General features: G+C 41.0%; 1 protein-coding gene across 1 annotated transcript; it reads right to left on the reverse strand.

Moving 5' to 3' along the window:
* Positions 1-36499: 36499 nt before the first annotated feature.
* LOC126198554 (probable isocitrate dehydrogenase [NAD] subunit alpha, mitochondrial) lies at positions 36500-92066 on the reverse strand. The gene is made up of 6 exons (XM_049934977.1): positions 91960-92066; positions 91551-91682; positions 69883-70055; positions 59909-60172; positions 53432-53681; positions 36500-37022 (listed from the first exon to the last, which is right to left on the reverse strand). Exons 1-6 carry the CDS (start codon positions 91984-91986, stop codon positions 36786-36788), a joined length of 1083 nt encoding a protein of 360 aa, XP_049790934.1. The 5' UTR covers positions 91987-92066; the 3' UTR covers positions 36500-36785.
* Positions 92067-144179: the final 52113 nt, after the last annotated feature.

The following is a 144179-nucleotide window of genomic DNA, read 5'->3' on the forward strand; positions in this document are numbered from 1 at the left end:
GAATATAGCTTTACAATGCTCTGCCAGTGTACATGAAGGAAATAACAGATGAAGTAAAATTTAAGAATGAGCTTAAAAATTACCTTTTAAGAAAAACTTTCTATGACATAGATGGGTATTTTGATTGTGTCTAAATTTATTGCCAAAAATTTTAATTTCTATGTCTAAATTTGTACTTTTAAAAAATGCCTTGAAAGTGATATTCCATTATTATATTTGTAGTACTTGTACTTTTATGATAACTTTTTTGTGACAATTCCTACATCATTGATGATTTACAGGAAGATAATAAAATGAAATACTCACCAAGTAGCATTGAACACTAAGGAACAGTGTGTCTATTCATTTATTCATAGTTCATCTGACCTCCACCTACCCAGGCTTGTCTTACAGCATTGGATGAAATCTAACATTTTCCAGCCACATCAATTGCAAATCCAATCATATCCAAATCAAACTCTTTGAACCTATTACAATTTATACAGGTTTTGTACCAAAAGTAATGTGACTGAGCTTGTGAATAAAAATTTATTGTAGATGTTGCTACAACCACTTAATACTCTTCAATACATGACCCTTGAGAGTCAAACTGTATATTGAGCAAGCAGTAAAGGAAACGAAAGAAAAATTTGGAGTAGGTATTAAAATCCACAGAGAAGAAATTAAAACTTTGAGGTTCGCCGATGACATTGTAATTCTGTCAGAGACAGCAAAGGACCTGGAAGAGCAGCTGAACAGAATGGACAGTGTCTTGAAAGGAGGATATAAGATGAACATCAACAAAAGCAAAATGAGGATCATGGAATGTAGTCAAAATAAGTCAGGTGATGCTGCAGGAATTAGATTAGGAAACGAGATGCTTCAAGTAGTAAATGAGTTTTGATGTTTGGGGAGCAAAATAACTGATGATGGTAGAAGTATAGAGGATATAAAATGTAGACTGGCAATCGCCAGGAAAGCGTTTCTGAAGAAGAGAAATTTGTTAACATCGAGTATAGATTTAAGTGTCAGGAAGTCATTTCTGAAAGTATTTGTATCGAGTGTAGCCATGTATGGAAGTGACATGCAGATGATAAATAGTTTAGAAAAAAAGAGAATAGAAGCTTTCAAAATGTGGTGCTACAGAAGGATGCTGAAGATTAGATGGGTAGATCACATAACTAATGAGGAGGTATTGAACAGAATTGGGGAGAAGAGAAATTTGTGGCACAACTTGACTAGAAGAATGGATCGGTTGGTAGGACATATTCTGAGGCATAACTGGATCACCAATTTAGTATTGGAGGGCAGCGTGGAGGGTAAAAATTGTAGAGGGAGACCAAGAGATGAATACTCTAGACAGATTCAGAAGGATGTAGGCTGCAGTAGATACTAGGAGACAGAGAAGCTTGCACAGGATAGAGTAGCATGGAGAGCTGCATTAAACCAGTCTCTGGACTGAAGACCACAACAACAACAAAGAGAGTCAACAACCAACTGCATGTGAGATTTCCACACTTCAAATGCTGCCACAAATCCTGAGTCTGGGATGGCCTTCAAAGCCCTCATCATGGCGGCTTGGAACTCGACCAGGGTCCCATGACGGTGTCCTTTCAGGGAAGTTTTTAGTTTGGGGAATGAAACAGATGTCTGCTGGGGCCACATCAGGATTCTAGGGGGGCTGGGGAATCATTGGAATCCCTTTCTTGACCAGCTACCTGAACAAGAAAGGGATTGTCATGATGCAGCTTCCAATCATCAGCGATGGCTGACCTCACGTGATGGACCCTGGCTTTCAGTCTTTTGAGCACTTAGAAATAAAAGCACCCTCGACAGTTCGTCCTTGGGGCACAAACTCATGATGAACCATGCCCCTGATGTCGAAAAGCCTAATCGGCATGGATTTCACCTTCGATTTGCTCATGCGAGCCTTTTTGGGACGTGGGGATGCTGTGGTGTGCCATTCAGCACTCGTCCACTTTGTCTCCAAGTTGTACTGACACAACCAGGTTTTATCTCTGGTGGTAATGTTACCTAAAAATTCCAGATCAAATTCAAGGCTCTGGAGATTGTCTTGGCAGGCATCCACACGTGCTTGCTTTTGAATGTCTGAGAAAATCATCGGGACCATCTTGGTGCAGATCTTCCTCATCGACAATTCCTTGGTGATGATGTCCTCTGTTGTCATTTTATCATGTTCAAGGTCATTTGCTATCATCCTGACACTCATCCGATGGTTGGTGTTCATTAAAACATGAACACGGTCAATGTTTTCATTACTTTTGACAGTTGACGGGCGTCCGGAGTGGTCCTCGTCCTCAATGCTGTCCTGGCTTTCTTTAAATCTCTTCACCTACCTGAAAACCTGATTTTTTGACAGGCAATCATTGCTGTAGGCTTGCTGACACTTATCCAATGTATCCATGCCAGATTTTCCTAGTTTCACACAAAACATGATGGCGTAACGTTGCTCTATCGTTTATTGCATGTTGTGCCACAACCGACGACTTTGTGATGTGCACATACAATGCTGCCAAGACAATAACCCACAGGTGCCTGGCATGCCATGCGTTTTTGGCCAGACAGCCCCCACCACCAATCCCCCCGGGTGAGTGCACGGTGCGAAGTACAGTCGCGTCAGCAAAAAATCAGTCTCATTACTCTTTATACAAACTCTGCAAATACAATTCCACTAAAAACTCTGTCCTCACAATGAAAGCTACATAATGCACACTGATTACTTTGCTCTTACTTTAAAAAATCTAGGATATATTTACTTATGGTAATTTTGTGACATTTTCATTGACTTTATCAACATTCTCATTTCCTATATACATACATTTCATTAGAACTTTACGTACATTATCTTCAGTTACTTGCAGCTTATTTAACTTACTGAAAATTTCAAGTGTTGTATACATCTCTTCAACCTGGCATTCTGTCACAACATTATCAAATGTATTAATCTTTTTGTTAACTATTTCATCAGCTCCCTCCACATTCTTTTCGTCAACAGTATGTATTGGCTCTGTCTAGAAAATAATTTCATTACTGTTATTACAGAACATGACTATTTCTGAATTAAACTGATGATAATTAACAGCAACTTCCATTTGCTAATTGCAACAGTTCCCAATTTCATTTTTACTAGATAACCTATCAATACCAAAAAAATTGTCTTGTACATTTTCAGTTTTCCCCTCAAAACAAAACTGCACTGAATCTAAGTTGTTATTTACTTTGAAATTAAATGAATCCATTTACTAAACTAATTCAGTTTTAAGTCGAGCAATATCACTGCTCAAATCTGACTTTAAACTACAAAATTAACTTCTGCAATCACTACTATTTTGATCTAATTCTGCATTTCAAATACAAAAGGTTTCGATTTCCACTCTAAAACTGTCTGTGTCACTATCAAGACCACAACTATTGTTGTCCAAGTTTTAAATTTAAATTCCTGACACCATTTCTGATGTTACTAAATATCTACTTCACACACTTTTTCATTACTTCAGATTTATCCTCACGAGTTGACTGCTGATTAAACAGACCCCACCGATATGAGTGAAATTCCTTTTTACTCACGATGTGATTCTGAATTTCGTTAGTCAATTTGGCAATATGTACTGAAAAATTAATAAACCAAACACTGTTACAATATCATATTTTCCATATGGGTTGCTACCACAAATTATTTCATTTCCTATAACAAAATTGGTTTGTTGACCTCAATCTGGCTACTTATTGTCTGATAGCCATTCCAATATGGCGCCAACACGCCCAACTTTCCATATGCTAATTGCTACCAATATAGCAGCCATCTCCTCATTTTCCATTGGCTGGTTTTCAACATGACACTGTCCTTGTGTAGGCCATCTGCAATGCATTGAATTTGCCCTTGTTTCCTTTATTATATTTGTTGGTGCACTGTTCAATCTTATCACTATGTAAAGTTATTATGTGTCATCAAACACTGAAATAGTCTTAAGTTGTTTTCACTGTCAGTATGCTGAGTCTCTAAATAATAATTATTCACTTTGACACCTGCAGTTAGGTCTACATAAAACTCTAATGGCATTGTCCCTCTATATTTGACTGCCACTTGAAAACCTAACAAATTTTATGATCATGAGTTCTTTTCAAAGTGCCAGGTGGGAAACTTGTGCTCAGCAAAGTCGCTCAATTTGCAACTTATCTTCAGTTGTCTCAGTCTGTAGTCTTGAATTACTCACCTACTGGGTTTGACTGATATTTGTTAACCAACATACACTATACTATAGTAGACACTTGTTTCAACACATTGTTTCAACAATGACCAGCTTTTTAACAGTCAAGACTGTAAATATTTCAACAACCTCACTAAGAGATTTACTGTAATGCCAGTATGCACTTTAACTTGTAAGCGACTACATGATGCTGTTCACATAATGGAAGATATTATCTGACTGTTCTTTAATATAGACACAGAGTTGTTGACATTACACATGACGATTTCTGACGATTTTCTGGGTATTCATGGGACCTGCCAAAAATTGGCTAAAAATGAAATTTCCACACCAAATAATTGGCAAGTTGACTGTTGTAGAACATGATAACTTTGATTATGTATAATTTATGAAACAGAAAATATTTTGAAAAAAAAAGAAATGTTTACAGAGAAGAGGAAAATGAGGATTTTTTGATGCAGTATATCACCAAACAAATATTTTATCATCTAGGATTTCAACTCCATACTTTCCTTACGAATTTTAAATTACTGACATCTCTTTCTAAAAATAAAGTATTGTTGTCATTAGTAACTGGAAAAGGACACAGGGAGTACAAAACTTCATGAATTTCTGATTGAGTAAGAAAGTGGCTAATTTGGGCCATTCATAGAACTAGATCAAATAAAGAAAAACGTTATATCACTGTCAGGAGTGATAAAATAAGAAGTAGGATGGTTCCAACTTGCTACGCCATACATGATATCTGTGTGCCTGCTACCATCATACAGCACTACTACTCAGTTGCTGTTGAAGTACTGGATATTCTTTTTATTTTTTGTCCCTGTTGATACACAATGTTACACCACATAATCTACCAGACTAATTTGGGACCATTCCATCAAATGCTCACATAAAATTCAACTTTTAGAAGCATTCATTTTGTAATCTACATCTACATGGATACTCTGCAAATCACATTTAAGTGCCTGGCAGAGGGTTCATTGAACCACCTTCACAGATCTCTAATACTCCAATCTCGTATAGCATGTAGAAAGAAAGAACACCTATATCTTTCCATTCGAGCTATGATTTCCCTTATTTTATTGTGGTGACCATTCCACCCTATGTAGGTTGGTGTCAACAAATATTTTCACATTCAGAGGAGAAAGTTGGTGATTGTAATTTCATGAGAAGATTCCGTCACAACGAAAAACGCTTTTCTTTTAATGATTTCCAGCCCAAATCCTGTATCATTTCTGTGACACTCTCTCCCATATTTCACGATAATACAAAATGCACTGCCTTTCTTTGAACTTTTTCGATGTACTACCTGGTAAGGATCCCACACCGCATAACAGTGTTCTAAAAGAGGACGGACAAGCGTAGTGTAGGCATTCTCCTTAGTAGGCCTGTTACATTTTCTAAGTGTCCTGCCAATAAAATGCAGCCTTTGGTTAGCGTTCCCCACAAGCTGCCATTTTCCACCTCTTTGGGGTTGTGAGAATAGTGCCCTGCAAAGTAACATCACTGGCAGTCGACCTGAGTCCTGTGCATGAAAATCAGTGACCTGTAGTCAGACTGATGAATTTGTCACATTTAGTTTTTCATACAGGGCATGTTTATATCATCAATAAAGTGTTATACAGAGTATATGGTTCAAGTGATTATCTATTGCAATTGTCTCCTGTACCCTGTAGATTTACATTGGTAACTCCCGATGGTTATGGTTGCTTGCAAAATCAACATTCTGGACAGCAGTGCAACAACAATACTGCCAGTGTGCCCACTTTGTGTGGTGTAATTTTCCTCAAGCCACAACATCAGCCATTACAGGTAACACTCCACATGCATCTCATATGGTGAGAAGTGACAGTAACAGACTCCTGGACAGTGCTAAGTTAATATGTAGCCCTGCCAAACAATGACAGACAACAAAAAGCAGCATACTTTGCAGTCTCATGAAGGTCCCGTTCTCTTACCAAATGAGGCTACTCTTGAGCCACAACAATCCAAGTGGATGGGTTCATGCTTAATTGATTTTGAAGAAACAACTGTGCAACACATGGATGGGATCACTGCGGAATGCATGCAGCCGGCTGCATTGTCCCTGCACATCATGTGGTGGTGTTTGTGGACAATACTTGCTGAGCTGTTCTTCCACTACAAACACTGCCCTTTCAATCTTCCAGCCACAGGACATATCTCAAACTATTGTCTTCTGGCCAAACCAACCTACTTTATCATCCTCATGCCCCTCAACCCCTCGCCCCCTTCCGACCTCCAGCATACAACAAATTTGTTATGGTGAAAGCTACTTTACTCCGCTGCCTCACCAGCTGACTTTAGATTAGATTAGATGAGATTAGATTCAGTTTTTGTTCCACAGACCCAAAAAATGAGATGATTCTCGTGGGTGTGGAACATGTCAGAAAGCATGACATAAAAACATAAAACATTTGAATATAATACTTACTATGCTGATCATTTGTCAGGAGATAGTTGAAAATAAGTTAATACAATACAGTAAATGGGACAGCTAATATTTACAGAATTAACAAACTATCAGAATGAAACACTGTTATCCACTATTAATAAATTTAACATATGCAAAATACCTAATCTTGACTGTTGTGACCAAGTGCTGTCAAAACTGAAATCTAACAGACATTTTTACTTAAGCTGACGTAACAGTCTCTGTTAAGATATTCATCTATGGAGTAGGAGTTGCCCATCAAAAAGTCTTGCAAACTCTGTTTAAACTGTGCTTTATCTGAAACCAAATTTTTAATGGTTGCTGGCAATTTATTAAAAATGTGTGTTCCTGAATATTTGACCCCTTTTTGGACCATGGTAAGTGATTTTAGGCCTTTATGTAGATTCTTCTTATTCCTAGTATTGGTACTGTGTACTGAGCTATTGATTGGAAATAGAGATGTATTACTTGCAACAAATTTCATTAAGGAATAAATATACTGAGAAGCAGTGGTTAGAATACAAAGGTCCTTGAACAGATTTCTACAAGATGTTCTTGAATTTACACCACAAATGATTCTTATCACATGCTTTTGCCCCCTAAAAACTTTTGCTCGGTTTGGTGAGTTGCACCAGAATATGATCCCATACGACATAATAGAATGGAAGTAAGCAAAATATGCAGGTTTATTTATATTTATATATATCTCCTACATCTGACATCATTCTCACAGCAAATACAGACTTGTTTTGGCACTTAAGCAATTCTGTGGTATGCCCTTTCCAACTGAATTTATTATCGAGTTGTAATCCCAGAAATTTAAAACTGTCAACCTCTTCGATCTGTGTGTCTTCATATGTTATACTCATGCTGAAAGGAAAGCTCTTACAGGTTCTGAACTGCATATAGTGGGTCTTCTCAAAGTTTAATGACAAAGAATTAGCACACCTTGCTCAGTGAAAGGTAAGGGAAGGGATTACTGATGTCAGCTGCATTGGGACATTATGCAGAATCAGTGACAACAAGTGAAAATGTGTACCAGACCAGGATTCAAAACTGGGATCTCCTGCTTATTAGGTAGGTGCATTAACCATGGGACTGTGGGTTGGCTGGAGGCATGCTGAGGTAGTCCACGCAACTGCGACAACAGTGTGTCCCAGATGGCACAGTGGTTAATGCTTCTGCCTAGTAAGCAGGAGATCCTGGGTTCAAATCCCAGTCCAGTACACATTTTCAGTTGTTGCTGCTGATGCAGCTGATACCAGTAATCCCTTCTCCTCTCTTCCACCTTCAATTTACATATAATATACCACCAGATGCGGATTTCACATGGTATCTGTTCTTTCAGTAACATTCAAAAGAACAGATATGACACATTCACATAAGACGTTTTGTACTTGACCACTTCAGTAGTGGATTATACCTTGCTGACACAGGTTCAGAGGTCAGCACTTTGCCTCCCACCTCGACAGATCGAGCACCATCCCATGCATTAGTTCAACTCCGTGCAGCCAATAATGCTACAATCCAAGTCTATGGCTCACAAGTCTGCACACTAGACCTCGGCCTCAATGCAAAATCCTCTCAGCCATTGATCATTGTGGATGTAGCAGAACCAGTTATCAGTGCCAGCACTTCCACTTGGTTCCAGACTTGACAAATGGTTAACTCACATTGCCAGCACCTGCATTACTGCAGATTCTGTCAGCCATGCCCCTTCAGTGGCCTAACATAACAGCATGGCCTACTCCTTGCGCCAACACCTGCTCCTTGTTGACACATCTTATGGACAATGGTTCCTTAAGGAACAGTTCAACATCATCCACTGTATTCAACACATTCAACAACTCTACCCTGACAAGCATTAAACAAACTTTCACTTTTGAACACATTATCCGAAAACTGTCTTGAGCAGCTAAATTGACAGCCAACACGTAATGGAAATATTTTAGATCTGGTAGCCACGAACAGACCAGACCTCATCGATGATGTTAGTGTTGAGACAGTGATTAGTGATCATGATGTTGTCATTACGACTATGGTTACGAAAGTTAAAAAGTCGGTCAAGAAGGCTAAGAGAGCATTCTTACTAGAAAGAGCAAATAAGCAGTTTTTAGCATCCTACTTAGTAAATGAATCGACTTCATTTACTTCTGGTACGATGGACATAGAAGAATTATGGGCAAATTTTAAACACATTGTAAATCACACATTGGACAAGTATGTGCCGAAAAAGTGGGTTATGGATGGAAAAGACCCACTGTGGTTTAACAGCGCAATTCGGAGAATGCTCAGGAAGCAAAGACAGTTGCACTCGTGGTACAAGAAAGATCGGGAGAATGAGGACAGGCAAAAGTTAGTAGAGAATCAAGCTGCTGTAAAAAGAGCAATGCGCAAAGCATACAACCACTACCACTGTCATACCTTAGCAAAAGATCTTGCTGAAAACCCAAGGAAATTCTGGTCTTACGTAAAATCAGTAAGCGGGTCGAAGGCTTCCATCCAGTCACTCACTGATCAGTCTGGCCTGGCAATGGAAGACAGCAAAACTAAAGCTGAAATTTTAAATTTAGCATTTGAGAAATCTTTCACGCAGGAGGATCGTACAAACATACCGCCGTTTGAGTCTCGTACAGATTCCCATATGGAGGACATAGTGATAGACATCCCTGGGGTTGTGAAGCAGCTGAATGGGTTAAAAATAAATAAATCGCCAGGTCCTGATGGGATTCCAATTCGGTTTTACAGAGAGTACTCTACTGCATTGGCTCCTTACTTAGCTTGCATTTATCGTGAATCTCTCGCCCAACATAAAGTCCCGAGCGACTGGAAGAAAGCACAGGTGACGCCTGTATATAAGAAGGGTAGAAGGACGGATCCTCAAAATTACAGACCAATATCCTTAACATCGGTTTGTTGCAGGATTTCGAACATATTCTCAGTCTGAATATAATGAATTTCCTTGAGACAGAGAAGTTGCTGTCCATGCATCAGCACGGCTTTAGAAAGCATCGCTCCTGCGAAACGCAACTCACCCTTTTTTCACAAGATATCTCGCGAACCATGGATGAAGAGTATCAGACGGATGCCATATTCCTTGACTTCCGGAAAGTGTTTGACTCGGTGCCCCACTGCAGACTCCTAACTAAGGTACGAGCATATGGGATTTGTTCCCAAATATGTGAGTGGCTCGAAGACTTCTTAAGTAGTAGAACCCGGTACGTAGTCCTCGATGGTGAGTGTTCATCAGAGGTGAGGGTATCATCTGCAGTGCCCCAGGGAAGTGTGGTAGGTCTGCTTTTGTTTTCTATCTACATAAATCATCTTTTGGATAGGGTGGATACCAAAGTGCGGCTGTTTGCTGATGATGCTATGATGCACTTGGAGGTGTCATCATTGAGTGACTGTAGGAGGATACAAGATGACTTGGACAGGATTTGTGATTGGTGTAAAGAATGGCAGCTAACTCTAAATATAGAGAAATGTAAATTAATGCAAATGAATCAGAAAAAGAATCCCGTAATTTTTGAATACTCCATTAGTAGTGTAGCACTTGACACAATCACGTCGATTAAATATTTGGGCGTAACGTTGCAGTGCGATATGAAGTGGGACAAGCATGTAATGGCAGTTGTGGGGAAGGCGGATAGTCATCTTCGGTTCATTGGTAGAATTTTCTGAAGATGTGGTTCATCTGTAAAGGAGACCGCTTATAAAACACTAATACGACCTATTCTTGAGTACTGCTTGAGCATTTGGGATCCCTATCAGGTCGAATTGAGGGAGGACATAGAAGCAATTCAGAGGCAGGCTGCTAGATTTGTTACTAGTAGGTTTGATCATCATGCAAGTGTTGTGGAAATGCTTCAGGAACTCAGGTGGGAGTCTCTGGAGGAAAGGAAGCGTTCTTTTTGTGAATCGCCACTGAGGCAATATAGAGAACCAGCAATTGAGGATGACTGCAGTACAATTTTACTGGCGTCAACTTATATTTCACGGAAAGACCACAAAGATAAGATAAGAGAGATTAGGGCTCATACAGAGGCATATAGGCAGTCATTTTTCCCTCATTCTGTTTGGGAGTGGAACAGGGAGAGAAGATGTTAGCTGTGGTATGAGGTACCCTCGGCCATGCACCGTATGGTGGATTGCGGGGTATGTATGTAGATGTAGATGTAGATGTACTATGGAGGAGTGCTGTCATTGGATGTGAGGGTGAGGAGGAAGGGTATTAAGAGTTCATTTTATTTTTCTTTGCAATGCGTATTGTCATTGGTGGAAATGGGCATTTTCTATTGGATTTTTGTTTACTGCTTGCCATTGGTGGAAATCGGCAAATAGGAGACTGAGCAGCGACTACAGCATAGCATTGTTTACTAACTGGCTAGTATTGACTAGGCCGCGTCGGCAGTCTGTGTACCCTCCGCCGCTGTGGCCCACTATGCAGCTGTTACTCTGCAAGAGCTGTCCTTCCGCAAAGCTGTCACGGCTGGCAGCCAAGACACCAGAAGTCGGTACCCGTCTTCTCTACTCATGTTGTCGTGTTGCTTGGCTATTTCTGCAGCCTCTCTAACCTTCCTCCTCAAATATACGCCTGTTTCGCCAGTACGCGGGTCTCTCGAAATACGATCGTCATCCTGCACTGTTCCTGATGTTCTACCACCACTGATTTGTTGTATTGTTTGAGGCAGATATGTTAAGGTGCTTATTGGATGCCCAGTCTCACCTACATGCACCAGTCCACATTCACACCCGATTTCATAAACTCCGGCAGCATGAAACTTGTCAATTGCATCTTTCGTTGAGCCCAGAATGTCTTTTATTTTGTTGTTGGTACAAAAAATTGGCTTAATGCCTGCCTGACAGAGAATTTTCCCCAGACCTTCAGTAACCCCTTGTACATATGGTAGCATGATGGAATTCTGTGCTTCGTTCTGCATTCCCCTGTTGCCCTCCACCTTCGGCGTCATGGTTTTGTGTATCATCCTCATGTCATAGCCATTAGCTCCAAAAATGGACCTGAGGTTCTGTAGTTCAGCTTGCAGGTTGTGTTCATCACTGATCCTGTAGGCTCTCTTAGTGAAAGTTTGCAGGGACAAATTCTTTTGCGTAGGATGGTGGTGGGAGGATGCATGCAGGTACCTGTCCGTGTTGGTGGGCTTCCTATACACTCTGTGTCCGAGCTTCCCCTCTGGCTTATGGTAAACTTCCACATCAAGAAAAGGCAATACCCCATTCTTTTCTATCTCCATGGTAAAGTGAATTCTGCTTTGCTGCTGGTTGAGATGTTCGTGAAAGTTCTGAAGCTCTTCTTCTCCGTGTGGCCAGATAACAAAAGAGTTATCAACATATCCAAGCCAGCATTCTGGGCATAATGGTGTGGACTGGAGTGCTGTTTCTTCGAATGCTTGCATAAAAATGTCTGCTGTGGCCAGCAAAAGAGGGGAACCCATAGCTACACCATCCGTCTGCTCATAAAAATCCCCTTTCCACCTGATTTAGGTGGTCGTCAAACAGTGGTGCACTAGATCGCAGATCTCAGGTGCCATGTGTTGTGGATTGGCAGGAGGGCCAACCCGTATGAATAGAGGAAGCCGAAAGGCACGCGTTTAGCTCACGCAGGCTGGTGTGAGGTCTGGAACAGGACAAGGATATTAGAACTTAGAAAAAAAGGAGGTAACTGGTGGAATACTTAACTTTAATCCATTAATGTTGAACGTAGCTCTTGTCTATACATTATTTACAATATCAATAGCAACTGATAATGGCACCTTGCTAGGTCGTAGCAATTGACGTAGCTGAAGGCTATGCTAACTATCGTCTCGGCAAATGAGAGTGTATTTTGTCAGTGAACCATCGCTAGCAAAGTCGGTTGTACAACTGGGGCGAGTGCTAGGAAGTCTATCTAGACCTGCAGTGTGGCGGCGCTCGGTCTTCAATCACTGATAGTGGCGACACGCGGGTCCGACGTATACTAACAGACTGTGGCCGATTTAAAGGCTACCACCTAGCAAGTGTGGTGTCTGGCGGTGACACCACACCATGCATTCCTCTGAGATGTTCATGGTGACCGTCATGGATACATTCATGAACAAAGACTCCACATCAAAATTGACCTTCAGATCCATCTCTGATAAACGCTTTTCTTTCAAAAGTGCTATAAAATGGGTGGAGTCCTTGACGTATGAATCTGTATGGCTCACTAAACGTCTAAGCTTTGGAGCCAATTCTTTGGCTAATTTGTAGGTTGGTGAGTTAATACTACTCACTGTCAGCCGTAAAGAAAAGGCTTCTTTGTGGATCTTTGGTACACCATATATTCTTGGTGCCTGTAGCACTTGTGGAATGAGTCTTCAGGCCATGTCAAAATTCATCCTGGTTTGCTTCAGCAGCACTTGCGTCGATTTCATTATCTTGGCTGTCAGATCTCCCTTAAGTTTATGGTAAATGGGTTCATTCAAAAGATCCTCCATCTGCTTGTTATAATCTACTGTGTCCAACACTATGGTGGCATTTCCCTTGTCCGCCTGTATTACCACTATCTGAGAGTTGTTCTTCAGCTTCTTGATGGCATGACATTCCTCCTTACTGATGTTTTGCTTCAGAGGCTTTGCATGAGCCAAGACTTGTACTGTTTCTTGTCAGATCTTCTCTGCTTCTGGTTGTGGTAGATGGCAACCCAAGGCCTCCACTGATTCAATAATGACTTCTTTTGGTACTAGTTTTGGTGCGATTGCATAGTTCATCCCTTTGGCGAAAATTTTTGTGGCTGCATCACTCAAGGTGTGGGTGTAGAGGTTCACTACTGTTCATCGCGTGTCCAGGATTGGTCCTTCATCTGTTGTTTCCCATTTCAATTTGTCGAACTTCATCACCTGGTGACTAGTGGTACTTTCACTTGACCTTGTGGCTTTTTGGAAGGTTAACCTGTTGACCTTCTGCCAGTCATCCTTATCCAGTTTCCCACTCAGAAAGAGGCACTGTTTACACAGTTTTATGTTGTTTGCATCCAGACTACCAAGAATGTGGCGGATCCCTGCCCCGCACCAAAGCTTTGCTAAGCTGTACACAGACATTCCTGGCCTTGTACGATTTTATGTGGGACGTTAGCCGTAAAAATGTTGGCACTTCATTGGCATCCCTACATCTCTTCAGGAATGCAAGATCATTCAGCAGTTTACCTCTTTTCAGTCTCAGTGATTTGAGCTGCCTGATGTTTGTGTAGATCTCCTGCCCATACTGGTTCATTAAAAGTAAACGTTAGCTTCTGCGGCCGTTGTCACAGTCAATAAAATTCTTCTGGGTTTGAGGCCACATTGTCATCTGTGTTCTGACGTTTTGGTGACTATTGCAAGGCGCCTTCCTCTGGGTGTATTGCTAACTGCTGAATGAGCACTAGTTTGGATACTTATATACTATGGAGCTGTTACAAGCATGGCTGGTTTGCTCCTCTAACAGTTAAAATTGGTCTGTCAGGTTGTGCAGTTATTACAGAATCCACAACACACATACCATTATCAACATCCACCTAGGATCAAACATACAGGACTTCACAAATTATTTAGCAAACACCACTGTTTTTAGTGTTACTGCCTGTAATATCGTGTACCTATAAATAACCTCATGTCCAGGTGACACTAAAAAAATGGCTGTTGTCATGCCTTTTGGTCTGTTTGAAATTATGTTCATGCTGTACAGACTTAAGAGCATGGCACAAACATAGCAATGCTTTATTGATGCTTTTCTCTGCTGTTACACATATCTCCATGACATTTTAATTTTATTCTCAGATGAGGAATCTCACAGTGGCCACTTCAGACAAGTTTTTGATGCCCTCTCTCATGCTGGCATTGTAATCAATGAACCCAAATGTCCACTTCAACTCAAAGTAGTTGTCTTTCTCAGAAACAGTGTCAATGCATTGGATATCTGGCCGACACCTCGTGGTATTGAAACTATCCAACAACTGCCTCAACCACAAGACTATCAAGAACTACATTGGTTCTTAGGCATGATAAACTTCTACATAGGACATCTTGTATGGGCAGCCTCCCTGCAAACACCCCTAATGCAAACCCTCACCAGCAATAATACTGCCAGCAACACAAACTCACATGGACAAACAAGATGAAGTCTGCTTTTGAAAGCATTAAGGACTGCCTTACCGAGGCCATCATCTTGGCAAATTCACTCTCTTGTGCACAGCTCAACATAACATTAGATGTGAGAGTCACCGCTAATGGAGCTGTGCTGCAGCAAAAGGTGGGGGATGGGCAGCAGCTATTCCATTTCTTTTCATGCAAGCTCATGTCAACACATGGTCTGCATATGACAGGGAGTTATGGTGGTCTATGAATCAGTACACTACTTCAGACAGAATGTAGTGCTTCATTATCTTCATGATCATCACTCACTTGCTGACTCTATTCAAAATCTACCCAAGGACACCTGTTCTGATGGTTTTGATAATTAGATTATGTTGCCCAGTTTACTGCAGGCCACCTCAAAGTCATGGAGATCATTGTGGCAGATTATTTTTCATGCACCAGCGCATTGTCATCTATCCTTAACTATGATCAGTTTGCTGAGGCATAATAACATGATGTACACTTAAAAGCCATCATTCATGACCCATCCATGAACCTACAGACTGAATTCCATCCTATCCTGTGGTAGTGCACCCTATGGCTCTGTGATGTCTCACAAAACTGGACATGCCCCATCGTACTTCAACAATTCTGCCACATCATATTCAACCAGCCCCACAATTTGGCACACATGTGCATTTGAGCGACCACTCGACCGGGGATGGGCAGGTTCTTGTGACCTACTGTAAAGAAAGGCTGTACACTTCGGGCTCATGCCTGCATCATGTGTCAGAGGAACGAAGTCACATCACGTGCAACCTCCCATAGGCCGTTTCCAAATCCTGAGAGGGCACTTTCAACATGTACATACTAATCTTGTCTGCCCACTACCTCCCTCCGACAGCTACTGCTACATTCTCTCACTGATCGACTGCGTCACATGATGGGTTGAAGCAACACCGCTAAAATAGATAATGGCCAAATCTACTGCCAAAGCATTTACTCATGCTTCGGATGTCCCAAGTCCATCACAATAGACCTGGCCAAGCAGTTCAGATCTGCTGTCTTCCTCAAACTGTTCAATATGGTAGGCACTCAGCACTTCAGAACTACAACATATCATTTTCAAAGCAATGGTTTGTTCAAGTGGTGGCACTGCACATTAAAAGTGGCCTTGTGTCACAGAGGAACATGCACTGAGGTGCTACCTTAGGTTGCATAACACAGTGAGATGCTGCGTCTTCCACCAGACTTCATGCTCAAAGAACTGTCACCTACACTTCCAGACCTACCAGATTTAGTTATGTATTTTAAGAGTCACACAGAACACCTCCATATATCACTATCCCTCCCACACTCAGTGCCTACTGTTATTGTTCACAAAGCACTCACAGACTGTGACTTCATAATGTTACCTAAAAACCTACGCCAGTCTATGTAAACTAACTGAAACCCATATGGACACTTCAAGACACCTCACCAGACTACAACCCGTACCAAGCAATCACCTCTCAGTCACTAGCTGACTCTCCCACTGCTGACCATCAACATTCATATTATGACTGGACATCCGTGACATCCTTCCCAAGGACCTCCACGTCAACCTCCTTATTAAAGGTCTGGATGCCAACCACCAGACTGCAGATGGATCCATCACAGTGCATTTCTGAAAGACCATCAAATTTCCAAACAACATTGACACCAATTCCTTCACATCCCACATTTCCAGTGAAGCTATCATCACAATCACAGTGTCATATTTACTTCTGATGAACCCTGTACCATCGCTGGCACCGCCCAACACTGGCAACACACACTCTGCTCTATCTACCCCCTGATATCACAATACACTCATGTTATAACTGGTCCCACTGCCTACTGGCCTGCCTCCACAATTATTACCTGTGCATCATCAAGTGTACTTCACCATCTGACATCCTCAACAAGCAGATGAAAATGCATCAAGGCCTACCCAGCCCCATGCAATCTCTCTGCGTTGACACTTTGTTGAGCATCCTTCTGTGCTCTGCATGGGGTGGTGGGTGGGGAACGAGGGGCGTATAGTGAGGGGATGCCCCAAAAAGTAATATCACTGGCAGTCAGCGGGGGTCCCACACAGGAAACTCTTTGACTGGCAGTTGGTCTGATGGCTTTGTTGCACAGTGTATGTTTGTATCATCTATAAAAGCATTATACAGCATATACTGATTGAGTGATTATTCATCGTAATTGTCTCCTAGACCCTGTGGATCTACAGGCTCCTTACATCCAAACATTGCCATTACGAGAGTGCAAATACCCACTGAAACACCAGAGAAAATGTGTTGGACAACTCCTAGGAGAAACATCCTTTATACAGTAAACAAGAAGTACCATAATTATCAATGTGAGTAAAAAAGCACTAGCAATACTTGATTTAACTTGCCAGACATAGCCTGCAGTAGCTGTTTCTACGCATTAATGTATGACTTGATGTCTTGCACTTCCCTGAGAGATCTCTTTCATGATGGGCTTTATGGGACACTGTGTAGCTGAATGAATCAATGAAAAATAAATGATATCAATAATTTTATATTTGAAATAGTTACTGTCAGTTTCAAGCAACAAAAATTGTTTTGTTTTGTTCAAATAAGGTTTTATAAACATGTAACCAGTTCCTACAATCTCCAGATCCATAAATTATGAAGCAATGTGATTATGTTTACTGCTGTGCCATTCTGATTCTGAAATATCTAACTGTGTTTACTTACAAATGCCATTAACTTTCTCATCCATCTTAGAAAACAAAGGTAAAATGAAACTGGCAAATAGTTTTAAAGTCTATGTTTTTCACCTTCCTTTTAAATTGGAGTTACTGGAACTACTGCTGTAACTATGTGTTTTATCTTCTTCTTGTTACTTAGTGCTAATCATACTCAGGGTTTAATTCTAATACCCTTATTCATTGGATATAGCTAATTTGATGCTACTCATACTCTGAATTTAATTCTAATGCCCTTATTCATTGGAGGTAGCTAATTTGGTCATTGATAGATTTTCCAACAGAAAAACTTAATCATATGTCCGTTGTGATTGATGGTACGGTTACTAGATGATTTATGCTTATCATCTTTTAAGCTATTTATTACTTTCTGTTCATGAATGCCAGTGTTAACTGGATCCCTTGACACTGTATCTATATTTTCACGCCTAGTTTTTTTAATAAGTGTTTGTAATGTTAATTTTGAGTCTTAAGTTCTACCTTTAGTGTGTGGCTATTGCCATTCTTCCACAAGAAAAAGCTTTAATAAGGTTTGGTAGGCTTAAACAGAAAGGAAATCATTGTTTGTGGAGACTTTAATGTTAAATTTCTGTCAAGTAGTACTGACCAACAGAACCAAGAGTTGTTAATATGCAGCTCTGGATTATTTTACACAGTAAAATTCCCTATGAGGATATAAGCACATACTGCAAAAGCATGTTGACAGCTTGTTTTTTGATCCAACAACATGCAGTGATTTAGCTGTAAAGTCAACAGTCATTGATTTATGTGATCATGACAGATAAATGTTAAGAATAAAATTTACTGCCCAGTTAGTATAGTATCAAAAAAATAAACAATGACTCAGTCACTGTGTATAGAGAGATATTACAAGAGCGCTGAGGAGCAATTTAGAAAGGAGACACTGTTGGTGGAAAATTTAGCTCTTCTTAATCATATTCATACATGACTTTGAAGATGGACGAAGTTGAACAGAAGCAAGGATAAGATGTGGGTAGGCCTCGGATTAAAGGAACTTGTGCTAGGGTGAGAGAGCTACAAGTACTTCAGAAAAGCAACCAAGCAGTAGTTAAGTTTTGAATTCCATAATCACAAGTATAGTTGAGTCCTTCATTCTGTTATTAAAAAAACTGAAATAATGCACTGTGCTCAAAAAATAAAATACTCTAAGAATAAGAAAGAAACTATTCAGAAAATTATTAAACAAGTATAAAATAATAAAACTAGTATTCCACACTAAATTGGGCTGCCAGAAAACAATTATAGCAGAAATAGTGACAATTTTGCAGAAACACTGCAAGCAGTAATGAACAACAAAGCACAGGTATGTCATATTTACTTGTATAGGCACTGCATGTACCACCAAAAGACATTAGTTTGGAAAACACAACCCCTAATGAGATTAAAGAATTTGTACGGTCACCAAATAATAGTTTTTTGCTGGTTATGGTGGTGTTTCTAGCAAAATATTAAAATACTGAACTAACCTGACGGATTACCATTAATGAATCAATGACTTGAGGCACATTTCCTAACAAGCTTAAATATTCTGTAGTAGCACCCATTTACAAAACTGGAGATAAGCAAATGAAGCGTAATTACAGACCTATATCACTTCAACTCTTTCCAAAAGTATTCAAGGAAGTGGCCTATGATAGCATTTAACCGAGCAGAACTTGATAATCAACTCTCAGTTTGGCTTTCATAAAGGATTCTCCACACAGAAAGCACTACAAGACCTTACAAATGAAATGCTAGCAGGTCTAAACAAGAAAAATTAACCTCTTGGTATATTCTGTGACTTTGCCAAAGCCTTTGATTGTGCTGGTCACAAAGTTCTACTTAGCAACTGAAATATTATGGCATTAATGGTACTGATGGAAAGTTACCTACTTAACAGAAAGCAGATGGTCAAGTTAACAAACTGTTCCTCAGGCATGAAAACAACCCAAGAATGGGGGAACAAAACATATAGAGCGCCACATGGATTAGTACTGGATGCACTCCTATTTCTAACCCACATGAATGAACCTCCAGTGACTTTAAAGGGCAGATCAAAAACTATGTTTGCTGATGATACATGCATACTAATCGAGAGTCCAGACTCGACAACAAGAGATACACATAAGATGATTGTGGAGCTGGTGTACAAGTGATTCCAAGCTAACAATTTAAATCACAGTCACTCATAATAAGAAATTTCAAACAACCAGTAATGAATGACCTTTTAGCACCAGAAGCAGACATTAACCATCATATACTGAATTAAGCATAGTATGTAAAATTCCTTGGGATCCAGCTGAATTGCAAGTTAAAATGGACTTGTTTGTTGTTGTGGTCTTCAGTCCTGAGACTGGTTTGATGCAGCTCTCCATGCTACTCTATCCTGTGCAAGCTTCTTCATCTCCCAGTACCTACTGCAGCCTACATCCTTCTGAATCTGCTTAGTGTATTCATCTCTTGGTCTCCCTCTACGATTTTTACCCTCCACGCTGCCCTCCAATACTAAATTGGTGATCCCTTGATGTCTCAGAACATGTCCTACCAACCGATCCCTTCTTCTAGCCAAGTTGTGCCACAAGCTCCTCTCCTCCCCAATTCTATTCAATACCTCCTCATTAGTTATGTGATCTACCCATCTAATCTTCAGCATTCTTCTGTAGCACCACATTTCGAAAGCTTCTATTCTCTTCTTGTCTAAACTATTTCTCATCCACTTTTCACTTCCATACATGGCTACACTCCATACAAATACTTTCAGAAATGACTTCCTGACATTTAAATCTATACTTGATGTTAACAAATTTTTCTTCTTCAGAAACGCTTTCCTTGCCATTGCCAGTCTACATTTTATATCCTCTCTACTTCAACCATCATCAGTTATTTTGCTCCCCAAATAGCAAAACTCCTTTACTACTTTAAGTGCCTCATTTCCTAATCTAATTCCCTCTGCATCACCCGATTTAATTTGACTACATTCCATTATCCTTGTTTTGCTTTTGTTGATGTTCGTCTTATACCCTCCTTTCAAGACACTGTCCATTCCGTTCAACTGCTCTTCCAAGTCCTTTGCATTCTCTGACAGAATTACAATGTCATCGGCGAACCTCAAAGTTTTTATTTCTTCTCCATGGATTTTAATACCTACTCCGAACTTTTCCTTTGTTTCCTTTATTGCTTGCTCAATATACAGATTGAATAACATTGGGGAGAGGCTACAACCCTGTCTCACTCCCTTCCCAACCACTGCTTCCCTTTCGTACCCCTCGACTCGTATGACTGCCATCTGCTTTCTGTACAAATTGCAAATAGCCTTTCGCTCTCTGTATTTTACCCCTGCCACTTTCAGAATTTGAAAGAGAGTATTCGAATCAACATTGTCAAAAGCTTTCTCTACGTTAACACATGGATAAACTAACCAAGAAGCCAGTTCAGCTTGAGAAGCATTTCCCATTGTGCTGACACAAAGACAAGTGTGTTGCATATTTTCACTCTCTGTTGCCTTATGGGTCAGTACATGTGAAGTAAATAAAATGTTTCTTCAGCAGAAGTGAGCAATAAGATAATTGTTTAAAACAGATAATCATATATCTTGCAGAAGCCTTTTTATGACACTTTGAATTCTTACACTCACTTTCCAGTACATTTACTACTTAATGGCTTTTGGTGCTGATTATATAAATCAGTTTCAATTGAACTGTGGTAGGCACAGTCACAATACATGACACAAAAACCATTTTCATGTGGCCTTTGCTTCCTTGTCCAGGGTTCAGAGTGGAGTCATGTACTTTGGTGGGAAGATATTCTATAAGCTATCATCTAAAAAAGCAAGAAACTGACTTTCCTACCAATTAAAAAGAAAATTAAAACCGTACTCATTCACGACTTTCTACAAATAAAATGAATATCTAGATTCAGGGACTGAAATTTTTTAACTGCACTGCAAGTAGCAGTGTTTGCAGTGGTAGCTGGTGCCTAAAATTACAGGGGGTTCACTACTTTTACTGGATTGTGAAATTTACGTTTCCAAATAATTTAATTTTTTAAATGGCTTAAAATATTTCTGTAGCTATAAAATTACCTTAAAATAAGCCTGATGACATTTATGGGGTTTAATCTCTTGTAGAGGCATATTTATGGAGAAAGTCCATCCTCCTTTCCTTTTTCATAACAAATCTGTCTTTGACACCCTTGTTGAAATCTGGAAACCTGTGGATCAGTGGCCTTTCCATGCTGTATTCATCCATGGTGCTTCTAAGAAATGTTTTGATCCATGACACAGTGGCACAGTGGAGAAACATCTTGCTCTTCACATGTTGTCATTGAGATAGTGGCTTCTAATGTCAACAATTTCATGTCACCAAAAGGTTCTTGCAGGATATTTTCAAGTAAAAACTTCAGAAGAGCTATTCCACATTACATTTCTCAAAAATCATAATGAGAATAAATGATCTGTTGTTCTGTTTTTAGCTTAGCTTTATTTAAAAATGAGCATGACTGTACAAAATTTTTTCAGGAAATTTATTTTTCTGTGATAGGGAATTGTGCTAGTCAACTAAATAAGAGGCCAATAAGTGGCTGAAGAATTCAAACTTCTGTTTACTCTGCTGAATTTTTATATTGCATACTTTCTTTGCTGCTACATTCCTTGTTGTATATATGCTCTCACATCATCTCATTGCTATGTTTTATTCTTCCTCAATTATGAAATGAATTACTTTGTATCTCATTTACAAAATTTCATTTCGAATGATGCGATTACTCAGTTCGAGATGGGGTCAGTGGTGCCCTTTTGTAATTGGCTGTACAAGATGTCCACATAGGGAATTATTTTATAAAATACCTCTAACTAAAATGAAAATTTTGCAGTTTCAGCCTTAGGCCGTATGCTTGATTTGTAGTTGCTGTCTGGTTGATGGTATCTTCAGTGTGTTGATAACATATTAGAATGATCTCTGTTCTCATCAACTGTAAGGGCTGTTCTTGTTTTTAAGTTGTAGATGATGCATGAGGGACTTTTCATTTCACAATTGCACCTAGAACAGCCTCTCTTTGAGCTGAATGAGAGAATATTGGAACTTCTGCAATAGCACTGAAAAAACAGTATTGCTTGTTTATTTTGACTTATAGCGTGGACAGGAATTAAGTTCAGTTGGCATGAATAATAATACACATTTTCTTACAATTTTTTGGACCCCTGCATATTGCCTGCACATGATGCAACCACCATTATAACTTTGAAATGTTACATTTTCTTTCTGTTGTTGGACAACATTCATGAGGACTTTTTAATGAAAGCTGTTAAGGAGGAGGCCTCGTTACCAGAGGGATTTAAAAATGTCCAAAATCTTTCAATGAGCTCTCTGGTAGATAACAGACAACTGAAATTTACAAGATACTCAGAAGTTTTATCTGCTAACAGATCCAAAATATGCCTTAGCTATTGCTACATTAATTTCCCATGACACACATGTAAAGGACGCTCTAGTAAATCATTCTGTATATCCTTTAATGTACCCTTAAATACTCTAGCACTGTTCATTTGCTCTTTTACAACTGCATCTAAAGCTTAAAAGAAATTTATTATCAACGTGAATATTCCAGCCTTGTTACATACTGCTCTTTCCCCTCATACATGTGAGTCAAGTTCAAACTCACAACAGAGCTTATTACTGTCAACTATTATGGAGCGAGCACGGTGATTTTTCCTTACATTGTCATTGTCTCTATATTCTGTCTGAAGACTGAGCTAAGCTGCTGCCTAATTTCTGTTTTACCAAGGACTGATAAATCTAAATAAGCTTTCTTACATGCAATAGATTCTTCGTGCTTCTTAAAGGGCTGTGTTGGATGACTTAGATCTGACACGCCAGTGCACGTCTAGCTCGTATCTTTCAGAGCAAGCAGCAAGCATGGAAAACGATGTAGTGCATTAGTAGAAATGCAGGTGCAGAAGCCAGCAATTTATTTTATATGTATTTGCATTGAAAGCCTTGCAAAATGTCTTACCTCAGCTTTTTTGCCCTTATTTTACTTTGAGTTGATGCATTGACCTTCCAAACTGCTTTATTTTGCACTACTTGTCCAATTTTGAAGCTGAGCAATTCTGAAAGACATTGAATACTGTTTTTTATTCTACGAAAGCAACTCCAATGACAGATGAATGCATATGAACATTAAGCACAATAAATAACTGACTACATCATTAAAGCAATTGTAAGAAAATCATTCCATTAAAACGAAGACACACTTGCTAACTGCTTCGGTTGTGTGCTGTAGCCTTTCTGTTTGGGTCAACTTGTGCATTTCCATCAGAGTTTGACTTTCATTCAAGCTGGTTCTTCCACTAGTGCAAAAGCACATATTACTAGTAATGCTTCCTCTTGCCCCTCCCTGCTGAAGGAACACGCATAATCTTGCTTATGGAGATTATGAAGAGAGATTGAACCACGGCAATGCCTAGGCGACACTTCGGCACGTGTGCATGCTATCTGAACAACTTGAAAGTTTTTGTATCATAAAAATATTTTGTAAATGAAGAGAAAATAATCTAATGCGAGAAAGAAACGAAGAGTAATTGGTTAAATGTATACATTTATAATTTGCACAGTCACGTTTTTGCCAGGTCTTCATTGAACCATTGAAAATAGCATGAGTTACCACTAAATGCTCGTTATGAAGCTGTATGGCAAGTAATAACATATTATAAGGAAGATTCATTATTTATACATATCAGAACTGAGTAGATAGCAGCTTTCTTAAGTTGTAAGATACTGAAGCAACAGTAAATTTCAGATGAAAATTCAATGAAACATACTGTTCAGATTTTTGTATTAGTCTCTCTTGTAGGCTCTTATTGATAAACCAAAACTTACATTTACTTACTATTAGTGTTACTTTTTTTTTTTTTTTTTTTTTTTAACTGGAGTCGGTAAGAAGCAAATCATTTGTGATGGGTCCAGTTGATATACTGTTCACACAGCCATTTTTGATTTATAGTCATTTACAACAAGCACATCATTACTATTTTTGAAGGAAATGTCTAGGCCTGTGCAAGGTAATCCATAATTATTTTATTCTCTTTTTTCTACTTGTGATTAGTTTATTGCTATAATTTCTGTAACACCCTCAAATGCAACAATTAGTTAGTTATACCATATTATAGTTGTCACCCTTTAAACAAAAATTTCTACCTGCTACTATTTTCTCTTTATTTCTTAAAGTAAAAGTATAGATCTTGGGGAGTAGTATATCCACACTATCTCATTTATATACCAATGTTCACTTATAAATGTCACAGCAGGGGTCGTCTGGTCCAAAGGTGAGCTGCACAAAACACTCAAATGTTACTCCTAGATGCTGCATTCTTACTCCATCCAAAAGTTCTGAGTCATTTTATTCCTGGTGTGTAAGTAGCATCAGTGCTGCAACTACGGTGGCAGTTTGGACTAACAACTGTAAGCAACATACAGTATATGCATTCAACCAGTCAGTTAACGAGTGGGCAGTGTCCAACAGTGTAAGTGCGACCGAAGTGCATCGACATCGTCGAGTCACAAAACACAATGCAGCAACAAACTGAACTTTTCTAAATCAAGTGTTTGAGACATTCTCCAGGAAGTTTTGAAGAAGAGAAAAGTGTTTTAAAGTCTGTCCCACACAAATTTACTCCCAAACAAAGATGACAATTTGCGAGTGGTTGCCACCACTCAAGAGAAAAATAAATAAGGGGTAGTTCTTTTCTGGTAAAAATCATCATGGGTGACAAGACTATATGTTATCTATACAAATCTACTGCAAATCAACAAAGTTCAGAATGGATCTCTGATGGTCTGCCAAGACACGAATGTGAAGTGTAAATAACAACATACCAAAGCAGGGTTTTTCTTACAGTTTCACACAGTTGCACGAGCATTCTATATGTTGCACTCAACGGGACACTATGTAGAGCTTCTAAAGTACTAAAACCACCATGTTAATTTTTCTCTATTAATCCAGTCTCTAAACTTTTTGGACTAACAGGATGTGGTGGTAGACACTGTATCTAACTGGTATTGGAGACAGGTGTGTATTGAACATGGCAGCATGTCACCCATTAACAGGCTTTGTTCATGGTGTGATAACTGACACAAGACACACAGGTCATATCAGATTTATATAAAAATTTGAGTTTGTGATTTCAAAAGTGCCTGCAATGGATTTTCAATATCCCAGAGACTTTTCCATATGTGTAAACTGCTGCACAGGACTGGTCAGAATGATATCTCCACAAAGCCATATGCATCAACATCAATCTGTGTTTCAGAGACCCACCAATTTGGATATGGGGCACTCAGTCCATTTCAACCACTACATGAAGACAAATGCACTGCGTAGGTTCCAGCAGCCAACTTGTGTCCCTTTGTTGACAAGACACAGAGCTCAATGACACACAGACCTGCAAACATTGACAGTGGACCAAGGAATAGTGACAGCATGCAGCACAGTCTGACGACTCCCAGTTTAAGTTGTATTGAGCTGATGGGTGTGTCAGAGAGGCCTATGCCCCATGAAGCTACGGGTCCCACCTATAAACGAGGTTCTGTCCAGGCAGGTGGCCGCTCAGTTACGGTCTGGGCTGTCTTCACAGTGTTGTAATTAGGGTCCACTGCCTGGAAGCAGTGACTAATGTATACTGCTAATATCCATACAGATTGTAATGTATTTTGGTAAGCATTATATATTGTTGTAATTACTACCAGCAATATTCAGACCTTTACGTATTTGACATTTGCAAAAGCAGTCATATTTATGGTACTGACATCACCAACATTCCAACAGCTCTGCATACAAACATTATGACCAGGATACTATCCCAGAAGCCAAACATGCCCTCCAGCAGGTCCACAATGCCTTAGGTCCCTCCTATTTCCCTCCTCACACTAGCAACAAGCCTACTCCCAAACCCAAAGGTCTTGCTCCCAGAGTGCAAACACCTGCCTCTGCTAAGCAACAACTCCTAATTATTGCCCATAACCATCCTACATTAAATACACTTTTCACTTTCTTCATCACCCCTCCACAGTTCCTGCCGCTTTACCGCCAGACTGCTTACAAATGAATGTGAATGTAACGACTCGATTTTAGAGACTTTACTGGTCTCATACAGATACAATTGTTATGTATATCGACTGAAATGGAGAGTGAAAATTTGTACTAAAGCCGGGAATCAAACTTGTGTCTCCTGTATACTAGGCAGGTGTGTTAGCCACTAAGCCATCTTGGCAGTTGTGTGAACTGCTGTGCCAAAGTGGCTAACACACCTGCCTAGGAAGCAGGAGACTCGATTCTTGACCTCGGTACAAATTTTCACCCACTACTTTGGTCTATATACAAAAAAAAAAAAAAAAAAAAAAAAAAAATAAATGTGAATGTGAAGGCCTCGTACTGCAACATCTTTCATGCCCAAGACCTTGGCACTATGAAACATTACCTTTCCCAACATCTTCCTGATACCAAATCCCCCTCCCACCACTTACTTAGTCCTCCAAGCCAATCACATTCTAATCCACAATTGTTGCACTTTTGAAGGCCAAACCTATAGTACTGCTGTGGGTACTCGCATGGCACAGTCCTATGGCAACTTATTTATGGGCCTTCTGGAATAATCCTTCTCACCGAGGGAATCCCTTGTCTAGTTCAGATTCACTGATATTTTCACAAGTTGGACTCATGGAAAGGCCAACCTTTGCTCTTTCCTCCATAACCTCAACACCAAATCCCATAAAAGTTTCACCTGGTCCTTCTGAACTCAGCAAGCCACCATTCTAGATGGCAGTCTCCACCTCTCAGATGGCTCCCTAAATACATCTGTTCATATCAAGTGCACTAACCACCAACAGTACCTCCACACTGATAGCTGTCACCTGTGCCATGTAAAAAAGTCCCTTCCTTATAGCTTCACCACCTGTTCATGCCGCATCTCAGTGGAAAGCAGGAGTTGTTGATAATACAGGTAACCTTACCCGAGCCTTTATCCATCCATGAACAGATCTACCATGCAATCTCCTCTGACACCAGTAAATCTGTTAACCAGCCAATGACTAGCACACCTCTGATCACCTAGTATCACCCTGGCCTTGAAAAGCTCAGCCACATCCATCACCAGGGCTTCAACTCCCACTTGTCATTACCCAAAATGAGGGATATCCTTCCCAAAATCTTACACTCATCACCCAATGTAGCATTCCACTGCTCACCCAACAATCCTGCACACCATGGGTCATTCCCTTGTGATTCGAACAGGTGAAAGACCTCACCCGTATACTCACCTACCACATCCCATCACCGTCCCGCCAGAGGCGTTTCCTACTCAATAAAAGACGGGGCCATGTGTGAAAGCAAACATGTTATATAACAGCTATGCTGCAATTAATGTACAGCTTTCTCAGTGGGCATGACAAGTAATCAACTACCTTCTCAAATGAATGGCTACCACCAAACTGTGGCAAGCTGCAAACTTGATCATCCAGTTGCTGAATATTCTGCACACCACAAATGACTTCACCAGCTGCTTCACTACATGGGCCATTTCAATACTCCCTTCCAGCACCAGTTTCTCTGAACTACATAGGTGAGAATTCTCTCTCCAGAATATCACACACTCTCACAATCCACCTTTCCCCATCCATATCACGTACTGCCTTCTTCCCCCTATGTGAGCATGCACGCACTCCCTCCCCTCTTTTCGTCTTGCTGTCCATCCACTGGGCCCTTTAGTGGCAGATCTGCCTTTCTTGCAGCACCTCCTCCAATCTTCATCAGCCCAAGTTGAATGGTTGGCTTTTCTTCGTTTTACAATTTGTTCCATCCAGAAATTTACAATAGTGTAATAAATAAAGGTGCAGATAATGTGAGGCATTCTTGCAGATCATGTGCTTCCCTTTCTAGCAGAAGAGTGTACCCTGATGAACATGTGTTTCAGCAGAACAATGCAATATGTCATCACACAATGGTTACATGTGGGAGACTAACAGTCCAGTAAATGCACGAGCATTGCTTGACCCCCCTCCCCCAACAATCTTAATTTGACCAAACATTTATGGAAATCTGTCAATATCAGCATATGCTCAATGAACGCAGAACAAAGTTCACAAAAACAACTGTAGGCAACATTCTTTGTGGACTAATCTCACTCCATAACATTTCCAACACCTCATAGAGTTGCTGCCTCAATGTGTTACTGCAATTTTGAGGGCTTGAGAAAGAGCAACTCGCTATCATCACATTCCTCCTCACCACAATTTTTGGCCATTCAGTGTAACTAAAACATTAAGGTGTTGTCTGGTGACTAACAGCTACATGGGATAAATGTCTGAATCAGATATTGTGATCTGACTGGTTGCCTTAATTCTCACAGCCACAGGCACCATACAGACTGGTCTTTTTCAATAGTCTTCATATTTACAGCATCGGAAGGTCAGAGCCAGAAGAACAAGTTTCTAAAGCAGTGCAATACATTTGTCATAAAAACTCGACAAATTTCCTTTGAAGATTTCCGAGTGCTTCAGAGCAGAAATATTTTGAGTATTTTGTCAGAGCCACAAGTAGTGAAGTGTGTAGTGCACTATTCTTACAGTGCATAAAGTTGCTCATTTGATTCATACTGGTGTACTTTTTTTTTTACCTTAATTTCAATTATATAAAACAAAATTTGTTAATTAAATACAGAATCTCAATTAAGTAACATTTTTATTTTTAAATGCTAATAACTAATATAACTACTAATTACTAATAAGATGCGAGATCAAATAAAATCTGCCCGATCTGACAAAATTCGATAATTGCCTGTGACAACTGGCAAAAATTTCATGAGCATATAGGTAGAGTGGTGGTTGAAGGCTACTACAGAAGTTCGTACTCTTGAAACCTGACACTTCTCGACAGCATAAAACAAGGTTGTCTTTGCTGCCACAGTTGCTGGGTGGAGGTGAGATGATGGTCTGGCAGGAAATTAGGGTTTGTTGTTTAGGGATATCTTTAGTTGCTTCCTCCACGAACCCATTCCACCCAGGAGTACCTGGCAGCTGAGTGACTGTGGCATACTACCATAGCATGTCTGCTGAGGAAGGAATAACAATATCCACTGACATCGATGATGACTGCAAGCAGTCTTGAATAATGTTAATTTTCATGGATCCCAAACCTGTAGCATTATTTTTCTCAAAATGTTACGATTTTACGGAGCTGAACTGGCCAATCACCTCTGCTGTAAGTATTTTTACTAATTGTGGAACAGGGTCCTGCGGAAATGTGACACACTGGTGTGGTACATTGGATTCCCTAATTATGTGGAAAATCTTTTTTCCATCGAAAGTTCAGGTGTTTTAGTCAGCTTTGTTGGAGAAATTGAAATGAATGAATGATCACATTCCACTTCCTTTGACAACATTGCTGAAACATCAGAACATACTGCTTCTGTATAGGAGGCACTGTATCCTCCACCAGACATCACATCAACTAGCTTCAGAGTGTCATCATTCTTGTAGACGGGTGAGGCCAGGCCACCAACTTAACTTGCAATGGTGACAAAGAGGTGTGTGTGACAGCTGCCAACAAGCTGTGTGCTATAGCCATACTTTTGGTTTTCCATTTATTCAAGTTTCCTCATGTATTTATCACTAATCGATTAATTAAATTTGGGAAAGTATCAGGGATGATTTACTATCTTCCTAACTGTACTTGCAATTATTTTAAGCAAAGTCTGTAATTGTATGGTAAGACAATATATTAAAGGATTAATTGCAGATATTCACATTTGCTTGAAAGAGAGCTTGTGAATCAGTCGGCAGGCTCTGCATAGTGCTATATGGACCAGGTATCTGAGCTCTTAGCTTGTTGCGAAAGCTATAACTTGTTGCAGAGGCTATAATCATGCATAGACTCCATAGAAAAGACTAACATGGTGTTCAAGCTCCTTACCACTCTGTCCCTGTGTACTGCAATCCATTACAGATTACTAAGGGAATAAAAAGTCTAGAGAATTCATGTTGCCTCACCATCAATTTTGTGGGTCTGGCTTTTTTATTCTAAACTTCCCAGTACGCCAAGTATTGCTTGTCATGGCATACAATAAAGACATGATTATTTTTCTCAATAATTAACAACTCAATCATCTATTGGTACTGAATACTCTACTATATCACGTCTTTACTAAAATACACTCTGAGTGATACTTCTCTACAGAGTTAATAAATCACAATAGACAAGGAGTAAATGCATAGTGCATATCAAAGCTACTTGTAGTAACATATGAGGCACTACCCACGATATTTGAGCATTTCAGAGTAGTGGTGAAACCAGCGGCAGTGCGACATTCTGCTGCTAGATAGTTCAAGGTTCGTGTCTTGGCTACTGCAGTACAAAGTTGCACCGTCCTTGGTGCCTGCAGTTGTTAGTTTTAGTGGTGCACGTCAGGATGTGTCACAGTGCTGCTGGGAACTGTGAAATGAAGGAGCCAACAGATTTGCATCAAACTCTGTTTAAAGATGAAGAAAACTGCAGCCAAAACCCACCACATTCTGACACAGGCATTTGATGAGGGTGCACCGAGTCAAGCAAGAAAATTTGAGTGACTGAAGTATTTCACGGAAGGTCGAGAATGTGTGGAAGATGACAAACATTCTGGTTGACCATCAACATGCACAACACTGGAAATTATCACTTAAGTGTGTGACGTTATTCACACAGACTGAAGGCAGACACATCATGATGTTTGTAAGAGACCTGGGCTTTCATATAGTACATGTCAACAAATTGTAGTTGATGTACTGAACATGAGAAACTGCAGCGAAGTTTTTTCCTCACCTTCTGAACATCGACCAATGAAACCTCAGGATTCAGATGTGCACTGAGCTGCAACAAAGAGTTCAAAAGTGTCCAAAATTCTTAACCAGAGTAGTAATAGGTGATTAATCTTGGCTCTAGAGATATGACCTTGAAACAAAGCAGAAATCATCACAATGGAAAACATATTCTCCAAGGCCTATCAAAGATTGACAAGTTTGCAGCAGCATGAAGTCAATTTCATTTTTCTCAACATCCAAGAAATAGTGCACAAGGAGTTTGTTCCACCTGGTCAGACTGTCAATGGGCAGTTTTGCTGCAAGGTTTTGAAGCGACTGAGGGAAAATGGTTGGCACACATTGCCAGAGTTGTGAAAAATGAAAGACTGGTTGGTGCACCACAACAATGCAACCACACACACCTCACTCGTAAAGGAGTTCCTGGCCAAAAACCAACATGGCAACAGTCCTCCATCCTAACTACTCACCAGACCTAGCTCATGCGAGTACTACCTGTTCCCAAAGATAAAAATCTATGTTTTGACTCTATTAAAGACATTCACGTGGAATTGCAACAGTTCTTGAACACTAATCACCCTATGGACTTTCAGAAGTGCTTCCAAAAATTGAAGCAATGCTGGGATGATTACATGCATGCCTGAGGTGACTCTGAAGGTGACAGGACTTTAGGATGTAAGTATAATTTTCTTATTTTTACAGTGAAAATCTCGGATGTTTTGGGTAGCACCTCGTATAGTCTTAGGTCCACACAGTAGTGTGTTTAAAACTACATTTATTTAAAGGGTGTGGTCACTTCTCACACTCAGGACCAACATCTTATCAGTTCATAAATCTTTTACTACAATGAGGACCTCATTCACTGTAAGAAACTGCTTTGACGGGGACTACTATGTTGCATTGTAAACCTGCAGTTGATCTTCAGGAAGTATGTCTGCAGCTGTTTCAACTACACGTCGGCACACTTTTGGAGATGGCCTTTTTGACTTACAATAACCATGTGAAAGTATCTTTTGCAATGTTTTTGAAGTAAATAACAGTGGATTTCTTCACAGGTAGGCAATCACTATCTTCCATGTTTCTTCAACAATTTAGAATCCGCAGTCGTGACATCAGGATGGTTTTCACTGTCTGGTCTATTAACTACGGAAGTGAAAATTCACATTTTAATTGAGGTAGTTGAAAATTTGCTGCATAGCACCCGTTTCAGTGGCAGATGGACCTAGTTTCTTTTTTCTACCTGCTTTGGACTGCCATGTGGGACCTTCATGCATTTGATGTGGAACTGAGCATCTGCTCCACCCATGTCAGAAACTGGTCCAATTCGATGCATTATTGAGCACTCTAGTTCATTTTTTATTTCTCAAAAAGGTTCAGCAGTCTCTCTCAGCCAAAGCTTATGTGAACGATACACTAGGTACCGTCAATTAATTGGCTGGGAGCTTGTTTTCTTGAGCCAGAAATTCTGGTATGACAGCTGACCCATACAAAAAAACAATTGATTTTGAAATAAACATCCAGCTGAGCAGATCAAGTTTCTTTTCTGCTGCAACCAGTCACCACCTCTTAGCCTCCACAGCACAAATCTTTTGCTGAAGTGGGTTTTTCAACATGGTTCACCAATCTTTACAACTCTTTTGCCATCCAAAAGAGCAGCCATCCCACCCTTGCATCTTTGGTTCCCGTTTGCTAGTTGCCCACTTGCTTGCAAAGCACACCTAATATATAGCAGGTCATTGTGCGAAAACTGTCTACACGGCCACAACAGCCGGAGGCAGTGACCACATGTGTGCAAGTTGTGTTTGTGAGGTTTCCTCTGAAGAAGGAATTTGCCCTAAAGCTTAAGCGTTTTGCAGTCTCTTGTTGTGTTTTTATTCCATCATGGGCTTTCGATTGATTTCACCACTGATAGTGGAAGTTATTACAGAGGATCATTCTGTTTATAGCAGTTTGGTGCATTATAACATACCAGATTCACAATGGTCTGCAATTTGATATTCAAATTATGTATCGGTAGACATGCGGCAGCACATACTGCTTAACATATTCCAAAATGCTGCGCATAAAAATGGAATTCTTTCAGGGCACATACCTTAGGTTCTATCGATGATGGTAAGGTGGGGTCAAGTGTTTTGGATAGCACTTGGGCTACAGCCCATTTGTATAGCCGACAGAGGGACTGTCCCATTGTCAATATCCTATAGTACAGAGTCAAAGTATGGATAATACACACATCCTCCTGCTTAGGCAATTTGCTTCTTTTTGCATCTGATGTGGTCTACAGTGGGCCTTAGGATACTTGTGGAGGCATCATTGGTTTATGAGCCTTTCCTTAGAAAACCTACAAGCTGCCAATTCCAAGACAGGTGAGCACCCTAGTTTGCACGATATAGTCCGAAGATCCCGATCTCTAACGACCTTTAAAATTTTACTAATTTCTTTATCCATTTCCAAGATATATATGTTAAAGTTACACTACTGGTACACACAAAATCCAGTGCGAGGCGGAAATTATGTTTATAAAATAACATAGTATCGAGAAATTTGATATAAACTGCCTGCATTATCATCAGATGGGTTCTGGGAACCTGATGTAGTACTGGAGGTCATAAAAAATGTTTGTGCATCTAAGAACTGGATTCAGGTGTAAGTTAGTTCTGTGTTTTTTTTAATTTCACATAAGTAAACTATCAAAACTTTACTCACCCATAAAGTTCTTTTCATGTAAGTGACTTACCTTGCTGCAGCAGGGAAAATAAGGGAACTAGAGGAAAAACGCTATCTGAGCACAAAAAAGACAAATATGCTCCAGTTTAAAAAACTGACTGAAAATTGGGATACCAGCTGCCTCATTCTAATGTCCTTGGCTCCTTTAAAAACTTTCCCAATAATTTTGGCATGTAAATATACTTTGACTTTTTTATGACAGGAAAGGAGACACGAAAGTAATAAATACTGGAAGATAGTAGACAGTGGTTATGGTACAAAAAGAATGAAGAACAATGACAGTGTGAGAAAATGAGGACACAGTGGCAGTGGAACACAGCTGACAGTGACAGGAAAGTGGGGTGTGGAGAGGAATAAATAAAAAGGAGAAAGTGGAAGTGAGTGAGGGCCAGTGATAATGAGAGTCTATGACAATGACAGAGAGAGAGAGCGCAGCAGCAGCTGTGGGAAGGAATAAATGAGACAGTTGCAGTAAGAGATAGTAAAAAGGGAGACAGTGACAGTGAGACAAGACAGTAGTAAAGTAGTAGGACAGAATAAAGGAGCCTGTGACAGAGAGGAGACAGTGACAGAGAGGAGACAGTGACAAAGAGATAATGACCTTGAACTGCGCTGAATGAGTGAATGAGAATCGACAAGTGGGAGTGGATGCTTATGAGCAACTTCCATTGACACACTAGTGGGTGTGAGCAGTGTACAGTAATGGGAGCGCAAGGTAAGTTGCACATTAAAAGGAGCCCAAATGTTTGTGCATGCCAAACTTTTTGGGAATTTTTTCAAAGGTGCTGAGGAAGCAGAATGAGGCAGCTGGTACCAAACTTTTCAGTCAGAGTCTTATGTAAACAGGAACATACATACATTCTTTGTACTCTGATAGGAGCATTTTTCTGCTGACAATGTGACAATTGCTCAAAAGAGCGTGTCTCATTTAGTTGCATTATACAGTGTGTCCCAGTTCTGTTAGGGCTGTGGCTATGAAAAATAGAAGTCACAGATTATGCTCACAAAATCATGTATTTATTGGAAAGTCTCTCCCTGAATCAATACACAGCTGAAACCTCTTTCAGTGTTCTGAAATGGTTACTGTAGTCCCTTTCTTGTAGTTGCATTCAGTACCACAGTACAATTTTCTTAGATGTTCTTAATCGCAACATAACTGTTTTTTCATTGCCAGCTTCACAGTGATATATATTGATAAAATTCTCTTTTAGATTGGCTATATCTGTAAGTAAAACTAAAGTAATGGTAGTATATTAACATGAGCAACAACAGTGCTAAACAATAAGATAATAGGTAAGTCAATTTGTTAAAACAGCACAGAACAGATGTCACTCACCATATAGCAGAGACGCTGAGTTGCAGAAAGTTAGCTTTCGGCCAAAAAGGCCTTTGTCAAAATTACACACACACACTCTCTCTCTCTGGCTGCTGGAGCCAGATGCCAGAGACTGGGATCATGTATTTGTGAGAGTTGCATATACATGTGTGTGCTGGTGTGTGTGTGTGTGTGTGTGTGTGTGTGTCTCCTATGTTTTGCAAAAGCCTTGTTGGCTGCAAGCTAACTTTCCGACAGTCTTTTTGTTGTGCCTTTCTGTGACTCAGCTACTCCACTATATGGTGAGTAGCAACTATCCTTTTCATTATATTGTTACATTCCATCCTGGATTTTCCATTGTTTAATCAGGACAGATGGCAATACAAAAAACTAATTCAAAGTGATAAAAAAATAAACATACATTACAAATGATTGTATAAGGAGATACCTTGGTAGAACTACAAGGAAAGAAAGAACACAGGTTGGAGAATATAATGGCTAGGCCTGCTCTCATGTACAGCAGTGGAGGCCCCTTTTTGGATTAACATAAAGAGACAGATTGCAAAGTGAAGACAAGACAGCAAGTAGACTTGAAAACAGCACCTGCCATGGCAGGCATGTTACGTTTTAACCAAACTGGATGGCAGTACATGGGATAACCAATTAAGAGATGGAGAAAACAGTTCTGTTAAATGCCTTTGGTTTCAGAAGTGGGCTACACACGCTCCCTTGAAATACAGAAGAAGAAGAAGAAGAAGAAGACGACCTACTGGCACCACCATGAAGCTTAGTACTTTTAATAGAGAAAGACAAAAAAGTCCGAATGGCACAAACAATGCCTAACTCTCAAAGCTGTGAAATAACCTCTAAAAACCACACCACCACAAATGCTGCTGGAACAAAAGACACTGTCCTCTGTGTACATTAAAAGTACACAATGATATCTGAAAATTATGCTGCTCCTTCTCGTTGAAGATTAGCGTATGCTAAAAACAGACACCGTCAAAAGAATGATTAGACAGACACATTTAGCATCACATCTGACAATTAGTAACTCTTCATTTTTAGTACAGAGTTTACTACCAGAAAAGTAAAAAGGTAACTATTTAAAAAATAATAATATTTATTCACACAACTCTGGGCTTTATTCAACATAGTTTGTCTTCAATGCCATCACTGTGGCACAGGACATGACTAACAGTTTTTGGCATTAATGTCTTACAATTATAAAAGACAGACTAGTAATTAAATAAATAACACTTGAGAATTTGCAGTTTCCTACAACAATAAATAAATATTACTAAACTGTTCATTTACAATTCAAACTCTTTACAAACTATCAACAATATAGTTGATTAACAAGTGGGTTTTATTGTCTTGGTTAACATTTTCTAATGTGAAGCTTCAATTTTGCGACAGATTTCATTAGTAAATTCCGAGCACTTTGCTGGACCGCCCAAATCCCCTGTGCGGTACTTTTCTTCTTTGATAGTATCAAAGCAAGCTTGCTCTATTCGTGCTGCATGGTCATTGAGTTCCATGTAGCGTAACATCATAACAGCAGAAAGCAGGAGTGCAGTAGGATTGGCTTTGTCTTGTCCTGCTATGTCTGGAGCAGTACCATGCACCTACAAGACAAACATTTTCATAAATATCTGAATTTTACAAACAACTTGTGAAAACAATGCACATAATTTTCAAATAAATTTATGAGTGAAGTTCTCTTTCAAACACTCTCCAATAAATGAAAAATACAGGAAAAAGTTGATATCACTTTTCGAAAGACATGGTCACAAATCCTTGTGAAATTTAAGAAAAATACGAATTTGGTGATAGGAAATTGTCAGTAAACGCTCAAAGATGGAACGGGTGACTGGAAGAAAATGGCATGCAGCACAAGCACTGAGATTAGTATGAAGGGAAAGGTTAAACCAATGTAATTTAATCACACCTACGAATATCATCATCATCATCATCATCATCATCAGCAGCAGCAGCAGCAGCAAAAGAAGAAGAAGAAGAAGAAGAAGAAGAAGAAGTGGTGGTGGTGATGGTCAGTAATTTTCATATCATAAGAAGGAGATAAATTACTACTTAAAATTCAATAACATAGATTCATCAGTAAGTGTTTGATTTGACTTCCAGTACCAAATACATCAAGATATTCTTCCCCACAGAGACAACGCCATGAAGATTGTATACCCACTTAAATGGATAATGTCCACATACTGATGTATGGCTGACCTCAATTCAACATGGTTATCTACTGCAGAAATGCCATGTTACCTAAAAGCAAATATTCGATTCTAAAGAAAATTACTACCAAGATCCTCTCATATACTCCCTCTTCTCCTAATAAAGTCTATTCTTTTAGGCAAGATATTTCCCTCAGGCTTCTTAATGGGTTAATTTGTACCCAGTACTTCTAGCAGTACATATGAACATGACAGAGAGCCAAACTCTCACTGTTCACTGCCAAGGTCATATCACCACAGGCAGGTGACCCTATTTGATAATTACACTTATGGAAAATCTGAAAAGTATAGACTGCCACTCGTCACACAGAGGAGGCACTGAGTGACTAATGGGCACATTGAAAAGAACAGGTGTGGGGGCAAAGAATGGGGGGGTGGGGGGTGGGAGGGGGGGAGGAGAGAGAAAGAGAGAGAGAGAGAGAGAGAGAGAGAGAGAGAGAGAGAGAGAGAGTGGGGCTGGAAATGGGGGAGATTTTAGTGATGCCTGTGGTAACGTGCAGGGGTGTGGTGGGAACAGGCTTTGGGCTTCATGCAGCATCAATAGGCTGTGCTGGGGGAGGTGAGGAGCAGCAAAGGCGAGAGGAGAATACAGAGAAGGGGAAAGGACTACGCACATTTGCTGGTGGGACGAACAGCTTGTGTAAGAGTGGAGTCGGATTGTAACACGGAAAGGATACAGAGTGGAGCAGGATAGGTGGACTAAAGGGACTAGCAAAGGATGAGGCTCAGGGGAAGGGGGGTGGGAGAATCCAGGTTGTGAAGCAGTCTACATCAAGCAATGATGTTTGATGGATGGATTAACAGAGTTAAAGGAACCAAATTACAAGGTCATTGGTCCTTTAATCTTTCCGATTCATTTTTGGACTATGTCCAATATTACCCGCTTCTGCTATGACATTTCCATTACTGTGCTTTCCGTTCACATCACTGTTGAAATTCACTAGGTGCAGGGCAGCACTTAGCACGTAGACCTGACAACTCAAAGCATGTTGCGTTCACATGTTTCTAGTAGGATAATGGCTGGTACAAAAACGTGTTACGTTGTCATGATACTGCCATGTGGCTTCTTGAAGACACTGAAGACATAGGGGAATTCGCTGATGAAAGTGACCTAGAAGATACTTCCACTGTGTGCAGTGAATCAAAATCTACTGATGGAGTGGACAGTGATGAACTGAGAACCTGTAGCAGATACATGGAAAGTTTATTGCAATAATGATGGTGATCTCATTAGGTTTTCTTGTTCTGTCACACAATAGGATTTCACCATTTCTCATAGTATCTGACCAAAATCTAAACTTGAATATTTACAATTCCTCTTCACTGACGGTTTTATTAGTGAAACTGTGAATGCTACGAATATTCTAAGGAACAGATACAGATAGTTACTCCACTTTCAAAACACAAAACATGAACCATGGACCTTGCCGTTGGTGGGGAGGCTTGCGTGCCTCAGCGATACAGATAGCTGTACCGTAGGTACAACCACAATGGAGGGGTATCTGTTGAGAGGCCAGACAAACGTGTGGTTCCTGAAGAGGGGCAGCAGCCTTTTCAGTAGTTGCAAGGGCAACAGTCTGGATGATTGACTGATCTGGCCTTGTAACAATAACCAAAACGGCCTTGCTGTGCTGGTACTGCGAACGGCTGAAAGCAAGGGGAAACTACAGCCGTAATTTTTCCCGAGGGCATGCAGCTTTACTGTATGATTAAATGATGATGGCGTCCTCTTGGGTAAAATATTCCGGAGGTAAAATAGTCCCCCATTCGGATCCCCAGGCGGGGACTACTCAAGAGGACGTCGTTATCAGGAGAAAGAAAACTGGCGTTATACGGATCGGAGCGTGGAATGTCAGATCCCTTAATCGGGCAGGTAGGTTAGAAAATTTGAAAAGGGAAATGGATAGGTTAAAGTTAGATATAGTGGGAATTAGTCAAGTTCGGTGGCAGGAGGAACAAGACTTCTGGTCAGGTGACTACAGGGTTATAAACACGAAGTCAAATAGGGGTAATGCAGGAGTAGGTTTAATAATGAATAGGAAAATAGGAACGCGGGTAAGCTACTACAAACAGCTTAGTGAACGCATTACTGTGGCCAAGATGGATACGAAGCCCACACCTACTACAGTAGTACAAGTTTATATGCCAACTAGCTCTGCAGATGACGAAGAAATTGAAGAAATGTATGATGAAATAAAAGAAATTATTCAGATAGTGAAGGGAGACGAAAATTTAATAGTGATGGGTGACGAATTCGAGTGTAGGAAAAGGGAGAGAAGGAAACGTAGTAGGTGAATATGGATTGGGACTAAGAAATTAAAGAGGAAGCCGCCTTGTAGAATTTTGCACAGAGCATGACTTAATCATAGCTAACACTTGGTTCAAGAATCATGCAAGAAGGTTGTATACATGGAAGAACCCTGGAGATACTAAAAGGTATCAGATAGATTATATAATGGTAAGACAGAGATTTAGGAACCAGGTTTTAAATTGTAAGACATATCCAGGGGCAGATGTGGACTCTGACCACAATCTCTTGGTTATGAACTGCAAATTGAAACTGAAGAAACTGCAAAAAGGTGGGAATTTAAGGAGATGGGACCTGGATAAACTGAAAGAACCAGAGGTTGTACAGAGTTTCAGGGAGAGCATAAGGGAACAACTGACAGGAATGGGGGAAAGAAATACAGTAGAAGAAGAATGGGTAGCTTTGAGGGATGAAGTAGTGAAGGCACAAGAGGATCAAGTAGGTAAAAAGACAAGGGCTAGTAGAAATCCTTGGGTAACAGAAGAAATATTGAATTTAATTGATGAAAGGAGAAAATATAAAAATGCAGTAAATGAAGCAGGCAAAAGGGAATACAAACGTCTCAGAAACAAGATCGACAGGAAGTGCAAAATGGCTAAGCAGGGATGGCTAGAGGACAAATGTAAGGATGTAGAGGCTTATCTCACTAGGGGTAAGATAGATAATGCCTACAGGAAAATTAAAGAGACCTTTGGAGATAAGAGAACCACTTGTATGAACATCAAGAGCTCAGATGGAAACCCAGTTCTAAGCAAAGAAGGGAAAGCAGAAAGGTGGAAGGAGGATACAGAGGGTCTATACAAGGGCGATGTACTTGAGGACAATATTATGGAAATGGAAGAGGATGTAGATGAAGATGAAATGGGAGATACGATACTGCGTGAAGAGTTTGAGAGAGCACAGAAAGACCTGAGTCGAAACAAGGCCCCCAGAGTAGACAACATTCCATTGGAACTACTGACGGCCTTGGGAGAGCCAGTCCTGACAAAACTCTACCATCTGGTGAGCAAGATGTATGAAACAGGCGAAATACCCACAGACTTCAAGAAGAATATAATAATTCCAATCCCAAAGAAAGCAGGTGTTGACAGATGTGAGAATTACCGAACAATCAGTTTAATAAGCCACAGCTGCAGAATACTAACACGAATTCTTTACAGACGAATGGAAAAACTAGTAGAAGCCGACCTCGGGGAAGATCAGTTTGGATTCCGTAGAAATACTGGAACACGTGAGGCAATACTGACCTTACGACTTATCTTAGAAGAAAGATTAAGGAAAGGCAAACCTACGTTTCTAGCATTTGTAGATTTAGAGGAAGCTTTTGACAATGTTGACTGGAATACTCTCTTTCAAATTCTAAAGGTGGCAGGGGTAAAATACAGGGAGCGAAAGGCTCTTTACAATTTGTACAGAAACCAGATGGCAGTTATAAGAGTCGAGGGACATGAAAGGGAAGCAGTGGTTGGGAAGGGAGTAAGACAGGGTTGTAGCCTCTCCCCGATGTTATTCAATCTGTATATTGAGCAAGCAGTAAAGTAAACAAAAGAAAAATTCGGAATAGGTATTAAAATCCATGGAGAAGAAATAAAAACCTTGAGGTTCGCCGATGACATTGTAATTCTGTCAGAGACAGCAAAGGACTTGGAAGAGCAGTTGAACGGAATGGACAGTGCCTTGAAAGGAGGGTATAAGATGAACATCAACAAAAGCAAAATGAGGATAATGGAATGTAGTCGAATTAAGTCGGGTGATGTTGAGGGTATTAGATTAGGAAATGAGACACTTAAAATAGTAAAGGAGTTTTGCTATTTGGGGAGCAAAATAACTGATCATGGTAGAAGTAGAGAGGATATAAAATGTAGACTGGCAATGGCAAGGAAAGCGTTTCTGATGAAGAGAAATTTGTTAACATCAAGTATAGATTTAAGTGTCAGGAAGTCATTTCTGAAAGTATTTGTATGGAGTGTAGCCATGTATGGAAGTGAAACATGGATGGTAAATAGTTTGGACAAGAAGAGAATAGAAGCTTTCGAAATGTGGTGCTACAGAAGAATGCTGAAGATTAGATGGGTAGATCACATAACTAATGAGGAGGTACTGAATAGGATTGGGGAGAAGAGGAGTTTGTGGCACAACTTGACCAGAAGAGGGGATCAGTTGGTAGGACATGTTCTGAGGCATCAAGGGATCACCAATTTAGTATTGGAGGGCAGCGTGGAGGGTAAAAATCGTAGGGGGAGACCAAGAGATGAATACACTAAGCAGATTCAGAAGGATGTAGGTTGCAGTAGGTACTGGGAGATGAAGAAGCTTGCACAGGATAGAGTAGCATGGAGAGCTGCATCAAACCATTCTCAGGACTGAAGACCACAACAACAACAACAACAACAACAACAACAATGCGGCACTTGTGGAGGGATGTTTGATTAGAAGACTTGAAGGCTTTTTTTTTTTTGGTGTAAAATGGAACATGGCCTTGAATTTGAAGGTAGAATTAGTTAATTTTACAGAAGACTGGCAAGAACAAACTCCATTTTTCAAGCACATTTTTCTCATCTCTCTTCTTTTCTCAAATATTTTGGATACTGCATTCAGTTCCACTTGTCACAGCTCAGGGACGTCAATGTACGAGAGAGGGCGAGGTGAAGGACATTGGTTAATATATTTACAGTGAATGCAAAGAACTTTATGTACCAAAATGAAATGTGGCTCTGGACGAGAGCACCGTAGGATTCAAAGGAAGAATTCAATTCAAATGCTACACTCTAAAAGAAGCCTTAAAAGTGAGGTTTACGAGTTTTCTGTCTGTATCATTCAGAAAATGTGTGTGTTTTTTCTCGCATCCCATTTTATAAAAAGACAACTACAGAGACTCTCACGGATGAAAATGGGAAAGCAAAGCATCCACTTTGGTGTCATCCACTAGCACCAGAGTTAGCATGTCTGCAAGTTTAAGGTTTCACTGTAGGGCGGCCAAATCGGGGAAGTCCAGTAGGAAATGGCCCACGGAGAGACGGGCACCACACTGACAGTGGGTTGGATCCTCGCATTGGAGGATGTGGCCTTGGGTCAGCCAAGAGTGGCTAATGAGAAGCCAACAGAGGACAGCTGATTCACTGCAAGATGCATGAAGTGAAGACTGCCACACAGTCAGAGTCTCCTTTATGGTTTGCAGTTTATTTCGAGCAACCAGGGCACAACAATCCACGTTTCAGGCCTCCAACAATTGTCTGTTTAGAGTCAACCAATGGTCCAATTCCAGTACCCTAAATCGAAAGTCGGCATCCTGGTAGCGAACTTTGCCAACTGGTCAGCGTATTTCCCCCCAAGATCCCAATGTGATAAGGAGTCCATACAGAGACAACCAACCAAGCATCCGGAATGGTGAAGGTCATCCAAGAGATAGTGGGTCATTAAAACCAATGGGTGTCTAGGGGGTCTTGGATAGCACTGGTTGACAGTCTGAAGAGTACTTAAGGAGTCAATGCCAATTAAGAATGACTCACCAGTACAAAAATGAAGGTGGCTGAGGGATTGAGCAACACCAGCCAATTCTGCAGTGAATATTCTGCATCTGTCTGGCAGGGAGCGTAGTTCACTGCATCTTGCATGTGTGTAGAGAAAACCAGTCCGTCCATCAACAGAGCCTTCAGTGCATACCACTTCTGAGCCCAGGAATGCATCATGGACGTTCAGGCATAGGCTGCACAAAAACCCGTAAGGTTTACTAGTCTTTCAGTCTACAGGTGAGGTCGAGGCCAATCTGGGGGTGGGGTAAACACCATAGGGGTCATCTGTCTGCAGACTGAGATCATACCTTCAGATTGTGACCACTGTTGTTGGAGGCAGATCTCCCTACAAGTAAAAAAGGATGTGGTAGTTTGGATGCTCAGGAGACCAGTGAATGTGTACTGCACAGATGAGAAATAGTTATCACCTGATCTGTAGGGGAGGGACACCAGCCTCCGCAAGTGTAGACTGTTCTAAGAGCTGGTCTGAAAGACACCTGCCAGCCACAAAAGTGTAGAGGGGACTGTACCCCAGCTGGTGTTATTGTGACAGCAAAGAGAATGACCAGCATTTTTGTTTAAGTTGATAGGGAAGCCATGTCATGTGGGTGTCAAACACCAACCCCAGGAAACGATAAGGCTCCACTAGAATAAGCACGTGGTCGTCTAGGTAGAGTTCTGGTTAGGGATGGGCAGTACAACAGTGACAGAGGTGCATGACACAGCTAGGCGGCAGAAAACCAGAAGCAATGAGAGCCTGGGACTGCCCCTTTTATATGGCATCTTGCAGTCAGTGTTCAGTAACACACACACACACACACACACACACACACACGCTTAATCAAGCATGAGCCCCAGGAATTTTGTAGTTTCAGCGAACAGAAGAGCAACAAGCCCAAGACGTAAAGATGGAGGAAGAAACCAAATGTGCTGCCAGAAATTCATACAAGAGGTTTTGTCAGTGGAAAATTAAGCCACTGTCGACGATCCACAAGTGAAGACAATCGAAAAGTCGCTGGAGACACTGCTCAAGGAGACAAGTCTGTGGGGAACTGCAATAGATAGCAAAACTGTCAATGAAAAGGGAGTGGGAGATGCCCGGCAGGAGACAGACCATAATAGGGTTAATGGCTATAGCAAAGAGGACGACACTCAGGATGGAGCCCTGAGGTACCCCGTTTTCCTGGATAAAAGTGTCCGACACGGAAGAACCCACCTTACCTTAAAAACTCTGTCTTAAAAATTCCTGAAGGAAACAGGGCAGGTGACATTGGACATGTAGAAGGTATGGAGAATACAAGTCCTCCAGCATGTGTTGCAGACTTTTCCCAAATCAAGAAACACGTCCACAGTCCGGTATTAAGAAAAAAGTTCATGACATGGGTTGACGAGACGGTCAACCACATTGGGCAGTGGTTGGTAAATTGCGAGACTGAAGCCAGCATACCAGCCGGGCACATATCATACATCAATCCTTCTCTAAATCCTCGCACAAACTAAAAAATGGCTGACATCGAAATAAGTGTCCAAGGAATAGAAAAGCAACTGAAATCACTCAACAGAGGAAAGTCCACTGGACCTGAAGGGATACCAATTCGATTCTACACTGAGTACGCGAAAGAACTTGCCCCCCTTCTAACAGCCGCGTACCGCAAGTCTCTAGAGGAACGGAAGGTTCCAAATGATTGGAAAAGAGCACAGGTAGTCCCAGTCTTCAAGAAGGGTCATCGAGCAGATGCACAAAACTGTAGACCTATATCTCCGATGTCGATCTGTTGTAGAATTTTAGAACATGTTTTTTGCTCACGCGTCATGTCGTTTTTGGAAGCCCAGAATCTACTCTGTAGGAGTCAACATGGATTCCGGAAACAGCGATCGTGTGAGACCCAACTTGCTTTATTTGTTCATGAGACCCAGAAAATATTAGATACAGCCTCCCAGGTAGATGCTATTTTTCTTGACTTCCGGAAGGCGTTTGATACAGTTCCGCACTGTCGCCTGATAAACAAAGTAAGAGCCTACGGAATATCAGACCAGCTGTGTGGCTGGATTGAAGAGTTTTTAGCAAACAGAACACAGCATGTTGTTATCAATGGAGAGACGTCTACAGACGTTAAAGTAACCTCTGGCGTGCCACAGGGGAGTGTTATGGGACCATTGCTTTTCACAATATATATAAATGACCTAGTAGATAGTGTCTGAAGTTCCATGCGGCTTTTCGCAGACAATGCTGTAGTATACAGAGAAGTTGCAGCATTAGAAAATTGTAGCGAAATGCAGGAACATCTGCAGCAGATAGGCACTTGGTGCAGGGAGTGGTAACTGTCCCTTAACATAGACAAATGTAATGTATTGCGAATACATAGAAAGAAGGATCCTTTATTGTATGATTATATGATAGCGGAACAAACACTGGTAGCAGTTACTTCTGTAAAATATCTGGGAGTATGCGTGCGGAACGATTTGAAGTGGAAAGATCATATAAAATTAATTGTTGGTAAGGCGGGTACCAGGTTGAGATTCATTGGGAGAGTCCTTAGAAAATGTAGTCCATCAACAAAGGAGGTGGCTTACAAAACACTCGTTCGGCCTATACTTGAGTATTACTCATCAGTGTGGGATCCGTACCAGATTGGGTTGACGGAGGAGATAGAGAAGATCCAAAGAAGAGCGGCGCGTTTCGTCACAGGGTTATTTGGTAACCATGATAGCATTACGGAGATGTTTAGCAAACTCAAGTGGCAGACTCCGCAAGAGAGGCACTCTGCATCGCGGTGTATCTTGCTCGCCAGGTTTCGAGATGGTGTGTTTCTGGATGAGGTATCTAATATATTGCTTCCCCCTACTTATACCTCCCGAGGAGATCACGAATGAAAAATTAGAGAGATTCGAGCGCACACAGAGGCTTTCCAACAGTCGTTCTTCCCGCGAACCATACGCGACTGGAACAGAAAAGGGAGGTAATGACAGTGGCACGTAGAGTGCCCTCCACCACACACCGTTGGGTGGCTTGCGGAGTATAAATGTAGATGTAGATACATTCCGGAGAAAGTGCTTGCCTGCAAGACAAAGATGTTGCAACATCTGAATGAGGTGGAAGATAGGGATGAAGTGAGCACATGATCTAGCTCCCTCATAGTAAAGGCAGCATTGTAGCATTAAATATTCTGAAAGGAGAAGGGTATTACCCAAGCTGCCTCCAGTCATTTCCTATGGAGGAAGGTAGGGTGATAGCGGGTGGAGCTCGAAATCTCCATAAAATAGGGGCCTAAGTTGTTGGAGATAGCAGTGGAGTCCACAATAACATCATCTGCTATGGTCAAGGCTGGAAACTGGAGAATGGACCTCGGTCCCAGAGAGCCATCGAACGTTGGCCCACAGAACAGAAGGAGTGGAACTGTCAAAAGAACTAATAAATGAAATCCAGCTAGCTTCTTTGCTATCCTAAAGAATGCAAAAACACTGTGCACACAATTGTTTATACCAAATCCAGTTCGTCATTGTAGGACGACGGTTAAACCTGCAGAGAGCAGTTCTCCACACACGAACTGCGTAGTGGCACGCTTCAGTCCACCTAGGGACTGGGACAGGACACACTAAAATGAAGTGCGAGGTATGGAACATACTGCGGTGGTAATGATAATGTTTGCAAGGCATTCTACCTGGTCGTCACAACTGGGGAAATGTTCATCGAAGGTTGCAAGGGAAGAGTAAAGCCTCCAGTTGGCCTGAAAAAACTGCCAGTTGGGTTTACGTATAGATGGGGTAAGAGTCAGCAATCTGACAGCACATGGGAAAGGGTTGCTTGAGTACGTGCCACAGAGGACGGAACATTCTAACAAGGGAACCTCCCCATCGCACCCCCCTCAGATTTAGTTATAAGTTGGCACAGTGGATAGGCCTTGATAAACTGAACACAGATCAATTGAGAAAACAGGAAGAAGTTGTGTGGAACTGTGAAAAAATAAGCAAAATATACAAACTGAGTAGTCAATGGGCCACATAGGCAACATCATGGACAACGTGAGCTCAGGAGCACTGTGGTCCCGTGGTAGCGTGAGCAGCTGCAGAACGAGAGGTCCTTGGTTCAAGTCTTCCCCCGAGTGAAAATTTTACTTTCTTTATTTTTGCATAGTTATTATCTGTCCGTTTGTTCATTGACGTCTCTGTTCACTGTAATAAGTTTAGTGTCTGTGCATCGCAAAACCTTGCGATTAGTAGACGAAAGGACGTGCCTCTCCAATGGGAACCGAAAACATTTGATCGCAAGGTCATAGGTCAACCGATTCCTCCACAGGAAAACACATCTGATATATTCTATACGACACTGGTGACGGCATGTGCGTCACATGACAGGAATATGTTGTCGACCCACCTAACTTGTACACTTGGCAAATGGGTAAAAAGATTCTTCTACCTTTCCCGAGTTAGGTTTTCTTGTGGATGTGATAATCACTCCCAAAAAAGTGATGAAAACATAAGAGTTTGTCACATAAACTGAAAATAACAAATTAAACTTTTCACTCGATGGAAGATTTGAACCCAGGACCTTTCGTTCCGCAGCTGCTCACGTTACCACGGCGCTCCTGCGTTCCCATTATCCTTAATGTTGCCTATCTTCCCATGAACTACTCAGTTTGTATATTTTGCTTATTTTTTCATAGTCCCACACAACTTCTTCCTGTTTTCTCAATTGATCTGTGTTCAGTTTTTCAAGGCCTATCCACTGTGCCAACTTATAAGTAAATCTGAGGGGGGTGCGATGGGGAGGTTCCCTTGTAAGTGATGGGCAAGCTGGGCAGTGCAGAACGAGAGATCAAAATGGGAATAGGTGTATCTTGAGTCTAAAAGGAACATGGTGCTCCAGTGTTAAGGCAGATGAGGTTGAGCTGACTGAGGTCAGCCAAGATGATACCTATTGGACAGGTTCTAAAAAAGCCCAAAGGGGATGGTGTGCATTAAAGTCACCATGCAACCAGAAAAAGAGGGGGGGGGGGGGGGAGTTGCCCAATAAGATGGAGGAAAGTCTGCTCTGGTGACACTGAATGACAAAAGGAGGTAAATGTTGCAAAGAGAAAAGGTGAAATGAAGGATAATGCAGACTGCAATGTCAGGGGTGTGGGCTGGTCATCGGGAGTGCACTGGGAGGAAGAAGGGAAAGAGGAACCTCAAATGCTGAAGTGGAGGATGGTTAGGCGAAAGAGAGAAGAGGAGGAAGAGGATAGATTTGCAGCATGGAAAAGGAAGAGGTGCTGCAAGGCTGGAGCTCCATGGTAGCCAAGCCCCAACTCACCAAAGAATGGTGAGCACACTGAGGGGACCCCACTAAGGGTTGTGGGCATTCAAGTCACCCTGTACTTAGATGGGGGCAGTTGAGAAAATAGTGCAGACAATGCATTCTGGGACACTTCAGAGATGTCTTGACAAGAACAGCCTCCAAATAACAATTCAGTGGCATGTGTTTGCTGTAGAGTCCAGAACATATGTGCAAACACCGCCCAGTGCTCTTTCATAGACAGTGCAATTTTTAAAATAGCCCAGACAGCTGCAGAGGACAGGAGTCTGCACTGCTGGGAAATACGTTTCCCAGAGGGCAATGCAAGAAACAGGAGAAATGCATAAAAGATGCCATAGCTCAGTCAAGTGGGAAAATTGGGCAACTCCCTCACCTCTGGAGGATTGTGCTATTAGTATCCTCCTGGGGTGTGAAGGGACCAAGAAGGCAGGCCATGCCTCAGGGCCACCTGCTGACAATAATTTTGAAGATACAACCATCAACAAACTTTTTCACCAAATCAAGGTGTGTTGGGAGGTCAAGGACAATAGGGGCCTCTTGATATATGTGGTGTTGAAGAGTCTTGTATTCCTGGATTTTCTTTTCTCATCTGAAAATGGTGCAGTCTGGTAAACAGGGGTGATGGTGCTCCCTGCAGCTGACACAGATGGGGGAGGGCACAAGGAATGTTGGTATGCAACCAACTGCCACAATCCCTACAGATGGGGTTGGCATTGCAACACGAAGATGTGTCCAATTCACATGTGTTTGTGGCAAAGCATGGGAGGAGGAATATACGGCTTGACATCACAGTGACGTACCATCACCTTGGCCTCTTCGGGCACAGGACATCTCCAAGACAAAGATGAAATCTCCAGTATCCATTCTGTTATCTATCTAGACTTGACAGACAAAATGCTCACCTCATAGCTCCACGTTAGCATGGAACTTGTCCTCAGTCTGTAAAAGGAGGTCTCTGTGGCAAATGATATCCTGTATCATATTCATGACTTCCGGAGGGGTTATATTGACAAACGTCACCCAGTTTGTCAGAGGTGAGCAGCCCCCATGACTGAACAAGTGAGGCCATTATAAGCAGAACAGAGATACTATTCATCGAAGAATGATGGTTTTGTAATAAAAACAATCTCCATCTGTCCTACAACAAACCAAGTACTGTGAGGAGTATTTTTTTGCCTTGCCTGAGAGTCTTATGTTTCTCTCATTACTTAGCCAGGGAAGGGGACTTTTGGGGTAGTATCTCACCACATTGTAATCTCCTCATCATAATACATCATCTTTAGAAGAGACTGGTGCTATGCGACCACCAGCAGAAGAAAATTTAATTCGCTTCACTGCAAATCTTCCACATGGTATCACCCACTCTGAACAGGGGCTCCCTCCATAGGTGCCACCCAGTCACAACAATGGTTACCTGGCCCACACCCCAGCCATGTGGGTACATGCTCCTTGGCTTGCCTGGTGAGTTTCCACCTGAGGCACGAACAGTGCAATCACAGTGTGGTCACGGCATACAGGTACTCAACAACCAGACTTACTTCCCCACCCCACCCATAATGACAGAATGGCTACTGTGCTAGGTTCTGGGTATAGCACCGTTGCAAGGAAGAAGGGTGCAAAGAAAGAAACATACAAAATGTGGAATGTACACCATGCTGAGTGACTTTCCCTGCATGATCTACACTTCTGTAAAATTTAGAAAAGTAGCAAGTCAAACCCAACAAAAGCTGTAGAAGGCTAGAAGGTCAAAAAAAACAAGCGTCCAAAACACAAACCAGATACAAGCACAATCGTCATCAAGAAGACCATCCAAAGAAAAGGCAGAGAGGGGAAAAAATAGGAGAAAGATAGATTTGCAGCACAGAAAGGGCTGGGGTCCCACAGTGGCCAAGTATGTACTCACAAAAGAGATGCGAGCTCCATGGAGGGCACATGGGCAGCACAGTCAGCAGCTGGGTGATCCAGCTGTCTCTATGTCACTATTCGGCAGTGGTAATTCTTCTGTACAGATAGCTTGACAGTTGTCATGCCCACAAAGAACGTGGCTCAGTGGTTGCAGCATAGTTGGTAGGTCACATGGCTGGCTGCTTTCACAGGCCTTTTGATGATTATGGCGAGACTGCAGTAGGCGGTGTTGGGAGGATATAAGGGACAAATTTGCACCTACGTCTACTGTTGGGACAATGGGCAAGGAGCAGGCATGGAGTAGGGGCAGACAAGGATAATCCATATTCTATCATTTTTCAGCAGTGTGAACGTTATATTATTAATTCTTATACTGATATTTCAGCTGACAACTTTTCAGCCATTCTCTAGGCAAGTCACTTGCAAGATTTTAAAAGTACTTTACACTGTTGAGTAAACATGCATATGTCAGAGAACACTGTTGGTAACAAGAGCGTCAGTCATAGATAAAACTTAATGCATTATCCTTGCTTTGTTTCACTCTTAGACACACAATTTGGAAAGGCAATCGAGGGCAGAGGTGAAAAGGATGTGGTGGTGGTGGTGGTGGGGATATTTCTCTTTCCAGGGCATAATGAGAGAGTCTACAACCTGGCAGAGAATATGTTGCTGCTATAGTTCCGGATGGCACTGTGTCACAAAGGGCATTCCTTCCTGGCTGGACAGTGGATATATGGGGGCTGGTAGGTGACCGGGAAGGACAGGTGTGAGATATCTGTTTCTGGACTAAGTATAGAGCATAATCTTGGGTGTGAAGGCCAGCGAGCCTCTTAGCCATACTTGGAGGACTGCTCATCACTATAAATGTGACAACCATGAGTGGTTAGGCTGTACAGAAAGAAATCCACGGTGCAGATTGTGTAGCAGCTATCGAAGTGGAGGTTTTATTGGTGATAAGTTTGATGTGGACAAAAGTACTGATACAGACATTCTTGAAGAGGAGGTTTACATCAAAGAAGGTGGCTTGTTGGGTTGATGAAGACAAAATGAAATGAATGGTGGATATACCGTTCAAGGTCTGGAGGTTTGTGGATAAGGTATCCTCATACTCAGTCCAGATCATTAAGATTTCATCAACAAATCTTAACCAGGTGTGGGGTTTGGAATTCTGGGTAGTTAAGTATGGATTTCTCTTGACAGCCCATGAACAGATTGGCACAGGATGGTGTCATGCTTCCTACTCACTTCACCTGGCCCTCCTCAGCCCAAAAATCCCCCTTCCTTGATGACAAGCTCCATCTCAAAGATGGCTGTATCAGTACCTCCATTCATATCAAACATACTAACCAACAACAATACCTTCAATCAACCCACTGCCATTCATTCCACACCACAAAGTATCTTCCATACAGCCTAGCAATATATTGTGGTCCCATCTGTAGTGACGAGTAGTCATCCTCCAAATATGCCAAGAGTGTCACTGAGGACTTTACATACTTACTTCCCCCACATTGTCCAGAAACAGATTTCTAGTCACCTACACTCACTCACTAAACCACTCCAGCCAGAAAGTAGCATCCCCTCATGTCTGACAATCACATTCTCTGCCAGGGTTTCTATTACTTCTTGTTGTGCCCTGCAGCGAGTAATATTCTCCCACCACTCTCTTCACCCCTCCCATTGTGGTATTCCACCATCCATCCAAACTACGCACTATCCTGGCCTGTCCCTATTTTTTTCACAGCCTATTTGTTACTAAAATTTTAAATGTGAGGTACATATTTTACAGTAAATCTCAGATGGGAGCTTCACAAAATTATATGGAGGATACAGTCATTGTGTCTTGAAATATGGGATACAAAAGAATAATCATTTTTTGCGATATTGATTTTAATCGAGTAGTATCAGGTTTAATCCCCACAGTCCTAGAAGGCTTATCTGTCAATTCTTTCAACTCTGGCAATATTTGTTAATGTTAGAAATGCAGAATCATGGTTCAGAGTCGATGTCACAGTGTAGGTCCCCAGAACAGGCTTGATTAAGTCTGTTCAAAGACAAGATGAAGGCAACAGCATGCAACCTCCAACTGGGGCATGCCTCGCAAAACACTGTGGTGTTCAAGCCAAAATCTTTAAAATCATTTGAGAAAGACTGCACATCGGCTGACTTGTGTGACTTGCTTTTCATGCAGTCAACCTAGCCCGACAGGTTCTACACCAAGCAGGCATGGTGTTATAGTCACCTGATAGTGTGCTCAGCACATGCTGGCAACAAGGCTTTCCTTCACTCTGTAGCAAACTAATTTTAAAAGTACTATAGTCATCATGAGAGCATTACAGAAATAATCAACGAGCTCCAGTTGTAGATGCAACAAAAGAGGTGTTGTGCATCACTGAGTGGTTTACTGTTGACATTTTGAGGTAGTACATTTTGGGAGGACTCAGAAAACTTAATTTCTCCCATATATGTCTCAGGAAATGACCGCGAGAAAATACGAGGAATTAGATACATAGGTTTACCAATAATCATTCTTCTCACATGCCATTAGTGAACAGAACAGGGAAGGGGGGGGGGGATATCAAAAAGTGGTACCAGAAATACCCTCCACCACACACCATCAGCTGCCTTGCAGAGTGTAAGATGAAGATGATGATGTGAATTTTTACATATTTAATTTTCCTGCAAACTATACTTGTTCAATCTGAACTGGTGACAAATCATTTTATGTCGAATTAGGAATATGACAGATATATAAACTCACCGATTCAAAAAGAGCACCGTTCAGACCAATATTTCCACTTGGTGTAAGGCCAAGTCCACCGACCAAACCTGCACACATATCTGACAAGATATCACCATACAGATTGGGCATCACCAGAACATCATATTTATTGGGATCCTGAACCATTGTCAGGCATACCGTGTCCAAATATTTCTCTTCAAATTTTACGTCTGGGTGATTTTCAGCTGCTTCACGGCAACAACGCAGGAAAAGACCATCTGACATTCGCCTGCAACACAATACTGACAGCTAAGCTTTAATACTTTAATTAGAAACCTTACATGATAAAAATGTATAACAGCTAGCAAGAACAGTAGTTATCAAATACATTACAATCTAAAATCTACTTTTGACATAGCACTTGAACGGCAATTTGTTTTGACTGATTATGGTGCATTCAAAGGGAATTTATAAAGTAAGAATTTTTTCATTCAGCAATTATAAAATGTTATATTTGCAAGTAAATGGTGGAATACTCATTTGAAAAGTAAGCATTTTCTGACACACACACACACACACACACACACACACACACACACACACACACACACAGAGAGAGAGAGAGAGAGAGAGAGAGAGAGAGAGAGAGAGAGAGAGAGAGAGAGAGAGAGGGGGGGGGGGGAGGGGGGGCAGGATGGGAGGGAGGAGGAGCTGGAGTTTTGACACTGCCGGATAACCATACAACAGAAATATGAAGGTCATTTGAGACTTACAAATGAAATGGAATGGTGTTTTAGGAAGCTATTTGAACATCACATTTTGTTGGCCTGAAAACTTTGTGTGTTATGCAAGATAGAGGAGCTGAGTTAATTAGCAGGTTCTGCACCTTCTACACAAAATAAATTGCCTTTACTTTCTGATACTTGATAATATGTTACATACACCAAGTCAGCAATTTTTGTGACTCAGCTTCTTAGCATCAGTGTATTAAATTAATTTGTAACGGTATGTACAGAAGGTACTCTTTCTTCATTTTCTGTATGCCTTGTTATACAGCCAATAAGATTTCATACACCAAGGAGCTAATTTATACATGGTCTTAAACTACATGTGCTTCAAATTTTTATTCACATGCATATACACTGTGCTATGATATCTGATAACGGAATACATAAAAACACTAAAACCATAGAATATTTAGGGGTCGGTTCATGTGACATCAAACAATGGTCTGATTCTCGACACCAAAGACTTTTGATAATTTTTTGCACATTTGTAGCAATAGTAGCAGCAGCAGTTTACATGAAAAATTCCAAATTAAATTTTTTGGACCTCTCATTTTAAAATTATTTTTAAGATCTCCAAAACTACGTGATTTTTAGGTTCTTAAACCCTAAAACCCCCTCATCTACATCTACATTCATACTCCGCAAGCCACCCAACGGTGTGTGGCGGAGGGCACCTTACGTGCCACTGTCATTACCTCCCTTTCCTGTTCCAGTCGCATATGGTTCACGGGAAGAACAACTGTCTGAAAGCCTCCGTGCGCGCTCTAATCTCTCTAATTTTACATTTGTGATCTCCTCGGGAGGTATAAGTAGGGGGAAGCAATATACTCGATACCTCATCCAGAAACGCACCCTCTCGAAACCTGGCGAGCAAGCTACACCGCGATGCAGAGCGCCTCTCTTGCAGAGTCTGCCACTTGAGTTTGCTAAACATCTCCGTAACGCTATCACGCTTACCAAATAACCCTGTGACGAAACGCGCCGCTCTTCTTTGGATCTTCTCTATCTCCTCTGTCAACCCGATCTGGTACGGATCCCACACTGATGAGCAATACTCAAGTATAGGTCGAACGAGTGTTTTGTAAGCCACCTCCTTTGTTGCTGGACTACATTTTCTAAGCACTCTCCCAATGAATCTCAACCTGGTACCCGCCTTACCAACAATTAATTTTATATGATCATTCCACTTCAAATCGTTCCGCACGCTTACTCCCAGATATTTTACAGAAGTAACTGCTACCAGTGTTTCTTCCGCTATCATATAATCATACAATAAAGGATCCTTCTTTCTATGTATTTGCAATACATTACATTTGTCTATGTTAAGGGACAGTTGCCACTCCCTGCACCAAGTGCCTATCTGCTGCAGATCTTCCTGCATTTCGCTACAATTTTCTAATGCTGCAACTTCTCTGTATACTATAGCATCATCCGCGAAAAGCCGCATGGAACTTCCGACACTATCTACTAGGTCATTTATATATATTGTGAAAAGCAATGGTCCCATAACACTCCCCTGTGGCACGCCAGAGGTTACCTTAACGTCTGTAGACGTCTCTCCATTGATAACAACATGCTGTGTTCTGTTTGCTAAAAACTCTTCAATCCAGCCACACAGCTGGTCTGATATTCCGTAGGCTCTTACTTTGTTTATCAGGCGACAGTGCGGAACTGTATCGAACGCCTTCCGGAAGTCAAGAAAAATAGCATCTACCTGGGAGGCTGTATCTAATATTTTCTGGGTCTCATGAACAAATAACGCGAGTTGGGTCTCACACGATTGCTGTTTCCGGAATCCATGTTGATTCCTACATAGTAGATTCTGGGTTTCTTAGAAACTATGACTTACAAACCTAAAATTTGTACCATTTCATTCAGTTCCTCCTAAGCTTTTTTTTTTTTAAAAGTGTACCTTTGATATTCACAGAAATGCCAAATTTAAAATATTTTTTAATTTTGAAAATTTCAAAATCTGATTTTTGTTTAAAAAAGAAAAGACATTGTGTGTGTGCAATACCATTATTTGTTAATGCGTGCAGCAAATTTAATCATTGTTTTAAAGTGGGAATCTATTAAATTTTATTTTATTCGTAAGCACAGTACCTGTGCATAGTTTTTATGGTTCTGAACTTGTTACTAACAAGGGAAACTCCCCATCGCAATTCCTCAGGTTTAGTGGTAAAACGGCCTAGTGATAGCCTGTCAAAAACTGAACACAGATCAAGCACGGAAACAGGAAGAAGGTGTACTGAACTGTGAAAAAGGAAGCCAAATATAAACAGTTAACAGTCCAAGCTCAAGATGTGCAACACAGCGCAAACTGCATGAGCCACGGCCTTGTGATTATGTGGTAACAGTGTTGGAATACAGAGCGGAAGATCCGTGTTCATCTCCCTCGTGATCCCTTCCCCCTCCCCACAAAATTAGGATTTTTTTCATCTGGTCATTGACATGTCTGTTCTCCTCCTGTAGTCTTGTCAATAGCCATACTACACATTGGCTGCAGAATGTGAGTTGTGTTGGTACGAATATATTATCGTTGCAAGTAAATGTGATGAATTGTGAGAATAGGCGAGAGGCTGCAAAGACCTCTTACAGAAATGAAAACAACAAACGGGTGTGAAGTACATTGTTACAATGGAGGAATTCAAGAGTCAAAACTTCCAAAACTGAATGCAAGGGTCTTAACATGTGGTACTTATGTAGAACAAGGAGGAGGAACACACAACTGGAGGCTCCTTCTTTACACCTTGCTGTTGCAAACACATTGTACACTCCAACACAGGCACAAATTTAAATACAATGAACAGACATGTCAATGACTGGATAGACAGTTCATAATTTTGTGGGAAAAAATGGGCGAGGGGGGGGGGGGGGTGTGTGCGGCACAAATGAAATCAGAGCACGGATCTCCCCCTTCACAGTTCAACACCATGACCACACAACCATGATACAGTGACGACTCGAATTCGCTCTATGTTGCACATCATCAGCTTGGACCTTTCACTGTTTCTATTTTGCTTCTTTTTTTGTAGTTCAGTACACCTTCTTCCTGTTTTCATGCTTAATCTGTATTCAGTTTTTGATGGACTGTCCACTGGGATATCTTACAAGTAAATCTGAGGGAGGTGCGATGGGGAGTTTCCCTTTTAACGTGAAAAATAAAATAAAATAAAATAAATAAATAAAAAAATTATATATATCTCAGCAACCGTTGGTTGCGAAAGCTTGAATTTTGTGTGTATGTATGTGTTTGTTTGTTTGTGTATGTGTGTCTATCAACCTGCCAGCGCTTTCATTTGGTAAGTCACATCATCTTTGTTTTTAGATATATTTTTCCCACGTAGGATGTTTCCCGCTGGCAGGTCAATAGACACACAAACAAACACAAACATACACACAAAATTCAAGCTTTCGCAACAAACGGTTGCTTCATCAAGAAAGAGGGAAGGAGAGGGAAAGACGAAAGGATGTGGGTTTTAAGGGAGAGGGTAAGGAGTCATTCCAATCCCGGGAGCGGAAAGACTTACCTTAGGGGTTAAAAAAGGACAGGTATACACTCGCACACTCACACATATCCATCCGCACATACACAGACATTTGTAAAGGCAAAGGGTTTGGGCAGAGATGTCAGTCGAGGCGAAAGTACAGAGGCAAAGATGTTGTTGAAAGACAGGTGAGGTATGAGCGGCGGCAAATTGAAATTAGCGGAGATTGAGGCCTGGCGGATAACGAGAAGAGAGGATATACTGAAGGGCAAGTTCCCATCTCTGGTGTTCTGACAGGTTGGTGTTAGTGGGAAGTATCCAGATAACCCGGACGGTGTAACACTGTGCCAAAATGTGCTGGCTGTGCACCAAGGCATGTTTGGCCACAGGGTGATCCTCATTACCAACAAACACTGTCTCCCTGTGTCCATTCATGCAAATAGACAGTTTGTTGCTGGTCATTCCCACATAGAAAGCTTCACAGTGTAGGCAGGTCAGTTGGTAAATCACGTGGGTGCTTTCACACGTGGCTCTGCCTCTGATCGTGTACACCTTCCAGGTTACAGGACTGGAGTAGGTGGTGGTGGGAGGGTGCATGGGACAGGTTTTACACCGGGGGCTGTTACAAGGGTAGGAGCCAGAGGGTAGGGAAGGTTGTTTGGGGATTTCATAGGGATGAACTAAGAGGTTACGAAGGTTAGGTGGACGGCGGAAAGACACTCTTGGTGGAGTGGGGAGGATTTCATAAAGGATGGATCTCATTTCAGGGCAGGATTTGAGGAAGTCGTATCCCTGCTGGAGAGCCACGTTCAGAGTCTGATCCAGTCTCGGAAAGTATCCTGTCACAAGTGGGGCACTTTTGGGGTTCTTCTGTGGGAGGTTCTGGGTTTGAGGAGATGAGGAAGTGGCTCTGGTTGTTTGCTTCTGTACCAGGTCCGGAGGGTAGTTGCGGGATGCGAAAGCTGTTTTCAGGTTGTTGGTGTAATGGTTCAGGGATTCCGGACTGGAGCAGATTCGTTTGCCACGAAGACCTAGTCTGTAGGGAAGGGACCGTTTGATGTGGAATGGGTGGCAGCTGTCATAATGCAGGTACTGTTGCTTGTTGGTGGGTTTGATGTGGATGGACATGTGAATCTGGCCATTGGACAGGTGGAGGTCAATGTCAAGGAAAGTGGCATGGGATTTGGAGTAGGACTAGGTGGATCTGATGGAACCAAAGGAGTTGAGGTTGGAGAGGAAATTCTGGAGTTCTTCTTCACTGTGAGTCCAGATCATGAAGATGTCATCAATAAATCTGTACCAAACTTTGGGTTGGCAGGCCTGGGTAACCAAGAAGGCTTCCTCTAAGCGACCCATGAATAGGTTGGCGTACGAGGGGGCCATCCTGGTACCCATGGCTGTTCCCTTTAATTGTTGGGATGTCTGGCCTTCGAAAGTGAAGAAGTTGTGGGTCAGGATGAAGCTGGCTAAGGTAATGAGGAAAGAGGTTTTAGGTAGGGTTGCAGGTGTGTGTGTGTGTGTGTGTGTGTGTGTGTGTGTGTGTGTGTGTGTGTGTCCGTCCTGCTGTCACATGGTGAGTAGATTTTTTATCTATCAAATTATTTCGTCAAAATTTATTGTTTTTGTTATTGTTATAGCAATAGTTTTATGAACCAGCTTCCAAACCAAATGCAGCTGAGATACAGTTGACAAGAAGAATAGCAGTCAACATTTATTGTAGCCTTTGGAATACCTTCATGGAATTTGACACACACATTAATAAACAATGCATGACTAACATACCTTTTTTCTAAAAAGATCAGATATTGAAATTCTCAAAATTTAAAAAACTTTTGGTTTGGGAAAATTTTACATTTTAACAAATTCAGTCAAGCAGTACATACTTTCAAATCCTACAATAAATTGAATAAAATGCTATAAATTTCAAGTCTGAACATCAAATATTTTAGAGATATGGCCATATCAAGGTTTCGAAACTTGGTGAAAATCATACTATTTCAGAATGTTTAAAAATTAGTAACTCAAAAATTAAATGACCAAAGAACCCTTACTTTTGGATTTTATCTTAATTTGATAGTTAGAATAAAATGACAAGAAATTACAAAATTGTAAATCATCAAGGCTCATTTATTTTCTATATTGCTGATTTCACCTGCAATGACTCTTAGACATAATCACATAATCAAACTCAACATTTGTAAAGAGAGACAAATAAATGATTACACCATTAAAGTACATACATGATGTTAGCTTTATGTACTGCAGTAACCTTCTTGCGGCCATTCTCTTTTGCATACTGGAAGGCAAATTCCGCTACTCGTCGAGATGCTTCCTCTGTAATAAGCTTTATACTTTGTACAACCCCATCCACAATTTCATGTTCAATACCAGAGTATTCACCCTCTGTATTTTCACGAATGGTAATAACATTAACATCATCATAAAGTGTCCGATAGCCTTCCAGCGACCTACAAGGCCGCACATTTGCATACAAGTTAAATTCTCTGGAAATAAGAATGTGCAAGTAATCAAAATTTAATTAATAAAATATTATAACACTTTTAAAGTAATACAGAATAAAATGAAATGCATAAAAATAAAAACACCTTTAATTAATGTGCTACATTGTTACAAATCACCACTGTATTAAATAGGTATAATAATATCGCTCAATGAAATAAATAGGAAGTTTACTGCAAGTACTGCACATTAAAAAGAAATCTGATGTGATGCAGAAAAAGAAAACTGCTTTCATGGTTCTTGGTAGTACTGCCAAGATCCAATCACCAAAATATCCGAAAGTGAACTTTTAACAACTCGATTTGGCAATACACTCGAGAACTGTGAAAGCAGCATACATGCTGAGAAAGTCTCAGATCACAAAAAAAGAAAACTGTTCCAATGGAAATTACTGTACCAAGTTGAGCAGCAAGATACAGACAGGTGAACTGTTTCATTAAGGAAATCAGTATCCCATATTCAACTCCACAGTGAAAAATTGACACTTTTCAGAATAACTACGAAGTCCACTAATTCACCCCACCTCCAGTTTTCAAAATGGATGGGTTATTATCAATCATTTTACTTTCATGAAACACTATTCATAGTTACTGGCAAACACAGAACTGAAATGGTTGTAACACACTAAGGCAAATTATCTATGGGTGAATGGAGCAACATGTAGAAACCAGCCTGTATGAGGACTTGGATTCCAGAGAAATTTTCCGTGGAGTGGTTGCAAAACCAGTCACAGATGCCAGGCACACTATTTCCTAACTACTGTTCAACAGATACACCAGTGGACTTGTGCTGTATGTACCTTCCAGTTAACTAGATGCAAACACACCTTATTCATTGACATCACATTGGTTTAAATACAGTGTTGGAGGGAAGAGGGAGTTCCCAACACTGCATCACAGGATTCTACCAGACACCGCACAACCTTTGCCATTACTGAAGAAATATTTTTTTATTTACTCTAGCAGTTTTAAATATCTGTTAGTAACAGTGTTGCCAAAAGACAAATAATCATTATCAGATCCTATTTGACCTCACAAGGGTTCTGCAATCTAGTAAATGCACTTTACAGCAAACTGTACTCTGGCTGCAGGGCAATGACGGCGAATCGGGTAATGACTTTTGTATTTATAGTGACATGCAAACAGGCAGTGTGTAAACAAGAGAAGAAAATACTGATACTGAGCAAGAAGGGTACTCCAGTGATAGTGATAATTATGTTGGTGAATGTTTGCTACAGGTGAAAACTGATACAATATGGTCAAAACGTGTCCACCAAAAAATGTTCAAACTTAACAAAAAAACGTTATCATTTACTGGGAGTGAAACATGCCATGAAGAATTGCAGAACAACAATGGAATGTTGGGAACACTTTTTTGACAATTAGCTGCTTCCTAGCATTGTTGAGTACACAAATAATGAGAGATCTGGCATACAGGGTCATTATTTGAGAGAAAGGAATGCTCATCTGACAGATGTAACTCAAAGGCTTTATTAGAAATACTGTATTTGTGTGCGACAATAAAAGACAACCGTACACACACCCATGATATATGGGTCACCAATAAAATGCGAACTGATAAAAGACTCAAAGACAATTTAGGTGCCTCTCATTCTGTTTGAGGTTCAACAAAAGGGATACTTAAGAGGAAGGAAAGAAGGTTGATAATTTAGCACCTATGCATGAACTGTTTGTTTACTTTGTGGAAAATAGTAAAAATGCTTATTCAGTACTGCACTATTGATGAAAAGCTAGGAGCTTTCAGAGGCAAGTCTTTCTTCAGGCAGTACGTCCCTAACAAACCAAATAAATATGGGCTAAAAATATTTGCTCTGGTAGATGGTAGGATATATTCATCGCCAACCTGGAAATATATGCTGGTAAATAGCCTGCAGGGTCATTTGTCATTATCAACAAACCAACAAATGTAAAATACCTCACTTCCTCAGGAACTTGGCATCAACACCATCTGGATTTCAGAAAAACAACTCTAATACCAATGTCACTAAGAGAACCAAGGCAGTTTTTATAGTCTCCATAATGCATCATGATAATGCAACTGATGCTACGTCTGGTGGTAAAAAGAAAACAGAAATTACAATCTTTTATAATGCAACCAAATTAGGAGCAGATTCTGTCTATCAGCTGTGCACTATGTATAATGTATCCAGAAAGACCAACAGATGGCCTACAGCGATTTTTATAGCATGATAAACACTGCAGCAATAAATGCACAAATAACATATCATGCACATAATACTGATGCTAACAACAAGTGTAGTGAATTTCTGAAACTCCTAGCAGGTAATCTAACAGATGATTATTTGCATCAATGTTCCCAGTGTTCATCATTGACAAGAAATCTCACACAAGGTATACAGTCTTCTTCCAAATGATGGTGCAAGTGCATTCCAGATAAGAGCACCGTGGTCAAAGAGAAATGGTGGTGCTTCAAAAAAACCAATACATTAAGTCAACATTCTGCAACTGTAAGAAATTTCTCTGTTTACAACATGTGCAGCAAATATGCACTGACTGCTAATTATACAGCTTACTAAATGTGATATTTTGTTACAGATTATGTAATGAATTAAACAGGAATGCTTCCATGTAAGGAATGTAACACAATTTTCAGAAAAATGTGTGATAATAGTTTTTCACCTTTATGATGACTGAGATTAAAAACTGTGTAATGTAAAAATCAACAGTTTAGTGGTTGACATTTATACTTAAAAATCACAAAAAATACAATACATTACATTGGTTAGAATGTCTATATCTTTCATTTCAATGAATTAGTACACTTACACTCTTAAATTTGCACAGATTGAACTAATTCCATATATTTAATGCAATAACACTGTTGGCATCTGTGGGACTGTGTGTGAATTACAACGAAACAGTATCCCACACGGCAACATGCTGTTTATATCATTTATAAAATTAAAACTTTTGATAATGCTGAGAAACATTCTGAAGTTATCAAGTACAAAACAACTGAGTGAAAGGTTACCTATAACTTCTACACTAAGGTGTTGATAACAGGTAGTAAGATGAACATAAAAGTTAAACAATGATAATGAAATGCAGTTAAGTAAATGAGGTGGTGGGGGCAGCAGATTACAAAATGGCACACTAAAACTAGGTGAGTCCTGTACTTTGGGCAGCAAAATAACTGAAGGTGGCCAAAATCCAGAGAAAATAAATTGTAGATGCAATAAACATGGAGCTTTCCTCAAAGTATTTGAAATGTTGCATTATATAGAAACCAAACCCATGGAACATTTTTAAATTCCCTCCAATGATATTTTATGGCAATCATAATGAAAACTACCTTATTTATTCATCAGTTTACATCAAGGGAAAATAAAAGCTGAATCCCTAACCTGCAACGTAATATAATACAAACTAACAGACACAGTAATCAGAGGATTGAAGGAGGTGCATCATACAGTTACAAAACAAACGTATGTTCTGGTGCTGTGTACTTTAAGTCCAATCGCACATTCACAGCCTGTTAGCTTCACCTGTAGTTACCTGTTATGCAGATGTTCATGCACTGTGCTCCCATATGCGAGATCTGATTCCACTTTAACACAACAAAACTCCAGGAGAGGACGGTACACCATCAAATAAGGGACTAACTAATCTGGTAAAATCGTGATATCTTGTTGAGCCCTAGTGTCCTCCAATTTGACTAGTGTACATGGGTCGAAGCCATTACGGGAAGTTAACACTGCATTAATCAGAATTTCTGAAGATTATGCACCCAGGAACTACTCCCAATTGCGTCAGCCCTTCCACTTCCAACATAGTAGTTAAACACACAGAAAATATGGCTGCACAAGTGTGTGCCGTACAGTTTCTGCTACCTGCCTCACAAGCTCTACTCTGTGGCACACTGGACTTAGAAATGAGACATCAGGATAGTTTTGGATCTGCTCACAATAAGTCACGTTCTCCGACCAAAATAATCTGAATCCACATTCGCTACCAGAAAGCCATCAGTGACATTATTAACACTTCGATAGTATAGAACTAAACAAACAACTGCGCGCAACTTACTGACAGTAGCCTGAGCAATGGCATATTATGCAACATGAGCTTTGTATACCACACTATCTTTGTTCAAGTCTGCCAAATATTCTCACTATCAAAACACAATTCCATCAACAACAATTAAAAGCACTTCTTACTTATATACATTTTATCAGACACTTAATTTATAATGAGCAAAGAAAATGCTTGTTACACAAGTGAGGTGGAACTGCCAGATGTCAGCCAACATGCATTACCAGGGTGTATACATGGACAAGGAAAAAAAATTCCCAGATTTTTCCCAGATTTCCCGGTTAAAAATACACTTTCTCCCGGGTGACAGTATTTTTTCCCTTATCAATCCACGGGCGTACAATTTCCCGGCACTTTAGAAAACGAAAATCAGGGAAAAAGATACGGTTTGGAAATATCTTTGATGTGCAGCAACATGTACACTGCGTATTTTCGTATTACGAAAGTATACATTGGAATTCCACCAAACACCGCATGTTAATTTCCGAGTCATTGAAATCGAGATTTTGATGCGCTTTTGTAAGCCGTTCGTAGCTCATATCACGTGATCACGCCAGCCGATGACAGCGGATATTCATAGCATAGGACACGTGATGTAGTCAGCCAACAGCAACATCACTGTTAAGTTGCACGAACACACAAACAGGGAAAGTTAATAGTTTAAATTAATATTCATAGTGTTGCTACAAGAAAAGCAAAGCTTTCACATATAATATTGTGTCTCAAGCTGCAAGAGAAGCTAAGCTTTCACATATACTGTTGATCTTTTTTGCGCGTGTTACACTTTAAGATATATCACACAAATGAGCCAGTAAAATTTTTAGTAATGACATAAATGTCTGATCTTCAGGGTTCGAAATTCTAAATGGGTCTTCATCAAAGAGGTGATTTTTAAATGAGAGTCTAACACTCTGTGATTTAATAAATTCATTGTACATTCTTGCACATAGTTCAACTTAAGTAAAAGGATATTTACTTTGAAAGCAACGCTTTTCAAACTACTATTCGCAATATTTTTCTGCGACCTGTTAGAAATAGATTCGTTTCAGCAGTTGCCAGAGAGCGCAGATAACAGGCGACACCAGGCTTGGGTAGCTATCATGACGTAGGAAGCCCGTATGTACATACGTGTAAAACATTGAAAGATCATACATTATGTCATAAAAGAAACAAGACATCAGAGGATACTGCAAGAGCATCGGAATTTCGTGAACCATACTAAAATGTGCACATTAGCATGTCCAGATTCCCAATGAAGTAGACGTTGACCTGATATTAAGCTTTTCAGTGTGGGTTTCGGGATGTAAATTTTCTTGGAGCACCAGTACTGTATTATATCATGTTTGTTTCTTTATTATGACATACATGCTAGAAAATGAAAATGTGCACTTGAAATGCAGCGAACAGTTGAAACTAGCCAGTACTGTGGAATTAAACATTTCGTTTCAAATACATTGACTGCCTCTGCGGAAAAGGTTAACAGAAGTCAAATTTCTTTAGCGAACAGACAAAAATAACTTCATTGTTCCGCAAGGCGATTAATGCAAGACTGTCAGAAACATGGAAATAAAATAAAATCTGAAACTAATGACATATTTTAGCCTTCCATAATTATGTGAATGTGTTTTAATTCACTTGATAGCTCCCGACCACAGATATCCGTTTTGATTTTATTTCATGTGAGAATAAATGAAGGGGAAACAACAAAATCACTAAATGTAAACACGGGTCACGTGGAGACTACCCTCTATAACTCAAACTGCTCTGCGCATCAGCCCCGGATCTATGACATTTGCGAACCGGGTCAATACTAAAAAAAAAATCAAATTTTCAAAATATGTTCATCTTGTAGGGCACATCTTTCTGAAAAGTCTGAAACATAAAACATATGTATTCGAGGAAATGTAAGACATATTATTTGGTCTTAAGTATGCCAAAGTGCAGTGCCACGCCTCTTCTCAAAGCATTTTTCTACCGCATGTCCAAACTATATTCAGGAGAGTGGAAATTGAAATGTCCTGTAGAGCCTCTCCTGCTCCCAATCGGCCAGTTTGACAGGCTGCCCCCCCCCCCCCCTCTCTCTCTCTAAAAGAATCTCACAATTAATAGCGGATGGGATTATTTGTATTCGAGAGAACACGAACTCTTCAGAAAATCTGAGCTCTTTATTGCCTATTAGTTAATAACTGCTGTTTTGGGTGACATAAAATTAAATATAGGATATATAAAACCAATACTGACAAGAGATAAGCAAGAAATTAACCATTTCTTCAAACCTTAGCTCCTAGCATTTTTTCTCTCTAATCTTGCTACAGCTTTATGGCGTGCTTTCCTTTCTGCAAAAGAATCTATTACCTCATCAAAGTTCGTCAAACGTTTTGCTACATGAAAAATCTAAATGAAGTTATCTAATACTGAAAAAGCTGTTAATACAAATAAATACCCAATACTGGTGTGGTTTCTCGATCTTATTACGTCTATTTTGTCATTGTCTGCTAGATAAAACAAAATAGGCCTTTCTAATATGGCAGCAATTTTGTTACACACCAAATAAACGAGACTGTTTTGGCACAAATGGCCATTTTATAACACGACAGAATATTATCCATGAAGTACCAGTATCAAATGCCAATTAGGCCTACTACAAGCAAAAAGCATTATGTTAGGAAATAGTTTCACATTTCATTCATACACACCAGCTTCTCAAGCATGAGATCGAAAAGTAGTGTTACGAAATTTTTATACAAATTTGGAATCGTCTTATTCTTCCATAATTTGTGCGATGTTCCCGTTTCTTTTCCTTCCTCGTTCTAACAAACAATCTTGCCATCACCAATTCTGTAGCTATTGCTGCCATTGTCAAAATTTGTCCACTGATTAACTTCACTAACCCTGCCAGAATCACAGGTTTAGTTATCCCGCGATTATTTTCTAGTTAGGCATTATTACGTGTTCGAACAACACATTTTCCGCGTTACTTCCAGAATAGAAATTCTGCGGCTGCTAGCCGGGGACTGTACTGCTTGGTCCTTACTAGTGTAACAATCTAGCCAAAAATTTTCTGTCAAAATCTCATTTTCTTGTATACACCGAGAAGATATGTGTGTGAAATCTTATGAGACTTAACTGCTAAGGCCATCAGTCCCTAAGCTTACACACTACTTTAACCTAAATTATCCTAAGGACAAAAACACACACCCATGCCCGAGGGAGGACTCGAACCTCCGCCGAGAAGATAATACGTAATCTTTCTCGCCTGTTATTCCTGTCGTCGTTTATTTCCAATTCTTGTAGTCTGAATCTATGGATTTCGCGAGTAATTATAACAATGCTGATCATTCGTAAACCCGATTAACCACATAGACAGCGATTGGCATTCACCTGTTCGGCTTTACTCCCTCAGCTCGTATAGCCCCGTCCCCTTTTGTCTGCGGCAAGTTACTTATGATTCATTCAGAAATCAACTTAAAATGTGTTCAAAAACCAACAGGGAAGCGTTTAAAAATCCTGTGAATAACCCATAGACAAAAGTACGCTGGATGCTAGGCGCTTTGCGAAACAATTTTTTTTTTCTTCAAGAATATGAATTAGTGGCCCCCCTCCCCTTTTGCCGGTAGCATCTAGCTGCTTGCTGCCACTGCTTGCACAGCCAACAGCCACATTCCTGTAGCCAGACGCGGGAGAATCTACTCCTCAAATGTGACTCAACTGCGCATGTATATGAGCCCGTGCGTAACTGCTAAAACAAATCTAATGTAAACAGTTGCGACTTCATGCTCATTGGAGGCAATTTGTCGTTATGAAGCACTGCACAGTCTTCCTAAAGCCTTTGACACATTTTCAAATGGCAGAAGCTTGCATGAGCACTGTGTGTCGTCATTGTATATGGCGTATTTCCTTTGCAAATTAAGTTATTTTCGTTTTTTCTTTCATTTATGTTTTATAGTTGAAGTATTACTCTACAGTAGCGGGGTAAAGTAATATCCTTTGTTAGCATATTGTTTCTTACCAGTCAAAATTACAAAAATTTAACTGAAAACTAAAACAATGAAAAATGTCCGGAATTGTAAAAATATCCCGGGTTTTTCCCGGTTTTCTACCGGATGAAAAAATTCCCGGGTTTTTCCCGGATCTCCCGGTTGTCCTGGGTCATATACACCCTGATTACAGATATTTTCCCTTTTGGTGAATATAGAACCCTGTATTGGTTCCTCCAGTAGAGACAATAATATTTCATCCAAGTTACCATTTATATTACTAATTTTCTGAGGACTTTTTATTACTAATTTTCTGAGGACTATTTTTTCCTTTCCTGACCTGCACAGCCTGGGAGGGGTCCACCTGTTCATTTTGAAGAGGTGTCTGCCCCTGCAAACTGTGTCAATTTTAGTTCTTGTTTCTTTTGTATTTTTACATCAGTCTTCCAACATCATGTTCCAACACCACCATATTCACACACTATTTTCACACACTCTGTCATCCCACGATGTGGCAATGACTGCATAGGGGCACTGCCCACTACTATCCATTCTGATTATAAGACGCAATCAAAATTCAAAATCTTGTGATCCCAAGTTCAGATCACAATGCAGTTTGCACAACTCTCTCTCAAATAAAAACCTGTACCCAAACAGCTTACATTTCTAAACTGTTTATCTTAATTAACTGCTGTAATTCCAAAACTTAGAAGCTTTAAAATGAGTGGGTGAGTGAGAGGACATCACTGTAGCATCTCACATGGACAAACTGTACAGACCAGAGAACAAAGTTATAGAAAAATGGCATTACAGAAAAATATTGAAAATTAGAAAGGGAGATCATAACCAGTGAAGAAGGGTTGAACCAAATTTGTGAGAAATGGCATATCTACACCAATAGAATAGTATTTCAAACAGGCACTCACTACATTTGCAGCCCTGTTTGTTATAGCAATTACGTGCTATTGTCATTTCAACAGATGAGCAATTTTTTCTTGTTTCAGCATGATCACAATGTGGATTCATTTCAAAAGACTAGACATTAAAATATAACTACATTCTGTTTTCACTGTTGGTGGTAACTCAGACTGCCTACAGAACCGCATTAAGAAAATTGCCTGTGAGCAGAAACTGACACACAATCTTCAAGTTTTCTTCTTTAAAAATACCAAGCAGTAAACATATCTACCACACACTATCCCATAACAGGATGAATGTATATGGTTAACAGACAAATACAGAAGTGGTGAACAGAGTTGAATTGCTGAATGCTATTTTGCTTGTCTTGATTGGTTCCAATTTCTTTTGGGCCTAGATACATTCATTTGTTGACACAATATAGGTTAACACTGCAGTGGATGGTTGCTATACATTTCAATTCAGTTTACATAGCTCTGAGGCACTTCCAAAGCCTGGTTTATCAGACAATCTGGTTGAGTCTTGCTCTGATAAAACACTGCCATCTCAGCTTGACAGATTATGTCACAGTCAAATGGGCCAGAGCAGGAAAATAAGGGAGGAATTACCTTATCACCCCCACACATCACACGAACACACATGAGTACACACAGTTGCAACTCCAACTAATCATCATACATCCACTGCCTCAATTTAAATCACAAATTAGGTTAGTAAACTAATACTTACTTCCTAAGAGCTAGATTGAGAGACCTATGGCCCTTGCCAACAGGTGTCATGAGTGGGCCTTTGAGGCCCACTTTGTTTCTATTGACGGAATCAATAGCTGCTTGTGGAATACCAAATTTCCCATCAGGACCTCTAACAGGTGTCACATCAACTGACTCCCATTCAATAGGAACCTGTACAAAAACAATATAAATTAGGTAAGAAACTGTATTACCATAACCTTATTTCCTACTTATTACACTACACATGGGGACCTGGGTGGGATGGTCAAACACCCCTCATATGGACATGTGCCCTAATCCAAATGGTTTTCAAGATAAAAAAAATTTAAAGTATTACTTGCAAACCATAACTTGGTATCTCGAGAGGGGATGCAGAAGGGGGAGGGGGGGGGGTTAGCTGAGGGGAGAAGCAGGGTATGAAGAGGAATGGGCTCTGCATCTCTACACTGTCAACAAACAGTGCAGGCAACACAAACCTGTGTTTTGAGCTTCCACAACAGCAGCTGTATGTGCGATGGAACTAATAAGTTACGTACTTTGCAGTATAGAAATTGAGACCACTGTACTGACAAGTTAAATAAAGGCATTAACTTCTGAAAATTACGCATCAGTTATCAAAATACAAAATTAGAAGTAGAAGAAAGTACAACTTATGACACAAGCAATGAAAGACTACTTACTGCTTTTCTAATTTTCTGGATGCCCCACAATTTGACAAAAATACAATAATATTAAATATGGATGAAGAAATAAAAAAAAGAATGAAACAGTCCAGTTTTCTGAAGCTTCTGCTGCACTAGCAGTTTCACTATTGCACCAAAGTGTTTTCAGAATTGTCACTGGTATCTGAAATGCTGATGTCGACAGTGAGATTTTCGATGGCTATTTCCATGACACTGTCATGCCTCCAGTACTTCTGCTCAAGCAGTAGCCCCTTTCTGCAACAGCTTTTCCAGTCTTCCTCAGTAACAGCCTAGAAACAAGGGCTTGCAAGATTCAACAAATTTTCATATGATACATCACCCGCAATGTTGTGATCGCCCAATAAGTCTTTATTTTTGTCTATTTTAATTACAATTTTGTAGCGGCAAACAAATTACTCTGTGGCCCTTGCTTGTCACCAATCTCTCAACTACAAATGACTTCGCAGATCTGTTCTCCCAAGTCAGTGAGTCATAGATACTTTCCTATCACATTTCGGGGGCAGTTTCTTGGCTTGCCTGTTGTGATAAGGTGCATTGTCCATGATTATTACAGAGTGAAGAGGAAGAAAATGGTTCAAATGGCATTGAGCACTATGGGACTTAACTTCTGAGGTCATCAGTCCCCTAGAACTTCGAACTACTTAAACCTAACTAACCTAACGACATCACAAACATCCATGCCCGAGGCAGGATTCGAACCTGTGACCGTAGCGGTCACGCGGTTCCAGACTGTAGCGCCTAGAACCGCTTGGCCACGCCGGCGGGCTGAAGAGGAAGATCTGGGAGTACTAGAACTTTCGACCATTTTTCAAATTAGTGAAATTCATCTGCCAATGATAGGCTTCCTGGGTTGATATGACCCAGAACTTCAGTTCTTGCCTAACAAATCCATTTTTGGAATCCAAACTTCCAACTATTAGTATTCTCTAGATACTTTTCCACACAGTAACACCCACATCTTTTTCTTACAGCATTTGCTGCATGTTAAATTACTGTTTCTTCAAGATTTGTCGAAATAAAATATTTCTGTGACAGCCTACCCAATATTTTTCATCTCGATAAGAAACCAGTACCAATGCACAATCCTGCCACATACCTTCTCATTTCCAACCTTTCTCCACACAAAACCAATGGACTTCAACACTTTTCTCAGGAAGATACTTCTCTGTGTCTAGCCAATCTCCTGTTCAAGAACTGGCAAAAGTTGTCACACACCAGGCACTACCTTTTCACTTTGTACTATTGTGTTCCTGATGACACATGTGCAGAAACGAAGTGCTCCGCCAGTAATAGAGCATACAATTTAAAGTAAATAGGGCCAAATGCAGAGGTATTCTGAATTACTCTCTAATAGAATTAGACCTGAAGCTTAACCCTTGCCAGAAATTCCTGGAGGCACGTCTGGGTAATTCCTGGCAAACACTAATTCTAGCAATGCTATGCCATCTCTTTCCGGTGTATGTCACAATCCTGAGGGAAAACTGCATACTCAGATGCAACAGTTCTTTTTAGTTTTGTCCACATTGCAGCACTTCATCACATTCAAGATTACTTTATGCCACTGACTTTTCCGAACTGGAGTAGAATGTAACTCCTGCATGGGCCATCTACAATAATTTTTGAAAAATTCACTATGAAAACAACACAAAAAACACAGACTGCAACAGCTCTGCTAAGTGACAAGGTAGAAAACAATGCAGTCAACACCAACTAATAGTAAGCTGCACATTTGGCAACATACATCTGCAAATCGCTACAGAATGAAATCTTCCAACTGCTGCTTAGAACCACTAATCAGGAACTGGGAGCCCATGTGCCAAGTTATAGGTCCCACATAGAACATCGTTATTTATTTTCTATATTATATGCATTGTCAGGTTTACACAGGTACAACAGTTGGTAACCATTACAATATGCGTTTTACAAAGCATTAATTGAAAAATATTTTTAACACATTCACCTCTAAGCATTGTCATACATGTCACATTATGGATGTTATATAGTTCACAGTAAATGTTCGAATATACCATCATCAACTTCAATGCATTTGTGCACTCTTAGGACAACCTGTTTCATTGCTTATCTGCCTATGAACATTCTCCTAATGAGTGCAGCAGTGTCCACGATGTTGCCAAAGCAATTCATCTATCTGTTCACTTTTCATTTGTACCCTTCAGACATCATCCAACCCCACGAACAAAATTCTAATGGTGTAAGGTCTGCCAATCTTAATGGTCAGTTAATTGTATTACCAGGACCAATCCAACAAATAAGGACAGCACAGATGTTCCCTCACATGTCTGGCTAAATGTGGAGCAGCTCCTGCATGCTACAAGTACACTGCACTCCATGTTCAAAGGAACATTCTCAAGGTGCCCAACAACTGAATTTTGCAAAAAATATAAGTAATTAGAATTGTCCTATCACTACTCTTCTAAAATGACCGGATCTATCAACATGTTACCTTTGTTACACTTGTTGCTCTTTACATTCTGTATAAACATGGCTTCATCAGTAATTAGTATTAATGGAAGAGAATGTACATTAAATGTATTCCATCTCTGAAATCATTCGGAATAGGGCATATGTCCACATGAAGTTTTTGATTCATGTCAGCATTCCTGTCATACTCCTTTCCTCCCGTGCCATCCGTATATAAAGCACACAGCATATAGCTCTGCTGTTAGATAAATTTCTAAGAGCAATAACAAAATGTGGTAAAACATCTGCACATTACATGTTACTTTGGTCCTTATAAGAATAAACAGTTTAACAAAATTATTATTGTTAAATCAGCATAGCAGATTGATCCACTAAAGTTCGAAGTGATAATTTTGGCAACCATATCAGTTACCTAAAATAAAATGTTTTATAATGTTTCCAATTGAACACATTCAAATCTGTTCATTGTCAATATGAAAATAAGGCATGACACAGCACATGTCCATCGTAACCTCACAGCTACAGCACAGCACAGCGTATCTTTGTCAAAAAGTTGACACTACACTGGAGTGACTGCTTTTCAATTATTTTTTCTTGAAATTCATTTCATCCTGGGTACTGACATGATACTGAACAACCATCAGCACATGTGTCTATCAACATAAACATTACTATTGTAGTCCATCTAAAACACTCTGGAAATACTTCTCTTTGGGCTATAAGCTGACTGACAGAATTCGAAACTTAGTAAAAACAGACCTGGAGGCTATCATTAAAGTATCCATCTAGCTTCCAGTGCCCCAAGAATATCATTCATGAGAGTGACTTAATTTACTAAACTTGATGCTAGAAACACAGCATGAAGAACAATCATAGTCAACTGGAGTACATTTTGGTGATGAATATTTGAAGCTCAGTATCAATTAGGACCAATTAGGTTACAAACTGGTGTCCCAGGCCCACACCCCCCAATAAAAAAGAAAAAAAAACAGATCTATAAAACATTTGGCACATAATACATCTTGCAAAATCCAAAATACATTTTGCACATATAGCTAAAAGCCATAAAAATATAAACAACCATTTTACTATTCACCAATAACAGACTCTTCCATTAACTATATCAGATACATGGGTGATACTGCCAAGCTGCTACATGGATAAATGTTTGGAATCAGGAATTGTTCTACTGAAGATAGTAGTCTTTTGTGTTATTGCCCACATCAAAAGTTCCAACTGCTTGTGGCAGCAATCAAAAATAGTGTACTTAAGCTTTGAAACCACTGTTTTCTTACCTTGAGAGATAAATGGACAACATAAGCAGAACAATGAAGACAATATGAGGGTGTGGGGGGGGGGGGGGGGGAGGGAAACAATGGGAGAGACCTTTTCAAATCCTACTGTCACAACTGCACACTTCCATACTGGAACAGCAGATTTACTGGCCTTTAAAGTCTTCACCAAAGTGTTCTACAGCAATGTTTTACAGTATCATTGTTGTTGTTGTTGTGGTCTTCAGTCCTGAGACTGGTTTGATGCAGCTCTCCATGCTACTCTATCCTGTGCAAGCTGCTTCATCTCCCAGTACCTACTGCAACCAACATCTTTCTGAATCTGTTTAGTGTATTCATCTCTTGGTCTCCCTCTACGATTTTTACCCTCCACGCTGCCCTCCAATGCTAAATTTGTGATCCCTTGATGCCTCAAAACATGTCCTACCAACCGATCCCTTCTTCTAGTCAAGTTGTGCCACCAACTTCTCTTCTCCCCAATCCTATTCAATACCTCCTCATTAGTTACGTGATCTACCCACCTTATCTTCAGCATTCTTCTGTAGCACCACATTTCGAAAGCTTCTATTCTCTTCTTGTCCAAACTAGTTATCGTCCATGTTTCAGTTCCATACATGGCTACACTCCATACAAATACTTTCAGAAATGACTTCCTGACACTTAAATCTATACTCGATGTTAACAAATTTCTCTTCTTCAGAAACTCTTTCCTTGCCACTGCCAGTCTACATTTTATATCCTCTCTACTTTGACCATCATCAGTTATTTTGCTCCCCAAATAGCAAAACTCCTTTACTATTTTAAGTGTCTCATTTCCTAATCTAAATCCCTCATCATCACCCAACTTAATTCGACTACATTCCATTATCCTCGTTTTGCTTTTGTTGATGTTCATCTTATATCCCCCTTTCAAGACACTGTCCATTCCGTTCAACTGCTCTTCCAAGTCCTTTGCTGTCTCTGACAGAATTACAATGTCATCGGCGAACCTCAAAGTTTTTACTTCTTCTCCATGAATTTTAATACCTACTCCGAATTTTTCTTTTGTTTCCGTTACTGCTTGCTCAATATACAGATTGAATAACATCAGGGAGAGGCTACAACCCTGTCTCACTCCTTTCCCAACCACTGCTTCCCTTTCATGCCCCTCGACCCTTATAACTGCCATCTGGTTTCTGTACAAATTGTAAATAGCCTTTCGCTCCCTGTATTTTACCCCTGCCACCTTCAGAATTTGAAAGAGAGCATTCCAGTTAACGTTGTCAAAAGCTTTCTCTAAGTCTACAAATGCTAGAAACGTAGGTTTGCCTTTTCTTAATCTTTCTTCTAAGATAAGTCGTAAGGTTAGTATTGCCTCACGTGTTCCAACATTTCTACGGAATCCAAACTGATCTTCCCCGAGGTCCGCTTCTACCAGTTTTTCCATTCGTCTATAAAGAATTCGTGTTAGTATTTTGCAGCTGTGACTTATTAAACTGATAGTTCGGTAATTTTCACATCTGTCAACACCTGCTTTCTTTTGTATTGGAATTATTATATTCTTCTTGAAGTCTGTGGGTATTTCGCCTGTCTCATACATCTTGCTCACCAGATGGTAGAGTTTTGTCATGACTGGCTCTCCCAAGGCCATTAGTAGTTCTAATGGAATGTTGTCTACTCCCGGGGCCTTGTTTCGACTCAGGTCTTTCAGTGCTCTGTCAAACTCTTCACGCAGTATCTTATCTCCCATTTCATCTTCATGTACATCCTCTTCCATTTCCATAATATTGTCCTCAAGTACATCGCCCTTGTATAAACCCTCTATATACTCCTTCCACCTTTCTGCCTTCCCTTCTTTGCTTAGAACTGGGTTGCCATCTGCGCTCTTGATATTCATACAAGTGGTTCTCTTCTCTCCAAAGGTCTCTTTAATTTTCCTGTAGGCAGTATCTATCTTACCCCTAGTGAGACAAGCCTCTACATCCTTACATTTGTCCTCTAGCCATCCCTGCTTAGCCATTTTGCACTTTCTGTCGATCTCATTTTTAAGACGTTTGTATTCCCTTTTGCCTGCTTCATTTACTGCATTTTTATATTTTCTCCTTTCATCAATTAAATTCAATATTTCTTCTGTTACCCAAGGATTTCTATTAGCCCTCGTCTTTTTACCTACTTGATCCTCTGCTGCCTTCACTACTTCATCCCTCAGAGCTACCCATTGTTATTCTACTGTATTTCTTTCCCCCATTCCTGTCAATTGTTCCCTTATGCTCTCCCTGAAACTCTCTACAACCTCTGGTTCTTTCAGTTTATCCAGGTCCCATCTCCTTAAATTCCCACCTTTTTGCAGTTTCTTCAGTTTCAATCTGCAGTTCATAACCAATAGATTGTGGTCAGAATCCACATCTGCCCCTGGAAATGTCTTACAATTTAAAACCTGGTTCCTAAATCTCTGTCTTACCATTATATAATCTATCTGATACCTATTAGTATCTCCAGGATTCTTCCAGGTATACAACCTTCTTTTATGATTCTTGAACCAAGTGTTAGCTATGATTAAGTTATGCTCTGTGCAAAATTCTACTAGGCTGCTTCCTCTTACATTTCTTCCCCCCAATCCATATTCACCTACTATGTTTCCTTCTCTCCCTTTTCCTACTGACGAATTCCAGTCACCCATGACTATTAAATTTTCGTCTCCCTTCACTACCTGAATAATTTCTTTTATCTCGTCATACATTTCATCAATTTCTTCATCATCTGCAGAGCTAGTTGGCATATAAACTTGTACTACTGTAGTAGGCATGGGCTTTGTGTCTATCTTGGCCACAATAATGCATTCACTATGCTGTTTGTAGTAGCTAACCCGCACTCCTATTTTTTTATTCATTATTAAACCTACTCCTGCATTACCCCTATTTGATTTTGTATTTATAAAGTATCATATAAAAGATATTTTATCATATATCATATATCATATCATATATCATAAAGATATTTTATCCGAAATTAATGGAAACTATTACTTTCTCCACTGTAAAATGAATGCCCTATTTCAGTAGCTGTACCATCCGTATGTAAAGTTAACAAGTTCATCATCTTTGTCGTCTACATCCAGTCCCTGGCTTCTCCATGTTTTCCTATCCTCCCATCATATTTCTCTCTCCACTCTATCCTAGTCTTCTTTCACCACACAATCTTTCACTCCAATGATCCAACTATCTCAATCTTCCTCTAGGTCACGTGACTCCTATTGTCAGTCCATGTCCCAGACTCAGTATCCTGCCAACCCTCATTTCTTTGAAATGCTCATACCATTTTAATCTTGCCCCTTTCCTATGGTCTCTAGTATCAGCTTCTCTCACAACATCTTACACTGTCTCATTCCCTGCTCTATCACGGCAGGAAGTCCTATTCTGCTTTTTTGAAATTTCATCTCACCAGTCTGTATCCTGTTCACCTGCCTTTTCTTCATTATCTGTGAGAAAGCCATTACTAGATAAAAAAAAAGATGCCTTGAAACATGGAGCAAGCACTGGAGCATAATATGCTCAGAATAAAACTACTTTCATTTTGGTGGCACACCTTTGCTCCACACCCGGCTGCTTACACTCTGCAGGAAACCATATGCTTGCTTTCCCCTTTCATTAATCTGCACATTGTTCCTCCCTTTGTATTCCATTATGCTTCCCAGGCATTTGAAACTTTTCGCTTTCTTTAGCACTTTGCCTCTAAACTTTTATCTTATTCCTTGTTGTAACCATCACTTTAACCTTTTTTCTATCCATACTGTTCCATCACTTCCTCCCATACATTTAGACTTTCTTGTCCCTCTCCTCCTCCTTTTCTCTGCACCACTGAATCATTGCAAACACCATTGCTTTCATAATTTAACCTCCTATCTGCACTGCAAGCCTGTCATTATCTCATCCTTAAAGGAAATGAAAGGTAGAGGAAATAATTTAGTCCCTTGCTTCAATCAGTTTTCTCCTCCAACTTTTACACAACTCATACTTCCTTGATACATTTTCTTTACTCTTCTAATAATCAACCTTCCAATCCCCTTTTCTGCAGGGTTACTACATCTTGCTTTTTTCTCACTACTATATACATTTTCAATGTCCAAGTACACCATTACTAAATCTTTACCATATATGTAGTACGTCTCTTGGACCTATCTTACACAGAGAATTAGATCCATGGTTTACCTTTCTGGTGTAAACCCATATTGCTCCCATCTTTGTCCTCCTCCAACTATCTTCTGTGCTATTTTCCACAATCTTCTCAAATACCTTGGCAGCATGACACATCAAAGTAACTCCTTTATAATTATGACAGTTTCCTGCAACCTTGCTTGAAAATTGGTACTATGATGCCCTTTTTCCAGTCTTCAGGTGTCATTCTTTTCCATACTATTCATATGACTTGATAGAGCCACTGCATTCTAGCAATGTGAGTGGCTTTTCCCAATTTCATGGTCTTTATCCCTTCCTCTACTGTCCAGGTTACGTTCATACGACATCCTCTACATTCCCTGGCTTTTCATTATCCTCTTTCTTATCTCCAACATGGTTTTAATAACTCTTTCAAAATATTCCTACTCAGAGGAGCCTTACCCCTATAGAGTAAATCCCCAGGTGCCGGACTTGCAAATGCTCGCCAGCAGCTCCTGGTTGTTTTAAGGGTAGGAGTGAAATAAAATACCCCCTGTGGACTAAAAGTCCAGAGGGAAAATTCTGCTAAATCTAGCTATGATAGGCCAAGAAAGCCAATAGTAAATAAAGAACATGCTTTAAAACATGGAACAAGCCTTGGAAAACTTTGTTCAATGCTTTAAAACTGTTGTTTTTTTTTTCAACAATATTTCCTGTATTTTATTTTCCCAATCTATTGAAAGCACAGAAAACACAAGAGGATGGAAGTGCTTGCTGTATTTGCATCAATATACAATTTTTTGCTGCACAACTGTAGCTGCTCAATAGTGTAAAAACTGACAAAGGCATCAACAGATTGGAACTATTTAGGCAAATATTGCAGTTCATTCAATAAATGTATAGAGCAAAGAGGTTCAAATGGCAAATAATTCTAATTTTCCACTATTTGTAGGAAATTCTGTGCATTTAAACGGGTAAAGAAATTGAAAATCTGTTAACTTAGATTCAAGCTGAAATGTGTCTGTCCAAAAGAAATTGGACATTTATTTAACATCAGTTTTGTCTGAGAAACAACTCTCCTTCTAGTATCTCTCTACTGACAGTTCCAGTTTCACTGAAAACCATGGACATTGTACCAATTGAGAAGAATATAGATTGACATAAAATCAAATAAAGCTGTTGACCTGCATTCCATTGTCATAAAATTTTCTTTTTCAACAATTTTACAATGATGTTATTTTGCAACAAAGAATCCAAAACTGACTTATGTAATTTCTGTTGGTATGTACAAGTTGCGTTTTCAGTAAAATTAATTGACAATACTGCTGATCACCTATGCGATAATTATATAATCTCACAGCAAGCCACACACAAAATTAACACAAGACAATAAATAATTGATAGAATTTTATCACAAATAGCTGTGCAGTGTCACAGTCTGAATCAAATAACTGAGAATTAATGCATAAGGAAGAGTTTGACAATGTTTTACTGCTACAATGCCCTAATGCTCTTGCAAATGCTGCAGTAACTGATGACAGACTGGAAAACTTAGGTCTGTCAAGCAAACCAGTTGACACATGGAAGATTCTTGGCATGCACAGATAGTCTTGACCCTGTTGTTCATCCAGTCATCAGATCGGGCTTTGTCAAATAGCCTTTTGCAGGCCACCACCAAATACATCTTATGAATTAGAAGACCCAGATGATGAGTCTTTGACACTTACACACTACTGATGACAAACATCCAGAGAATTGTGTGTTGATTTTGTTCTGCTTATCAGCTTTGACCATTACTGGAGCTCAACTGCCCCTCAGACTTCAGAATCAGTACAAAAATCTACAGTTCATTGTACAGACCCAAAACACATATAGGCAATAGGTAAGATCCTGTCAATTGGCTCAGAACAGTTTTGCAGAGTAAGAAGGTTCCTTATATCTGCCTAAGGAATCTGCCATTCCTTGGACAAAAGCACTTATAAAATTGTAAATGATAGATTAGCAGCCCTGTGTTTATTACCAAACAACCAACATCCAAATCGAGTTTGATGATTACCTGTCCTACACATTGAGAACTTGTCAATAACCATTCATAGGAGGCCCATTTGACCTTTCTGAATCCAGTCCCTTGCCACTTAGCTTACACAATGTAATACAGAATTTCAACATTATGGGTTAGTCAAACCTATTGATTTGTAATATGTATTGATGACTTCAGCATGTAGTGCAATGAAGCAAAGCACTTTAACCACCTGCAAAGTATATTTACACAATTACGAGAACATGGATCGGTGATCAATCCCTGCAACTAAATATTTGGAGCAACAGATGTGCATTTATGCATATATGTTAAATTTATCACAATAAGACAACACAGAAGTGACCTTTGCACTACTGAAATACCAGCATACAAACTGTGGTAATATTTAGGCTTAGAAATTTTGATCACACATTCATTAAATCATGCTCTCTTAGTACAAGTGTGTGTGTGTGTGGGTGGGTGGGTGGGTGGGTGGGTGGGCGCGTACCCACTAAGGATGACATTGAAGTGGATGACAGAAAGATATTGCCTTAATGAAAAGGACCTGTTGCAGAAATGACACTTATCTCACTCCACACTGCTGACACCTACAGAGCTTATGGCAAATGATCTATTTACTTTGACTGGAACGGCTTCCCAGCAATGTGCAATTTGTCAGTGGCAGCCCTTTGCATTCTTTACTTGGAAATTGTCACCCATACACAGAAACTTTGTCGACACACAACAGCACTGTAAGTTGCTTACACTTCCATCAAAAGTTTCAATATGTAATGCACTTTTCACTGCCCACAAGCGGTAACATCTGGTCTATACCAGAAGCTATAGAGAGGGTCACCGTGTCAAGCATACCTCGACTTCTTCAATCTGTTTCTCATGGACATAAAACCAACCGATAGTGATAAAAATGTGCTGGCAACAATGGTGCCACACCACTTGGTTGATTCATTAGAGTGGACCAAATCGTGAGGTCATCTGCCCCATCAGATTAGGGAAGGAAGTCAGCCGGGCCCTTTCAAAGGAACCATCCCAGCACTCGCCTCGTGTGATTTAGGGAAATTAAGAAAACTTAAATCAGGATGGCTGGATGCGGGTTTGAACCGCCGTGCTTCCGAATGCGAGACCAGTGTGCTAACCACTGCACCACCTCGCTCAGTGCCACTCTAATGATACAGCTGAAAAAGTATATTTTGAAGCTGTTTGTAATACTCATTACGTAAATGAAGAACTAAAAGAATATCTCGCTAATATCTTGCCTGCACAGATGTCCCACATAAAAATTCAGATCTGTAAAAGGGCAGTTTAAACGTATGCTGTACATCGCAAAGGTAAGTCACATAAACCTATTGGTCAACAACAATATCCCTTCGAAAAAGTGTATCTTCATCTCTAATAATAAAAATTTATGAATAACTTTTGAATAATTCATTGTGTTTGACATTTCAAATCTTTAACCTCAATGGTCACAATTACTTGAAACTGAGTATCTGAAGATGGTTGGTTGCTTGTGGTTAAGGGACTTAACAGGAAGATCATTAGTCTCTCAGTCCAGGGATGGTTTATCCAGAGTTTACAATGTCACCAGGAACGTGTTCTGATGATGAAAGCATATAGCAGCAGTAAAATCGAGGCATTTAAGGCAATCCAGATGTCGGAGCTGAGAAACAATTTACGCAGAAGTAACTGGATCAAGCCAAATACGTAGGTCAGAGCAGATGAGGGGTTTCCCATGGCTCGTTCATGGTGAGAAAAACCTGACTGACATCAGACTCACAACAATGCCTAGTGTGCAAAGACAATTTCAGAGCAAAATAAGCCTTCTGGTTGGGAGATTCAGAACAATCAAAGTTAAAAGTCTAAAAACATAATGGCCATCAGTTGGACCGTCAGCAATAAAAACAAGATGAGAGAAATAGGTGAGGCAGCAGGTGGGTGATCTTGGGGCTCCGCACACGATGACAGCCATCCTCCTAACCCATTATAGTCAAGGCATTAAAGGGCACCCACTAAGCAATCCCTACCATGGAAAATATGGTGTGGCAGAAAGAGAGGCAAATGCTTCTAAAAGCTATTAAAATTTAAAACAGAGTAAAAGAGATACAAAACTGGTATGAAAGAGGCAACTGGAAAAGCATATAGGGCTGGGGATCCCCAAACCCAGCATGAAGTAGATGTTCCAAACCCAATCACCCCACCATGAATGTACTTTAAAGCCTTGTAACCGAGAATAAAAACCAATTTCACGGAAAAAGCGGAGAACCACGTCAACTGTTCATGAATCATCAATCAAAACCAGAGGCAATGATTTGGAAGAAAATGCTTAACATGGAGGACCGGAAGAGGGGACGTACCACCAGGATCTGAGCTGTTTGTAAGGCTCCGTAACCGCAATGTGGAAGAGACTCAGTATACAAAATGAATTAAACTAGGGTACGTCTGGTACCACTGATACAGAGATGACATGGACAGGGTCAAACAGGAGGAGGAGGAGTGCCATGCAGCAGTAATCTCCTCCATAGTTCAGATTTTCTTAGAGGGGCAGGAGCTTATCATAAGTTGTTCCATCTGGGAGTGAGGAGAGGCATTATTTGCACCAGCAAATCCACACCCTGGGATTGTCAAAGCGAATGTGGGATAAGTAATTGCTCCTCTAGCCAAACGGTTAGCCAGTTCATTTCCTGAGATACCCACAAGCCCTGGGACCTAGAAAAAACTGTGCAAGCTGTCACGAATAGCATATATCACAGGATGAGAAAAGTAACAGCGATCAGAGGGCTGGGAGACTGCTCTTTGACTCACTGCAAATTAAAACGCAGTCAAGGGAAGCTCTAATAAAATGTACGGCTATGTTAATGGCCATTAGCTACATGTTCCTGGCAACAAATGTTGTTCCTGACTAGTGTGACTTGATATGATTTCAAGCTGTTGCAAAGATTCGCAACCTGCTTTAGCTCCTCAGAAATGTAAAATAGTAAACCTCAGAAAACGAAAACTGTTGTATCCTATTACTACAATATCAATGAGTCACTATCTGAATCAGCAAACTCATACAAATATCTAGGTGTAACACTTTGTAGGGATATAAAATGATCACTTAGGCTCAGTTGTGGGTAAAGCACATGGTAAACTTCGGTTTACTGGTAGAATACTGGAGAAGTGTAATCAGTCTACAAAGGAGATTGCTTGCAAATCACTCGTGCAAATGTTTCTAGAATATAACTCAAATGTGTGCGACACGTACCAAACAGGACTAACTGGGATACTGAATATATACAGAGAAGGGCAGCACAATTGGTCACAGGTTCGTTTGATCCATGAGAAAGTGTCACAAAGATACTGAAGGAACTGAACTGGTAACCTCTTTAAGACAAACTTAAACAATCATGTGAAGTCTGTTAAAGGTTCAAGGATTGGTTTTAAATGACGACTCCAGGAATATACTACAACCTTCTACATATCACTCATTCACATATGGATCACGAGGATAAGATCAGAATGACTACACCCCCCCCCCCCACACACACACACACACAAAATCACTCTTCCCAAGCTCCATATGTGAACCGATTGGGAAGAAACTCTAATAACTGGTACAATGGGATGTATCCTATGCTATGCACCTCACAATGGTTTGCAGAACATAGATGCAGATGACACCAGCCATGGAGGGTACATAAAATGTGACGAGACCAAGTGATGTTTTATGCCTTATGTAGGTAAAAAAAAGGCAGAAATGAGGTGCTGACATTTAGAAAAATGCCTACTGGATTGCCACTTCGAACTTAATCAGATGGTCAGTTGTGTATTATTCTTTGGAAATCACATTAATAGAGAAACAAAAGGCCGCAAGATTCGAGAATCCAGTATAATTTGCCAGCAACCATCCTCGCTTCTGCATCAGAAAAGTAAGCAGGTAAGTTGAGGACACAATCGCTGTTGCGGAGTGGGTCACAACGTATTCAGTTGCGAAGCATGTTGGTGAGGTTCATCAGTCATCACATGTCAAAAGATGATGTCAATGACACTATCTCACCATTACAAAGAGTATTTGGAACTGAAGTTGCGTTTTGCCTTCTTTTTTCCACAAGGCTGAGGTTCGTGTATAATCTTAAAATGAAAGTTCGTTTCCTTCTGTGAGTTTCTAGGAAGACTGGTCCTGAAAGGGTTCCCTACCACCAGCTAATGCTGGAAGAGGAAGCTGCTTCTCCAGCTGAGTGGGGGAACTGCTTCCCAAAGACGGTGTTGGAGGAACCATGAATGAGGAGAGCAGTGGTAGGTGCCATCCAAAATATTACAAAAAACCATGAATCACTAAAATTGCAAAATAATAGCAAATTTGACAATAGACATACTGATATTAGCAAAAAAATACCAGCTAAAGTTGCAAAAAACACCAAATGTTGCAAAAATTGCACCACATTTGGAACAAAAGGTAACACCGAATCTTTAAAAAAACAGTTGCAAGCTTGGCAGAAAAAGACGCCACAATCACAAAAAATCATTACACTAATATTGATTAAAACATGTAAAAGGAAACAAATAACATCAAAATCGGCAAAAAACAGTAACAGGGAAGTTCACAACAAACTAATTTGACAACAAAATAGAACTGAATTTGGCAAAAATAGTACCAAAATTGGCAATGAATAACACCAAAACTAGCAAAGTAACACTGAAATTGGAAAAAAATGCACAGACTTTGGCCAAAACTAACACCAATTTTAACCATAAAATAAACTACTTTTTCTCGTATCTACTTATCTGCTGTAGGCTAGCAGATGGCTGAAGGGTGGGTAGTGCTGGGACCCACAGGCCACAGTTCCTTCAGCGATGGCTGGCGTCAGGCCTTTGATATGTGGGTTTCCAGGAAGATGGGTCCCAGAAGGGAGCCCTGATATCAATTGATGCTGGAAGAGGAAGCCGCTTCTCCAGTTGGGTGGGTGAAGTGTTTCCCAAAAATGGAGTTACAGGAACCACGAGTGTGGAGAGCAGTGGTAGATATGGTTTGGAAAAACTGAAGTATGGGGGATGGGTGTGACAGCAATGACTTGGGTAACTCACATCAACATGATGGAGGTGTTTATATTTTTTGTTGCCTCAGTCTCAGTACATGGCAGATATAGAAGGCAGTCAAATGATTTATATTATTGTATTTCTTCATTTTTTTTCAAATACTGTGCAAACCAGAGAAAGTGGTGAATGCTGTTCAGTACAACTGATACACAAAAGGTGGTTGTTCATAAGGATGACCTTCATGGAGTCGATCGTCCACAGAGTCTGCTGTGCAGTGGGGTGACATTACCACAATTTACAAATTGGGGACATGACCAAAGTGTACACATCAGAGATCAGATTTCGTATCACACTTCTATACCATAACTTCAACTTTTTCTGGGAGAAAATGTCCTTCAATGGAAAAGATGAAAGTACCTGTTCAGTTATTGTTGGGGCCTTCTTGCATAAGCCTTGTCATTCAAGATCAGCTCATATCGTCTTTTCTGTCTGGAGTTAAACATCTCTGTCAAAGATAACTCTTTACACTATATTCAAAGTTTTACTTGACGGAATAGTCACTGGTATGTAGCCCAGTCATTCAAATGCCTGAAGAGCTTGAGAATGTGCAGCACATGAGGTTTTAATCAATAGTTAACCACAGAAAATTTTTCCCAATGAGTCAACTTCTCCATATTTGTCTTCTGTGTGTTCCTCAAAAAATAACTGTTTTGTCACCACAAACATAGCTCCATCTGTTCTAGTACAAACCATGAACTGAGAAAATTGCTTCAGTCCCAGTATGGCTTGTCCCTCTTCCCATGCACTAATCGACTCTGTATAAAATGAAGTAAAGAAACCTATTAACCATCTAACATAGGTGCTTCTCACAGAAGCCTTTCCAAGCAACTATTCCACATGAAGAATTAATTCTGCATTCTCAGACTGGTTTAAGAAGGCCAGTGTTACCATGGCCAGAACAAAGCATTGCCATTAAGGAACTCAAATACAATATCAGCAAACCATCTAGCACCAAATATTTCCATTAAAAAAATTGTGCCCCAACTGCAACTTTTGTCAAAAAACATTAAAAGTTTTATGAATGGATAAGTAGAAAACTTAGTTTACTCAATTTATTATCGGCATAAGCACTCTTGTATACCTACATTCAATTTTCTTCTTAGTTCCTAGATTTTAATTTTCGCAAATATCTTGTGCACCAACACTTGAGGTAAAGCAAATACGCTTCAAATGTTAAGCACTGCGGTGAAGTTTCAAAACTCCAGTTTGGGCACTGACAGCTTATTCAAATTAGTAAAAGACAGATATTAATTCTATTGTGTAAGCTTCCATGGTATATTGTTAATTATATACTTGTTGTTGTTGTTGTTGTTGTTGTGGTCTTCAGTCCTGAGACTGGTTTGATGCAGCTCTCCATGCTACTCTATCCTGTGCAAGCTTCTTCATCTCCCAGTACCTACTGCAACCTACATCCTTCTGAATCTGCTTAGTGTATTCATCTCTTGGTCTCCCTCTATGATTTTTACCCTCCACGCTGCCCTCCAATACTAAATTGGTGATCCCTTGATGCCTCAGAACATGTCCTACCAACCGATCCCTTCTTCTGGTCAAGTTGTGCCACAAACTCCTCTTCTCCCCAATCCTATTCAGTACCTCCTCATTAGTTATGTGATCTACCCACCTAATCTTCAGCATTCTTCTGTAATCATACAGTAAAGCTGCATGCCCTCGGGAAAAATTACGGCCGTAGTTTCCCCTTGCTTTCAGCCGTTCGCAGTACCAGCACAGCAAGGCCGTTTTGGTTGTTGTTACAAGGCCAGATCAGTCAATCATCCAGACTGTTGCCCTTGCAACTACTGAAAAGGCTGCTGCCCCTCTTCAGGAAGCACACGTTTGTCTGGCCTCTCAACAGATACCCCTCCGTTGTGGTTGTACCTATGGTACGGCTATCTGTATCGCTGAGGCACGCAAGCCTCCCCACCAACGGCACGGTCCATGGTTCATGGGGGGGAATTATATACTTACGTCAATAATACCATCATGCAGTCTCAGTGAAACTGAGCACTGTGTCTGTTCCTGAGAGCACATACAGGATAACTATCACACAAAAGTTTGTAAGTGGCCCCAACTGATATGTACATGGCATTGCAACTGCAGAGTTTGCCATACAGCATTCTGGTTCAAGTATGTGTACACAAATCCAACTTTAATACTAGTGTACACTTTTCAGAACATTAAAATACTCAATACCTGTTAAGTGCAGATAATTATCTTATCCACAATCATTTTTATATGAAGTTAATAGTCATCACTACCTGCTTATTTTTCTTCATGACATTTGTGTGTCATGCATTACATGTGCTTCCGTCTTGGTGACTGAAAATGTGTCAGGTTTTTAAAGCACTTTCAGGACACGAGTATGAAACTGCAAACATAGGGTTAGAGCGAGATAGTGTTACCAAGCAAGATACTGATTGTGGTGTCAGACTTATTTCTAGCATGACCTGAAGTATAGGACAGGTTCACAGTGACAATTCGGTTATAAGTTAATGAAGCCAATGAATGTGAGTACAAAATAAATGTTGTAGTAACAGACTAACATGAGCATAGCCCAAGACCTATGTTCAATCTTTATATGAGTTTTCAATAAAAACGAGTCACAATGTAAATTCAAGAAACCTGCATTATACAATACACACAATCTCCAATGAATATTTTTGTGAATATTAGGTAGACAACTAAGCAACTGTTGATGCAAACAGGACACTTTCATGGTGTCACCAATTTCACATATATTAATTTGAGTTACTATAGACAGAGAACACTAAGCCATACAAACTGTTGAGAACTTTCTCTTGTTAAAACAATATTCTTTAAAAGTGATACAGGTGGCTTGGCAACAGATTCCCCAAGTCTATGAACTGTAGGTAATACAAAGTTCAGAACAAACTCTGCCCAAGTTGATATATCTTTCCAACATTTGCATGACAAATTCTAGCATATTAACACCATACAATAACAAATTGTGAACAATAACTGACCACGTTGCATATGGTATAGTGTTTCACTGATAAGCACATCCGAAAGTGAATAGTGTCATAGTGTGTGTGTGTGTGTGTGTGTGTGTGTGTGTGTGTGTGTGTGTGTGTGTGTGTGTGTGTCTTACAGAGAACTGACAGACGCTAAGATATACGCAAACCATCCCATGAAAGCCTACTTACTATGTTTTAAGAACCAGCGGTAAGCAAGGAATAAACTACACCACCTATGTATGGCCCGCGTAGGAATTATGGAGATGTTTATGCAATATCCTGGACTATAAACATGGACCTCACAATTGTTTGCAAAGTAGGGGCTATAGATATCTTATGTATACACTGACCTAATGTTCTATTCTCCCTGCCATGATTTAAACCTTCCTGTTTTTCCACTACATTTTATAACCATGCCTAAATGAATACATATTCCAGCTTTGCTAATTTCTTTTACAGTGTTAGCATGTATCCTTCAAGATTATTACCATGACATTTGCTACCAATAAAGGTAATGACACACCTTCTCAACTATTATTACTAGTAGTGATTTTGATGAGAAAGAATACTGAGTCTATACTTCAACTTTTCATAACTACCAAACCGCTGATCCCCTAAAACAAAGTTCTGGACCAAGGTATTTAAATAACATAATGGAAGGTCTGCTGGTAAGATCAACATTACTACTACATGGGTAATCCACAGACAACATACACATACGTATTTTTAAGGCACAGAAATGTCTACTCAAACCCACCATTTAACTATATCAACATACAATGAAAAACTGGTTTTGCTTGGGCTTTCATGTGCATGATAGTTTTTCTTAAATGAATGTAATGAAATAGCATGAATTCAAATTAACACACTAAGCACCAATAAGGTTGGGTTGTTAAAATGACCAACAGTTATTGCTCCAAGAGTTCAAGCAAGAAAAATTCACACTGTTCCAAAAAACCTCATTTTTAGAATCCTGCACTGTAAATCAAATGGCATTAAACTAACCAAAATTTAGTACATAGCAGATTCAATTAAAAGAAATCTGATCTGGGAAAAAAAAAAAAAAAAAAATACATTCAGCTCATCTGGCCGACGATTTGTGCGAAGAAAGTGGCCAGTGAGCCCAGAATACAGACAGAATAGCGTGTGATTAGAAATGCAAAATTTTTAGTAGGCCCTACAGTAGAATCTACCACAATATTAGTAAAAGATGCACAGGTAACACCAGATCTGAAACAGGCACCAAGCCAGTGGCAAAAAGCATAAGCCTAAACCCGGAAAATGGAGACGTATCTTATATAATCTCAGTAACTAACACCATTAAGTAGTACTTTAACAGAATAGCAAATGATCTTATCCAAAGCAACTTTCAGACTCCTAATGCGCATCACATTAAAAATGACACAATGTCTCACTTCAAAAATAAAATGAAACTAACGGGATAATTGCAGAAAACTGGAGGTTTAAGATGGGGGACAAGCTAGATTTACAACAATAAAAAAACCAACCCAAAACAAATAGTTAAAAAAATTAAATTGCAGCATTCTGCTACACCAACAAAACCACAAGAACTGGACATTTCCCTTGACCTACAGAGCTCAACCACAGCTACTGATACCAAAAAAACACCACCTACAACTCCGTAAAGTGGAACCAATCCCCCCCCCCCTCCCCAACTCAAAAACCCAAATACCTCATATTCACTACATCAATTGAAACACAACCAACCTACCACAAATATACAACACAAAACATCACAATAATTATACAATAAAACCAGAACACACACACACACACACACACACACACACACACACACACACACAATGCCACGCCACAAATGTGACACCTAACACATTCAGCAATAAGACCGAACATCTGCAGAAACTGTAATCATCACCCATCTCAAAACGTAATGAGACACTTGTTAACTTCACTGTCAAATCCACAGCTAATGAAATAGCAATAAAAAAATTAGACTTATTTCCACAGGACAGCCTTATCAGACCTAGCAAAAATACCAAAGATACAAACAAAAAAGAACCTTAATAACTCACTGAAAACACAACCCACATCTGCACCAACTACCTAAACTTAAAACCACCTTAGCACAATGACAACCAAAACTCAAATGAATGCAATACCACAAGTTAAACTAAACAAGCTGTAACAGAGAAACTATAATACGGGAATAGCATGCACATTTCCAGTCCGCAATCAGATACTGAATAATATTCTGGGGGAATGCACCTTTTAGTCAATTTGCATTCAACAAGCTATCAGAATTGTAAGCAACATAAGCAGACAAGATTTGTGCTGCCCTCCTTTTCCTGACACTAAAGATAAGGACCTTCCATGCCTGTAAATATTTGAAACAACAGTCTTTACAAGAGAATATTTAGGAACCTCCTGTGTATACCATAAAAACATCTCAGTGCACAGCCCAGAACAAGAAATGGCAATAACATACATGTCTACTATGTGAGAACCTCAACCTACCAGAAAAGTGTTCATACGGTACACAGTTACACAATCACATCCGTAACATCGAATTATTAAAGGAAGAAAGCTAGCTCAAAAAACAGCTTAAGTCATTTCTCACTGGCCAAAGTTTCTACTCTGTAAATGAATTATTTACCAATTAACATGGAATCTTATAAAGTAAAATTACCAAACACATTACAGCAATCATGTGTGGTAAATTGCACAAAGCAGTCACTTGTGAAAAATTCTATTATGGTTGTTATATACACATAATCTATATCCATTCAGTATTTTTTAAATTGACATTGTGACTGTGCTATCTCACTACCTACAATGGGTGGGCGAAGAATGTTATGTCCGACAATTTTACTCTCACGTATTTCCTGGAAAAAAAGAACTCCTAGCTTCCAGCGGCTAGTAAATTAATTAAAACGAAACTATACTATAAGGCCACTTGGAGAGAGTGATTAAGTTTTCGTCGACCCGTTACACATACTATGCGAAATTTTTTCCTGTACTTGAACTTACTTGAGCAGCAGCAAATATCTTCTGTACCGACGCTGAAATTTCTGGTCCAATACCGTCACCAGGAATGAGGGTCACTTTTTTCGGCCCTGAGCTACTGTATCGTCGCAACGGAGCCGCCACCACTCCGTTAACCTGAAAATCAAATTGCTACATAGTACTTGCACAGTGACACCGATTCGCCGGTACTTGCTAACTACAGTGTATCTGCGTTTTCATACGTCATAATGAAGATAACTCGTTTTACCAACACAAATCCCTATACCTATTAAGGATGTGAATTAACACGCCACAAGATATGTACCAAAACTGAATTTTACAAGTAAACTCGAATTCTTATGCTATAGAATGAACTAAACAAATTGCAATAACGTTGAAAAACAATGTAGTTCATAAAACTTCACGACCTTACCAAGTGCCTTAGTACTCTGCCAGCCATTTTCCTTGTGGAGGCAGATCTTCACCGAAACCTCGGTGAAAATAGATTGCAACATCTAATAGGTCTCGCAAGACGCGAAGTTCTTTGGAAGAGGCCGCGCGACGTCGTCTGCAAGCAATAGGCGCCAACTTGAAAGTCCGGTGTACACCATTATCAACTGTAAACAAAGCAGGGTGAGGATTCATAGCAATTAAATTTTTCCATTGCTGTGCTCGAATTTGGATGAACCAAAAATATGTCTCCATCGTTTGTTGCTAAGACTAAGGAGAAAGGGAAACAACGGACGCGCAGTAAAGAGATTAATTGAAATTACTGCAAGAGGTACGTCTGGAAGAAGGTATTTCACATACATAATAACACTCGCGTGAAGGTCAGTGTTTGAATAGAGACACCTAATACAATTTTTGCACGAAGTGATAAGGCAAGCAGAGGGACTGCAGCATCGGCGCCATTATGAGACGTTGACATTTTTACTCGTTTTAACAGTTACTGCTTGGAGGAAAAGATTTGCTCCTATTTTCAAGATGCTATTGACAGAAGAGAGGAAAAATGTATATGCTTCTACAAAAGCTAGTTTAGTTGGCTAATGACGGAAAACAAATGTATTTGGCCGGAAATACAGAAGCGTCCGATCTTACCCGTCGGCTTTGACCCATGACGTCACAAATACCGCGGAAACGAGTATAAACAATTCCAATATGGCGGATATAAAAACATCGCATACGTATTGTAAACACTGAAATACACAAGTTTCACAAAAAGCCTAATGACTGTAACGGGACAAGCGTGGGAAATTAGGGGTTTTTGGGTGCGGAGAAACTAAATATACAGAAATGTAGCGACCGACCGCCATTCAAAACCACGCAAAACAACGAAGTAAATCAACATCACAAAACTGACCAAATACCAATACGTGTTTAAAGAACATGTATACGTAATATGAAGCAATTTGATGAACATATTGATCAAATCAATATTTTCGAATCATAGGCGGCCGCTGCCGCGGCCGCATTCCAAAAAAAAACTCCCAACCTAACCTCAAGTGGGCTACGCTACAGATCAATATGTTCATCAAATTGCTTCATATTACGTATACATGTTCATTAGTGTCAAATCAATATTTTCGAATCATAGGCGGCCGCTGCCGCGGCCGCATTCCAAAAAAAAAACTCCCAACCTAACCTCAAGTGGGCTACGCTACAGATCAATATGTTCATCAAATTGCTTCATATTACGTATACATGTTCATTAGTGTCAAATCAATATTTTCGAATCATAGGCGGCCGCTGCCGCGGCCGCATTCCAAAAAAAAACTCCCAACCTAACCTCGTATTCAGGGCTACGCTACAGATCAATGTGTAGGTCCCTTACGTGAGGGGTCAAAGCCGACGCGTGAGATCGGATGTTTCCAACCTATACCGAATACACAAAACATACATAAATAACCAAAAAAAAAAAACGGAACTTACCTCAAAAAAGTTCCAGCTCCACAAACTAGATTGGCCACCACAATCACACACAAATGCACACACACACACACACACACACACACACACACACACACACACACACACACACATACAAAAACACACACACACACACCAACGAAAAAATACTGAAGTAAAATAAAAACCCAACCCACCCAAACGTCAACCCCCTCCCCCACAACTCCAAAATACAACACACAAACACTATACAACAAAATAAACCACCCACCCACCTACCCAGCCCACCCTAACTAACCACTTTCGGTCTATACATTTTACCCACAGCCCTTAAAAAAACCCGAAGAATGCAATAGCCCTCTGGGACACTCTTCCGCCAACAGTACTCATCTAAATGAGACTGAAGGTTGGAAGAGCGCCTCTTCCCCCTCCCAAGAACTGACTTAACCGCTCCCCACATCCCCTCAATTGTGTTAGTGCAAGCCCCAGTATCATAATTCTTAAACTCTAGACTGTGGTTCACTACTAAATGATTAAATCCCCTCTCACCCAACCCCCTATATGAAGAAAACGCATCTGAAACTACTGTGGACCCCGGCTCTACATACTCCTCAATTAACCCCACTAATTCAGGCTTCGACCTCCCCTCCACAATCCTAAAAACACATTCAGTACCCCCACCCCCCTGAACAACAGCCCCCCACACCCAAAGACCAGCCACAGACTTCCCCCTCCCATACTTCCTTTTACCAAACTGCGACTCATCCACCTCCACAAGCATCCCATGCCCACCCAACTTACCCCTGTACTTAATAAATTCGGAACACACCTCGCGGCAAAAGGAATACCAGTCTAAAACAGTCCTCTCACTCACACCAGTCTCAAACGCGCAAAAACTCTGTCCGCAACTGTAACAAAAATAATACGTAATAAGCACAATCTCACGCATGGCCAATCTAGACTTCTCGAACCAGGTACCACGCCTTACAGAACGCCATATGCCATCTTTCCGGCAACACCACATGTATCCGTCCCTGGTCCGAGAGTCCGGAACTTTAACCAATTTCATAGGTTCACGGCACACACCGCACTTCACGACCTCGGCAATTAAGCCAAATAGCTGAAGAAATTTAATCAGCTCTAAAGCTGTCTCCCCCATCATAGCCCTCAACCGAGAACTATTAATCCGGTCTTTCATATCCATTCCTGAACAAAAAACCACAACCGAATACACTTAATAACAAACTCACCCGACGTACAGCAATGAGCATTAAATTAACCATTAACTCACTATTAGAAATTCCGCTTCAAATCCAACACCTGAGCAACAGAAAACTGACCCCACCACACGAAACAAACGAAACAAACGAAAACCATGAACACACCACCAGAGAGCACGACAAAGAAAAACAAGACATCTACAAACACGCCACAATCGCAAATCAAACTCCGCGCCGTAATGACGTCACACACCACAACACGCTTACGTCACGGGTCAAAGCCGACGGGTAAGATCGGACGCTTCTGTTGACCCCAATTATCAATGGCATGATCCCTTCATTCACCTTAACTGATTTCCGTAAATTAGGGAAACCAAAGTCAAATTAGTCGGAACGATAAGCTAAACCCAAGCTTGGTACTTTATATGCTGCATTATACCAATTAATGGGCACACACAGACTTGAAGCGCGCCTATATACATATTGGTTAATGTATATATCAATAATAGTACTTCCGTCTACACGATTGATACCTTGTTCGCTTATTAAATAATACGGAAGTTGACTTTAAAGAGATGCTCGATACACTACAATAGCAGCCGACAGGAACCTTGTCCCGTGGCTCATTAGTAAAGATGAGTGGAACGTAGTGCTATTTCTTACTTGCAAACCAGATAGACACACAGATTATAAAAATAACAGAAGTTATACGACAAACCGAACGAAACAACTTACAATCACATCACGTAACAATTACATCCAAGTAACAATCACTGAACTCCTTTCTTCGGCGTGTGAAAGCACTTGACACTAAATTCTCAAATAGTCTGTACCCCTGTCTGCTGTAAAGCACATGGTGAAACTGAAGGTACACCCACTCACATTGTTGTAAGACTGGCGAAAGTTGTCTCCGTTGAGTGAAGTGAGGGCTTGACATAGCGACACTATAATAGAAAAATTGTGCCTGAAGTCCAATATCACACTGGCTAAGTACTGTACATATTTTGTCTATGTACATTTTCTCTTATATAATCTTACGATCCGCAAAGTCTCTTTAGGTTTCTTAGCCATTATTTGAACCTCAGTTGCGGTAAGTGAATGGATTCTTTCAAAATGAATTGAAACACACTTATGGGAGTATCAGTTCTCAGCAGATTTCGTAAATTGGTTATATGCCAGTAAAATAATTCAAGCATATTACTCGCGCAAAGTTGACACTCGGCGCTGTGGCTGATGGGGGCGACTGTAAATGGGAAATGCCTTTAATAGTTATCCCAAATTAATCTGTTTCTATATACACAAACGATGAAGGGGATCAATAAAATAATACAATATACTCTACCTCTACATCATCTTGCCAATCTCTGAGTTTAATTCCCCTGTAATAAATTGCGAATCTTGACTATTTTTTACCATGTATCCCATTTACAAGTACATAATGCCATTAAGCATTAAAAGGGGACAAGTAACGCGATGTAGACTTCACTTTTTTCAGTATTATTATCGCTGACAAGTAAATATCTACAAATCGCAGTTCTGTTGTATCACCACAGTCTAATATGTATGCCTGTCCAAAGGAACTTAACATCGTAATTCGGAATAACACAGGCACTGCAATATCGTATTTATCCGCCGCCACCGAGCAAACTACTTTCAAGTACTCGTAAAATGTCTCACCTTTACTGGAATGGAAGTTTGGATCTGGCCGTGGATCGTTCACGGCTAGCCAAATGATAAGGATACCGCTCGCTAGAAGCGGTAAATCCAGGTTCGAGTCCCAGTCGGGCTCAAATTGTCACTGTCGTCACCCCAATCTACAGCTGTATTTTCCAATAGGCGAAGTGACTCTCACATGCTCAGTTTGGGTTTCAGTGGAACACACCACCTCGAACTCGTTGGTTAGAAGGATGGGTGTAACATTATAAGTTCTTCCTGCTCCCTTTCTTCTTTGTATAGGACGCCTAGGCCTACCACTGACATAACGCTCGCAGGTAAGCGGACGAATACTGATAAGTCTCTTTTACTTCCTGCAGAAGAGACACTATTCACAGGAGAGAATAGTACTTGCGATTTCCTTGCTATCCTTAATACATGGCTCTCGGTTGTCCTCCCAACGCACCAGTTCGCAGCAGCTTCAGATCGCTTGGCAGTAGTCAGGACGATTTGCAGCTGCTTTCAAAGAGCAAATAACTCGTCCTGCTTTCAAAGAGCAAATAACTCATCCGGTGCATGAGACCTCAGCATACCCAGTGGGCTGCAATGTGCTTGGCGCAGTATTTTACAGAACAGTAAATAAATAACGTTAAAATAAGCTTGTCCATTATCTTTTAATTTAAAGGTCTGATACACTACAAATATTACCAGCGCCCTATTAGAACTGAAGAGATACTAATTGCTAATTGTTTACTCATTACGGGCTATTTTTACAAAACTAATTTCACGTACAGAGATTGTGGCGTGTAAGACTGTCACAGGATGTACAAAACCACGGCGACAATGATGGGTTTTTATGGGTTTCCATCTGCATGAACCACAGAAATGATGTTTGTCCGCCAGCCATTAGCAAACGATGGCTTTCCCTGAACACTTGGCTTTGGGAGAAGTTACAAGCGTTGTCAGCATACAAATAAAAGTGTGTCTGGGGTAGCCTAAATGCCAGAGGGATTTCTGTGGCGTACAAAAAAGGCAATTAGTGGAAAAGGGACCACAGCTAAGGGGAAGGAGTGTTACTGACATTAAAGGCTTTCTTTGAGCAATAGCGTTTTCCAGAAAGGCTGAACGTTGAGCAGCCGTTTTCTGGGAATTCAACTGAAATAAACTCACGCGCAGATATTCTTAAAGATATAATTGTTAGTTTTGCACATCAGCGGAAACTTTGTTACATAGATTTTTACCAATACGAACGACATTGATAAGTAATCATAATATTTGAAACAAACACGAATAAAAAAACGAGAATTGTGCTGATCTTATTAAGTAGTCTGTGGTCATATCTATATTTCAATGTTACTACCTACCAGCCCAATGGGTTTTGTAGCATACGTTCAGAATTATTGGAAGATACGATAATTTTAATGTCAAATTTTTGAGATTGGCTAAACATTTGTTGCATACTGCACAAAGAATAATAATTTGGAAACAGTCCTGACATTTATAATTGCGTAGCCATCTGCTGCCAGCATCAGTTCAGAGATAGGTTTCCTGAGTATCGTCCCGCGTCACAATGTAAAAAACCATACCGGAGAGACCAACGTTTGGGCCACAGTTATAGTGGCCTTCCACTGGGTCTACTGATCAATACACCCAGAAGACGACCACTACAACTGTGGCCGAAACGTTGGTCTCTCCCGTATGGTTTTTTACATTATGATGTGGAATGATGCTCAGAGAAAACTTTCCTCTCAGAGATTCCTTGTGCGTTTTATGGCACTTAGCAGAATTGGTGCCATACATTGATAGATATTTTAGAAGCAGTTTCTCTCGCGAGACAATATTTAAGGTCATTAATTTTGCATATATTGTGCTTGTTGCAAAAGTGAGTGGGAACATAACAAATGCAATCATAATCTTTTGTGAGTAACTACAGTGTAAGTGTTCAAACTAGCGTAGAGGGATCTAATTGTTTCAAAATTACTATCCAGCCCTTTACGTGGATAAATACAGAATCGAAATTAAGCTTCTGACACCTGTATTTGACAGTTCAGACTCAAGTCTGAGTTTGTGAGTGGAAGGACATTTAAGATACATTATTAGACTGTCAGCGACTTTAAGGATGGTTGAAAATGCGAAACTTTGGTATTGGGTCCGTGGTAAGGAACGAACTGTGTTACAAAGAAGTGATACATTACATAACTCGTCATCGAAAAATTGTAACTGATCTTTTCACTGGCAAAAAGATTCCGGATGAGTCCCTCCTTCGGATTTTCGGTTGGGGACTGTTGGAAGGGCGGTGACCATAGGAGAAGTACTGAATAGCCGACGAAAGGGTAACATTATACGGATCAGATCGTGGAATGTCAGAAATATGGATGTAGTAGGAAGGGCACACAATCTGAAAATTAAAATGCAAATTCTCAGTCTAGGTATAATGGGGGTCATTGAAGTAAAATCGAAAGAAGATAGAGATCTTTAGTCAGACGAATATAGCGTAATATCAACAGCAGCAGAAAACAGTGCAACGGGAGTAGAAGTCGTCAAGAACAGTAAAGTAGGTCAGAGAATAAGTTACTGTGAACGGTTCAGTAATACGATTATTCTCATCGGAACCGACGGTAAACCAGTACCAACAACAGTCAATCACAAGTCGAAGAGAGGGGGAAAGTACAGTCACAAGGAAGAAAAAGACGCACCACGAAGGAATTACCCAAGTGGGACGGAAATCGCTAGACATGACGTTCTCGTGTAGATAAACAAAAAATAAAAACTTCAGAAAAAGTGCACGTTTTATCCAAGAGAAAGAGCTTCACGAACGGAACAGATCAATAATGCGTTGGTCCACCTCTAGCTCTTATGGATGCATTGTTAGGTTGGTTGGTTTGAGGGAGGGGACCGAATAGCAAGGTAATCGCTCCCATCGGACTGGGGAAGGATTTGCCTGTAGTGATTTAGGGAAATTACGTAAAACCTAAATCAGAACGGGGGGACGTGTGTTTGAACTGTCGTTCTCCCAAATGCGAGTCCAGTGTACTAACAACTGCGGTACCTCACTAGGTGCAGTTATTTGGTTTGGCGTTGATTGATCGAGTTGTTCGATATCCCTCAGCCCCTGAGGGATAGCGTGCCAAATTGTGTCCAATTGGCGCGTTAGATCGTCAAATCCCGAGACGGTAGTCGGGTCCTCCCCATAATACTCCAGACGTTCTCAATAGGAGAGGGACCTGGCGACATTGCTGGGCAAGGAAGGGTTTGGCATGCAGTGGAAACTGCCGAAGTGTGCTAGTGGGCGTTATCTTGCTGAAACGTAGGCACAGGACGGCTTGCCGTGGAGGGTAACAAAACAGGGCGCGGAATATCGTCGATGTACTGCTGTGCTGTAAGGGCACTTTGCGTGACACAACCAAAGCGGTCCTGCTATGAACAGAAATTGCACCCCAGACCACCACTCCTGGTTGTCGGGCCGTATGGCGAACGACAGTCACGTCGATATCCTGCTGCTGCCTGGGATGTCTCCCGACACATCTTCGCTGCTCATCTTCGCACAGTTCGTAGAGAGACTCACATCTGAAGACAATGCTACTGCAGTCATTGAGACTCCAGGCTCCGATGGCTGGTGAAGACGTGTCTGGAGACCACCGGACAGTGATGGAGTACCACCATAACTGTCGCCCGCCAATGACCTGAGAACCAGGAGTGACGGTCTGGTGTGCCAGGACACCTTTGGTTGTCATCCTCAGCACCCTTACAGCACAGCAGTACATCGACGATATGCTACGCCCCTTTTTGTTGCCCTTTAAGGAAAGGTATCCTGGGTTTATATTTCAGCAAGATAATGACCGCCCGCATACGGCGACAGTTTCCACTGGTTGTGTTCGTGCTTGTCAAACCCTATCTTGGCCAGCAAGATCGTCAGATCTCTCCCCTATTGAGATCGTTTGGAGTTTTATGGGCAGCGCCCTCCAACCAGCTCGAGATTTTGACTATCTAATGCTCCAGTTGCACAGAGTTTGGCATGAATATCGCTCAGGAGAACAGCTTACAACTCTGTCAATCGATATCAATTGATTGCGTAAGGGCCAGAGGAGGAGCAACACATTATTGACTTGCTCACTCTGTGAAGGTCTTTCATTTGAATAAATCATCCAGTATTTCAGAAACTGTAATTATTTGTTGGTCTGTACACGTTCGTCCAATCTAGCGATTTCTGTCCCATTCGGATAATTCCTTTGAGCCATGCTGTGGCTCGCATTGGTGCTGTTTGTAGGTTTCCGTCCTCTGTTGGAGGCCAGACCATATCATTTAGTTGACATGGTTGCAGTTGTTTGTCTTCTTCTCGTGTTGACTGGCGCCACTTGGTTTCGCAAGTGTTGCCTGTCCACTAGTGGCTGCAGCAGCGATTATCGATATGTAGGGGTAGCGTCTTTGATTCATAATCAAAACGACTTCGGTCCCGGGTTCGATCCCCGCCACTGTCTAAATTTTGATAAATAATCAGCATTGGCGGCCGAAGACTTCCGGCATAAGAAGTCAGCCTCATTCTGCCAACGGCCTTGTCAAAGAGGGCGGAGGAGCGGATAGAGGTTCAGGGCACTCTCTTGTCCTAGGGGGGTGGGAAATTGCCCCTAAAGGTGGAAGATTCAGCAATGATCAACGACATGAGGATGCAGAAGGCAATGGAAACCACTGCATTAAAGACACGTAACATGTATCCACAGGACATGTGGCCTGTAATTGAAGAAGTGTCATGATGATCTCTCCATTGGCAAAAGATTCCGGAATAGTCCCCCATTCGGATCTCCGGGAGGGAACTGCCAAGGGGGAGGTTGCCATGAGAAAAAGATTGAATAATCAACGAAAGGATAACGTTCTATGAGTCGGGGCGTGGAATGTCAGAAGCTTGAACGTGGCACGGAAACTAGAAAATCTGAAAAGGGAAATGAAAAGGCTCATTCTAGATATAGTAGGGGTCAGTGCAGTGAAGTGGAAGGAAGACAAGGATTTCTGGTCAGATGAGTATCGGGTAATATCAACATCAGCAGAAAATGGTATAACAGGTGTAGGATTCGTTATGAATAGGAAGGTAGGGCAGAGGGTGTATTACTGTGAACAGTTCAGTGAACGGGTTGTTCTAATCAGAATCGACAGCAGACCAACACCGACAACGATAGTTCAGGTATACATGCCGACGTCGCAAGCTGAAGATGAACAGATAGAGAAAGTGTATGAGGATATTGAAAGGGCAATGCAGTATGTAAAGGGGGACGAAAATCTAATAGTCATGGGCGACTGGAATGCAGTTGTAGGGGAAGGAGTAGAAGAAAAGGTTACAGGAGAATATGGGCTTGGGACAAGGAATGAAAGAGGAGAAAGACTAATTGAGTTCTGTAACGAGTTTCAGCTAGTAATAGCGAATACCCTGTTCAAGAATCACAAGAGGAGGAGGTATACTTGGAAAAGGCCGGGAGATACGAGAAGATTTCAATTAGATTACATCATGGTCAGACAGAGATTCCGAAATCAGATACTGGATTGTAAGGCGTACCCAGGAGCAAATATAGACTCAGATCACAATATAGTAGTGATGAAGAGTAGGCTGAAGTTCAAGACATTAGTCAGGAAGAATCAATACGCAAAGAAGTGGGATAGGGAAGTACTAAGGAATGACGAGATACGTTTGAAGTTCTCTAACGCTATAGATACAGCAATAAGGAATAGCGCAGTAGGCAGTACAGTTGAAGAGGAATGGACATCTCTAAAAAGGGCCATCACAGAAGTTGGGAAGGAAAACATAGGTACAAAGAAGGTAGCCGCGAAGAAACCATGGGTAACAGAAGAAATACTTCAGTTGAGTGATGAAAGGAGGAAGTACAAACATGTTCCGGGAAAATCAGGAATACAGAAATACAAGTCGCTGAGGAATGAAATAAATAGGAAGTGCAGGGAAGCTAAGACGAAATGGCTGCAGGAAAAATGTGAAGACATCGAAGAAGATATGATTGTCGGAAGGACAGACTCAGTATACAGGAAAGTCAAAACAACCTTTGGTGACATTAAAAGAAACGGTGGTAACATTAAGAGTGCAACGGGAATTCCGCTGTTAAATGCAGAGGAGAGAGCAGATAGGTGGAAAGAATACATTGAAAGTCTCTATGAGGGTGAAGATTTGTCTGATATGATAGAAGAAGAAACAGGAGTCGATTTAGAAGAGATAGGGGATCCAGTATTAGAATCGGAATTTAAAAGAGCTTTGGAGGACTTACGGTCAAATAAGTCAGAAGGGATAGATAACATTCCATCAGAATTTCTAAAATCATTGGGGGAAGTGGCAGCAAAACGACTATTCACGTTGGTGTGTAGAATATACGAGTCTGGCGATATACCATCTGACTTTCGGAAAAGCATCATCCACACAATTCCGAAGACGGCAAGAGCTGACAAGTGCGAGAATTATTGCACAATCAGCTTACAGCTCATGCATCGAAGCTGCTTACAAGAATAATATACAGAAGAATGGAAAAGAAAATTGAGAATGCGCTAGGTGACGATCAGTTTGGCTTTGGGAAAAGTAAAGGGACGAGAGAGGCAATTCTGACGTTACGGCTAATAATGGAAGCAAGTCTAAAGAAAAATTAAGACACTTTCATAGGATTTGTCGACATGGAAAAAGCGTTAGACAATATAAAATGGTGCAAGCTGTTCGAGATTCTGAAAAAAGTTGGGGTAAGCTATAGGGAGAGACGGGTCATATACAATATGTACAACAACCAAGAGGGAATAATAAGAGTGGACGATCAAGAACGGAGTGCCCGTATTAAGAAGGGTGTAAGACAAGGCTGTAGCCTTTCGCCCCTACTCTTCAATCTGTACATCGAGGAAGCAATGATGGAAATAAAAGAAAGGTTCAGGAGTGGAATTAAAATACAAGGTGAAAGGATATCAATGATACGATTCGCTGATGACATTGCTATCCTGAGTGAAAGTGAAGAAGAATTAAATGATCTGCTGAACGGAATGAACAGTCTAATGAGTACACAGTATGGTTTGAGAGTAAATCGGAGAAAGACGAAGGTAATGAGAAGTAGTAGAAATGAGAACAGCGAGAAACTTAACATCAGGATTGATGGTCACGAAGTCAATGAGGTTAAGGAATTCTGCTACCTAGGCAGTAAGATAACCAATGACGGACGGAGCAAGGAGGACATCAAAAGCAGACTCGCTATGGCAAAAAAGGCATTTCTGGCCAAGAGAAGTCTACTAATATCGAATACCGGCCTTAGTTTGGGGAAGAAATTTCTGAGGATGTACGTCTGGAGTACAGCATTGTATGGTAGTGAAATATGGACTGTGGGAAAACCGGAACAGAAGAGAATCGAAGCATTTGAGATGTGGTGCTATAGACGAATGTTGAAAATTAGGTGGACTGATAAGGTAAGGAATGAGGAGGTTCTACGCAGAATCGGAGAGGGAAGGAATATGTGGAAAACACTGATAAGGAGAAGGGACAGGCTGATAGGACACCTACTAAGACATGAGGGAATGACTTCCATGGTACTAGAGGGAGCTATAGAGGGCAAAAACTGTAGAGGAAGACAGAGATTGGAATACGTCAAGCAAATAATTGAGGACGTAGGTTGCAAGTGCTACTCTGAGATGAAGAGGTTAGCACAGGAAAGGAATTCGTGGCGGGCCGCATCAAACCAGTCAGTAGACTGATGACCAAAAAAAAAGTAACTGTGGCCCTATCTTTGGGGAGACGTCGTGCTTCTTCTGGGTCGTGTCAGTGTGCACTTCGCTTCGGGACTCACGAGGAGCCAGGTCCACGCAGTGCGAGAACATGTCGGGACCGCTGGCAGCGCGCATGGGCTGCCGGATTGAAGGCCTGTGGTCACGAGGGTGCACGACCTCGTCGTAAACTGGATCCTGCAAGCTTTAAGGTGAGTTCATTTGGATTCAAGTAGAGAAACCTCCACCATGGTGAGAACTTGCGATTCTCCAGTGACTTGGATTCGTGTTGCTACTCGTAGTGTTGCTGAGGTGAAGAGCAGCGAGTGGAGTGCTTGGGGAAGGTGGATCTGATTAGCTTTCCTGGACTTCTAATTACTATTTATTGCGTTCAGTTTGTTACTATTTGTTAAGTTCAACCAGCAGAATGTTTCCCGCCTCGTGGCCGCTAACGCCCCAGTTACCTGCCCTGGGGGTCAATGTATGTAACGGAAGTGTACGTTTCCTCGCCTTGCCGCTGCTATCCGGTGAGACGTGTGGTTTTGGCAGCTTTCTTAATTGTAGGTTGGTTGGCGATTCTTCTACTCTGGTGGTAGTGATTCCATTCTCGTTCCGGGCGCTCTAGCCACAGCATTCTGGAGGCGGAGTCCAGACCGCCAGTTCCGTCTTTGGCGTATTTTGACATCTTTTCATTTGGTGTATTGGACGTCAGGTAGCCTCAGCAAGATTATCATTAGTCATTCGTTAGACTGCCACTAGCCTGAGTTACCATCTTGTGAAGCGAATGCAACTCTTGGCTGCCTATCTCATCGCTCGCGAAACTGTTTTTACGGACCTACTCAGAGGTCGATTCCTGGTGCACCGTCTGTGACTGGCCCTTTTGTTTTATTATTGTATTTGCTGTTTTACTGTATGTTTCTAAAAGTTTTGTATAATTGCCATTCTTGGCGTTACAGCAGGTTTAAATATTTGTGCTACCAAGTTTCCAATCATTTTGTCTCACTTGTTTGGTCATCAGTTGCCTGTCTTTTTAAATTAACCTTTGCTATTGCATTGCTGTCTTACAGTGTGTTTGCTAAATTTTTTTATATTTGCCATTCTTGGCGTTAAAGACCTTCAGCCGTGACTGTGGTTACTTACCTTAAAATTCTAACTGGGATCACATTGACTTGTTTTTAAAACATTGTTTGCTGTTTCTGTATTTTATGCTCATTTGGTAACACACTGAAAGCACTATTAAGTACACAGTTGTTTATTCTTTCAGTAATAACGTGTGATATCTTTATTTATTGCTGAGTCCTGAATTACCGTTTTAAAATAAATGTGTATAATTGCAAAAGGGATCCGATAGTAACCGATTACGACCCCGTCCACAATCGTAACCGAATCCTACCTTCCTTGACTACCAGGTTTCATCCTTTGTGGTGCGTGTTTTTTTTTCGTTTGTTTTGTCTTAGAGTGTATATGAGGAAATTGAAAGTGTAATTCAGTATGTTAAGGGAGGTAAAAACCTTATAATCATGGGAGATTGGAACGTGGTTGTAAGGTATAGAAGAAAGAGTTATGGGAGAATAGGGACTTGCAGTAGGGATGAAAGAGCGGAAAGACTGTTTGAGTTCTGCAATAATTTTCAGCTAGTAACAGCAAATACACAGTTCGCAAATCGCAAGAAAAGGAAGTGTACTTGGAAAGGGCTTGGAGATCCGGGGAGATTAAAGCTGGATTACATTAGGGTCAGAGAGAGATTCCGAAATCAGATGTTGGATTGTAAGGCGTATACAGGAGCAGATATAGACTCAGATCAAAATTTAGTAATTATGAAGACTAGACTGGAGTTTAAGAGCATCATCACGAAAAACCAATGTAATTTGAAGTGAGATGCTACAATAATGAATACCGCATTAGTGAGTTCAATCGAATAGGACTGTATATATCTAAAAAGTGCAGTCACGTAATTTGGGTAGGTAAATATAGATACAAGAAAGCTAACTGCAGAGAAATACTGGGAAACAGAAGAAATATTTCATTTCATCGGACCGAGCGAGGTGGCGCAGTGGTTAGACACTGGACTCGCATTCGGGAGGACGACGGTTCAATCCCGCGTCCGGCCATCCTGATTTAGGTTTTCCGTGATTTCCCTAAATCGCTCCAGGCAAATGCCGGGATGGTTCCTTTCAAAGGGCACGGCCGACTTCCTTCCCCGTCCTTCCCTAATCCGATGAGACCGATGACCTCGCTGTCTGGTCTCCTTCCCCGAAACAACCAACCAACCATCATTTCATCGGAGAATGGAGGAGGTACAAAAACGTTCACGGAAAGACGGGAATGAAGCGTCACTTAGCAATGAAATAAGCAAGAAATGCAGGCAAGCCGAGACGAAATGGCTGCAGGAAAAATGCTAGGAAATCGAAAAAGAAATGGTTATTGGAAGGACTGATCAGCATATAGACAGTCAAAACAACCTTCGATATAATTAAAAGAAAAGGCTTTATCATAAAGCACGCAAGAAGAATTGCGCTGTTAAAGGCATAGGAGAGCGCAGGTAGGTGGGAAGGCCTCTACGAGGGATGGGAACTGTCTCATGACGAGATAGCAGAACAAATGGGCGGCGATGTCGGAAATACAGGGGATTCAGTATTAGAGGTATAGTTTAATGGAGCTTTGGAAGATGCGATGAAATAAGCCAGCACACATAAAATTACTCCACAATTTCTAAAATAAATGCAGAAAGTAGCTGCCAAAAGACTATTCAAGTAGGTTTGTAGAGTGTATTAGTCTGGAGTGATACCATCAGGCTTTAGAAAAATACCATTCAAACAATACCAGAAAATAGCAATATTATATAAATGCGAGAACTATCGCACAATCAGCTTAACATATCATGCTGGCAAGAATAACTTACGGAAAAATAGCGAAGACACTTGAGGATCTTTTAGTTGACGATCAATTTGGCTTTAGGAAATGTGACGGCACCAGAGAGGCAATTCTGACGTTGTGCTAATAATGGAAGCAAGACTTAAGAAAAATCAAGACCCGTTCATGCTATTTGTTGACCTAGAAAAAGCGTTCGACAGTGTAAACTGGTGCTAGAATTTGGCACAGGACCGACTGCACAAAATCAGTCAGAAGACACAAAACAAGTAAAAAGTAGAGAATCACGAAAGAAGCAATGCAGAATGATGAAAATGACGATCGAGGCTGTAATAAAGTAGAATGTCAAAGTTTTGGTTTTTCTAGAAATAATGTGACGATTATTTACTACGTCAATTCTGAACCTGCGTATGCTACTGTTGGATATCTCAGTACCTGGCAATTGTCATTCTTCCCTGATATGTACCCGATTTTCATCTACGGCATTTAGTTAAACAGCAGTGTTCATTAAGGTATATAGTACTCAGATAGTCCAAAAACAAATTTGGTATGAGAAAAAGGGTATGTAAATGAACAGTTGTTCACCTGCTGTCAACTTGCTTTCACATACCACTTTGTTTCCAGTCGTATGGCATACGCAGTGATTGCTGCCTTGCAGCCACTGTGTTTGTTCTTCCTGTCTGTTACACGTGTATGTTTTATTCCCCTGAAAATGTATTAACACTAGTTGAATACCCGGCGTTGCCTGGATATGCATTTATTACAACTCTTATAGTCATCTCCCCATTCCCCGTCGATCTCCTCCGCCCCCTCTCCGTCCATCTCCTTCATCCCCCACTCTCTGTTCATCTCCTTCATTCCCCACTCTCTGTCCATCTCCTTCATTCCCCACTCTCTGTCCATCTTCTCCTTCCCCTCTCTCCATCTGCTACTCCCCACTTGTCCATCTGCTCCTTTCCTTCTGTACATCTTCTCTTCTTCACTCTAAGTCCATCTCATCATGTCCCCCTATTTCCTCCTCACCCCTCTATCTCCCCTCCTCCTCCTCCCCCCTCCCCTCTCTCCATCTCCTCCTCTTTCCTCCATCTCCTTCTCCCCCTCCCTCTGTCTATCGTTTCCTCTGCCCTTTCTCTGCGCATTTTTTCCTCCTCCACTACATCTGTGTCCATTTCCTGATTCCCCCTCTGTCTACCCATCTCTTCCTCCCCCCATTCTCTTTCCACGTTATCACCCGCACATCAGTAGGAGGGTAGCTGTCTCTTACCCCCACAGTATTTCTTTCCAGATAGTAAGTAATACACTATGTGCTCAAAAAAATCTGGACACCTAGCTGAAAATGACTTACAAGTCCGTAGCGCCCTCCATCATGGCCGATCCTTAGCCTAGATGACAGCTTCCCCTCTCGCAAGCATACGTTCAGTCAGGTGCTGACAGGTTTCTTGGGGAATGGCAGCCCATTCTTCACGGAGTGCTGCACTGAGGAGAGGTATCGATGTCGGTCGGTGAGGCCTGGCACGAAGTCGGTGTTCCAAAACATCCCAAAGGTGTTCTGTAGGATTCAGGCCAGGACTCTGTGCAGACCAGTCCATTACAGGGATGTTGTTGTCGTGAAACGACTCCGCCACAACCTGTGCATTATGAACAGGTGCTCGATCGTGTTGAAAGATGTAATCGCCATCCCCGAATTGCTCTTCAACAGTGGGAGCAAGAATGTGCTTAAAACATCAGCGTAGGCCTGTGATGTGATAGTTCCACGCAAAACAACAAGGGGTGCAAGCCCACTTCATGAAAAACACGACCACACCCTAACACCACCGCCTCCGTATTTTACTGTTGGCACTGCAAAAGCTGGTAGATGGCGTTCACAGGGCATTCGCCATACCCACATCCTGCCATCGGATCGCCCCATTGTGTACCGTGATTCGTCACTCCACACAACGTTTTTCCACTGTTCAATCGTCCAATGCTTACGCTCCTTACACCAAGCGATGGGTCGTTTGGTATTTACCGGCGTGGTGTGTGGCTTATGAGCAGCTGCTCGATTATGAAATCCAAGTTTTCTCACCTCCCACCTAACTGTCATGCTGTTTGGAATTCCTGTGTGATGGTCTGGATAGATGTCTGCCTGTTACACATTACGACCCTCTTCAACAGTCGGCAGTCTCCGTCAGTCAACAGATGACGTCGGCCTGTACGCTTTTGTGCTGTACGTGTCTCTTCACGTTCCCATTTTACTATCATATTGGAAACAGTGGACCTAGGGATGTTTAGGAGTGTGGAAATCTCGCATACATACGTATGACACAAGTGACACCCAGTCACCTGACCACGTTCGAAGTCCGTGAGTTCCGCCGAGCACCCTATTCTACTCTCTCACGATGTCTAATGACAACTGAGGTCGCTGATATGGAGTACCTGGCAGTAGGTAGCAGCACAATGCACCTAATATGAAAAACGTATGAATTGTGGGTGTCCGGATACTTTTGATCGCATAGTGTATGTGTACCAAGCTTGGTTGAAATCGATCCAGGGGTTTAGCAGGAGTTTTTTATCAGTGGCTTTGCCACATATAAACTTGTCAGATACATTTCATATTATATAACATCTTTCACAGATGTTTGTACACATATTAACATGTATCTCTATCGAATTTCACCCTGCTGTTCCGTTTTGACACAGCTCATTGTTTATGACGCCATGTCCCCTGAAGTATGTGTTGTACAATGATATAGTTTTGTAGGTACATTCAGCGGTGTATATGAATACTGTCTGCAAAGTGCGTCTCGAATGAGTTCAATAGGAAAGAAATAATCAATTAAAACGTCGCGCTGTTGCGGCAGTTTTACTGCATGAACAGCGAAAATGTAGAAAGTGGTAAACTCTTTTCCTTTCATTGTTTCATAAAAGTTTCAGATTGTGTGTGGAGTTTGTTGCAAGTCACTAAGTGTTCTCATTGCCCAATATTGGACAAATAAACTCTGAGAATTTGCCTGTCGTACGCTACATTGTATTTTCCTCCCTACCACCACCCCTTTGATAGGTATGAGGTTATTACCCTCATGGAAATTCTTTCCAGATGGCAAGTGATATGTGAATAGTGCAACAAAGACGCTAGGGCCCCACTCTGCATTGTTGCCAGATTTATACAAGAATGGGGATTCAAGATGGCGACCACAGATGCAGGAATCTCGCACTGACATCGAGGCGAGAAGTTCAAGTTTTGGTGGAAAATAGGTCAATTGCACTACCTCCAATGACCTAATTCCCTCCCCCTCCCCATTCTTCTCCCTCCCCAATATGGAAATTAGTGGGAACAGGACTCAGTCTCTGCTGGGCTGCCAGAGGGGATGGACATAAGTCTTTATTTTGTGTGCATTGCAGTGTATTGTTTATTTCAGCAATTTGATTTGTCATAGACTGTAGGTCCATCCAGTATGTTCATCTTGAGGTTCGTAGTCCAACAGCTAGTTCACAACACCACCACCAGAGCGCGCTGTTGGCCCTCCCCTTTCCCCTCCTCATACCTCTCCTGTGACATAATCCAACATGGCGGGATATTCGCACAGTATCTGCTGAGCTTCCCAAGAAGAAGGATGTAATTGTTTACTGAGTACCATGTGTTAAATGGATGAGATGTCTGTTCTGGAGAAGGAGGACTTTAACAGGTATGTTAGCTGTAATCATGCACTGAGGACTGTGTCCATAGCCACCTGCACAACGTTTAGAAAGAAATGATATTTGGTAAATGTATGAAGAAGGCAAATATGATTCATCAAATAATAAAGATGCAGAAGGATTGGGCTAAGCTGCTCTTCACAACTCGCGCTAATCAATGCGTGTGCAGTAATTGTAGATCATTCAGTAAAAGTCCAGTCATTCTTCCGAAGTGCAAGAGGTAAGACGTTCACCCACTTCAGTGTGTGGCCTCTTCCAGGGGACGCGAATACTCCGGGGGGAGGGAGTGCGCTGGTCTCATAGCACCGGCAAGTGGTAGCTGCAGGGCAGCCGCGCACAAAGTACTTCCTGTTGCCTTGGAAATACCTGCATGATTCCACCTCACTTCTGGCCCACGGATACCCTCTGTTGATGAGCATGCAGTGCTTCAGGAGTTATTAAATCTGGTATGGAATCATTGTGCGGAATATTGCCACATACATAATGTGAAGATGTCACAGGAACTAAATGTACCCCTGCACAAAGAAAGAGAGAGCTTTCCAAATGATGCAAGAATATTTAAACGATTTGCTATGTAATTACACGTTTTATTCTGAGGAATACCACCATCGCACTTGAACATGGATTCTAAAAAAAGATTCCTGCACACTTGTGAAACCATCCCTGAGACACTCCGTGCGTTTTTGTGGGAAATACCATATCCTTTCCTTGTCTTTGAGCATGAGCCGAGTCAGGAGTTACTAAATTCAATTGAATATGTCTCTAAATACACTTTCAAAAAGATCGCTGCACAGTAGTTTGCTTCAATTTTGCGGTGTATACCGCAACACTTGAACACAGACTCTAAAAGGATTGCGGCACACTTGTGAAAACTCCCTGAGACACTTCACACACGTTTCTATGAAATAGATCCCGAAACTGATATCGGCTGCAATATCAGATTTTACACGCCAAAACGGCGATATCTGGAAGTCGAAATGAATATCTCGGTAACTCTAAACAGGACTCTAACCACTTTTCGAGTTTTAGCTGCTTTTTTGAAGGAACTGCCAGCGAGAGCAAAATTTGTGAGTCCTATAGCTGCTACGGTCTCCATTACTTTCCTGTAACGCTGACTGGGCTTAGTTTATATTTGTTGCTGGAGTCAGGGACGTTGTTTTCCTCACTTCTCGAAGCACAATTACAAGTTCATGACATATTTCTAATCCCACAACAAACCGTGAAAAAAACACAAGCAGAATTCGAAGCACTGTCCTACACACGAGAAAAATGGCTGGAATTTTCGGTGAACTTTCGATGTTTCACAATGGCGGGCAGGGGATACAATCCCCCCTGTCCAAACCAGAGAAGGATGGTCTGCTCGGATTTGGCTCTGAACTGTCGAACAAAGAAGACATCACATGACAGTCAGATGTCACAGAAATTTCTGTAGATACCTTGTCCCCACATTGTTTGAACTAGTGTGTAGAGGTTCCTATGCCCCGCACAAAGAATATCTTTTAACTCTGACGTAGTGGAATTTTCTGTGAATGGAGCATTCTGATTGGTTGTTACTGAATTTACCTGCCAAACTGCTGCTGATACTGGTGTTCGAGCACTGTCCGCCATTTTCTGCAGGCGGGCAAATTACGAGACATACAGCGGCAAAACTATTTTGTACAGATCCAAAGGACATACAGCAGTATTATTTCACTGACACTTAAACCCTACAAAAGTGGTCTACAGATCATGAGATACTGAGATAACAGCCAAAGGCATTTCATCAATTACACTGCTCTGCTCCTGTCGAGGAAAGCTTGAATTTTTTGGCTTGAAACCGATCTCCAACCGGTCTATATCACCACAAACGGTTACACCAAATCGATGTAGTAAACACATTTCATATACTGCGCCACACAAAATCACCACTTCTCCATCCTGTGTGTAGCTATCGCCCACCAGACACTGGTAGATATACCCCAAAGACAGACAGATCCCAAAAAACATAAGCACATGCACCATATACAGTGTGTTACAAAACGGTACAGCCAAATTTTCAGGAAACATTCCTCACACACAAATAAAGAAAAGATGTTATGTGGACATGTGTCCGGAAACGCTTAATTTCCATGTTAGAGCTCATGTTATTTTCGTCAGTATGTACTGTACTTCCTCGATTCACCGTCAGTTGGCCCAATTGAAGGAAGGTAATGTTGACTTCGGTGCTTGTGTTGACATGCGACTCATTGCTCTACAGTACTAGCATCAAGCACATCAGTCCGTAGCGTCAACAGGTTAGTGTTCATCACGAACGTGGTTTTGCAGTCAGTGCAATGTTTACAAATGCGGAGTTGGCAGATGCCCATTTGATGTATGGATTAGCACGGGGCAATAGCCGTGGCGCGGTACGTTTGTATCGAGACAGATTTCCAGAACGAAGCTGTCCCGACAGGAAGAAGTTCGAAGCAATTGATCGGCGTCTTAGAGAGCACGGAATATTCCAGCCTATGACTCGCGACTGGGGAAGACCTAGAACGACGAGGACACCTGCAATGGACGAGGCAATTCTTCGTGCAGTTGACGATAACCCTAATGTCAGCGTCAGAGAAGTTGCTGCTGTACAAGGTAACGTTGACAACGTCACTGTATGGAGAGTGCTACGGGAGAACCAGTTGTTTCCGTACCATGTACAGCGTGTGCAGGCACTATCAGCAGCTGATTGGCCTCCAGGGGTACACTTCTGCGAATGGTTCATCCAACAATGTGTCAATCCTCATTTCAGTACAAATGTTCTCTTTACGGATGAGGCTTCATTCCAACGTGATCAAATTGTAAATTTTCACAATAAACATGTGTGGGCTGACGAGAATCCGCACGCAACTGTGCAATCACGTCATCAACACAGATTTTCTGTGAACGTTTGGGCAGGCATTGTTGGTGATGTCTTGATTGGGCCCCATGTTCTTCCACCTACGCTCAATGGAGCACGTTATCATGATTTCATACGGGATACTCTACCTGTGCTGCTAGAACATGTGCCTTTACAAGTACGACACAACATGTGGTTCATGCACGATGGAGCTCCTGCACATTTCAGTCGAAGTGTCCGTACGCTTCTCAACAACAGATTCGGTGACCGATGGATTGGTAGAGGCGGACCAATTCCATGGCCTCCACGCTCTCCTGACCCCCTCTTGACTTTCATTTATAGGAGCATTTGAAAGCTCTTGTCTACGCAACCCCGGTACCAAATGTAGAGACTCTTCGTGCTCGTATTGTGGGCGGCTGTAATACAATACGCCATTCTCCAGGGCTGCATCAGCGCATCAGGGATTCCATGTGACGGAGGGTGGACGCATGTATCCTCGCTAACGGAGGACATTTTGAACATTCCATGATTAATGTGATTTGAAGAGAAGTAATAAAATGAGCTCTGACATGGAAAGTAAGCGTTTCCGGACACATGTCCACATAACATATTTTCTTTCTTTGTGTGTGAGGAATGTTTCCTGAAAGTTTGGCCGTACCTTTTTGTAACACCCTGTATATGGTCGCTGCACTAGATATTTCCCACGAGGATAGTGCATCAGCCACCGTGGCCAACCATGATGAGTCAACCGCCCACTGTTCACAATGGCCTCATGCGTGATCAGAGCGCTCTTCACAGCAGTCACTCTCTGAACTGGTGTGCAAAGACTGGGCTGGTTTTCCCTGCACAAAGGCGTTATTGTTTCTGGCACCGACCTGGTTGCTTTCTGCCATGCTTTCTACAGCCATCTCAAGACTCTGGGTTTACAAGAAAATTAAGTACTTTCACATGGTTTGCCAGAATATCATCCATTTACACGATAGTTCTCGATATCAACTACATACTGTAGCTGTCTGATACTGATCACTTGGACAGTATAGTTCCAGAGATAAAGTGTGGAAATTATATCTCTAGAAACCCGAAACTTTTGCGAGGTGGGACATGCTGCAAACCGCTGAGTAACTAGAAACTTATCTCGTCTGCAAAGATCTTTACTTGAAAACTCGAAAAAATAGAGGAAACTGATAGTTCCACTACTGATGTCAATGATATAACAGATTCCAAATCATGCTTGTACTTTATAAAGTCAACTAAGGTGTATCTCATGTCTATAGAACCAGCAACCATCTCTTTCACCTGTTTTTCACCATCTAGATGCACACAAAACACACCACAATCGATGTTCTCTCAACCAAATGAAGATGGGATACGTGTAGAAGCAGTCAACCAGACAATTTACATGGGAGGGAGTAATTGTCCAACACAAATACACGGTAATATTGAATCTTCTCAAATTTCCAGAGATAACACACATGATCACGATGGCTGCCCAATGCATACTGAGGATTAGTTCGCTATTCAGCCGTCTAGAGGGCGACACAGTTAGGTCCACTGCATGCATTCTTGTACTCCACCCTGTCCAATTTGGACAGCTCCCACCGTAAGCCGGAAATGTCAATCGTTCTGGCCACAGGCTACTGCTGCCACGTGTCCTCCACTCCAGACAGACTCGCCATAGGAAACCAGCCATATGTATTTTATCACTGTAGTTTTATTTAATTAATATTACGATTGCAGCCTCAATCTGATGACATTGGACAATAAGCAAAGTATCATAAATACCCCCTCCCAACAACTGTGGCTCTGGAAATATCAATATCTGTAGCATTCTTATGACTGGACATAATCTTCCACATACAAAAATCTTTCACCCCCCCCCCCCTCGCAGTTATCACAATTTTCCACATCAGAGCCATAGCTCCCCTTATGGCAGAGCATAGTCTTCTTCTATGCACTTGTCGGAACACTGACCATAGTACACACATTTTATAAACCTGTTGATCACATCGGAACATTGACCATAGTACACATATTTTATAAACTTGCTGATCACAGCGAATCTATCATATGTCCCCTACTACTAACTATAATACTTCACCAATAACTGGGCCGGCCGAAGTGGCCGTGCGGTTAAAGGCGCTGCAGTCTGGAACCGCAGGACCGCTACGGTCGCAGGTTCGAATCCTGCCTCGGGCATGGATGTTTGTGATGTCCTTAGGTTAGTTAGGTTTAACTAGTTCTAAGTTCTAGGGGACTAATGACCTCAGCAGTTGAGTCCCATAGTGCTCAGAGCCATTTGAACCATTTTGAACCAATAACTGAATGCTCGTGATACCAAACAAGGGGCTAGAATTACGTTAGTGGAGGTGGCCCAATTGACCTGTTTTCCCGCCAAAATTTGAACTTCCCGCCATGGCGTCAGTGCAACATGCCACATCTATGGCCGCCATCTCCGATCCGCCATCTCCAATAAATTTGGCAACAATGCAGAGTGGGGCCATAGCGGCTTTGTCCCACTAGTTATGTGTACCAAGTTTGGTTGAAATCGGTCCAGTGCTTTAGGGGGAGATGTGGAACGAACTTTCATCCAATGGTACATCCATTTTTATAGTATGTGTAAACTAACAGGTACCACCACACTCTTTCCTACTACTGATGAATCCATGTGGCTATAATCAAGGTAATGTGATGACTGCACAGTACTGGTCTCATAAATTATTAAAATAGTGGGTGCAACTCTTTTAGCATGTTGTATGAAAGCTCTTACCTAGACAATCGATACATATACAAGGAATTTACAGCAGAACTGCGGGTTAAAATGACTATGACAGATAGCGATGCAGCTCATGGGGATGAACCGCATCTGAAAGAAAGAGACCCTTGCAGTGTTTTTTAACAAGGAATCATACAAATTCGTTTATGAGAAGATACTTTGAACTGGCGTTTGGAGCAGAGCTAAGTGCAAGGGACCGCAGTTCCCGCATGTCTACAGAGATGCGTGGTTATAGCAGGAGGAAGAGCACCTGCACCCTGTATGTAAACACGCTATGTGATGACTCGTATTCCTGCCTCAGCGGGCTGATGTGCGGTGTCGTGTAGAGGGTGGACCTGAGCAAGCATTCTGGGAGAAACGCGCGTACTCTGCAGGAGCGTCTGTGTCGTGCTGAAGACGTTTTCATTGCGCTGTAACTTGTATCGGAGCGGCTACACAGAACTACTCAATGGCTAGAAGTTGTCGCTGGGCAATCACCGTAACCAAGGGAGAAATGAAGGGGAAAAAAGCAGGAAGAAAGAAAGAAAGGAGGATTAGAACTCAACGTTCCGTCACTACAAACGGAGCATAAGCTCGGATTGGGGAAGGAACCACCCCGTGTCCTTTTCAAAATGCCCATCTCGAGAACGATGAAAACCCTGGTCCTGATGGGCGGACAGGATCTCGAATCTCGCGGGTTCATCATGCAAACCATCGCGCCATTTCGCTTGTTCATCTTATCTAGGAACTTAATATTAGTAGCCGTGTCTTTAGTGAGGGCTCCACTCATCACAAGAAGACTGTGATTGATAGGCATGATAAATGCTGAAAATCAATCACATATCCCGTAGATCCCTAGAACAAAGTACAGTGCTGAGCCGTTGGAAGATCGCACAGGCCACACCCGTCTACAGGAAAGGTAACAGAAGTTTCCCCCAAAATTACCATCCAGTAACATCGACATCCTGCTGTCGCAGAAGCTTAGAACATAGCCCGAGATATCTCGAAGCGAAGGGTCTCTAAGATGGCAACCATAATAGACAAGCGAGCGAGGTGGCGCAGTGGTTAGCACACTGGACTCGCATTCGGGAGGACGACGGTTCAATCCCGCGTCCGGCCATCCAGATTTAGGTTTTCCGTGATTTCCCTAAATCGCCTCAAGCAAATGCCGGCATGGTTCCTTTGAAAGGGACTTCATTCCACATCATTCCCTATACGATGAGACCGATGACCTCGCAGTTTGGTCTCCTCCGCCCAAATCAACCCAACCATAACAGACTCAGAAAGCAACGGTCACGCGAAACCCAGTTCGAGGTTCTGTCACACGACATCGTGAAAGTCATGGACCACTGCAGTGAATGTGGACGCAGTATCTCTTAAATTCCGAAAATAATTTGATTCCGTACGACACTAACTATTCTTAATTAAATTAAGGCCATACAGGGCATCAAACGACATTTATGACAAAATGGAAGATTTCTTGCTACGGAGATGCAGTATGTTATCTTGGAGCGAGAGTCATTAACAGATGTAGAAGTAAGTTGAGATGTGCGACAGAGAGGTGTTTGTTGTCAGCTTACTATTCAAAGGGTATCTTGGGCGTCCGTGGAAGTTTACGAAGGGGGGGCAAGATTCGAAAATTATCTGGTTTTATATGAGAAGACTTAATTGCTGTGATTATTAACAAAATAACCAGCAAAAATGTCAGTGATTAATCCTCCTTACAGTGAAGAAACAGGGAAAACATTTTAAAACGGTAATTTAACTTATGCCACCAGTGTTTGCTCACAAAATTTCACATCAGATCATGTTAATGCATTTTATTGCGATATTTTCATACCTTCTAGTTTCTGAATAAAGGTTAATAAAATATATTTTGAAAGTTACATTTTTTAAGTAATTTGGACAAAGGCCAGTATTCGACAGTTGTCTGGTACAATCGACTCTTTAACAACCTAGCCGCCTAGAACTGAACCAAGATGACTGTGAGTCTTCTTCCTTTGCCCCCTCCCCCCACCAGTTTAACAAGTTATTGTGTAGCCACGCCAAGTGGACTCCTGCATTCGTAATTCTGTGATTGTGGCCGGCCGGTGTTGCCGAGCTGTTCTAGGCGCTACAGTCTGCAACCACGTGACCGCTACGGTCGCTGGTTCAAATCCTGTCTCGGGCATGGATGTGTGTGATGTTCTTAGTTTAGTTAGGTTTAAGTAGTTCTAAGTTCTAGGGTACTGATGACCTGAGATGTTAAGTCCCATAGTGCTCAGAACCATTTGAAAGATTTGTGATCGTGTTTGAGTAGATCGAACTTTTCGAAACGGAGAATTGGTGATATCTTCGATCTAGGAGGAGAAGAGAGTGTCATTATGGGAGCGAGGGAAGGATACTGGACAGATATACTGCAAATGTGTCTATTTATGCTAAGAATAGGCGCACGAATTCGCACGCACCGTCTTGGGATGGCCCATTTTTCGAGCTGGATAAAAACAGTGCAAGGAGGGGACAGAGAGTATTTGTGGACTATACTTTTCCAATGTTCTGTAAATCGTCACATGTGCCTTGAAACCATCACACATCGAAGGAAACTCATAACTTCCGATGAACAGCCTGTGTTACTATTCTGTACCACAAATTCCTGAAGGGGACAACTGACCCCTCTCGCGGATGTCTATGTGCTGTACACTGGTGTGCAAAACTAAAGGGCACAAGTATCTTTCGCATGATGCGTCACTGCCAAGTAACATAGCTTGATGAGACTTGGACCATACATAGTAAGAACTGCTGTAGTATAATACAGAAGGTAGCTGAAAGTTATGCATCACGAGGAAAACAAAACAGACACTTTTATTCCACGACAATAATTACATTCAAGTCCCCGCGATTGATGATGGTCCCCTGTACGTTACAAAAGGCGAAAGATGGTTCTTCATACGGCATGTGATCAGCACGGACGGCATTGCATGCTCTGCAACGTGCTCCCACGCTGGCCAAACGTTGGTAAGGAGTTGTTGTCGTAGGGCGTCTCTTACCTTCACCAGCGCGGTTTACAACTGTTATAGCTGGTTGATGTGGATGCCCTGCTGTACGTCTCCCCTACGCACCCCACAAGTGCTCGTTGGGATTTAAGCTGGGGAATGGGCAGTCCAGTCCATTCGCCGAAAATCCTCTCGTTCCAACAGTTCCTCCACCTGCACTGTTCGATGCGGCCGCGCACTGTCATCCATAAGAAAACGGCCGAATGCACCCTTGAGAAGACGTTGTAAGTAGGCTGTTTAGGTTTTTTTATTGGTAACGCCACCTCAGTATGAAAATCACCGGCTGTGCCGTGTGCAGCCTGTGGCTGCTTTTCATTGTTGTAATACTCGCCATTGTAGTGTTAGGCAGCTGGCTGTGAACAGCGCGTAGCGTTGCGCAGTTGGAGGTGAGCCGCCAGCAGTGGTGGATGTGGGGAGAGAGATGGCGGAGTTTTGTAATTTGTCATGATATCAAGGTAAATACATTGTTTGTTCTCTATTAATATCTTTCATTTGCTAACTATCCCTATCAGTAGTTAGTGCCTTCCATAGTTTGAATCTTTTATTTAGCTGGCAGTAGTGGCGCTCGCTGTATTGCAGTAGCTTGAGCAGCGAAGATTTTTGTGAGGTAAGTGATTTGTGAAAGAGATAGTTTAATGTTAGTCAGGGCCATTCTCTTCTAGAGATTATTGAAAGTCAGATTGCGTTGCGCTAAAAAAAAATATTGTGCGTCAGTTTAAGGACAGTCGTGTAAAATTGTTAAAAGGGGACGTTTCATATGTCGACCCATAGCCTAGGATACCTCACTGGAATCTTCTGATTTTGTTTTTCTTGTAGTTTGTGTAATTAGTGTAGATTTTGTTTATTGCTAGCGCGTAATTGTAAAGAAAATCTCCTTTGTAGTTGCAGTCTTTCATTGTTGTAGATTTGTTGTAGATTTGCACCAAGTATTTCGCAGCTGCAATTAACTAGATATTATTTTCAGTGTTATGTTAATGTGTTCTCTTATTTTTGCTCTTCAAATTGTGTTTTTCTGTGTTGTCGTGTGAAATACTGTGACAATAATGGCGTGTGAAAAACGTAACACTAGGCTCCAAAGTAAATTGAGAAATGACAGCGAAGACGAAAGCAGTGTGTTAGCGCCACCGAGTAATGAATTAACTGATGTTCAAAGTAATAATTTGGTAATTGTGCATAGGGAAATGGAGCGGGCGGCAAACAATGGTGTAGACAGCGAAACAATTAGAGAACAGGGAAGCATTATCGATCGGTCGGTCGGCAACAGCTCGCCTCAGGAATCCGAAATGACAGGACACAATTTCACAAATACTGTAGATTCAGGTTCTGGGTCATCACCGTTTTCTCAAATGAGTCAAGACACATTTTCTGCTTGTCAAAATGTGAATGTTGCCGGTGAAAATGCACTGCCAAAAAGCATAGAGAAACAGATTCCAGACACTAACACATTATTATTGCAATTAATGCAACAAATGGAACAAAATCAGAGACAAATGGGACAAAAGCTTGAAAAATTAGACACAATGGAGCAAAATCAGAAACAAATGGAACAAAATCAGAGAGAAACACAGCAAAAGCTTCAAAAGTTAGACGCAATGGAACAACAGCTTCAAAAGTTAGACTCAGTGGAAAATAAGCTTGAACAAACACGTGAGGATTTAACTACTGAGTTACATAACATCGAATCGAAATGTCAAAAAGTCTGTAATGACGTAAAAACACAAATTTGTGAGCATTTTCAACCTATTTTTTCGCGGCATGAAAATGCATTACAGAATCACGAAGCAGCCATAAAAGAACTGCAAATTATTGTTCATGAAAATCATGAGACTTTGCAAGCTAAAATTGACTCAGTTGCATCTACCGATTCGGTTACGCAACTTGCAAAATCTCAGGAAAACTTAAAGGACACAGTAGATACTCTGAAACTTGGTTCAGAAAAACACACTGAGGAAATAAGTACACTATCGGATAAAGTAGCCGAACTTTCAGATCAGTTCACTAACTTATCTACGAAGGTAGATGATGATCTGAATGACACTACACCTGTAGCCTTCACTGACACAGAAGAGTATGAACAAATTAGAAAATTCAAACAAAATCAAAATCAAATCAATACACAGTACAAAAGAGAAATCCGGGAAGTACAAGACCAGTTGACGCAGGTTATACAAGAATTGCGTATTTCAGAGGATACTCGCGCCCCAACACGGGAAGAGGGACTTAGAAATACGGAACACCCACAAGATAATAACACAGGACACTTCGGAAGTTATGAAAGAAACTGGCAATGTGCACCGAATTTTGAGATGGAACGGCCGATACGACCTAACAATGACCGATATGCGACTCGCCGACATGATGATTTTGACTATAAGCTGTTCATTACTACACGTAAATTTAAAACATTTAAGAATTCTGCCAACGACATTCATCCACAAGCGTGGCTCCATCAATTCTCTCATTGTTTTCCTCCCAACTGGTCATTAGAACACAGATTAGAATTTATGTGTGGCTATTTAGAGAATGAACCAGCTGTAAGAATGCGTTCGGTCATTCACGATTGTCATAGTGAAGGAGAATTTTACCATGCCTTCCTCTCAGCATATTGGTCTCAAGCCACACAAGACCGAGTAAAACATAGCATCATAATGATGAAACATTTCGAACAATATGAATTCTCCAGTCTTGTGAAATATTTTGAAGACATGTTGCACAAGAATCAGTACCTGTCAAACCCATACAGCCCCTCAGAACTCATCCGCATTTGCTTAATCAAACTGCCTGAACATTTGCGACACATTATTTTGGCAGGACGTTGCAAAGACGATATTGAAGCATTTCAAGGACTCTTACAAGAACTGGAAATTGACACTGACAATCGCGGAACGCACGAGCACAACAATTACAGATCACATCCGTCGCAATTCCGCGATGAAAGAAATAATAACTGGACGCGACAAGGCTATTCTCACAACACAAATCGTGACCGAAACAGACACCACCCGTATAACAACCGTTGGCAGAGTAGTAATAATTACAGGGAAAGATCACCTCTCCGCGGTAATGACTATCACAGAGACAATCAGAGAAACAGACAATATGGGAACCAAAACAATTATTATTACGAGGGACAGAATAACTTTAGACGCAACGGTCCAGCGCGCAGTTACGATTCAGGGAGAAATTCTCCACCACTTAACCGACAAGAAAGAAACCACAGAAACTACCGACATGACGACAGACGATGTGATCGTAACGACAGACCTGAATTGCATCAGAACTGGCGGGATTCAAACAGAGCTGGGCCCTCTCGGCAAGGCGAATTTGTAGAAGTTCGGTCTCCTAATCCGAATAACGACGCGCGCCAGCAAAGAAACAGACAATGACTCGCACAGCAGGCAGCCGCGTGCGCCCGCTGGCTCCGAGAAAAATAACACAGACGCTAACCTTGAGAAAAATTCCAGTATTCTTTACCGACGTATACCACTTGATAATTGCGTTAAAGTTGAAACTCTGCGTACTAGGAAGAGCAAAGGTTTACACCACATTTCACATGTAACACCGTTTATTGAGAGATAATGTGCTTTTTTAACTTGAGATTTTAATGCAACATTTTGGTTTACTTGAAAATACATTCTGGATTTAAAGTGCTTTCTGAGAGATACTAGATGACACAGTGGTTAGTTTATGTGACAGCTACAGGATTTTATCACGACGTTACTAATGAGTGACAATTTACAATGTTGCTTTTGCGGTGTATCTGTTTTATATCTGCACAGTTTTTCGGCATTATTCAAGAAATTAAAACATGTTTTAGTAGTAACTTTTGTGGTATAGCAACAATGAGGCAGCCTTTTCCGTAGCACAACAATACGTTACAGCACAGTACTTTCTTCATCACAACAATAAGCGTAATAACTAAGATATCTATACGCAAAGCATTTCACTTTTGTGTATCATCAGGTAAGTACATTGACTTCTGTAGAACTTAGCTTTCGGAGGACGATAACTACGAGACTTCCACAGAGATTATCTTACAACATGACGCACAGTTTAGCGCTACAGGACACGTATTTGAGTGATTAATTTTGTACTTAAAACATTTATTTTTAAATATTTTTGAATTACAAAGATAGTTTTCCGAGATACATTTCATTCCATTGATGTAATTTGTAACACCTGAGGGTATAATTACATTTATCCTCAGGGGGGTACACGCTTACTTTGTGTACCATGTGTGTGGCAACCACAAGGAACCCTAGCTAATATGGTATTTGCTTATACAACTTTACACATCGGTACCATATTTCTCCAACACATAAATTACACAGCTATCTGATCATGTAACTGAGAGATAAACATTTTTTTTACTACATCAGTGACAGATGTTTACGTAATTACACAGTTGGATAACTTCACTCTTACGAAATTGTATTTTGTATGTACCTTGTGAACTCTTCATATTTTTTCAGAACCATTGTGATACTATGAGAGCTTTGAATGATGTATTTGGTAAGGGAGCATGATTTTTAAAGTACGTTTGAGGTAAATGACACTACTGACATGAGCAGAGAATTTTTTTAGGTTTTGAAATTATTGCAGAAAGCTACGACGTTTTTGAGATTTGACTGAGGTGTTATGATGTTATTTTGACGACGACGATGTGTTTTATGCTGCTGAGGTATGTTTATGGTCAAGAAGCTGATGCTATATGAGGAATTTGATTATGCTACGTATTTCACGTAATGAAATATTAAAGAAGCGTCGACGAATATATATATGTATAATAAGGTAAGGAGTAATGAGTAACGGTTAGGAACTCTGCCTTGTGAAGACGTATGTTGGAAACCAAGAATCGTATTTTAGAGTTATGAAATGTGTGTAAATGCGTGAATGTATCACAATGCCGACGAAAATTTCTTGGACACTGTTATATTCATAGGATTTTGTTTCTACAGATTTGCAACGCTAATTCTTGACCTGTGAAATATTTTTATGTGAGACTGTCGTAGCGGAAACTGCTGTCGTAAATATTTCGGTAAGAAAGTTCAGTGACCACCTGCACGTAATGCGTCGTGGGCACCCAGCTGGGCGACAGCCGCCCGAAAAAAAAAAAAAAAGGCCATTAGCCTTCCAGCGGCACAGGTAAAAAAAAAAAAAAAGGGGAAGGCCATTATCCTCGCTATTGACGTTCCTTTGTAGAAAGCATCGCAACATTTCACGGCTATTGTCGTGCTAGTTGAGAGAAATGCCATATGGCGACAGAAATGCCTAATGAAATGACGAGAAATATTTTTACATCTGCACACCTGATTACGACAAGCGTCTTTCTATGAGAGTTGAGAGAATCTCTAACTTATGAAATGTCACATGACTATTGAATGATATTTTTATGCTTTGGTTTGCGTAATTGCTTATTTCATTTAATATCTAGTTTCTAGCTGCACTGCAGCATTGGTTAAAATAAAATTTTATAGATGTACTAATTTAAATATTTTCTGTCTACAGATCTATTAAATAATAATTTTGTAATCCACATTCTAAAAAAAAAAAAAAAAAAGGAGCACTTGGAAAGGAAAGAACAATAAGAAGGGACTAGTAACAGTAACTGCACACATAATTTTCTTTTCAAGTATATGGTAATATTTTTTTTACAATACGTTGTTGTGGTGCACCACTTTAATTACTTAGACATTAAGATGTGATTATACATTTCCCTTATCTGCATTGTTATCTTTAGTCTACTATTTTTTCTGCTTGAGCTATGTCATGTTTAGGTATAAGTTGCTGCTGTTTGCCAGGCATAGTGTTATTGAATTTGACTTTGTATTATTCTGTTAAGCCAGTTTTACTAATGATTTCTTGTTATTATTTGTTGCACATTACCTTAGATTAGTTGTAATATTACAATTGCTTTGCTAATTTCTAAAATGCTGCTTCCTTTGCAAATCTGCAATTTTTGTCATTGCTGTTTGCGTTTATTGTTTTATGTGTTGCTGCATTGCCTCGTCCCTTAGTTTAATGTCTGAGCTCAGTAGATTTAAGTTAGCTTAAGAGGGGGTAGACTATATAAGAGACTGCGTTGTGATGAATTGGAAGAAATGCATTTAGAAGTTATACGAAAAAAATACAGAAAAGAGGTACAGATAGGACTTTTTGGGAATAATGACGAACGAAGGGAGATCTCCAAGAACAAACAAAAGGTTTTGTTCACAAAATACTGCAGTACCAAAAGTTACACTGAAAACGAACCCTATCCTTTCCTTTTGTGTTATCCCCCTATGTGTTTGTGTACCCTTGTGTATTTGTTTTCTTCCTGTCTCTGTGTAGTTTCATTGAATTTTTTCTTTTCTAACACTATTCACTATGATGAGGAATACTGTTATCCTCAAATATATTTGGTATTAATAATATGTTATTTAACTTGTAAATATGCTTAGACATTTATTTTATTTTGCTTTAATGCTCATGTGTGAAGTTGATGTTTGAATAATTATTCTGATCTTTTATGTATGTACTCATGTCATACTTCCTGCAACACTGACGTATATGTTTATTTCTATTCTTTTGTAAAGCCCCTATTACTACGAATGTTATCTTTACTATTATGTTTTTAATGATGTTTTCTGTATCTTTGTAATTGTATTCTTATGTTATAAAATTGTAATTGACACCAGTTCATCAAATTAAGTGACTTCTAAGTTACATTTCACTGCACACGTTTCTGTTGGTCATAGTATATGGACAATATGTGAGAAGTAGGGACTGTTAGTGTTTGTATGTGTGTTAATAATTCAGCAAGGGACTGGATAACAGCATTGCTGGTTCTGATGACAATTCCAAAAACTTTGTGTGTGCACTAGTGGTGGTTATGGACTTGCTATATTCTCCGCAAGACTCTTCGATGGTGATTGTGCACCTGCACAGTCGCAACAGATGGCTGCTGGCCATCTCTACAAGGACTACAGTGGGTCTGCACCTCTGGTGGCCCACCAGTACCGTCATCTCTACAAGGACTACAGTGGGTCTGCACCTCTGGTGGCCCACCAGTACCGTCATTTCTACAAGGACTACAGTGGGTCTACCTCTTTGATGGCCCACAAATACCATTATTTCTACAAGGACTGCAGTGGGTCTGCACCTCTGGTGGCCCACCAATATCGTAATCTCTACCAGAACTACCGTGGGTCTGCTCTGTGATGACCTACCCACCAATATTCTTCAAAACGTCGACTGACTCCGCTGTGGGTTTGCTCTGTTGTGGACCAATACCTGTCTGCATGTCACGAGTCAGCACTGTCTTTCCGTTGGAAGGACAACACTACTTCTTCAAGACTGCATGGAAATCCACTACGTCTGTGTGCATTGTCTTTTACTGCTCAGACTTTGAGAAAAGAAACGGCAGTTTTACGATGAACGATTAGGACTGTCTTTAGGGACTGTGAGAAAATTTGAGCTTTTGACCAACATTTTATCAATAAGTGTGTGCATTTGATTTCTTTGTTATTGTAATTGTAAAAAAAAATTTTAACAAATATGTATTGGCCAGTGCCCAAAAAAATTTTGTAAAATTTTTTGTGGGGAGCATGGGGGCTATGTAAGTAGGCTGTTTAGGTTTTTTTATTGGTAACGCCACCTCAGTATGAAAATCACCGGCTGTGCCGTGTGCAGCCTGTGGCTGCTTTTCATTGTTGTAATACTCGCCATTGTAGTGTTAGGCAGCTGGCTGTGAACAGCGCGTAGCGTTGCGCAGTTGGAGGTGAGCCGCCAGCAGTGGTGGATGTGGGGAGAGAGATGGCGGAGTTTTGTAATTTGTCATGATATCAAGGTAAATACATTGTTTGTTCTCTATTAATATCTTTCATTTGCTAACTATCCCTATCAGTAGTTAGTGCCTTCCATAGTTTGAATCTTTTATTTAGCTGGCAGTAGTGGCGCTCGCTGTATTGCAGTAGCTTGAGCAGCGAAGATTTTTGTGAGGTAAGTGATTTGTGAAAGAGATAGTTTAATGTTAGTCAGGGCCATTCTCTTCTAGAGATTATTGAAAGTCAGATTGTGTTGCGCTAAAAAAAAATATTGTGCGTCAGTTTAAGGACAGTCGTGTAAAATTGTTCTAAGGGGAAGTTTCAAAGTAAAGAGGGAAAGAGTGGACTGCCACAACAACGTGGAACAATGAGTGTAGCGTGCTCAAATATCTGGAGGTCAGTACGGCAACACAACGCTGCTCGAACCCTCATATGGCGATAGGCGGGAGCCCCCAGAAATGGTTCAAATGGCTCTGAGCACTATGGGACTTACATTCTGAGGTCAACAGTCCCCTAGAACTTAGAACTACTTAAACCTAACTAACCTAAGGACATCACACACACCCATGCCCGAGGCAGGATTCGAACCTGCGATCGTAGCGGTCGCGCGGTTCCAGACTGTAGCGCCTAGAACTGCTCGGCCAATTCGGCCGGCTTGGTGCACCAAGGAACAGTGTCGGATGTGATCGTTTTGCTGGTGCAGGTGTTATGGTGTGAGAGGGATAATGTTGCATAGGCGTTCTGACCTGCAAATATTTGAACACAGTACTCTCACTGCTCAAAGTTTTTGTGGCACTTCTAGTATGATAAAAAAAAATTATTACTATTAAATATATTTCAATTCTTTCAATTTAATTCTGTGTTTCATACTAGAATGTCGTGCTCCCAGTTTGGCACAGCTTTGCCACAGGAGACACGAAAGCGGTCGAAGACGTCCGTCTTCTGGTCGGCTCCTGATCGTTGTCAGATGGAGGCTAGTTTTTGATTACGCAAAGACTTCTATTATTTGGAAAAGAACAACCCGGATTTCTTTACGTAATCAGTATGAATTTTATAATTACCTAAGGGACCTTTAACAATGAACAGCAAAAAATATGCATTTGCAAATGAAATCATTCATAAATGGGGCAGCTATGAGTTGTATAGAAGACAAGGAGCGGCCTTCTGTCTACGACCAGGATGCCGCAGTATTCTCTGCTGTAGTAAAAGCTGTTTGACATTCATAAAAATAATATGGCATGGAGATTAAAAAAGTATAAAGGAAAAAAAACAGAATAAGAAGTCTGGTAAACACTAAATATATTCTAATAATTCTCACAAGCAATTAGAGCTACTTTATAGACAGCATAACTTACATAAGTAATTATCTAACTCCATGGTGCGAGCAGATTTCAGTCTGTCCTGTACTAGCTCCTATGTTCGCGTTTTTGTCACAAATTACAGTCACTTTTCTCCTTCGTTAAAGACAATTCTTGCACTGTTCAACACCTCTGATAACAATAGCTTGCCGAGTTACAGTTTCGAACATAAATTACTTGAATGTTATTAATTAAGAATGTTGTCTGCACACTGGCAAGACCGCTCACTTTGTTAGCTTAAAGTCGACCTCCTTTACGTTTTCACATCACAAGCAGAAGTACATTAAAAAAATCTGAAGATCTACAAACGTTTTTTACTGTCATCTTTTATTTAGATCGAAGCGGAACGACAGTTCAGCTTCTGTTAAAATGTTTCTTTGACTGCGCAATCGATGTATTAGCGTCCGCGCTAGATGCGCATCTTTACAGTTATGTAAATTATACAAAACAAATGTCTTTCAAAGGGTATTCAAAGCTTTCATAGGACGGAAATACCAATAATATTACATCGCTTCCCGCGTGAGGAGTATTGAGTCTGAAAGATCGTTACGACTCACGCGCAGTCGTAATATTATTGGATTCACGTACTTAGTGAATGAAGTATTTAAGGATCTCTCCTTGTAGGGAGCAAAACAAACATAACATAAGGCACATAGAATTATATACATTTCACACTATGTCGTCAAAGCTACTCACAGTTGCTTGATCATTAACAAACTTGGTTGTGGCATGATGCCATCATAAGTGTTCAAGGATTTTTTTCTTTTTGGTCAAGAATTACTCTCATTCAGTCAATTGAAACATTGAAATACTAACATAGATACAAGTACAAATTAAATACACATACAGATACAAATATACATAAATATTGACAATAAGAAAAAAAATTCTATTACAGTATTGGTGCATTTCCGCCAATTGTGAACAGAACATAAAACTTTTATGTCTTTCTCGTAGCGACATCACTCTTCACTTTGTAGTTGGGAGTATTTCCCATGAACTCGGGTGATTTTCACAGGGTAATTCTTTCATCGCCTTTCACTTTTCACTGCACTACAACTGGGGATCACTTTTTCACATTCTGGTGAAAAAACACTGGGAATTTCACTATGTGAAGAGGGAAGTGATATTTCTTGACTCGACGATCCATCGGGTCATGTCGGGAATCAGGAAAGTTGATGACTGGTTCAATGACGAATGAGTCAGTTTGGTGGCTGTCTTAATCTCATTCCAATTCATGTTTCAGCACATGAAAATATAGATAAAAAATCTGTATTAGGACTTGCTCATTAACTAGCATCTTAATCTAAGGGAATATAGAGTAAGAATTTAAGACAATAAAAATTACTACATAGACTATGTACATATACATTATATATTATTCATATTTTGTGTCTAGGTTTTACAGTCTTTCGTTAGCAAATATTAGCAAAACACGTTTCGTCTTGTACAGGTCTTTCTTAAGCAATGTATTTAGCAATATTGCCGTAGCAATTTTCATAGTTAAGGAAAAGTCATCATTAGTGTCCTTTTCATGTAAATATAGTAAAATCGTGCGTAGTTTATCAACGTTTTATTATTTTTATGTCCATTTTCATCTCAAATCTGGAGCACGCTCGCGCCCGTTATGGAGAGGAATGCTAATTGTTGAGTACGGGCCGGCGAGCAGTCATTGAATGTGGCACAGTCACGTGATAACGAACTGGCGGTTTAACAGCGTTGGCAGTCCGCGTCCTGCACGAGGCAGATAGTTCAGTGGCTACCAATCGTTTTATAACTTGCGCATTTTGTTGAATCGTGGGTACTGGAGCAGCTCGTCAAGGCGACATGGTCAACCTGGACGGTAAATTGACTGCACCAGCGACGAAGAACAGTCATCGATGAAAATGACTTCTGTCACCTATTGCAGTGAGTACAATAGCTTGTCTATCCTTTGACTGATAGTCACTGTATCGTCGTTGCAATGTGAGAATACTTGTAATGCTACTTCACACGCGGAACATCACTCGTGTCCATAAGTTTATTACAGTTTAGATTCACACAAGAGATAACTAGTTGTTCGTGTACATACATGTGTCAAATTACGATTTTACACACGTGTCCATTATTTTGTCACTGAGTCACACGCAGCAATCCATACGTGTCCATATAGGTCTCTCTATACCACAGAGTAGCACAGGTAATGCTAAAATTACTTATCATGAAAGGATCATTTACAAAATATACATGGTTTTTTTTATTACTGTCCAAGACCTAACGAAAAACGTGTTTGCTATTCTGAAAGGTGCTTCTGAAGCACGTTAGATTTTATATATTTTTTAAATCTGATTCTTTTCCTTTTCTTATTGTTCTATAACAGCCTTCTTTTTTTTGTTTCTTTGTTCATTTATTCGGTTACATCAATAATCAGTAAAATATACCCACTTTGGCGTGCCGAACAGTTCACGTTCAAAACTTCATCTAACAGAAATCGGGAAAATTATTCCTATTTCCTAGGATGCTTTTGCTCACAGCAAATCAGATTTACATCACGTTTCGATAAGTAACCGCAGATACGCATTAACCAACGAGCCACGATCGTCAATACACACAATATACACACGTCAAGTCTTTTGAACCAATTTCCAAATTTCTTCCCCTGCCGGGTAGGGTAGAAAGGTAAGAACGCTAAAGAAGAAAACTACAATAGGATAGTGCAAGGAAATGAAAGATACGAAGATAGATAATAGGTGAAATAATCAGTTGAGCAAATTCATTCTTCGGCTCCACCGTTTTTAGTGTCATCCTCGTGGGATAACTTGACTTCAGTATTAAAATGTCGCACAAATCCGCTTCTAAAGCATCTTCAAATATATCTCAAAATCACGGCATGCGGACATAGCAGAAGAATATAGGTAGATTATCTCAGTCCTCAACTAGGTACCTTAATATCGAAGGTTTCTGTATAATACTCGTGACACAGGAATAGTCTCTCTAAGTTTCTCCAATACAGGACCTAATTCTAATTATAAATGCAAATTTCTTAACTGGTTGACTCATAGTAATAAATAAATTAAAGTTGCTCTCCAGTTGCGGGTACCATTATTCATTTCTTTGTACATTAACTATATGTTGCTGCTTATACTCGGTGTAATCTACAGATTACAATGTATCAGTTTTTCATAGTACATGGTTCTGGCGACTTAAAATATCAATCCTTTGAAAGCTTAACTTAGGTTAATACTTCACATATACGGACATTCTGGTCTGAATGAGGGATTTAAAGAAAACCTTTACTACTTGGTAAAAAAGGAGATTTGCCACAACTTAAAACTAAAGCAGCAGGTGGCACTTTGGCACATCCCTTACTCAATTCAACGACTGCAGTCTTCTATTGCTCAAGAAACTTAAAACTACCTTAAAACTAAAGCAAATCTTATTTTCCAAATACGTAGAGTACCTTCTTCAATCACTTCATATCTTTCAAGCTCCATCATTACTTTGTGTCCAGCTCACTCAAATGATTACGTCACCTGCAGAATACATGTACATGCTGTTGACTCACATACTTTCTAAAAAGATCACACTCTTGTTTCAAGTTGCAGCTTAACATAATAAATGATTTTTTTAAATGTTTTTCATGGTACTTCTTCAGGTCTACATGGTGGTAAAGTCCTTTTATTCGTCCACTAACTGGATCTGCCAACACGTAACAACCAATATGTGGCTTCCTGACTATAACAAGCGGTCCTCCGTATAGGTGTTGCCACTTACGATTTTTACGTAAGATGAGAGATGGTTTGAAGTGTGTTCTCAAAAGAACACGCTCGTTCAGGCGATACGACAGAACTTTATTGACATGCTTGTCAAATGCCTTTTTTCTTAAATTGGCATGAGTTGTGAGAGAGATCAGGGCTTGTCTTAACTTATTATCTAGGTTGACTTCTGGACCTTCTATCTTGGGGATAGGATCAGTCCATTCATTGCTTTCCCTTTGCCTTGAGATTAGTTCTGAAGGTGTGAAACCGGTCGAAGTGTGTTTTTAGTTTTCCGCATGTTCATTAGATTGAATTTCGCTCACATTTACCTTTGAAGTACCGGGCGGTACGCTCGGTACGAAGCTTGCTTCCGTATTCCACCTAAGTTGCGGGCTATTTACCGGAATTTCAGTCGAGATCGTGTGTGTTGGCGGGTTTGCTCGGGCATAATAGATGCGAGAATTTTGAGGTTCATGATTTTGACTTTGATAATTAGTAAAAGGTGGAGGACTATTCCTAAAGTTTGGAGCATACTGTTGTTTGTATTGCTTGGAAGGATCTGGAGCATTTCTCCCTTGAGAACAGTGCTGGAATCTAGGCTGGTTACCATACTGCTGTTGACTGTTGGTGTTAATCCAACGTCCTTTTCCATTGAAATTATTATTGCCTTTGCGATCGTTATTGTAGTGATAGCGATCATTGTAATTAACTGGGGAATTACCGTATTGCTGTTGTGTTGTCTGGTATATGGGGTGGTACCTGTTTTGATCCTGGAATTTATGTTTCTGCTTCCCGTTACGGCGATAGTAGTTGTTATTATCGCACGGAACGTCGTGTCCTTTACTGTTGTTGGGTTGGTATGACATACCTGAGTCTGCGCCTACACCGTGCGGCTGTGTAGTGTGCGGGCCTAGATTACAATTACTCCGCGCACTAGCACGCACGTCTTCCTGAATCATGTCAAGGTTGTCAAGTACTGACAGAAAAGCCTCTGTGTCGTCGTCACTGACATTTACTAACTTCTCCCTGATTGATACCGGTAGCTTTGACTTAAGGATCATAATTACGTCCTTCGTGGAAATGGGCGTGTCCCAATATTGTATTTTTTTCAGGTATTTCTCGAAGTACCTACGGAGACCAGCACTTCTCGTGTTAAACGGTTCAGCATTATATACTTCCTTTCTAAGACGTTGTTGTATACCTGAACTCCAGAATTTGTTCAGAAATTGCTTTTCGAAGTCAGCGTAATTATTACATCTGTCAATTACTTCTGTTCCCCAGACAGAACCCTCTCCTTGAATGTAACCTACTATAAAGCGCATACGTTGCTTGTCATCCCAGCTCTCAGGAAAAACACCATTAAATGACTTCAGAAAAACCATTGGGTGGATGTTGCGTTTCTCTGGCAGAAAAGGCTGGAACACGCGGTGCTTGAGAACGCTTTCTTCTTTCATTAGGTCGACAAGAGTTACTTGATCATTCTGGTTGCGTACTAACGGATTCTTACTGCTGTGTCCATGTACAAGTGGGGAGAATTCTACACGAGACACGGGATTCTTATTGTATTCGTGTTCTGAAGAAAGCAAGTGTGAATGCTCACTTCTATTGTCATTAGGAAAATCATTGACTTGTCGTTTCAACTGCTCGATTTCCTCAGTGAGGTGTCGTTTCCACTCGGGAAGATCTCGGTGAAAAACTCTACGAATCTCTCCTAATTCAGTGAGAATCGTATCTCCTGATGTACCTGGAGCAGCTAAAACTTCAACTGTGGCTGACTTAACGGCTTCTTTTAAGTCGTGTTGAACCTTGTTTTCTATGTACTGTTCCTTAGTCTCGACCCATTCTACAAATTCTTTTCCTATCGTGGAACGTACGTTGGCTGCAGCATCATTCACCCTCTTTTCAATGTTTATTTCGGATAGCGCCTGTGTCAGGTCATTGACCTGGCCTTGCAGAGTGACGACATTGTCTGCAAGCTTGTTTACTTTAGCTCCGACCTCAGCGGATTTTTTTGAAACTTCTGTTGTAACTGCCTGGCAACTTTCGATTTGTAGTTTGATGTCTTTGTGCACATTACCTACAGTACTCTCACATTCATCTACCTTCTGCAGAATACCTTCTATCCTTTCATTAACTTTAGTACTTAATTCCGAGATATATTCCACCGTGACTGTCCTTATTCTTGCCTCTAAGTTGGCATCAATATTATCTAACCTATTTTTCATTGTACCAATCATGGTATTCAGGTCAAACCATTTTCGCTCTGTCTCCCGTTCCTTTTCCCTTTCTTTTTGTTCCCTTTCTTGTCTATCTCGTTGTTTTTGTAATTTATAAGCTTCCCTTTCCCTTTTCTCCTGTTCTCTTTCTTGAAAAAAAATTCTCATCATTTCAACCATCGAATTTTCTCCCGCTTGCTGTGACGATGATTGCTGTGACGATACGTCACGCACACCATCATCGTCTGCCGTTCTCTCCATTCGCGAATCGGGTCTGCCTGTTCCCGTTCGCGAACGTAGTGGGTATGACTTGACAACAGTGTCATCACCGTCATCCACACTGTTTGTCGGCTTTCCTTTGTCATCTGCCATGTTTATTTTCAAGTTTGTGACGTAACTGCTCAAAGAAATCTTTCGCAGCACGCCGATCGTCAACTCTCAGATTCGCACGCTGCAACGCTTCCTGATAGTCAAACGTCACACCGCGGTAGGTGACAATTGCAGAGCTATACCGGGTAGAAGACAAGATGGCACCTAACTTTGAAAATAAGTGACAAACACCTACTAGACACTTAATCCAGCTATTATGGCATCCATCTTGTGTTCCTATCCGTAGCAACAATGAAGATGCTAATAACGCTAACAAACAAACTTTGCATGAAGAGATCAGAAATGAATTCTAACTACGTAAATAAGCAACTCTGCAAGGAAATAACAGCGATAGGATAAAATGAAGCAGTAAGGAAAGAAATTCCGGAAATCAGTTTTTTTATACAAGACGCGAGATTTTATGCGTAATGAAAACCGTACTTACATCAGTCGTTTTGCGCACTGCTGTTATTTTCCGAAAAAAAATTTTTTTTTAAATACTTCCTCGGTTTCGTTCGGTACTTCCTTTACGGCTTCCCGATGTCCACCGGATGATGTCATGAAACAATAACAGAACAGATTAAAAAAAATTTTATCAGGTCCCTGTTCGGGCGCCACATCTAGTATGATAAAAAAAATTATTACTATTAAATATATTTCAATTCTTTCAATTTAATTCTGTGTTTCATACTAGAATGTCGTGTTCCCAGTTTGGCACAGCTTTGCCACAGGAGACACGAAAGCGGTCGAAGACGTCCGTCTTCTGGTCGGCTCCTGATCGTTGTCAGAAGGAGGCTAGTTTTTGATTACGCAAAGACTTCTATTATTTGGAAAAGAACAACCCGGATTTCTTTACGTAATCAGTATGAATTTTATAATTACCTAAGGGACCTTTAACAATGAACAGCAAAAAATATGCATTTGCAAATGAAATCATTCATAAATGGGGCAGCTATGAGTTGTATAGAAGACAAGGAGCGGCCTTCTGTCTACGACCAGGATGCCGCAGTATTCTCTGCTGTAGTAAAAGCTGTTTGACATTCATAAAAATAATATGGCATGGAGATTAAAAAAGTATAAAGGAAAAAAAACAGAATAAGAAGTCTGGTAAACACTAAATATATTCTAATAATTCTCACAAGCAATTAGAGCTACTTTATAGACAGAATAACTTACATAAGTAATTATCTAACTCCATGGTGCGAGCAGATTTCAGTCTGTCCTGTACTAGCTCCTATGTTCGCGTTTTTGTCACAAATTACAGTCACTTTTCTCCTTCGTTAAAGACAATTCTTGCACTGTTCAACACCTCTGATAACAATAGCTTGCCGAGTTACAGTTTCGAACATAAATTACTTGAATGTTATTAATTAAGAATGTTGTCTGCACACTGGCAAGACCGCTCACTTTGTTAGCTTAAAGTCGACCTCCTTTACGTTTTCACATCACAAGCAGAAGTACATTAAAAAAATCTGAAGATCTACAAACGTTTTTTACTGTCATCTTTTATTTAGATCGAAGCGGAACGACAGTTCAGCTTCTGTTAAAATGTTTCTTTGACTGCGCAATCGATGTATTAGCGTCCGCGCTAGATGCGCATCTTTACAGTTATGTAAATTATACAAAACAAATGTCTTTCAAAGGGTATTCAAAGCTTTCATAGGACGGAAATACCAATAATATTACACACTGCACTTCTTTCCCACGTGCGTATTGTCTGGAGTGCATTAGGCCTTGATTTCATTTTTGTGGATGACGATGCGCGACGTAATCGAACAGTGGAGATGGAAGGGCTCTTTAACGAGAGGATATTCGGCGAAAGGACTGGTCTGCCCCAGCGAGCACGTGTGGGATGCGTCGGAGGGACGTACTGCAGCACGCCCACAAAACACGTCCCAACGGCGATTCAGCAGCTGTAAACGGCGCTGGTGGAGGAATGAACGCCCTACCACAAGAACTCCTCACGCACGTTGTCGCCAGCACGGCAGCACGTTGTGGAGCATGTTCTGCCATCAGTACTGATCACACACCCTCTTAAGAATCGTGTCCCATCTTTTACTATGTCCAGGGCTACTTGAGTGTAATTATTGTCTTTCTTCGAGCGAAAGTGTAATTTCTGTTCGTCTTATTGCGTATTTCTTTCAGTTACTTTCTGTGCATTACTGTAAGCATTCTTTGGATGTAAGCTCCAAGCTTCATCGGGCTGTGTTACTTGGAGTGACGCATCGTCGAAAGTTCCTTTCCTCCTCAAGTTTTGTACAGTAATGTACACTATGTGACCAAAAGTATCCGGACACTTGGCTGAAAATGATTTACAAGTTCGTGGCGCCTTCCATCGGGAATGCTGGAATTCAATATGGTGTTGGCCCACCCTTAGCCTTGATGACAGCTTCCACTCCCGCAGGCATACGTTCAATCAGGTGCTGGAAGGTTTCTTGGGGAATGGCAGCCCATTCTTCACGGAGTGCTGCACTGAGGAGCGGTGTCGAAGTCGGTCGGAGAGGTCTGGCACTAAGTCGGCGTTCCAAATCATCCCAAAGGTGTTCCGTAGGGTTCAGGTCAGGACTCTGTGCAGGCCACTCCATTACAGGGGTGTTATTGTCGCGTAACCATTCAGCCACACGGTTCTAGGCGCTCAGTCCGGAACCGCGTGACTGCTACGGTCGCAGGTTCGAATCCTGCCTCGGGCATGGATGTGTGTGATGTCCTTAGGTTAGTTAGGTTTAAGTAGTTCTGAGTTCTAGGGGACTGATGACCATAGATGTTAAGTCCCATAGTGCTCAGAGCCATTTGAACCATTCAGCCACAGGCCGTGCATTATGAAGCTCGATCGTGTTGAAAGATGCAATCGCCATCCCCGAATTTCTCTTCAACAGTTGGAAGCAAGAAAGTGCTTAAAACATCAGTGTAGGCCTGTGCTGTGATAGTGCCACAAAACCAACAAGGGGTGCAAGTTCCCTCCATGAAAAATACGTCCACACCATAACACCCCCGCCTTCGAATTGGCAGATGACGTTCACTGGGCATTCGCCACACCCACATCCTGCCATCGGATAGCCACATTCTGTACCATGATTCCTCACTCCACACAACGTTCTTCCACTGTTCAATCGTCCAATGTTTATGCTCTTTGCAGCAAGAGAGACGGCGTTTGGCATTTACCGGCGTGATGTGTGAGTTTTGAGCACCCGCTGGATCACTAAATCCTAGTTTTCGCACCCCCTCCCAACTATCATAGTACTTGCAGTGGATCCTGATGCAGTTTGGAATTCCTGTGTGATGGTCTGGATAGATGTCTGCCTTTTACACATCACTACCCTCTTCAACTGTCGGCGGTCTCTGTCAGTCAACAGACGAGGTCAGCCTGTACGCTTTTGTGCTTACATGTCCCTTCACGTTTCCACTTCACTACCACGTCAGGAACAGTGGACCTAGGGATGTTTAGGAGTGTGAAAAACTCGCGTACATACGTAGGACACTAGTGACACCCAATCACCTGACCACATTCCAAGTCCTTGAGTTCCACGGGGCGCTCTATTCTGCTCTCTCACGATGTCTAATGACTTCTGAGGTCGCTTACATGGAGTACCTGGCAGTAGGTGGCAGCACAATGCACCTAATATGAAAAACGTATGTTTTTGTGGGTGTCCGGGTACTTTTGATCACATAGTGTATATGAATGACCACAGCCTTTTGTAGATGATACATTTGCTATAATACAATGCTGTATCGAAAAAGCTACATAAATATTTAATCAGATTTTTTATTTTATTTTATTTTCCACGTCTAGTTGCATGGGAACAAACTGAGGAGCAAATCTCCAAGTTTGTGAAACGTGTCAGTACATGAATTTACATCATAAAAGTAATAACAGATAAAATAAAATGTTTATGAATCCACAAAAAGGCAAGCCGTAAGTTTAAGTAAACGCAATCAAGAGTGTAAGATAGGAATCAGCTTAATTTTTCAAGGAACTCCTCGACAGAATAGAAGATGTGACCCATGAGGAAACTCTTCAGTTTAGATTTGAAAGCTCGTGTATTACTGCGAAGATTTTTGAATTCTTGTGGCAGCTTATTGAAAATGGATACAGCAGTATACTACACGCTTCTCTGCATAAGAGTAAAGGAAGTGCGAACCAAATGCAAATTTGATTTCTAATTAGTGCTAATTCTTGGGAATAATCTGATATTGTTAACAAGAAACGACAGTAAATAATACGTATATTGAGAGTCCAATGTCAGAATACCCAGACTAATGAACAGGGATCGACAAGTGGTTCACAAACTTACCCCACTTATTGCCTAAATTGCTCGTTTCTGAGCCAAAAATATCGTTTGAGAATGGGAAGAGTTACCCCAAAATATAATACCATACGACATAACCGAGTAAAAATAAGCAAAATAGACTACTTTTCATGTCTAACTATCACTTACTTCAGATACCGTTCGAACAGTAACACATGGCAGCGTTAAGTCTTTGAACAAGATCCAGAACGTGCGCTTTCCACGACAGTTTACTATCTATCTCAACACCCAGAAATTTGAACTGTTCAGTTTCACTAATCATGTGCCCATTTTGTGAAATTAAAGCGTCGGCTTTTGTAGAATTATGTGTTAGAAACTGTAAAAACTGTGTCTCTCTGCGATTTAGTGTTAGTTTATTTTCTACAAGCCTTGAGCTTGTGTCATGAACTGCACTATTTGAAACAGAGTTATTGTTGCACACAATATCCTTCACTATCAAGCTAGTGTCATCATAATTTTAGAATTACCTGTAATGCTAGATGGCATGTCATTTGCATACACAAGGAACAGGAGTGGCCTGAGCACTGATCCCTGGGGCACCCCCCATTTCACCATGCTCCACTCAGACACCACATCACAGCCATTCTCAACATTGTGAATAATGAGCTTTTGCTGTCTGTTGTTAAAGTAAGATCTTGATAAGGTTTCAAAATGGCTCAGAGGTTAGCATCTTACGTTAATTGTTCACTAGTGTAAAATTGTGCGCTTCACAAAATGTAGGATTCTATTGTTACAACATCAGTGAGTCAGTGATCATTGCAGAACACTTGAAACCAAAGAAATGTTTCTCTTGTGACTTTTACCACAGTGAGGTAATCACGAAAAAAAAACCACACAAATGCAGTATAAGAAAAAGCGGTTCCATGAAAGGAGACAAAATTACGATAAGTGAATGTGCAGTCAAGGTTTTTCGGTTTGAACCTCGGCTAAGAACGACGGATAAAGTACTCTTAAATAACAGACAAAGCGCCAATGACCGCTGAAGATGCTTTACAGTTAAAAGCGAAATGGGTCTGGTGAAAAATACTTTTTGAAACGAAAAAACCAACAAAATTGATCTGTGAGTCATAGTATGAATCAGTTAACTCCTATAAATACATGGTCGTATCAGTTAATATCGAGTCACAATGGAATGATCATACGGTCTCGATTGTATATACAGCTCACTGAATTCAGCTGACGACGTGCAACAGTTTCTATAGCGAGATTTTAGATCTGAAGATGCCCTACAGCGGCTGAAACTGGTTAGCAAGATATAGTTGAAATTGTCATCTAGACTGTCTCATTCGGACAATTAAAATTTACAAATCAGAGTCGCTTCGTCACGACAACGTAATGCCGTATTTTGTGAATACAAGATTAAACTAATTACAGAATTCACATGGTAAAAAAGCAAGTCTTAGTTAGGACATATCCAAAATGGAGTTAAGCATATTGATGAGTTCCTGGAGGGTAGCTGCATCTTTTAATCCTAGAAGACACTCAGTTACATGTTCGGTTATGGTAAGAAAGATGCTACAGAAATCATATTCTTTGCTGTAAGGGCTTCAGTCAGTGACTAGAGCTCTCCTAGTATGCCAGGGGCGCCCTTCCAGCGGAAACAAGAGAAGCTGTCCGGCAACACATTGAAAGTTTTCCACTAAAAGAAAGTCGTTATCCTGGCAAGTCGTATTTAGATGCCATACTTAACATTCTAGTAATCTACAAGTGGGAAGGAAAATACCCACATATAAGTCGAAAGGTCAACTTGTGTAACATTTTTCAACGAAAATTTCCATTTGCATTTCGGACGCCTTCAAATAGAAATGTGAAAATGAGAAGCCTTCACTTTAACAATGTTGCAAAGCGATGTGACACAGGAAAGCTAATGGTTCACAAAAGAAGGGCCCAAAAGTTTTATTCTAAGCTTACAGAAGAAGCTAAAAGGACAGACGAGCAGCTTGTACTTCCTATTAATTTTGACTATATACAAAATGTGAAAATTCCACAGAAACCAGTCCAAGACGCATTTTACTTGCGACGTTTGACAACTGAAATACACTCCTGGAAATGGAAAAAACAACACATTGACACCGGTGTGTCAGACCCACCATACTTGCTCCGGACACTGCGAGAGGGCTGTACAAGCAATGATCACACGCACGGCACAGCGGACACACCAGGAACCGCGGTGTTGGCCGTCGAATGGCGCTAGCTGCGCAGCATTTGTGCACCGCCGCCGTTAGTGTCAGCCAGTTTGCCGTGGCATACGGAGCTCCATCGTAGTCTTTAACACTGGTAGCATGCCGCGACAGCGTGGACGTGAACCGTATGTGCAGTTGACGGACTTTGAGCGAGGGCGTATAGTGGGCATGCGGGAGGCCGGGTGGACGTACCGCCGAATTGCTCAACACGTGGGGCGTGAGGTCTCCACAGTACATCGATGTTGTCGACAGTGGTCGGCGGAAGGTGCACGTGCCCGGCGACCTGGAACCGGACCGCAGCGACGCACGGATGCACGCCAAGACCGTAGGATCCTACGCAGTGCCGTAGGGGACCGCACCGCCACTTCCCAGCAAATTAGGGACACTGTTGCTCCTGGGGTATCGGCGAGGACCATTCGCAACCGTCTCCATGAAGCTGGGCTACGGTCCCGCACACCGTTAGGCCGTCTTCCGCTCACGCCCCAACATCGTGCATCCCGCCTCCAGTGGTGTCGCGACAGGCGTGAATGGAGGGACGAATGGAGACGTGTCGTCTTCAGCGATGAGAGTCGCTTCTGCCTTGGTGCCAATGATGGTCGTATGCGTGTTTGGCGTCGTGCAGGTGAGCGCCACAATCAGGACTGCATACGACCGAGGCACACAGGGCCAACACCCGGCATCATGGTGTGGGGAGCGATCTCCTACATTGGCCGTACACCACTGGTGATCGTCGAGGGGACACTGAATAGTGCACGGTACATCCAAACCGTCATCGAACCCATCGTTCTACCATTCCTAGACCGGCAAGGGACCTTGCTGTTCCAACAGGACAATGCACGTCCGCATGTATCCCGTGCCACCCAACGTGCTCTAGAAGGTGTAAGTCAACTACCCTGGCCAGCAAGATCTCCGGATCTGTCCCCCATTGAGCATGTTTGGGACTGGATGAAGCGTCGTCTCACGCGGTCTGCACGTCCGGCACGAACGCTGGTCCAACTGAGGCGCCAGGTGGAAATGGCATGGCAAGCCGTTCCACAGGAGTACATCCAGCATCTCTACGATCGTCTCGATGGGAGAATAGCAGCCTGCATTGCTGCGAAAGGTGGATATACACTGTACTAGTGCCGACATTGTGCATGCTCTGTTGCCTGTGTCTATGTGCCTGTGGTTCTGTCAGTGTGATCATGTGATGTATCTGACCCCAGGAATGTGTCAATAAAGTTTCCCCTTCCTGGGACAATGAATTCACGGTGTTCTTATTTCAATTTCCAGGAGTGTAGTTTGTACTCATGATATTCCAAAAAAGTAATGCACATTTGTATACAGGATGTTACAAAAAGGTACGGCCAAACTTTCAGGAAACATTCCTCACACACAAAGAAAGAAAATATGTTATGTGGACATGTGTCCGGAAACGCTTACTTTCCATGTTAGAGCTCATTTTATTACTTCTCTTCAAATCACATTAATCATGGAATGGAAACACACAGCAACAGAACGTACCAGCGTGACTTCAAACACTTTTTACAGGAAATGTTCAAATTGTCCTCCGTTAGCGAGGATACATGCATCAATCCTCCGTCGCATGGAATCCCTGATGCGCTGATGCAGCCCTGGAGAATGGCGTTTGTATTACAGCCGTCCACAATACGAGCACGAAGAGTCTCTACATTTGGTACCGGGGTTGCGTAGACAAGAGCTTTCAAATGCTCCTATAAATGAAAGTCAAGAGGGTTGAGGTCAGGAGAGCGTGGAGGCCATGGAATTGGTCCGCCTCTACCAATCCATGGGTCACCGAATCTGTTGTTGAGAAGCGTACGGACACTTCGACTGAAATGTGCAGGAGCTCCATCGTGCATGAACCACATGTTGTGTCGTACTTGTAAAGACACATGTTCTAGCAGCACAGGTAGAGTATCCCGTATGAAATCATGATAAAGTGCTCCATTGAGCGTAGGTGGAAGAACATGGAGCCCAATCAAGACATCACCAACAATGCCTGCCCAAACGTTCACAGAAAATCTGTGTTGGTGACGTGATTGCATAATTGCGTGCGGATTCTCGTCAGCCCACACATGTTGATTGTGAAAATATGCAATTTGATCACGTTAGAATGAAACCTCATCCGCAAAGAAAACATTTGCACTGAAATGAGGATTGACACATTGTTGGATGAACCATTCGCAGAAGTGTACCCCTGGAGGCCAATCAGCTGCTGATAGTGCCTGCACACGCTATACATTGTACGGAAACAACTGGTTCTCCCGTAGCACTCTCCTTACAGTGACGTGGTCAACGTTGCCTTGTACAGCAGCAACTTGTCTGAGGCTGACATTAGGGTTATCGTCAACTGGACGAAGATTTGCTTCGTCCATTGCAGGTGTCCTCGTCGTTCTAGGTCTTCCCCAGTCGCGAGTCATAGGCTGGAATGTTCCGTGATCCCTAAGACGCCGATCAATTGCTTCGAACGTCTTCCTGTCGGGACAGCTTCGTTCTGGAAATCTGTCTCGATACAAACGTACCGCGCCACGGCTATTGCCCCGTGCTAATCCATACATCAAATGGGCATCTGCCAACTCCGCATTTGTAAACATTGCACTGACTGCAAAACCACGTTCGTGATGAACACTAACCTGTTGATGCTACGAACTGATGTGCTTGATACTAGTACTGTAGAGCAATGAGTCGCATGTCAACACAAGCACCGAAGTCAACATTACCTTCCTTCAATTGGGCCAGCTGGCGGTGAATCGAGGAAGTACAGTACATAATGACGAAACTAAAATGAGCTCTAACATGGAAATTAAGCGTTTCCGCACACATGTCCACATAACATCTTTTCTTTATCTGTGTGTGAGGAATGTTTTCTGAAAGTTTGGCCGTACCTTTTTGTAACACCCTGTATAAGACAAGTGTCTGACGCAGTTGTTAGATTGGTTACTGCGGCTACAATGGTAGGTTATCAAGATTTATGAGAGTTTGAACGTGGTGCTATAG

The sequence above is a fragment of the Schistocerca nitens genome, chromosome 8 (genome assembly GCF_023898315.1).
Source record: "Schistocerca nitens isolate TAMUIC-IGC-003100 chromosome 8, iqSchNite1.1, whole genome shotgun sequence".
Taxonomy (NCBI): Eukaryota; Metazoa; Arthropoda; class Insecta; order Orthoptera; family Acrididae; genus Schistocerca; species Schistocerca nitens.

Excerpts from the sequence above, each read along its gene's own strand:
- LOC126198554 (XM_049934977.1), bottom strand. The coding sequence starts at position 91,986 with ATGGCTGGCAGAGTACTAAGGCACTTG. Across the intron at positions 53,682-59,908 it reads GTACATAAAGCTAACATCAT|GCGAATGTCAGATGGTCTTT; the intron begins GTATGTACTTTA and ends ATTGTGTTGCAG. Across the intron at positions 37,023-53,431 it reads ACGGTGCTCTTTTTGAATCG|GTGCATGGTACTGCTCCAGA; the intron begins GTGAGTTTATAT and ends TTTGTCTTGTAG.